The sequence below is a fragment of the Drosophila pseudoobscura genome, chromosome 4 (genome assembly GCF_009870125.1).
Source record: "Drosophila pseudoobscura strain MV-25-SWS-2005 chromosome 4, UCI_Dpse_MV25, whole genome shotgun sequence".
NCBI classification, from domain to species: Eukaryota; Metazoa; Arthropoda; class Insecta; order Diptera; family Drosophilidae; genus Drosophila; species Drosophila pseudoobscura.
Window position 1 is genome coordinate 27,943,252 of NC_046681.1, and position 116,074 is coordinate 28,059,325.

At 44.9% G+C, this 116,074-nt stretch overlaps 14 protein-coding genes, 1 long non-coding RNA gene and 1 pseudogene across 16 annotated transcripts; 9 read left to right on the forward strand and 7 right to left on the reverse strand.

Moving 5' to 3' along the window:
- Positions 1–2,406: 2,406 nt before the first annotated feature.
- On the reverse strand, positions 2,407–5,618 carry LOC117183965 (uncharacterized). Its single transcript, XR_004469104.1, has 2 exons — positions 5,394–5,618; positions 2,407–2,526 (listed from the first exon to the last, which is right to left on the reverse strand). It is a non-coding gene; the product is annotated as an uncharacterized lncRNA (long non-coding RNA).
- Positions 5,619–12,302: 6,684 nt separating this feature from the next.
- Positions 12,303–14,320, reverse strand: LOC4817633 (odorant receptor 22a-like). Its single transcript, XM_002132867.3, has 3 exons — positions 12,923–14,320; positions 12,508–12,865; positions 12,303–12,448 (listed from the first exon to the last, which is right to left on the reverse strand). The coding sequence occupies exons 1-3, from the start codon at positions 13,687–13,689 to the stop codon at positions 12,380–12,382; spliced, it is 1,194 nt and encodes a 397-aa protein (XP_002132903.2). The 5' UTR covers positions 13,690–14,320; the 3' UTR covers positions 12,303–12,379.
- Positions 14,321–19,957: 5,637 nt separating this feature from the next.
- LOC4817634 (cathepsin E) lies at positions 19,958–21,332 on the forward strand. The gene has a single exon (XM_001356993.4). It carries the CDS (start codon positions 19,977–19,979, stop codon positions 21,222–21,224), a length of 1,248 nt encoding a protein of 415 aa, XP_001357029.2. The 5' UTR covers positions 19,958–19,976; the 3' UTR covers positions 21,225–21,332.
- A 2,075-nt stretch (positions 21,333–23,407) lies between these two features.
- On the forward strand, positions 23,408–24,759 carry LOC4817635 (lysosomal aspartic protease). Its single transcript, XM_001356994.4, has one exon. The coding sequence runs from the start codon at positions 23,485–23,487 to the stop codon at positions 24,688–24,690; it is 1,206 nt and encodes a 401-aa protein (XP_001357030.3). The 5' UTR covers positions 23,408–23,484; the 3' UTR covers positions 24,691–24,759.
- An 11-nt stretch (positions 24,760–24,770) lies between these two features.
- Positions 24,771–26,245, forward strand: LOC4817637 (aspartic proteinase A1). The gene has a single exon (XM_001356996.4). The coding sequence runs from the start codon at positions 24,870–24,872 to the stop codon at positions 26,094–26,096; it is 1,227 nt and encodes a 408-aa protein (XP_001357032.2). The 5' UTR covers positions 24,771–24,869; the 3' UTR covers positions 26,097–26,245.
- Positions 26,246–26,630: 385 nt separating this feature from the next.
- Positions 26,631–27,823, forward strand: LOC4817636 (aspartic proteinase A3). The gene has a single exon (XM_001356995.4). The coding sequence runs from the start codon at positions 26,653–26,655 to the stop codon at positions 27,814–27,816; it is 1,164 nt and encodes a 387-aa protein (XP_001357031.4). The 5' UTR covers positions 26,631–26,652; the 3' UTR covers positions 27,817–27,823.
- Positions 27,824–28,045: 222 nt separating this feature from the next.
- On the reverse strand, positions 28,046–30,109 carry LOC4817638 (uncharacterized). Its single transcript, XM_001356997.4, has 4 exons — positions 30,037–30,109; positions 29,583–29,974; positions 29,230–29,449; positions 28,046–28,065 (listed from the first exon to the last, which is right to left on the reverse strand). Exons 1-4 carry the CDS (start codon positions 30,107–30,109, stop codon positions 28,046–28,048), a joined length of 705 nt encoding a protein of 234 aa, XP_001357033.4.
- Positions 30,110–31,086: 977 nt separating this feature from the next.
- On the reverse strand, positions 31,087–33,016 carry LOC6903204 (secretion-regulating guanine nucleotide exchange factor-like). The gene is made up of 4 exons (XM_002132868.3): positions 32,462–33,016; positions 32,110–32,361; positions 31,282–32,054; positions 31,087–31,221 (listed from the first exon to the last, which is right to left on the reverse strand). Exons 1-4 carry the CDS (start codon positions 32,477–32,479, stop codon positions 31,125–31,127), a joined length of 1,140 nt encoding a protein of 379 aa, XP_002132904.3. The 5' UTR covers positions 32,480–33,016; the 3' UTR covers positions 31,087–31,124.
- Positions 33,017–37,060: 4,044 nt separating this feature from the next.
- LOC6903205 (secretion-regulating guanine nucleotide exchange factor-like) lies at positions 37,061–38,853 on the reverse strand. The gene is made up of 4 exons (XM_002132869.3): positions 38,480–38,853; positions 38,129–38,380; positions 37,301–38,073; positions 37,061–37,240 (listed from the first exon to the last, which is right to left on the reverse strand). Exons 1-4 carry the CDS (start codon positions 38,495–38,497, stop codon positions 37,144–37,146), a joined length of 1,140 nt encoding a protein of 379 aa, XP_002132905.2. The 5' UTR covers positions 38,498–38,853; the 3' UTR covers positions 37,061–37,143.
- Positions 38,854–55,284: 16,431 nt separating this feature from the next.
- LOC6903207 (thioredoxin domain-containing protein 5 homolog) lies at positions 55,285–58,861 on the reverse strand. Its single transcript, XM_033379857.1, has 3 exons — positions 58,438–58,861; positions 57,152–57,831; positions 55,285–55,338 (listed from the first exon to the last, which is right to left on the reverse strand). Exons 1-3 carry the CDS (start codon positions 58,859–58,861, stop codon positions 55,285–55,287), a joined length of 1,158 nt encoding a protein of 385 aa, XP_033235748.1.
- halo lies at positions 58,244–59,735 on the reverse strand. The gene has a single exon (XM_001356998.4). It carries the CDS (start codon positions 59,649–59,651, stop codon positions 59,322–59,324), a length of 330 nt encoding a protein of 109 aa, XP_001357034.2. The 5' UTR covers positions 59,652–59,735; the 3' UTR covers positions 58,244–59,321.
- A 72-nt stretch (positions 59,736–59,807) lies between these two features.
- On the forward strand, positions 59,808–63,027 carry LOC4817642 (odorant receptor 22a-like; annotated as a pseudogene).
- A 49-nt stretch (positions 63,028–63,076) lies between these two features.
- LOC117183964 (odorant receptor 22a-like) lies at positions 63,077–64,951 on the forward strand. The gene is made up of 3 exons (XM_033379712.1): positions 63,077–64,256; positions 64,351–64,708; positions 64,768–64,951. Exons 1-3 carry the CDS (start codon positions 63,490–63,492, stop codon positions 64,834–64,836), a joined length of 1,194 nt encoding a protein of 397 aa, XP_033235603.1. The 5' UTR covers positions 63,077–63,489; the 3' UTR covers positions 64,837–64,951.
- A 175-nt stretch (positions 64,952–65,126) lies between these two features.
- Positions 65,127–68,530, forward strand: LOC6903208 (odorant receptor 22a-like). Of its 2 annotated transcripts, XM_002132873.3 has the most exons (3): positions 65,128–66,318; positions 66,388–66,745; positions 66,805–68,530. In XM_002132873.3, the coding sequence occupies exons 1-3, from the start codon at positions 65,552–65,554 to the stop codon at positions 66,871–66,873; spliced, it is 1,194 nt and encodes a 397-aa protein (XP_002132909.2). In that variant the 5' UTR covers positions 65,128–65,551; the 3' UTR covers positions 66,874–68,530. The 2 variants fall into 2 exon arrangements, with proteins under 2 accessions (XP_033235602.1, XP_002132909.2); XM_033379711.1 differs by having other exon boundaries at positions 65,127–66,745.
- A 3,459-nt stretch (positions 68,531–71,989) lies between these two features.
- Positions 71,990–77,563, forward strand: LOC6903209 (titin-like). Its single transcript, XM_002132874.3, has one exon. It carries the CDS (start codon positions 71,990–71,992, stop codon positions 77,561–77,563), a length of 5,574 nt encoding a protein of 1,857 aa, XP_002132910.2.
- Positions 77,564–79,301: 1,738 nt separating this feature from the next.
- Positions 79,302–80,508, forward strand: LOC6903210 (glyoxalase 1-like). Its single transcript, XM_002132875.3, has one exon. It carries the CDS (start codon positions 79,431–79,433, stop codon positions 80,295–80,297), a length of 867 nt encoding a protein of 288 aa, XP_002132911.2. The 5' UTR covers positions 79,302–79,430; the 3' UTR covers positions 80,298–80,508.
- The last annotated feature ends 35,566 nt before the right edge of the window (positions 80,509–116,074 follow it).

Consider the following 116,074-nt stretch of genomic DNA (forward strand, 5'->3'; position numbering starts at 1 on the left):
ATTCAGTGCTAAAAAGAAGAGGTTTCTATAGTCGAAATGTTTGCAGAAATCTCTCTTTCGGAACTGTCGTCTTTTAGCTTCTTCTAATATGTTTTCCAATGATTTAATGCCTCATAAAACTAAGCTAATAAACCTATAAAATTCTCTGAATCTCTCTCATGGCATAAGTCCATATTTAACCGCTCAAAACAGACTCCTTACTGCCACTCCCCAAGGATCACAAATCATTGAAAAGTAAATACAACTCCTGGATGAACTTGAACTGATTTAATATTTTGATAAACCCTTGCAGATCCAGAGAGCAAGCCCCTTCGAACAATGAGGACCTCTTCCCCTTAGTGGAGGCCAAGACAGTGGAGACGCTAATACTGCAATCGATAGCAAATTAATTAATATAATCGCATTGGTCGAGCGAGGGTCCATTATAATGCCAGGAGGAGAGCCGTGCCAGTGCCACAGCGAATGGGGGGCCACTGCACACAATTTCATGCTCGCTGGACCAGAATGGCCAGAACCGCTAATATTTTGCTTCAAATCCTTTGGCAATTAAATGCCAATAAATTAGAAATGCTCCAGACCAGGCCCGTGGACTCGTAGACGTTGGGGATTATCAAGCTTAATTTGCATTTCGAATTTCGTATTTATTTATGGGGGTTTCAAGAAGGAAATGAGGAGAGAAATGGATGCGAAGTTATCATTAAAATACATTTAAAATGCATATAAAATTTCCGCCTTAAACCGTTTAAACAAACACGTTTAAAATTAAATGTAATCTGTGTAAATAGTCGTATTTATCAGCAGCAAAGCAGAAGCAAAAGCATTCAAGCCAGAGTCCGAATGCCATTGCGTGGGCCATGTAATATTTTGTGAATAAATCCATTTTCGGCAAATACTCGTAGAAAATCCGCACAAACGAAATGCATTTGATGGAAAATTCCAACGCTCAAATCCAAATCAAAATCAAAAGCCAATGGGGCTGCCCTGCCGCCCCCCCTCCCGGCCCGTTCGGTGTGTATTAATTGGGGAAAAACTCTTGTGCCAATGGATGGATGATTTACCTGCCATGCCGAATATTTTTCAATGGTTTCTAGGATTCGGGTAGCACTCTCATGTGTGTGTGTGTGTCCTGGCCTGGCCGTGTGTCAGAAACACAAATCCCCAGGACACTCATTCGGGCACACACACTGGGATTTGGGATTTGGGATTGTGGATTGCGGGCACTCGATTGACGGCTGGCTAAAGGTAAATGGCTCAAATTGATTGAATTTTGCACTTTGGCATTCATGATGGTCAAAATGAAATTTGCATTTTGGGGCCAACGATTGTATAAATGTCAAAATGGGAAATTAATGGTCCAAGGAAATAGTGTTGGAGGAGCGCCGGAAACTTTTTTCATTTTGATTCATTAATGAAAAGTTCCGCCACAGAAAAAAAGCTAGAAGAGAGAGACTGGAAATTCATTTAATGGATTTTAATTATGCATTTTGTGGCGTGGCACAGAAGTCGAGAAGTCGGGAAGTCGGGAAGTTCTTGAACGAACGTCTTGAATATTTGATTGCACTCTCATTGAGTGCCGCGTCGATGGCGAAAGTTGTTGCATATTTTGGGGGCAAGTTAAACGAAGCAGAAGACAGACAGACCTCCTTTTTTGGCCCTCGGGCGGCCAGTCAGTCCTCAATTCAATTTGTTCGCATTTCAATTTCCTTTCATTTTACGCTTGAATCTGTCCAGCATTTGGTTCATCAAAGCTCAACCGCAAATAGCTTCACATATGCCGTGGCCCGGCCATTCCGGGATTTGCCTAGAAGTACGAGAATATTCTTTTGGCTTTTGTCTGCAATTTGGAGTTCATTGTACTTGGGGGCTTGCTTCGGTTGACAAATGAGCATCGCCTCCGGAGTTAGTTATGATAAATTATGGCCAGGCTATTTGAGCGCCAGCCAAGAGCCAGTCCTTGGCCAAGACAAATATCCCAGCTTATCGCCCATGTAGACTCGACCATTTTTTCCAGATTTATGCCATGACAAACAGAACAATCAGAAATTGCCAAGATTTCTTAATCTCCGAATAGTTGGAGCCGCCAGAAGTTGGAGGATTATTGATTAGAAAATTATTTCGAGTGGGCAAAATGAGATATGATAAAAAGGCAACAAAGAGAGAGGATTTGGGTAGCTTTTTGGAGTAAAAGATTCGATTGAAAGGAACGAAGAGAGAAGGGATTGTTGTGATCTGTGATCTGTATAACCCAATAGATGTATTCACAAATTATGATTATGGTGTTTAAAGTTAAGGAATATTTTACCTTTTTGGGTATTGCGCGTCATGCGTGAGAGCCTCTCGGTTGGTTGTGTCGGAAGGCGTGTCTCGCTTCTCCTGAGGTTCCGGCCTTAACAAGCTTTACCCTGGTCGCGCTTGGGCTCTTTATAGTGCAGACACTCTTGGATCTGCTTTTCAAAGTCCTGAATGGTAGCCTTCTTTGTATTCTTAGATGGTGATGAGATGTTCTTCTTCTGCTGCTTACAATATCTACAAAAATATTTACATACTGGTAGATTATTCCTCCAAAAGGTACTCAAATCTTAAGACAAAATTTTTCGGTAGTTAGATCCAAATATCGCCCTATTGCTCATCTTGTGTTCTGTGTTTTTTCTAAGAGAAACTCGACGATGAGTATTCGCTTTTAAGTCTCAGCTTTTTGGTTGAAAATTGTTAACATTAGAAGGTAAGAAATGTTACCAACAAAAATATACATCTAAGGCAAAAAAAAAATCACAAAAAAAAAAGAAACGCAATTCTTGCCAGTTCATTCTTCGGCCATTAATCTATTTCAACTTTTCGCCCAGTTTTTTTTTCCGCCCGGAATGTATTTATCTACATTAACATTTCAGCTGCTTGGCATTTTAGCATTTCGCTATTTTTTGTCTTTTTTTTTGGCTTTGGCTATTTTTAAAATGAGATTTCGGCGAAACAAATTGCAGCTACTTTGCCAGTCGGGAAAAATCCCAGTAATTAGACAAGTAATTAGAGGGGATTTTTCAAAAGAAAACCGAGGAAAAGTCGGAGCGAAAACGAAATGTCCTCAGTGCCCAGCCACCAAAAAAAAAACCGAGAACATGTGTTACCCCCTCCTCAGACACGTAATCAAACCAAAAAAAAAGAAAGGATCCACAAAAAATGTATGAAAGAAATATCTTTTCTGTCCATAATACTCGACACTTCGGCACCTTTGGGGCGTGGGAGGGTGGCTGTGGGGAGTGCACATATAATGCTAAAATATTATACCGATATTATGCAAATTTTTATTGTTTTCCAGACGAAACCCCGACGCGAAAGAGCGCAAAGGCGCAAAGGACGAAGGCTCATGGCTAAAGGGATTTGGTGCGTGATGAAATTAGGATAATTTAATAGATTACGCCCGACGTTGATTTTTCACGGCACTCTCCATAGGAGCCTGGACCTGGACCGGGACTGACAGGGGGGTGGGGGGCCACATCATGCATTATACATAATACATAATACCTGTTATGTGCCGTCTGCGCGTATTGATTGCATTTACTACCTTCTGCCTGGGCATTGTGTTTGTCTGGCAGCGGGGTTTTGGCCCAAAATGACAGCCGCTCCATCCACATGGGGATTGCCCGCCCATGGCGGCGCTACTTTCCCCTTAATGTGCGCCACCCCGCAGCCCCTCTGTGCCTTTTTTGGGATTTGTGGAGCCATCGTTTCTTCCTTTCTCTCCTTTTTTTACACTTTATCGTCTCGGAAAGTTTGCGCCCTCATTTCTGGGAGCCTTTTGGCAGGCAGATCACGTAGTTTGAAGTCGCATTTCGTCACCTGAACAAAAGACTCGAACGGGGGCTGGGACTGCACAGATTTTCCACGGAGATGGGGATGGGTATGGGTATGTCTAGGGGTGTCCTTCAAGTAGCCATTTATGTGCTGGTCCAGTAATACTTGTTAAATTGTTATTCTATGCTAAGTACATCCAATTGTTCATACTTCGAATCGAGACTTTTTATTGGTTTAGAATAATGCTGATAGATGAGGGGATTTCTGTGGGATATATCTTATACGGGGCATAACAAGATTTCTCGATGATTTATCGAAGGATATAGCGAGATTTTTTTCTTACCAAAGTACATACGGGATTTTATCCCTAAGACGCCTGAACACTTAACCAATCATCGAATGAGCCTGAATACGTTATCTGAATAAACCTGTAAAAAGAATGGTTTTTTTCGCAAAAGAGTTCCATCTGTGTGCTACCAGGCCCATACTAAAAATAGAAAACTGCATTTGGAAATGGTTATTTTAGAGTAAAAGTATATTCATGCTGACGTAAATGGTAAGAAAAAAATTATTCTATTGTCTTTGGTCATTTTTAATACATTCATTTTGCCAACCCCGTCTTTATTCTCATTTCCAAACGTTTGGCAACTATGGCAAGGAAAAGAGAACAACCGCCGCGGCGCTCTCTTAATTTTGTTTCAAGTTTCAGTTTTTTCGCCACATTTATAACCTTTTTCCCCATTTGCCAGCACTGTTTTCCAATAAGAGCACACGCAACCTAAGAGAGAGAGAGCTTCATACCTAATTGAGAGCGCTCTCTCGTGTTCCTTTTTGATCTGCTTCTTGTCTGCGTCTAGTTCTCCTCCAGTGCCAGAAAGAGATAGTGATAGCTTTGCTTTGGCGCGTACGCCATTTTGAACGTAAGGCAAGACCGCGTCATCAAATGAAAAATTTTCCTCTAGTTACATATGTATTTCGCTTCATTCTAGCACATTAAAAAATATATCCACACATGTGTGTATTAAATATACGCATGCACTCACTTCCAAATACTTCTATGTACATATGTACATACATATGTATGTATGTATTAACCGCACATTTTATTAAATTGAAAAAACAGAAGAGCCAGGATTTTTGATATTTCACACTGCAATACACCAACACAATTTGCGCAATTATATTTTCCTAATTTTCCGATTTTTACTACCACTTGTACTGCTTTTTACGGCAAAAGAACGCGGAGCTAAGAATAAACCACGCGTTCGAAAACTGACCAAAACTTGAACTGAGAGCGAGTCACGTAGGCGGCTTTTACTCTCTGATTTCATGATCTCCCTTTTGCTGCTCTTTCTTCCGGCTCGCTCGTTATGACGTAATGCAAGTCGATTCACTCCGTTCTTATTTCGCTCAATAGAACAGCGCTCGCTGAAAACGGTTTTTGACTCCTGTTTGAGTGATATGTACATACATACACATGTATGTAAAGCGCTCTTATCTCTGTGTTGAGATTTCCTTAGAAATCCCCATTTTTCGCATCATTTGTCACCCCTTTCCCCATTTTCAACACGCAGAATACAAGAGAGCGTTACATACATACATACCTTATTCGAATCGCTCTATCTCATTCCTTTTTGATCTTCTTTTCTGCGCTTAGTTCTCCTCCAGGGTTAGAAAGAGAGAGCGATAGATGCGCATTTGGCACGTACGCCATGGCGAACGAAGGTCAAGTCAAGACCTCGTCATCGAACGAAAATTTTTCAGGAAAGCGTGCTCTTCTGGCAATTTCGCTTGCTTTTTGGACACTACAAAATAAAAGTATGTTTAATGAATATAGTAAATATACAAATGTATGTGTGTATAACACAATTATTTCTACATTTTAACGACACGCAACACTTGAGAGCCAGGATTTTTGATATTTTTCACTGATTAAATTGCGCAACTACATATATTCTCCGAGTTTTTCTCACCACTTGTACCGCTTTTTTCGGCAAAAGAACGCGGAGCTAAGATAAACCACGCGTTCAAAAACTGACCAAAAATTGAACTGAGAGCGAGTCACGTAGGCAGCTTTGGACTCTCTCATTCCATGCTCTCCTTTTGCTGCTCTTCCTATTTGCTCGCTCATGACGACACTGTGCAAGGTGGTCCGCTGCCGCAACGCGCGCTCTCTTTTCGGATCCTATTTTGATCGGTACGACAGCGCTCTCCGTAGACTCGAAAGAGAGCTAGCAGACCACCTTGCAAAATGGCATCTTGTGATTATTGACATTTGGAATTCGCTATTGCTTATCGTCTTTTCCCTTTCAAACTAAAAATTAAGAGAGCCGTTTTGTTCTTCTGTGTGTCAGAGTGTGCGGGATTAAAAGAGGGATACATACATACATATGTAAAGTGAGTAAAGTGTAAAGTCGAATAATCATTGTAGGGAAAACCCAAAAAAGGCTCAGCAATATTGTTGGCAATATCTTATGAAAATATTCAAGACAAATAAACAATTCAACAAAGCAAAAGTTCAATTTAATCTGGTAGATATTTGTATATAAGGATTCTCCGATATACGGCATATGGCACTCGTTGGTCGGCACATTTTCCAATTGTTTTTGTTTCAATCTCTCCTTTTACCTGTTGACTTTTTGTTCATTTTGGAGCTGGGGCTTTTTGGCTTCAGGTATTGCCATTTTGCACATTTCATTTTCAGATGGCAGTAAATTGTTGGCATTTTAATTTTAATTTTCGTTTTCATTTCTGTTTCTGTTGTTGCTGCCGCTGCTGCACGACGAGTAGTTTATTAATAAAGTGCATAGTGCGGACCGATATAAAGTCAATTTATGCAATATAATGAACTGTAAACCGGTAAACTGTCATCAGTGTCTCGGTGGCTCCTCGGCTCCTCGGCTCTTACATATTGCCATTTAAACGCAGTCCAGTGTGCAACGCACAAGCACAGGGACAGACGCCTAGTGGATGGAATGGATGCAGGCTCCCACATTCATGCATTTTCGTATTCCGTATTTATTGATTTAATATCTGGCTGCCTGCCCGCCTGCGGCCAATTTAATCATCATTTGTAGGAAATAATTAAAATTTACAATGCAACAGTGGCAAGGGGCAGGAGTCAGAGTCAGACGGAGGAGAGCGGAGCAGTAACTCCAGCCCTGAACCATTCGGCCATTCGATATCTTCTTGTTTGGGGTATATTTTAATAACCAGCAATAACAGACTCGATACGCACAGGGCCACAAAGAAGGAAACACGACAGATAGACAGCCAGCCAGAAAAGGGCCGACAGAACCAGACAACTCAATGGATTGTGGGAGACTGTGGCTAGGAGAGGGCCTATCTTTAAATGCAGTCCATTCTCCATGAAGCAAGCTAATTGGAATGTAATACTGTTAACGAAAAAAGCTACACGTAACTAAATCTATGGATAATGGATAAAAGGGTCCATAGGTACACCTTTTCAGACAGCAGAGCAGTCTTTCCTATTCAACGATTTCTTCGGGACTAGCTGACCCGGCGAACCCTTTGCCAGTAGCACCAATCAGCACTTTCGAATGAGCGGCAAATTTGAAAGGATTTTGTAGATACTAAATAATAAAGTTAAGATTACGATATGTTTATCTTGTAGTAGTACAAATTATTAACTTCTACGTTGGAATCCCCTTCTAGCGCTTAAATCTGCGTTTTTCCGACATTTCTTGTTTCTTCTTCAAGATGTACGCTGATATCCGCTGGTGGGCTGTCCGGTACAGCATGTACATCCCTCGGTAGAAGCGCTCCTCCGGCCCCTCCTCGTCGGACGACTCGTTTTGCTTATGGTGTTGCTGAACGTTCCTCTTCCGCCCATCTGCAATAGACGATACCGGCACAGGCTTTGTTGTCGAAGATGTCAGCGACACTGGCGGGACCGGCTGTAATCTATAGAGCGTCGAGGAGGTGCCGCCGGATTGGAGAATATCTAATCCAGGCTTGGGCTGCACTCTCGAGGGCAGTGGATTCACCTTCGACCTACCTTTGGGAGGCGAGACGGTACGGGACCTCTTTTGTAATCGATTTACAGAGGTTTTCTCGGGAAAGGGTTGCTTCGGGGCTGCTTCTCTCAGTCTCTCAAAGGTCTGCAAAAATGTGCGGTTCGGGGTGTAAGATTCAGACTTCTCTAGAGGAGCCATGGCAAATGCCGAGACCAAGCGGCTCTGGAAGGATATGGCATCCTCAAAGAGAGGTGATCCCAACTTGTCCAGGTCCGTATGGATGCGATTTTTCTCAGATATTCTCTTTTTATGGGCCATCGTTGCCTCTCCTTAACGTATTCACAATTTTTGTAACTAAACGATAGAAAATATAATCGAGAATTGTGTGTTGGTCTTTGAAATTTCTTATTTTTGGTGAACAAGTCTGATTTTCTATACGAACAAATGATTGAATACTCGTATTTATAGATAATGGAATGGCTACTTTCTATGTTGGTTACAAACAGGAGAAGAGGAGAGAAATTGATACTACTTTGAGGGCTGGGTGGCTGGAGATATGTATGCGCATAGACTTGGCGGATGGGCTACTATAATACGTGATAATCTCCAGGCTAGACTCTTGCTTTTGGAGTGTCAGAAAGCTGATTACAATAATATCTATGCAGCACAGGTGGTACAAGAAGTTATGCTCTTCAATGACCGATTGGCCTTGGATCTCGAGGGTTTAATCAGATTTTGAGTTCAAATATCGACTTGACCGACCAGCTATCCGGATCTTCCTATTGTATATACTTTGAGAGCTGCTTTATCTCTATATGCTGATTGTATAGGATGCTTTCATCTGTCCCGGAGAGAACCATCTGCTTAGATGACCATCTACTTGTCAAGAACCAAATGCATACCATCTTGGAGGATGCATTCAAAATTTGCAGTGTAGTGCCGTATTTCGATATTAATAAGTGCCACAGTATTATTTCTGAAAATATATGAATACCCAGAAACGCGAATACATTTACTGGCGTCGAGTAAACACGAATGCCCCCTTAATAAAGGTCCCTCGAAATCGTCTGCAGAAGCAACCCCTTCTCTCAGGAGTCCCATTCATACAGTGTATGGTATTCCCCTTCTTCACAGTAATGCCTTCATAAATATGTCGCTAATTTAGCAGAACGGCAATTGTTGCATTTGTTAAAGTTCCATCTCCATTTGGCTTTGGGCACTTTAATTTGAATTAGTGTTTAAATTTTCGCACTTGCTGCCGCTCATAAATTAATGAAAGTCGCAGCGTCTGCCCCGAGAAGGGAAGAAAAGAGAAGCGTATGTTTATTCTATGATTGTGGGGCATTCAAATGTCTAAATACTCATACATAAATACATACATATACGGGTACTCCGTAACGGGTACATGTGTATTTTGTCGTTGCTTCTGCTTCTGCTGCTGCTGTTGTTGTTTCTGGTAAGTGCCATTTCAAGCTCATTAGTGGCCATAATTAGCCAGAGGAGTTTATGGCCCACAGACACAGGCGAAATGCAGACAAGACACATTCAAGGCACAGACGAAACTACTTACAGTGCGCACTAAAAATACACGTACTACTACCAGAAGGAGGGAGAGAGGGAGGGAGGGACTGTGTGCTTGGGTCTCAGCCAGGGCGATCATTGGAGGGTGCTACTATTCTGCTCATGCAGGATACACTGGATATCTAGAGCAGCTGTGAACAGCTGATTGGTTTTTAGGTTTTCCTTCGATTTCTATAAGTCGAAGCCCATGGAAATCGATTATTTGTTGTGACACTGACACCATTCAACTCCGCTCCATTTCGAATGGCTTACCTATCCATATCCCCATTATCCCGCCCAAACAATGGGACAAATGCCCGATAAGTACCACATGTTCCCCATTGTCAAAGGTAATCTCCACTCTGCAAAAAAGAAAACACCAAAACAAAACCCTGAAGAGGTGTTGCCCTGAGAAGGAGGGGTGGGGAGGGGAGGGGAGTGCGTGCAAAATTTCGCACACACTCAAAACATGAAATAAAATAAAAAGGGCATGTGTTCGCCCAAACACACAGGGCAAATGGAGAAGAAGCAACTGTAAAGATACTTTTCGGCTGCCGCGGCATTACACACCGAGCGAGGGGCGAGGGGGCGAGGGACGAGGCGAGGCAACTTTACGGCCCCGCGTATTACAAACTGAAACATGTGTTTATTGTCCAACTGTCTTAGCGGGCTCTGCTCTCCCCTCCTCTCCTCTCAGCGTCTCCTTTGCTGCTACTCCTACTCCTGCTTTTACTCCTACTTCTTCGAGTTCCTCCTCTGCCAGTCGTGCGAAAAAAAGCAAGAAAGAAAGTTTTGCTCTGGGGTCGAGACATGGATACCCTTTCATGGGCATCGTTCTCATCGCAAGCGTTACGTCGGCTTTGTTTCTGTACCCTCTCTTCTCATGTGATCTTTTCCTTCTCACTCTTCTTTCCTTCTTCTTTTCCACAACAACAAAACTTGCGCCATGCTCATCAGAGACGCGCTCTCGCTCACAGACTATGCTCTCAGCAACATTGAATCTAAACAATATCGAACCATGTATCGTTTCGACTACTATTTATTGAATAACAAAATAGAATGATGTTACTATCTCAATATCCGACAAGTACTTTATCCATACTACATATGCCACTACTTTTGTACACATTTAGTGCTTGGCAAACATCTGCCTGAACCAATCATACCCTTCCGCAGGGTATAGCCCTCGCTGTCAGCGGCGGCGACTGCAACACTTCAAGTGACACTGCAGACACTCTCTCGGTCCGTGCTCCCTCCCCTCCCTCTCTCGTTTCTTCTCATTTAGCGAATGTGTGAAATTTCATTTAGTTTTTTTTTTGTGCACTCCCTTTTGCTCCACTCCTGCTGCTGCTTTTGTTGTTAGTTTTTAGGGAGTTTTGTTTTTGTCATTAACAAATGGGAAATTAAATTGCGCTTAAATTTGCCTGTACAAAAAGTGTGAGGGGGGACGGGACTGGAAGGTAGAATGGTAAAGAGGCTGGTTAAAAATAGATTTTTCAGCTGGCGAAAAATGCTTTAGGTCTCTCATTGAATACTTTTTTGTTGTTGCTAGAAAGAAAGAGAGAGAGAGGAGATCGGGAGTGTTACAATTTCCACCAATATTCCCTCTCACAAGCAAATATTGAATATTCCGCTCATTCGAAAGTGCTGATTGGTGCTATAAAGTGAGAATTGCTTGCTCATCAACACGGATCCAGGTTCAAACCTGTTCCTCAAGTCTATTCCCATTTTCAATTCAATAATTCAAAATACTGCCGGAAATGGCTTTTGAGGTCCGCTACTTCTCAAATAATATTGTAATAAAGCTTATTCCAAACTGTCGTGACTGCTTCCCCCCTTTACACATAATTTTCCCTTTTGCATCTCCCATTCCACACTTCTTAATGGAGAAAATCATACCCGTATTTCCCATTCCATAACCAAGGGTTTCCGCAAGGTCCAGAGATGGTTAGGGCAGTAGTAATCACGTTTTAGAATGGATTCTGAGAATATCTTTAGAGTGGGGAGGCCTCAAGCACAAAGCCCTGTATATCCCTACTCATTTTCAGCTCGATTGCACTCAACATTGCAGCTGCTCGCAATTAAAACAGAAGGCAACTTTGTCACTTGAAACCGTTAATAGGCCTTAAGCCGGCTTAATCCACGGCAGGAGGCCAAGGGAAAGGAAAAGTTCAAGTTAAACGAGCAGCAACAAATGCGAGTATCCCCCCTCTTTCTGACTCTTCCTTCTATTGGCTTCGTTTGGCTCCTTGGGGGGACGGACTCTGTGGAAGGGGATGTCCCAGTCCCCATTTGATTTAGCATTTTCTGCTTCGATTTCATTCCATTTCTGTGGTGCAAAACCCATGTCAAAATTCCCTGTGACAGCCCCAAAAACTTTGCGCTTAAAAATAAATCAAAACTTTTCATTCCAGAATTCATATTCGTCTTTCTACTCCCCCAACCACCCACCATACATCCCCCAGATAAATGTGCTGATAATTTGTATACGTTTCTTTTTTTTCTCCTTTTCCTCCTTTCTTTTTTTTTTGCATATGTCAACTTTTGTCAATGGGCCAAAAGAGAGTTTCTGGCCAAAACTTTCTATCATGCTGAGACATGGCAAAGTTTTGGCATCACTTATGGCTTTGTTCTTGGCCTGAGAGCGAAAGGGGGGCCATGAGGATTGCGACTGTATCTCTGTGCAAGTCTGTGGCTTAAGCTTTGATTGTTGCTTATCTGCAGGCAGCAGACACATTTATTTTAATCAGCCATCAGAGCTCTGAACTCCTTCGGAATTGAATACATTAAATGTAAGAATATTATCAGTGAATACCAAACAGGACCAAATCTTTATACATATATGAATTATCTTTATTATCTATTAATTTGAAAGTTCTAGTTTGTGTTGCTCCGAGCGATGTCGTTGGAAGCATGAATTGATAGCCCTAATCATCACTTTTGGATGAGCGGAATGTAAATGCTCATTCTGCCGTTTGAACACAAACACCGTTACACGAGATTTTTATACATATTTGAATATATATAACACTGCAACCTTGGGTGTCAGTCGCTTACTGAAACTTCTCCGCCAGATTGAATTGTTTTATAACGGTGACCACGGAAAAGGCCAGCTTTACCATCTACAAAGAATCGAGAGGTTATATAGAGGTTATATACAGAGTATCCGAAGAGTTCTTACCGATAGATTCGTCTGCATGCAGATGGGAAACACGCCACCCGCTGTTAGGATAATCGGTTTCTGGAGATTGTGCAGAAAGTAGACCAACGTGGACTTGTATTTGCGACTGGCCCCTAACCAGTCCGATTGAAACAGGCTCTCCGATAGCTCACGGCAGTCCTCGATGATGATGTTACACAGGTAGCAGAAGGGAAAGGTTTCCAGGCAGACATCAAAAATGAAGCACATGGTGCCGATGCCTGTCCAGAAGTTGGAAAAGAACATGATATGGATCATGGACAGGCCCAGAACCAGACCAATCAACAGGAACTGCACGAAAATGGTGACCGAGTAGACGGGGCGGAGAAGATTCACATAGCTAAGGGAAGACCATATAATGACCGTACCTATAAAGCAGATAAGGCGAAGACCTTACTCCAGTATCACGCAGTGGTCATGGATGCATCTATTCAGATCCTCCTGGTGCTCCTCCTCGTCTTTTCTGGGGTCCGAGTGTAGTTTGGTCAAGCGATCCTTGAGCAGACCCATGTGGCAGCGAGCCATTATCATGTGCGCCAGAGGAGAGACGTCGGTGCACTGGTTCATGGTAACAACGCCGCTCATCAGCAGCAACTCGAAGAAACTGGTCACCAGAAAGTTCCGCTCAGAGTCCAGCCCAGGGAGGTACATCCGCCAGGCGTGGCTGCCCAACAGGAGGTAGCCCGTCCAATTAATGACCACAAATCCCGAGTATAGGATGTGGTATGTCACATAGCACCGGTTCGCCAGAGCCACGGAGCGGTGCACACTGGCACGGTCCTCGTCGCTGGTGCAGCGCAGGTCCAGGCGATCCAGCAGCTTCCTGGCTGCCTGAAATCTCTTGTAACCGAACATGGTGTAGACGCACTTCAGGGAACAGCCATACATGTCCACGCAGATCTCCAGGGAGCCAAAAAACTCTCCCGGCGAGAAGTTTTTGAACCTCTGCACATACTCCATGGACATCGACAACGGCAGCAGGACGAGCAGCAGAACGTTCCAGATAAAGGCCCAGATATTATAGAGTACCATCCATCGCTCATCCTCGGTGGCTCTCCAGCCCCAGAGCTTCTGTACTCGATCCAAGTAGACAAAGGCATCGCGGGACTGAATCCTCTCCGTCAACGGCTTGGCTTTGATACGCGGAAACAACTTGCTCAACATCTTGGCCGGAGTTCTGTCTCGAATATGTCGAATGCATAGAACGAGTATCTTATATAGACTGTCGGTTTGTTGTGGTTGTCTTGAATCACTTTTTTTGAGTTCGCTCAAAAGTTGGGCATATTTTATTTGTCCTTTTGTACATAAATATTTAACAGACCGAAAGTTGATTGAGTTATTTCTATGAAATATTGATTATGTCTTTCTGTCTGTTTCTTCAGATCGTTAAAATGCTATATGTATATATATCAATCGGTGATGAAAAATATGATAAATCTTTTGTCTAAAAATCCATTTACAGGGCATCATTCAGTCGGGTTCTTTGCTATAGTTGGCCCTTCACATGTTTTATTCGTAACTTTTAGTTATTATTCTTTTTGAAACTTGCGCAAATTGTTGAATTATTAACATTGGGAATGAATGTACTGCCAAAGAAGTCACCTTTAGGGAAAACTGTTTAGACTTGGTATAAGATTGCACCTCCGTTCTAAGCATTCTGTATGCTTGTGTATGAATAAGGTGTCCGAGGAAACAAACTACAGAGCTTTAGGCCCTTGGGGATGGGCTACTAGTATCGGTCAGAACTTATAGTCTTACAGAAACTTCTGTGAAAGTTTTTAGCTCTGTTTCTGTTGCTCCACACGATGTCGGTACATAGCACTAATCAGCACTTTCGGATGAGCTCGGCTCGATGTGCTTGTTGAAAGGCGTGTTATGCAAGGTGAAAAGTAATAATCTCGGAGACTTCGTACAGAAACTTCTGTCAAAGGTTTCAGCTCTCGAATCACAGCTCGGCATTTCCTCGATCTTCCGGAATTATATGTTGATTCCGTTAAAGCGGTTTCCATTATCAGCTGACTGTCAATCCATGATAACCCCGACAGAGTGATTCTGCCCTCGGATGTCTCAATTTGTCACTCGAATCATGCTGCCGCCGATTCCACCGATTCCACAGATTCATCAATGTCGTGGAGCCGTCTCCCTTGGATGTTTGCAAATGCCGCGAAATTGATGATGAAGTCTGGGAAAGCTTTTAAGCTGCCAATGGAAAAAGTTTCACTCGCACACACACCGATAACTTCTGAACTCTGAACCTTTTGAACCCTTCGGAATCGTTATTTCTGTGTAAACAATTCAATTGCATAAATATGCCAAAAGGAAAACACAACTTTTCTCCGCTCTCCGGTCTTTACTTTTTCGTCTTTCGTATGTCGTTTTTTGGGATGGAAGGAAGAAATAATTCTTAACAATTTGATTCAATCAGAGGCGATATCGAATGCTGGGAATTGAAAGGCCTTTGTCACCTTTATAGCAGCGTAAACTTTTTGCCCAAAAAGTTATTTAAAACATTTTTCCCCCCATGGCCGCCCCCCTCTTTCCTGGCACACTCCCAGACTTTTCTTCATTGTTTGCGCTCGAAGAAAAATGCGTTTTTCATGCTAATGTCAAACCTTAATAGATGAGACCCTCCCCTTCCCTTGTAGGGAGGCGTGGCAGTCTCCCCTTAAACCGACCTCCAGCGGAACATGTGTTCTGAGATTTTCTTGTGGCATTTCCATTTCTGGTTAGGAGGAGGCGTCAGCATCATTTCCTGAGTTATTTCACTCTAGAGAATTTTCAATTGGACTTTGCGGCAGTTCCATTTTATTGCGGAGGCGTGGCAGTGCCAGTGCCGAATGGACCACGAGAAATTTAGGTAATTTTCAAAGTTTTCTTCAATGCTGACATTAAATTGACCCAAATAGTTGAAGTTGAACAAACTTGAAAGCCATTATTTGTAACTGTTCTAATAGACCTCTTGGGATTCCCATTCCAGGAAGAAGTTGAGAGCTTTTAAAAGCTCTAGTGCCATTTAAGAAAGTGATGATTAGGGGGAAAGCTGCCCCTACTTTAAATTAACTTTCCAAACAACTGTTTTGGAATAGATTAATAGAGAAAACATTACGCTACCACAAACCAATGTAAACTCCCATCCATCAAGGCATGGAATCCCATTCTATTCAATCCCTGACCCATCTCCTGTTTCTCAATCCAATTAAATGATTCACCCAATGGTAATCCATATATGTATGTACATATCTGTATAACAATTTATCAACTTGTCAGAATATTTAATGGGGACTGGGTTAAAGACATTTGCTTGTGTTTGATGCCTGGACCCCGTCCCGAAATAAAGCACTCTCCATTTGCCCACATCTATTTCCTCTTCAATCCGTCAATTCAATGACGAAACTCCCATAATATGCCAAATGCCAATATTGCGTATACGTAACGTTGTGCGTCCAGTGTTTTGCTGGCTGGGATTTGTTTAGCAGTAAGCGGAAATAGTTGTAGAGGGATATCTGAGCGTGTGTGTGTGAGTGTGTGTGTGTGTGGAGCATGGACCATGGAGCATGGAGCATGTTGTGTTGTGTTGTTGAAGTTTATATGCAGGATAAACTGTTCAACCAACTGACGTACACAGGACAGAGCCTGTCCGGCCCGGGGAGGGGGCAGACAGGCTCAGTCTGCCATAAAAGCAAATAACTGTCGTGTGGGTATATGTTTTAGTTAACTGAACTATCGTTCTCTGTGTCTGTGTCTGTGTCCGTGTCTAGTGTCTGGTGTGTTCGGTGTGTGTGCTGCACACATGTGTACATCTAATATGTTTGTCCATCAATTGTCCTGTCCGAAACTGGACTTCAGTGCAAACATGCTGAAATCTAAATCCTTGTCCGGCTCCAGCTCCGACTCCCCTTTCCTGCCTCCTTTTGCGGACAACCAACCCAAAGTCAAGACAACGTTTCACTCTCTCAGTTAATAAATATTTCTTTTATCGGTTAAAAAGTAAATATGCAATAAAAAATGCCACAATATATACAATATTTGAAAACGATCCTTGTTATGGGAACAGCAGCTGTTGCATTTCTCTGCTCTTCAAATGGAAATCAGAATCGAATGGCGCTGTGTCCCCTGGCTTTTATTTGCCTACATTTGTGGCCACATCATATCGTTTGAGGCCTGCGAGTTATTGTATTCGTTAGGGCCAAATATTGTGGATAAACATGGCTCGAAGTGAATGGAAAACAAAATTAATTGGCCAACAAGGTGCTAGGGAAAAGGGTTCTACTGAAGGGAACTAGAACTAATGAAGAATTCTATTCATTCTATTCATCTAAGGCTTCAAGGGCACCCTTTAAGTAGGTACAAATTTCTCTAAAAAAAATAATTTTGGTGTGTGATTCACGTGTCACGTCTCTGAGCCCTGGCCAAGAGGGTGTGAAGCGATAAAAGTTCAAGAGGGAGGCATATAAAAAAGTCTGCGACAGAGTTGTCACCAGCTGTCCCAAACAATCTTAATATTTGATGTGGAACCACGCATCAAGACGGCAGCTGTGACCCCGATTGCGGAACGGTATCCCCCCAGACCCCCCATCCATTGTTCCTTGGGTGGACGGGCAGAACTTTTTAAAATAGATGCCCAAACATTAGCAATTTAATGCATTTGCTGGGCAGAGATGAAATGCATAAATTTGATATGCTAAATTAAGCCACCAAAAAGGATAAGTGGAGTCCAACTTTGAGTGGACGGTGAGGTCCTGCATACGAAATTAGCTTTTCGGGGGGCAGTCACTCCTAGCTGATTATAATGATGATGATGGACTCGGCTCGTTTTGATTTTCAGAAGATTTGGATTCGTCGGAAGTGTGGTGGGGGGTGGGGGGTGGGGCCTGCCCCATGATTGCTCTCAACGATTGCGCCACTGACAGACTCTAAAATGCCAGAAACAATTTAATGCTTCATTGATAACCTCACATATGTGGCCTGCCCTGTGCCTGACAGCCCACACAGACTTATCTGGGGTTCTTTCCTTCCTTTCTTTCTTTTCTTTTCACTTTTTTCCCCGAACATGTCAAACAGAAGGCAAGGAAAGAAAGAGAAATACATCGGGACCCGCGCTATGTGCGATAAACATATGAAAAATGCACATGCGGTGAGAGCCAAGTTCAATTCCAGAGGCCAAAAGTTTACGCCACTTAATAGAACTTGACGCAAATTCAATTACAACATTGGACGCCGCCCCCCACCACCACCATCACACACCACCACCCCCACACTTCGACACACACTCGGGGCGGAAAAACTTACAAAGAAATTTGCGGAAAAACGTTCGCTGCCGCAGTCAACTTTGCCCCCAAACCGAAACCAAAAGGGAACCGCTCCAGGCGGCTATTCGTATAGGGTATTCGAGTATTGAAAAGGGGTGTATGGTATCCAATGGGCAAGATAATGTAGTCTGTAAGGTCTATCCTAAAGGATATATGCAATATCCGCTTCTTTTCTTCGTCTCTCACTCGTGTACGAGCTTAATATTGAATATTCCGCTCATCCGAAAGTGCTGATTTGTGCTAATAACAAGGAATGTCCCCATTGTTATGCGCTGAACGGCTTATCGCCACGGATACACACTCAAAGCTGTATCCAAAGTCCAATCGTGGTGCAAAATACTGCTGCAAATGGTTTCCCGTATAAGATAGCATTTTCCTATAATTTTAAGACAGTTTTTTGGGTACATCACCCTCATTTGGTATCTAAAATACTTTTTACACAGTAAATAAACTAAAACTGAGGTCATCCTTCAGTCGGAACCCCGTCTAATCACTCTTCCTGACTTTTTTCTAGCCATTTTCTGTAAACGTTGTCACAGCCAACGGCGGTTTTGGCTCTGAGGAAAGGTTAGGGAGGAGGTTGCTGGAGGATAAATTCGGAATGGGGTGCAACTTCAATTGGAATTGAAGTTTTTCTCAGCTTGCGGGCAGGCGCTGCTTCCTCTTCCCCTTCCGCACTCCTGGAGGAGCTTCACTGTACTGCAATTAGCAAATAAAACTTGGCATATTTTCGGTGCGGCTAAATGAGGCGTGGTCGGAGAGGCCAAGAAACTTTTGCAATCACTTTCGTTTGCATTCAGGAAAAAGGAATCGACTCGCCCCCCCTTTTGGCTTAGGTCACAAAAACTTGAAAGCCAACAAAAGGGTTTGGGAAGTTTTTTGTTTTGGCCAAGGAGTTGTATCGATGGAATGACTTTTTCATTGGTGGATGGGGGGATAAGGGGATGAGGGGGAAGCGTAATGGTGATTGTAATTCATTTGGAATAAAGTATTATTTATTGGCAAGATATTCGCCGGTGATTGGGGTGGCTTCACCCAAGCCAGGAGGTCCCATCCTGATCACCGAAGTGAGGAGAGGTAAGGAGATATTAGGAGTCCCCAATTGATGAAATCTCCAAAGTCATACTCCCCATCCCCACTCCCGATCAAAGATGGTATGGATGTTGCCATCTCTGAATTCTTGAAGGATGGTCTGTACAATCTAGACTTCAAGGACCGGACCCCCAGATTGCAAAGGGTCTGTGGCTGACACTCGAGAAGCTCGCCAATCCGCATAGAGGAGTTAATCAAGGAGATATTCCCCATTCCTTTCATTGAGGATCCTCTCGACCAGGATCAATAGGATGGCGCCGGACCAACCCCGAGCCTTTGCACCGTCAGCAGAGTACAACTTTGACAACGTTTTGTAAAGCTGTTAGACGTCAGAGCACTATGTTCTATATGCAAACTGAATGCTGAAACTTTTTTCTTTTAAACACAGTTTGTTTTATGAAAATATCTGTATTCGTTCAGAAGTTACTAATTGAGCAAGATGCAACAATTTGACCACAAGTAATTTACCGCCAAATTTTGAATTCAAATGTTTGCACACTGGCGCCACATACAAACAGTGTACGCTCTTGGTACTATTTGAGTGTTCCCAGAGAACAGTACGGTGCATTTCAGTTTCAATTAATGTCAATAGGGGTGCTTTGGTACCAGATTAAGGCGGTAGACGGCGCTACAACCAAAAATCGTATATTTAAAAATATAACGAATATTTAAATATTAACGAATTTATTGTATAATTTGATGGCTACGATGGATAGGAATAAACGTGACGGCTGACATTTTATAAATCAGTGACAAGAAATTAGAGATAGATGGAATTCGAAACGTTTTTGTGCTCAATTTGGCTTAAAAGTGTATCGGCAAAATAAAAAAAATCTAACTAAACATTCCAAAAACAACTTTTAATAAACAAGAAAAACTGTTCCATCGCTTGAACCATTTCCGGCCACCTGGCAGCCTCTTATCCTTCACCCGAATACCACCCCAAAGAGATAACACTGGAATTTTCGGCACTTCTCGACGTGGCTCTATAAATACGTGACCCCGCCAACGATTTAGGGCCAGAGCAGCAGCAGCAGCAGCCACAGAATAATGCAGCCGCTAAAGAAGGTCGGACTGGGAATAACCTTTCTGCTGTTGGCGCTGCTGGTGGCCAGCGCGGAGGCGAAAAGCTCTCGCCGAAAGATCCACCGGGTGGGTCTGCAAAGAGACACGGATCAGCGGAAGATCCTGCGGAATTTGGGACACCAAAATAAGATGATCAGAAGTAAGCCAAGGCTGGCAACGGCCCAGGCGGAGACCACAATGTTCACAGCGTCCTCGTCCTCGTCATCGAGTATACCCACAGAGACGCTCACGAATTCCTACAACACGGAGTACTACGGCCAGGTGACGATTGGCAGCCAGCAGTTTCAGGTGCTCTTCGACACGGCCTCGGCCAACCTTTGGGTTCCCTCTGTCAAGTGCACCCAGAAGGTGTGCCTGCAGCACAATCGCTACAACTCGAGTCGGTCCAAGACGTATGCGGCCAATGGCAGCGCCTTCCAGATCGAGTACGCCACCAGGGAGGAGGCAGTCATCTTGGAGGGATTTCTGTCCACGGACAGGCTGAAGATTGCCGGACTGACGGTCAAGAATCAGACCTTTGCCGAAATCACTTCGATGCCGGAGAGCGTCTTCAATCGGTCCAACTTTGATGGGATTTTCGGTCTGGGTTTCCGCAGCATCTCCATTGGAGATGTGAACCCACCTCTGCTGAATCTTTTTGAACAAGGACTCATCGAGGCGCCGCTGTTCTCGCTTATCCTCAACCGGAACGCCTCTGAGCCGAGCAATGGGGGCCAGCTGCTGCTCGGCGGCAGCGATCCCACGCTCTACAGCGGCTGCCTGACCTACGTGCCGCTCTCCCAAGTCGGATACTGGCAGATCACCGTCGGCAGCATCAGCCTGGACACTGACTCCGATCTCTGCTCCAACTGTGAGGCCATCATCGATGCTGGCACCTCGCTGATTGTCGTTCCGTCTGCCACGCTGGCGGCCATCAACCAAAGATTTGGCATCACGGCAGCCGACAAGAGGGATGGCGTCTATACCATCTCCTGCGACAAGGTGTCCTCCCTGCCGGCCCTGACCTTCAACATTGGACGCAGGGACTTCACCCTGCCAGCCTCCAGCTATATCCTCAATTACGATGGCACCTGCGTCTCCGGTTTCACCAGTCTGTCGGACGGAGGCAATGATCTGACCGGGCTCTGGGTGCTGGGGGATGTCTTCCTGGGCCCCCTCTACGTCGAGTTTGATATGGAATACAAACGCATTGCCATTGCCCCCAAATTGTAAATATCTATACATACATATATATAACATATCTTTATCTATAACCTATAGGAATGACATAATTAATAACCAACATATCTTTCAAATATATACATTATTCTGGTATTGTGATTATGCTTTGTTTTTGCAGATCAGATTCGTTTAGAAATTTATTAGAATTTTCCAAATTTAATTTCTATTCCTATATTTCCTATATTAACGTTATTACAACTAAATGATCTTCTTCATGGAGTGACAGGGTCCTAACAAGGACACGTTTTTGGGCACGGAAAGGACAGTCAAAGTGTTTTCTTTGTTGCAGTTTTTGCTTTAGGTTTTTGCTTTTGCCTTCAAAAGCACTCGCTGGCAAAGCTTAGAAGAGGAAAGGAGAAAGAGATACTCACACACACATACATATGTACATTTGCAAAAGACAAAAGTGGTCCTTGTTTAATTTCTTCATGGCTGCACTTAAATCTCTGTACGTGTCACTCTCTTACTCCAACTCGCTCTGACGCTCATTCTCAGTAAGAGAGGGACGAAGACGAGTAGCAGAAACAATTTCAACTGTCCATACATACATAAGCGCATGATGAAACATGCAAGGTGGTCGACTCGATCTACTTCGTGTCTTATTTTACGATAACACCCGAAAAGCGATGGCGTTGCGTGGCCGAAGCACCTTGCATAATTTCATCGCGAGCGAGCAAATAGAAAGAGCGACAAGAGGAGAGCATGAAATGAGAGAGCACTAAGCCGCCTACGCATCTCGCTTTCAGTTCAAGTTTTTTTTTCGTCCGGTTTCCGCGCGTTTTTCTTAGCTCCGCGTTCTTTGGCCGCAAAAGCAATAAAAAGTTTGTAAAAATCGGTAAATACTCGTATAGTCGAGCAATTTGTGTTATCCAAATCCAAATATCCAAAATCCGGGCTCTAAAGTGTTTTTTTTTGTAATCTAAGCAAATGGCGTGCCTGAGGGTTAATGTGTGGAAATGTGCAGTGCAGCAAGTGGCTTATATGTATGCACATATTAATGTATATCTAATACACCTATGTACATATGTATATACATATGTACATACATTTTTTTTAATGTCAAAAAGCTGCAAATTTTCATTCGATCTCGAGGTCTTGCCTTGCCCTTCGTTCGCCATGACATACGTGCCAAATGCACATCTATCGCTCACTCTTTCTAACACTGCAGGAGAACTAGGCCCAGACAAGAAGCAGATCAAAAAGGAAGAGTAAGAGAGAGCACGGCCAATAAGGTAAGAAACTCTCTCTTTTGTTATGCGTCTGCTCTTATGGGGAAATAGTTGCTGTAAAACGGGGAAAGGGGTGAAAATCATGCGAAAAACGGAAATTGCTACGAAAATCTCACCACAGAAATATGAGCGCGGGTCTTGTTCTCTTTTTTTTTGCCATAGGAACAATCAACGGTTTGGAAGTGAACATAAAAAAGGGAAAGAAAAATTAATGTAATAAAGATGATGAAAGACAATTTATTAATTTGTTTTTTCCCCATTAGGCAAATGGGGGAAAACAATGTACAATAGGACGATTTCCAAATGTAATTTTAGTATGGGCCTTGTTACACCTTGAACTAGAACTTAATTGGATGTACTTATCATAGAATAACAATTTAACATTATTACTAGATAATTCTGTATAATTCTGGAGCCACTTTCGAAGGAATCAAACGTGGTCCCTGATTCAAGCGGCATCTGCTGCAGTTTCCACATGTGGGACTCGGGTACCTCAACAATTTTTTGATTTTATGCTTTTCAAGCTCTCTCTCTTTCTCCATGACCTTGTTCGAACTCAAGGTCAATCTACCCTTCCGCAGGGAGTCGGCTTTTAATTGAAGATAAGATAAGAACATAAGTTTTCAGACCATATTTATCTCTGCAAATTGATTTGTTTACCATCTTTCTTATCTATGAAGCCCAGTCCGAAAAGTGCAATTGTTTTCTACAATTTTTCATTCAAAATCCCTCATTTAGATTCTTGGAAAGCCCGGTGTCTGCGTTTAATGGTTAATATATTTTTTGTTTATTTTTGGCACGTCTGCGATTCGTGTAAACGATCGCCATGGACAATCGATCACAGGAGATATCTTTTTCCAGTAAATTTTATCTATCGGTGATCCATTGCGGCCGGCTTTGCCCTTGTCATGGGGTCGAGCCAATAAAAGGCCGTTCCCTGGGGGTGTCTTCAGCAGTCCGGCCCCAGACACTAAAAGGGCAACATCGAAAAAGAGTTTAACGAGAATCTAAAAAGGAATAAAATGTTCAAGTTGTTTGTGCTACTGTGTGTCCTGGCGCTGGCCAGTGCCGAGCTGCAGAGGATCAAGATCCACAAGAGCGAGCACAAGAGGAGTCGCCACCATGTGAGGCAGGAGGTGCGCTCGCTGAGGCACAAGTACCAGCAGCTCATCGAGAACTACGTGGTGTACGACTACGGACAGCCGGACTACGGAAATGACTATCCGTCGAACAGCGAGCCAGACTACACCACCGAGGAGCTGGGCAACTCGATGAACATGTACTACTACGGACAGATCAGCATCGGAACTCCGCCGCAGTACTTCAACGTGGTGTTCGACACCGGCTCCTCCAACCTGTGGATACCCTCGGCCCAGTGCCTGTCCACGGACGTGGCCTGCCAGCAGCACAACCAGTACAACGCCAGTGCCTCGTCCACGTATGTGGCCAACAGCCAGAACTTCTCGATCCAGTACGGAACGGGAAGCGTGACCGGATACCTGGCCATGGACACTGTGACCATCAACGGACTGGCCATTGCCAATCAGACCTTCGGCGAGGCGGTGTCGCAGCCGGGGAGCAGCTTCACGGACGTCGCCTTCGATGGGATCCTGGGAATGGGATACCAGACGATAGCCGTGGACTCCGTGGTGCCGCCGTTCTACAACCTGTACGAGCAGGGGCTCATCGATGAGCCGACCTTCGGCTTCTATCTGGCAAGGAACGGCTCCTCCGAGGAGGGAGGCCAGCTGCTGCTCGGCGGCGTCGATGAGACGCTTATGGCCGGCGATCTCACCTACGTGCCCGTGTCCCAGGAAGGATACTGGCAGTTCAGCGTGAACAACATCTCCTGGAACGGCACGGTGCTGTGCGACGGCTGCCAGGCCATTGCCGACACGGGTACCTCCCTGCTGGCCTGTCCCCAGGCGGTCTATACCCAGATTAATCAGCTCATTGGGGCCGTCCTCATCGAAGGCAGCAACTACATTCCCTGCGCCACCTTGGACTCCCTTCCCGTGCTGAGCTTCAACATTGGGGGCACCACCTTCGACCTGCCTGCCTCTGCGTACATCAGCGTGTTCCACGACGAAGGCTATACGTCCTGCATGTCCACCTTCACCGAAATCGGCACCGATTTCTGGGTCCTGGGCGATGTCTTCCTCGGCCAGTACTACACGCAGTTCGATTTTGGCCAGAATCGCGTGGGTTTCGCTCCTTTGAGCAACTAAGTTTTGTTCTTCTTCGAGAAATATGCAATAATAAATGTGGAATGCCCTTCCCCGCACCCCCGAAATACATTTCTTGACGCTATCACGTGTGAAATTCTTGGCCCAACGGTGCACGGCCAGAGCGGCTATAAATACGTGACCGAAGGGCGGTCACACATTGAGTCGAGAGCCGCACCGCGATGGAGGTGAAGTGGAACTGCTGTAAACTGATGCTAATACTGGCCCTCTGCTCATCCGCAGTGGAGTGTCGGAGGCGCCTGAAGGTGGGCAGACGCCGGAATCCCCAGGCGAGTCATCTCAATGTGCAGAACGAGCTCAAGTCCCTGTCGATGAAACACAAACTGAATGCCACCACAACAGCACCAGAGACAGAAACAGCACCAGAGACAACTAAGGACCATGGCTCGAGTGGGACTAGATTGGGGAATGCCTTCAACACGGAGTACTATCTGCCAGTGACGATTGGCACTCCGCCGCAGGAGTTCATCCTGCTGATCGATACGGGCTCGTCGAATCTCTGGGTGCCCTCCAGCAAGTGTCCGGCCACGGTCAAGTCCTGCGTGAGCCACAACCAGTACGACTCCAAGTCCTCGAGCTCGTATGTGGCCAATGGCACGGCCTTCACGATCGAATACGCCTCGAAGTCGGAGGGAGGAGTGGCGCTCTCGGGCATCCTGTCGCAGGACACGGTCACCATAGCGGAGCTGGCCATTCAGAGGCAGGTCTTTGCCGAGATCACCGACGAGCCAGAGGCCACGTTTCTCTCCTCCCCCTTCGACGGGATGTTCGGTCTGGGCTACGCGAGTATCTCGATCGGCGGGGTCACTCCGCCGTTCTACAACCTGGTGGCCCAAGGGCTGATCAAGCACCCGGTCTTCTCCATTTATCTGAACAGGAACGGCACCAATGCCACAGACGGCGGTGAGCTCGTTCTCGGCGGCATTGATGCGACACTCTTCAGCGGCTGCCTCACCTACGTCCCCGTCTCCCAGCAGGGATACTGGCAGTTCGTGATGACCAGTGCGGTGCTGGGCGGGAAGACCTTTTGCACCCACTGCCAGGCCATACTCGATGTGGGCACTTCCCTGCTGGTGGCTCCAACAGCCGCGATCAAAAAGATCAACCAGTTGTTGGCTGTGCTCAATCCGAAGGACTCGAGCGGCGTGTTCCTGGTCAACTGCTCGACGATAGCCAGCCTGCCGACGATGGTTTTCACCATTGCCCGAAAGGAGTTCCCCCTGCAGCCATCCGACTATATCCTACAGTACGGCGAGACGTGTGTCTCGAGCTTCACCAGCCTCGCGGGCAGTGACCTGTGGATACTCGGCGAGGTCTTTATGGGCGCCTACTACACGGTCTATGACATGGGCTACAATCAAATTGGACTGGCCACGGCTATGCATTGAATGGGAATTGAATTGATGCCAAATGAATCTTAGGCTATCCAAGTGCTTGCGCATTGTATAGGAAATTTGAGTTGGGAGATGTCTAAATGTACTCAAATATATTCATAAATAGTGTCCAATATAATAATCAATATAATAGAATACAAATATAATAATAAATAATGTTTACAATAAACTAAAAAGCTTTACGGGTCCGATAATGAAATATAGAGCATATTAAAGTCTAAGCAAAGTCCTGAAATGCTCTAAAGACTGTACCTTTATTTCTTATAAAGGCTGGCTCACTCGCTGCTCTCGTTCGGCTCACTCGCTCCGCTTCGGTCGCGTCCAATTGCTTCTCTCGCACTAAGCGCAACTATGAGTACAGCACCACCCCATAGAAACTAAATTACTTGATAAATCACATAATGAGAACCAAATTATTTGTGTTTTCGGCACATGGCACGGCCTTACGTGCGAATGTTATGCCACCAAATCCAGCTTTTGGCCCGATAAAGCCCTATTCGAAGACTATAAGTACTGCAGCGCGGACTGTAGGTTGAGCAGAGTTTTGAATATGAATCAACGTGTGGTTATCCTGCTGCTCTGCGCGTTCCTCTGTGCCAGTGAGGCGTTTCACAGAATTGCGATGCAGCGACACAGGCACCGCAAGCTGCCACATGGCCGACACCTGTGGGCCAGTCGGAAGCACATGCGCCGCAAGTTCGGAATGCCAGCAGTAACGACTCAGAGCACCGCCAACACGAGCACCACCAGTGCACCCTCAGAGGCCATCGAACCGCTCTTTAATGCGTTTCAAACCCAGTTCTACGGACCTCTGTTTGTGTCCGATCAGGCGTTCACCGTGCAGTTCGACACGGGTTCGTCGGATCTATGGATTCCCAACTCCAACTGCAGCACCTGCATCAAGGAGTGCGGCAACGCCGTGTTCCAGATGGCCAAATCGAAGTCCTTCAAGGCCAACGGCACCTCCTTCAGCATCACCTACGGAGTCGGAAAGGTGAGCGGCGTGACAGCCTCGGAAACGGTGTCCATTGGGCAGATCTCAATCAAGGACCAGGGCTTCGGGCTGGTCAGCCAAACGGACACGTGCAGCAGCTTCGATGGGGTCCTGGGCATGGCGTATCCCGGGGCTTCCGTGACAGGTGCCAGGCCTCCATTCTATCAGATGATCGATCAGAAACTAGTCGATAGCTCGATATTCTCGTTCCACCTGAAGAGCGGCGACGGGGGATCGCTGATCTTAGGCGGCTCCAACTCGAGCCTGTACCACGGCTCGTTGACCCACGTGAACGTAACCCAACAGAAAATGTGGCAGTTCACGATGGACTACATTGGTTTCCCCTCGAAGAAGTGTCGTCGCTGCAACAGTTGCAAGGCCATCATGGACTCGGGCACCTCTCTGATAGTGGGACCCACCGAGGACATCACGCAGCTGAACACCAAAATCAGGGCCACCTACAATGCCACCAACGGCATCTGGCAGGTGCCCTGTGGGCGAATCAGCTATCTGCCGGTCCTGGAGCTCGGCATCGCCGGCAAGAAGTTCCAGGTGCGGCCACAGGAGTATGTGATCGCCTACGAGGGGGATGTCTGCATCACGGGCTTCATGGACTTGGCGGGGCTCAATTTCTGGATCATCGGAGATGTCTTCTTCAGGGAACACTATGTGTCGTTCGATGTGGAGCTGAATAGGATTGGCATTGCCAAGGCCAAGTAGAAAAGAATGCAAATTTCTGTTAGATTTCTAGAAAATAAAGTTGGAATTTTGTGGTGGATATATCGTGTATATAGGGGCACTATTTAGGCTACTTTTGGTACATTTTGGAAGGTGTTCTATCAAAGACCATAATTTACCCCATATCTATACAATATAGTCTTTGGTTGTGTTCAGAGATCTTCAAACTGTGTTCCTTCTTTCACTCATTCCTCGTTTATGATGGATATTCTTAGCCAATTTTGGACATCTCTGGAATTATATATCATTTGTTTAGAGAATCTTTGGGCAGTCTTTAATTTTGGATTTAAATATTACATTTAATTTCAGTTTCTTTACACTTTTATTTCTTTTTTAAAGGCCTTACACTTTTTTGTATTTAACATTTTATTTAGAATGGTTGCTTCTCTTTGTTTTTTAAATGTTTTGTATACAGTATATATGGAGTGTATGTATGGAAGGATGTTATGTTATAGTATATATGGAGAAAATCGGTATCTGGTGCAGAATATTCATAGAAAATTCAAGCACTTACAAATGCAGAATGTACTGGTTTTTTAAAATTTGTTTTCTATTGAGAATTTCGTCAAGGTCTGAACTCTTTGCTGGAAGTTCTACGATTTATATGTATATATTTTGTAAGAAAAAAAAAATTGATTTCCCGCTCTGGGAATGCTGAGGCTTTTCTTTAAGAAGAGAGAATGTGTCTCTCGTTTTGGGGACCACTTTAAATTCGAGTCTCCGTACAAATTAGAGTATACATTTTCATAAAATTATATATAAAATCTGTGCCGTAGAAATATTCTTTTTGTTTTTGTGGATGCCTTTCCTGTGCCTATCTGCGACCGCCGGAATGTGGAGGTCCGGAATGTGGTCCCTTGCCATTGGACCCGTAGATGCCGCGTATTGTACGGTGCTGTTGCTGGTGCTGATGCTGCTGGTGGTGGCGAATCTGCTGCAGTTGTAGCTGACGCAAGGTCACCTGCTGCTGCAGCTCGAAATTGGCGTACATCATGGCAGTGGCGGCGACACCAGGATTGGCCACCGAGTGCTGTTGCTGCTGCTGTTGCTGCTGCTGCTGCTGCTGCTGCTGCTGGAGAGCTGCCTGCTGCTGTTGCTGCTGTTGGAGAGCCGCCTGCTGCTGCTTGAGAGCCGCCTGCTGCTGCAGGAGAGCCGCCTGCTGCTGCTGCTGCTTCAAAGCCGCCTGCTGCTGCTGCTTCAGAGCCGCCTGCTGCTGCTGCTTGAGAGCCGCCTGTTGCTGCTGGAGAGCCGCCTGCTGCTGCTGCTGCTGGTGGTGGAGGTGCTGCTGTTGCTGCTGCTGCTGGTGTTGCTGCTGCTGCTGCTGTCTATTGGCCTGATTGAAATTCATGCCCGTAAGCTGCTGGTAAAGCTGCCCGATGGCCATTTCCGTGGCACTGGGCAGATGGCCATGGGCGTGCAGGCAAATGTCTATGCCAGCCCCAGCTCCAGCCAGAGCTGCTGCCTCGGCTATGACCCTGGCCACTGTCGCTGGCGAAGGATGACGCGGATGCTGCTGCTGCTGTGGAGGCATCGCTGCAGGTCCTGGCTGATTCGCGGCCTTGTGCTGCGGCTGCTGGGACATTGCCATGCCGCCCATTCCGGATGAAGAGGGTCCCTGAAATACCGACAGAGTTGTGGTTTTCCTTAGAACAGCTAAGAAGGAGGGCATATTGGGCATATTCTAGCCAACAAATCATCATGTTCCTGGCCTGCTTTCAAGATACATCCACTCAAAGAGCACCACTTACCCCCGAGTAGCTTTGGCCGGGTACTCCGGCCGATCCAGCCGCAATCTGACTGGAGCTTTGGTCGAAGCCCGGCGGCGGTTTTTTGTTCTTGTCCTCCTCCAAGCCCATGTAGTTGGCGCCAAACAGCGAATAATTCTCGGCCGCCTTGAAGTACTGGGCGGTGCCGTTCTCCGGATCCTTGCTGTTATCGCCGTAGAGAGAGCGCTCCACTTCGCGTATAAAGTCCGAGGCGGTCTCGCTCACCGCTAGAGCCTCCGCCAGGGCCTCGGCAGTCATCGGAGCATCCTCCTCCACGTGGGGCAGGGGCTTCTCGGGCGGCTCCCAGACCCCAGGGGTAGTATCATCGCTGGTTGGCTGCCAGATGCGCTTGGCCACCTGGCTCGAAATTTTGCCTAAAGCGCGAGACAAACGCGTGGATTATATTCAGGTTGGAGGAGGATTCATTGATACACACCCTCAGAGGCAGCAATCGCATCGTCCTCATCGTCATCGTCCAAATTCTTTGAGTTGAAGCTATTCTCTGACATCTTTTTTGAGCGAGAAAGAAATGAAAATGTTTATTGGAAAGAAACACCGCTGAACGAGAACATTCACTGCTTCGAGCGAAATGGAAGTAATCAGATTCAAGTCGTCTGTTCGTTTGTTTATGGCGATCGGTTGCACATAAACAACTGATTTGTGGGAAAAAGCCACATGCGGAGTGGTCTACTAATACACACTGAAGTTTCGTGGAATTACTGCCCGACACAGACGCCGAACACGACAGTGCTGCCCAGTCAGAGGTCGTAGAGGCTTGAGTGCTGTGTGTGCGTGTGTGTATCAGTGGATGAACTATTGGCAGCACTGGTTAATCTGTATGTGTATTGGTGAACGAAAAATGACGGCATACACATGCCCACAGAAGTCTTAAACTGAGACTTCTGCGGATCGAAGAAATATCAATCCAATCCATTGCATTTTGCGCAGAAGAAGCGATGTCTCATTTTGGGCGACTTTTTCAGTGCTGCCCATTATTTAAAGGAGTTAGTTCTCTGCTCAGAGGCATCTATCATGTAACACGAGTGTGTAGAGGCCGGTGCCGCAAATATTTGGCATATTTCATTGCACTTTGATGATTCTACATCGCCATTTGCACTTGCTGGCTTCAAAAACCATATGCGCCCTCAAATTCATCCACTAATTGCCTGGCAAGCCGCACATTTCGAATAAAATATATAAAAATCTACCATTTACCATATTTACCTTCTTTTTTCTGTAGAAAAGCTTAAGTTTTTGAAATACAAAGCACTTTATTTTCACTGTAAAAATGGCAAATAGTATTTGCAACGAAAATTCCGCGGAGTTCAAGTAAAGCTGCTGGAGGTTGAAAAACTTCATTGTTACTATCGATGCATCGATGTTTCTTCAACTATCGATGGAAGAAAGAGCGCCAACTGCTTGGGTTTGATTATTCGTACAATTTTGCTCATGATCCGACATCAAATTCGTCAATTTCGATATTCCGTTTAGTAATTTAAAGCAATTTTAACATTTATTATAAAATTAATTAACAGACGACTCGGAAATGGCGTAACAGAAGCCCGAGCCAGCTCCGGCCAACTTCACGCGTCCCGGGATTTCCACGAGTGTAGGGCTGTATCTGGAAATTGATCGAAAATCGAATTTAAAGCCAAACCACTGGCAGAAGGGAGATGCTTACACATTCTCCGTACTGTTGTTGCCACAATTTCCGTGCTCGTTCCAGCCCCAGGTGTAGATCTCGCCGGCTGTGGTCCGCAGCAGGCCGTGCTCTGCCCCCATGTGCACGCGAGCAGGCGTCTGGCCGTCGGGCAATCGGAGACTGAGTGGCTGGGGCACCGCCTGCTGCGCGCTGATCGAGCCTGTGCCCAGCTGTCCGTAGCAGTTGCGGCCCCACATGAGGATCTCGTTGTTGCGGAGCAGCGCCGCATTGTGGGTCCAGCCGACGGCCAGCTGCCGCACGTCCTCCTCGAAGAGGAAGGCGTTGGACTGGCCGAACTTGTTGTCGCCGAGAGATAGAATCCGCTTGGTGCTGCCGCCCTCCTGGGACAGGTCCACGCACTTGAGCAGCATGTGGTGCTGGCCGCTGGAGAGGGCCACGATGCGCAGCTCGTTCGGATTGTGCACCTGGATCTTCATCGTGTTGCAGCGGTGCAGTGTGGTGGCCGTGATGTCCAGCTCGATGGGCGGGGGGTCCATGACGCGCAGCCGCCCGAACACGTAGATCTTGTGGTCCTGCGTGAGCACTGCGCAGTGGCGCAGCCCGAAGCTGATGGCCAGGGCGGGCTCCTCCTTGGGCAGCCGCACGGGCAGGGGCCGACGGACGGCCATGAACCCGCGCTGGCAGATCCCCAGCTGCTGGAAGGCGTTGGAGCCCCACACGAAGAGTCGCTTGGTCAGGGTTATGCCCCCAGAGATGTCCCAGCCGCAGCTGACGGTTTCAATGGGTACTTCCTGAAAGAATCGAGAGGTGAAAGTGGCCTTTGATGGATGGCATCCTTCGTATTACCTCAAAGTACTCTGAGGGAATCATCTGGAACTCGTTGTGGCACTCCTCCGTCGAGTCCAGGCCCAGTTGTCCGCGATTGTTCCAGCCGCAGGCGTGCACCCTTCCGCTCGTATCCAAGACGAGTACGTGCCCCCCGCCGCCGCGTATGCAGCGCACCAGCTGGGGGGCGAAGGAGTGTCTGGTCAGGCGCTGCGGCGTCATGCACAGCTCCGATTCAAAGCCAAGGCCGAGCTGGCCGTGAGAGTTGGCACCCTGCACGATACAGCACGAAAAACGATAGAGGATATCACTCATTAATTTGCATTTCAAATCGCGAATCGCAGTAGACGATGTCTCTTTCGGGGGGCCTTACCCAGGCGAAGACCTCCATTGCGGTGGCCACCAGTTGCACGCCTCGCGCTGCACTTCCGGTTGCTGTTTCGCGCTCTGTCGTTGCCGCTGATTTAATACGCCGCAGTCACGCCAACAACAACAATGCTGTTCCTCCGTCGATGGCTGCTCTGAGGGGCTCCACTGCTGCTGCAGTTGTGCTGCTTTCTGGCCTCCACTGGGAGCTGCTTGCCGTCCGGACGCGTGCCTCTGCCTGTGGCTGCTCATGTAAAAGTGAAATAACTCTGATATTGTCGGGGGTTTTTATAATATTCTCCACTTTCGGCGTGTTCTGTGTTCTGTGCACACCGCAAAATGTAAACAAATGCCACAGTGCTGCCAGACCGTTGCAGTCAGCTGTTCTACCCGACAACAGGTCTGCTCTGCCGGCACATCTGTCCGCTTAACAGAGATGTTAGCAGCCTCTGTTATCTGTGGATTCTGTACGGTTTCCCGCCAAGGTTAACATTTGAATTGGGAGTGGGTTCTCCCTTTTGCCCAAGGTATAATTTAATCAAAAAACAGCTAACAACTCGCTGGCTAAGGGTAATGTCTCTTTTGGGATAAATGGAGGGAACAAGCGATTATGTAATCCCATGGTTACGCCACGAAATCACGGGAATTGCATGTAAATATATGGTAATTAAGCGCCATTAAAGTTCAGGGCGAAGGTTAAAGTGCATGCGGTATTAATTAATTTTTAATTGTCAACCCAGCGACACTAGTTAGCCACAAAGTGGGCTTGGCCTGGCCCAAAAGCGAGTGCAACGAAACCCGCATCCCCTACAGTGGAGAACCCATAGAAACCCGCCGCAGGAGAGCTCTCCTTACGAGAATACTCCTTCCAGATTCTGCCGTTTGTAGGGGAACTGGCTTTTAATTACAAGTGCCATGAAATCTCGGCGGGCCATAGAGGAAACCAAAAGCGCAACTTTGCTAACAGCAGGACATTAGAAGGGTCCATGTTCGGCTAGCATGCAATGCAGAGCCCCCTTGTGCCTTCAAAGGAGAGCCCCTCGCACACGTGAAGAATGCACTGTGGGTCCGTCCGCATTTGCAATGCAAAACAGTCGCCAGGCACACACCTACTCGCACCTACCCAGGGGGGGCCGTTCCTAAACGCCTCAAATGGAAACCGATGATTTTCGCTTGATACCACACCCGTGGCAGAAAGAGACGGCCATGCCACGGAAGACGGCAGCTCCACATGCAATCGGAGGCAGTCGGAGGCGACTCCTTTCCGAATGGAAGTCCAGCATTCAATTAAATTCAAAGCGAATCAACATGTCCCCGCGTACATGGCAATCAAATTTGAATAGAGCAATAAATGAGGTGGAAAGTCCCGCAGGGGAGTCAAGGATTTCCTTACCAACGCGTCTTGCAGGGTATTTCGTAGTCGCTTCCCTTTGTTTCGCTGAAGGAACGCTTTTTACTGGACTTTCAGTATGGATTGTTGTGCCCTGTCCTTAGCGCGAATATGATGAAGGGTTATTGTAGCCTGTGTTTTTCCTGTGGTCACCTTGTAGAAGAATGACTGAAGAACCCGTGAAGCCGAGCGTGGAAATTCGAATGAGAAGTGGACTGCTGAAGATATGTTTTTAAATTATGCAACGGACTCGAAATATAAGCAACTTACATTATAGAAAAAAGATCCAAGTGTAGTTAAAGCCAACAATAGATATTTCAACATAGCATATGCCTGAATTAATAGTTTTTGAATTTTTACATTTGGCGCCAATGTGTGATCTGTTAATAGACAGAATCCTGTTAATGGAACCTATCGATATGTTAATTGCAGTTCAGTGTTGTCAAACAGCAGCAGTAGGCGCGAAAATGTAGAAATTTTGAATAATGGATTCTTTTCGCATGTTTAGGATTTCAGGAATAAGTGTCTTCCAAAAGACTTTTTTCTATTCTGCCACTTGCCACTGCATTTGTGGGTGCATGTGAGTGGATGTGCGGATCTGTGTGGGTTTCTGCTCCCAGGAGTGTAATTTAGGTGAGGGCCCCCGGACACGTGACTCCATTTTCTGTATGTTTTCGGCTTCTTTACGACCTTTTGTCTGTTGGTTGTCACATTATTTCTAGTTTTTTGTTGCCGCTGCGTGTTTCCTTGGTCTTGTGTCACTTTTTCTGTTGTTCTTCCGCCAAAAGAGACATTTTTTGCAGCTTTTTCGAAATTAAATCTAATTTGATGTGCAAATGTGTTGTGTCGGTGGCGTCGTCGCTTGGTCATGCCACTCGTGCACGTTCCTCTCGATCCCTTCCGTTCCTTGCCTCCCCTCTTCCCGCCTGGCTCTGCACCCGCCCTGAATTAACAGTTAACGAGTAAATGGCTTACGTAGCTTTTACTTTTGCTGCCCCTCACGCTTCTGCGGTTTCGTTTTCATTGCAGGTTGCGTTTTGTTTGTTTTCCTTTACACTTTTTCCCTTTTCTTTTCCTTTTTCTCTGCGGTTAGCACTTGATGTGGCATGGCGCGTGGGGCAAGGACAGCGCCAACGTGTGATAAGCCAAAGTGGTAAGAGTGTCACTGAGGGGAGGGTGGGGTTGGGTGAGCTGCCGATTGGCACTTGCAATTATACTTTTGGCCTTTAATGTCGTTGGCTTCGCTGGCAAGCGAAATCCGCAATTAACTTATCGGAAATATTGACCTTTTGAAGTTGTAATCCCACCCCCCCCCGCCATCCCCTATGAGCATACACCCTCCTGTATCCCAAGCATCTCTGGACCCAAGCAGAGGACAAAGGTCATGACAACCACTAATCATGACTGCGGTTTCTGCTGTTGTCTATTGCTTTGCGTCCAAGAAATTGCGGATTCAGTCCACAAAACATCAAACATCCTTCAACGCGTACGGATACGAGTTGGGGCTCCGAAAATGTCTGCCCCGCAATGCCTGTCAAGTTATGAAAATGGAATATTTCTGGTGTGGCCGACATTTTAATTGAACTTCAACCTAACTGTCGCACTGTTGGGGTCAGCGACCATAAAAATGTAGCTTAAATTAAAAATCAAATTTAGGATTTGGTAAAGAGGTTTAAATGTGGTTTGGAAATGCAAAACAAATGAAAAATGCTGGAAATTTATTGTTTATTTATTTATTTGCAGATGTAACTAAATCCTCTCAAAAGATGATTGTGCAATGCAAAAGAGGAGATATTCGGCTTAAAAGTGCATCGGCCAGTGCGAAATGTAAGTAATTTTTGGATTTTGTTAGTCGGTTCTACTGCTCAGCTGTTTTCTACACAAGGTCAAAGGTGAACTGAAAGCTTTAATTAACGAAGTAGATTATTGGGAGGATATTTTTCTTCCATTTGTGATGAATAATGCATTCAATGTGATCAGAGGGTTTGACTCATTAATGAATATGAATATTATAATACTATTCTTTTGGCAGTGAAAAATTCAGTTCAATCGAATTTTTTGAGGAGTAAAACTTCTGGCAAGTAAACTCCTTTCAGTTTGGAAACAACAAACGGTTCCTGCTGCTCCCTGACTGTTTCAGCAGAGTTTTTAAAATCAGAACATATGGAATAGCACCGCCTTGGGGACTTTTCTAGCTGCGGGTGTATACTCGCAGAGTAGCTTTGTTGCGGTGGATTCCTTAAAAACTCCTTGGCAAGTAGTCCTTGCTTACTCCCCGGCCGTGCTTCCGTAATGGCCGGCGAGTCGATTGGCATCAAAAGACACAAGTAGGAGCCAGGAACATCCAACTGCTTTTTGCAGGCTTGAGTAAACATTCAAAGAACCCATCTACGCGAGGAGAAAGGAAAAACTGTAGAATTTAAGGGAAATCATTCAGAGACCGTCTTATGATCTGAAACTTTGCGGCGCCCAGACGCGTGGTACAGATTCCCCTGAAAGCAGAGCTTAAACGATGGATCCTGGCGCACATGAACCGGTAGGGAATGGATTCCGGGAAGCTCAAGATTGAACACTGGGTGCACAGATTCAGCAGTCGTAGTCGTAGAATCACGAATTGTACAAATGTTTTTCGATTCAACTTCGTCAAAAGTCTTATGGCAGAAGACCTCAGTGAGACAGTGGTCACATATCTTGGCTTGGAACAGTTCAATAGGTTTGTGACACAGATGGTACTGGTTGTAGGCCAGAAACATTCGAATTGGCTCCATAAGATTTGCAGTCTGTTGGACATCAAACATCAATCCTAGGCCTTGCGGTATGGCATTCGGTTATCCATTAAAATGCTATAGAGGAGTGGTGGCTTAACCTTAAATTTAAATCGAGAATATTTACTCTTCTAGGGGATATTCAACAGTTCGGCATTTCGACGTCAACGGCAGGGCGTCCCGCGCACGTTCTTCTGGCCATTCTTGAGACCATAAAAGTGCAACCTCCTCTCGAGTCACTCCTATCATATTGGAATGTGGAGCTTACATTTCAATCTCGCCATCGGGGCAGAGTCCATCACAGAGGCCTTGGATCTTGGCCATTTGTGGGAAGTCGGGGTTTTCGCTAGTGTTCAGCATTATTCTATAATTAGGAACAAAATTAAAGAACAAACTGATATCGAGAGCTTATAAATAGGTTTTTAATACTGTAAAATGCAGTAAACGGAAGTTTTCATTTACATATTTCATATTTTTATCCAACAGAGGCTTTGGCCCTCTACAACAAGAAAATAACAATTATTAATCATAAAATTAGTTAACAGACGACTCGGAAATGGCGTAACAGAAGCCCGAGCCCGCTCCGGCCAACTTCACGCGTCCCGGGATTTCCACGAGTGTAGGGCTGTATCTGGAAATTGATCGAAAATCGAATTTAAAGCCAAACCCCTGGCAGAAGGGAGATGCTTACACATTCTCCGTACTGTTGTTGCCACAGTTTCCGTGCTCGTTCCAGCCCCAGGTGTAGATCTCGCCGGCTGTGGTCCGCAGCAGGCCGTGCTCTGCCCCCATGTGCACGCGAGCAGGCGTCTGGCCGTCGGGCAGTCGGAGACTGAGTGGCTGGGGCACCGCCTGCTGCGCGCTGATTGAGCCCGTGCCCAGCTGTCCGTAGCAGTTGCGGCCCCACATGAGGATCTCGTTGTTGCGGAGCAGCGCCGCATTGTGGGTCCAGCCGACGGCCAGCTGCCGCACGTCCTCCTCGAAGAGGAAGGCGTTGGACTGGCCGAACTTGTTGTCGCCGAGAGATAGAATCCGCTTGGTGCTGCCGCCCTCCTGGGACAGGTCCACGCACTTGAGCAGCATGTGGTGCTGGCCGCTGGAGAGGGCCACGATGCGCAGCTCGTTCGGATTGTGCACCTGGATCTTCATCGTGTTGCAGCGGTGCAGGGTGGTGGCCGTGATGTCCAGCTCGATGGGCGGGGGGTCCATGACGCGCAGCCGCCCGAACACGTAGATCTTGTGGTCCTGCGTGAGCACTGCGCAGTGGCGCAGCCCGAAGCTGATGGCCAGGGCGGGCTCCTCCTTGGGCAGCCGCACGGGCAGGGGCCGACGGACGGCCATGAACCCGCGCTGGCAGATCCCCAGCTGCTGGAAGGCGTTGGAGCCCCACACGAAGAGTCGCTTGGTCAGGGTTATGCCCCCAGAGATGTCCCAGCCGCAGCTCACGGTTTCAATGGGTACTTCCTGAAAGAATCGAGAGGTGAAAGTGTCCTTTGATGGGTGGCAGCATTGGTGTCACCTCAAAGAACTCTGAGGGAATCATCTGGAACTCGTTGTGGCACTCCTCCGTCGAGTCCAGGCCCAGTTGTCCGCGATTATTCCAGCCGCAGGCGTGCACCCTTCCGTTCGTGTCCAGGACGAGTACGTGCCCCCCGCCGCCGCGTATGCAGCGTACCAGCTGGGGGGCGAAGGAGTGTCTGGTCAGGCGCTGCGGCGTCATGCACAGCTCCGATTCAAAGCCAAGGCCGAGCTGGCCGTGAGAGTTGGCACCCTGCACGATACAGCACGAAAAACGATAGAGGATATCACTCATTAATTTGCATTTCAAATCGCGAATCGCCGCGACGATGTCTCTTTCGGGGGGCCTTACCCAGGCGAAGACCTCCATTGCGGTGGCCACCAGTTGCACGCCTCGCGCTGCACTTCCGGTTGCTGTTTCGCGCTCTGTCGTTGCCGCTGATTTAATACGCCGCAGTCACGCCAACAACAACAATGCTGTTCCTCCGTCGATGGCTGCTCTGGGGGGCTCCACTGCTGCTGCACTTGTGCTTCTTTCTGGCCTCCACTGGGAGCTGCTTGCCGTCCGGACGCGTTCCTCTGCCTGTGGCTGCTCATGTAAAAGTGAAATAACTCTGATATTGTCGGGGGTTTTTATAATATTCTCCACTTTCGGCGTGTTCTGTGCACACCGCAAAATGTAAACAAATGCCAGAGTGCTGCCAGACTGCTGCAGTCAGCTGTTCTGCCCCGACAACAGGTCTGCTCTGCCGGCACATATGTCTTCTTACCAGAGATGTTAGCAGCGTCTGTTATCTGTGGATTCTGTACGGTTTCCCGCCAAGGTTAACATTTAAATTGGGAGTGGGTTCTCCATTTTGCCCAAGGTATAATTTAATCAAAAAACATCTAATAACTCGCTGGCTAAGGGTAATGTCTCATTTGGATTAAATGGAGGGAACAAGCGATTATGTAATCGCATGGTTACGCCACGAAATCACGGGAATTGCATGTAAATATATGGTAATTAAGCGCCATTAAAGTTCAGGGCGAAGGTTAAAGTGCATGCGGTTTTAATTAAGTTTTAATTGTCAACCCGGCGACACTAGTTAGCCACAAAGTGGGCTTGGCCTGGCCCAAAAGCAAGTGCAACGAATCCTGCATCCCCTACAGTGGAGGTGCCTTAAACCTATGGAAACCCGCCGCAGGAGAGCTCTTCGTACGAGAATACTCCTTCCAGATTCTGCCGTTTGTAGGGGAACTGGCTTTTAATTACAAGTGCCATGAAATCTTGGCGGGCCATAGAGGAAACCAAAAGCGCAACTTTGCTAACAGCAGGACATTAGAAGGGTCCATGTTCGGCTAGCATGCAATGCAGAGCCCCCTTGTGCCTTCAAAGGAGCGCCCCTCGCACACGTGAAGAATGCACTGTGGGTCCGTCCGCATTTGCAATGCAAAACAGTCGCCAGGCACACACCTACTCGCACCTACCCAGGGGGGGCCGTTCCTAAACGCCTCAAATGGAAACCGATGATTTTCGCTTGATACCACACCCGTGGCAGAAAGAGACGGCCATGCCACGGAAGACGGCAGCTCCACATGCAATCGGAGGCAGTCGGAGGCGACTCCTTTCCGAATGGAAGTCCAGCATTCAATTAAATTCAAAGCGAATCAACTTGTCCCCGCGTACATGGCAATCAAATTTGAATAGAGCAATAAATGAGGTGGAAAGTCCCGCAGGGGAGTCAAGGATTTCCTTACCAACGCGTCTTGCAGGGTATTTCGTAGTCGCTTCCCTTTGTTTCGCTGAGGGAACGCTTTTTACTGGATTGTTGTGCCCTGTCCTTAGCGCGAATATGATGAAGGGTTATGGTGACCTGTGTTTTTCCTGTGGTCACCTTGTAGAAGAATGACTGAAGAACCCGTGAAGCCGAGCGTGGAAATTCGAATGAGAAGTGGACTGCTGAAGATATGTTTTTAAATTATGCAACGGATTCGAAATATAAGCAACTTACATTATAGAAAATAGATCCAAGTCTAGTTAAAGCCAACAATAGATATTTAAACATAACATAGACCTGAATTAATAGTTTTTGAATTTTTACATTTGGCGCCAATGTGTGATCTGTTAATAGACAGAATCCTGTTAATTGCAGCTATCGATATGTTAATTGCAGTTCAGTGTTGTCAAACAGCAGCAGTAGGCGCGAAAATGTAGAAATTTTGAATAATGGATTCTTTCCGCATAAGCAGGATTTTGGGAATAAGTGTCTTCCAAAAGACTTTTTTCTATTTTGCCACTTGCCACTGCATTTGTGGGTGCATGTGAGTGGATGTGCGGATCTGTGTGGGTTTCTGCTCCCAGGAGCGTAATTTAGGCGAGGGCCCTCGGACACGTGACTCCATTTTCTGTATGTTTTCAGCTTCTTTACGACCTTTTGTCTGTTGGTTGTCACATTATTTCTCGTTTTTTGTTGCCGCTGCGTGTTTCCTTGGTCTTGTGTCACTTTTTCTGTTGTTCTTCCGCCAAAAGAGACATTTTTTGCAGCTTTTTCGAAATTAAATCTAATTTGATGTGCAAATGTGTTGTGTCGGTGGCGTCGTCGCTTTGTCATGCCACTCGTGCACGTTCCTCTCGATCCCTTCCGTTCCTTGCCTCCCCTCTTCCCGCCTGGCTCTGCACCCGTTCTGAATTAACAGTTAACGAGTAAATGGCTTACGTAGCTTTTACTTTTGCTGCCCCTCACGCTTCTGCGGTTTCGTTTTCATTGCAGGTTGCGTTTTGTTTGTTTTCCTTTACACTTTTTCCCTTTTCTTTTCCTTTTTCTCTGCGGTTAGCACTTGATGTGGCATGGCGCGTGGGGCAAGGACAGTGCCAACGTGTGATAAGCCAAAGTGGTAAGAGTGTCACTGAGGGGAGGGTGGGGTTGGGTGAGCTGCCGATTGGCACTTGCAATTATACTTTTGGCCTTTAATGTCGTTGGCTTCGCTGGCAAGCGGAATCCGCAATTAACTTATCGGAAATATTGAACTTTTGTTGTTGTAATCCCCCATAGTGCTCATCCCCTATGAGCATACACCCTCCTGTATCCCAAGCATCTCTGGACCCAAGCAGAGGACAAAGGTCATGACAACCACTAATCATGACTGCGGTTTCTGCTGTTGTCTATTGCTTTGCGCCCAAGCGGTTGCGTATTCAGGCTAGCCCACAAAACATCCTTTCCAAATGACAGGACCTCAAACATGCTTAAATGCAAGCGGAAACGAGTCCCTTGCAGTAGTTTGTGTGCGTTGGTTTGGGGCCACTCTGATGGAGCTGCAACCGAATGTTTCTGCCCCGCAATGCCTGTCAAATTATGAAAATGGAATATTTTCTGGCGTGGCTGACACTTTAAATGAAATTTGAAAAGCTCTCTCCGCTACACTTCACTCCTGGAGCCTGGCGCCTGGCTCCCGGCGCCCCTGGTCGCTGGCGTAATTGCTCAATCAAAAACCGTATGGAATGCGAATCCATGGGGTAAATCAACCTAACTGACGCCGCGGCAAATACTGGTATATATTTTGAAAAGCAGCTACGGTAATGCCAACAGAAGTGACAGCTTCATCGAGGAATAGTTGAATGCCCTTAACGGAGGAGTCCTGATATGGGATGTACTATATAATTTATATATTCTGGTGTTTCCTCTAAGACTTGCAGCAAGACCTAACTCTCATCCGATCACCGCGATACATATTCATGTACATCCATCAATTATATTCCTTTTAGACTGGAAAGTACTTCCTCAGGCGCGTGGCAAACCTCAGCTCAAAGCGGGAGTACCCTTTCTGCTGGAATATAAAAAGAAAAAAACTACATTTTATACTTAAACTTTGATACAAAAGAAGGTGGCTGCTGGCGTTTGTTAGAGGCGGTGCAGCATGGAGGGGGTTCTACGGAAGCGTTTGGCGGTTTTTGCGGAGAACATAGGGGGTGGGGGAGGGGTTGGGGTGTTCTGCCAGGGGGGAAAAGCGAATGAAAGTGATTGCCACAAGCAACAGCCAAAGACAACAATGCCAAAGTTTGGCTGTGCCAAGGAGTTGCCTGAAAACGGGGAAGATCCCCGGGTCCCGACCGATGGTGAAAATCGGGCGGTAACAGGAGGGAGGGGGGCAGAAGATGAAGAGAGGCAGCGGAAACGGAAGCGCATTGAGCAAAGTTGCATTTGTTGGCTTTTGTTTCGCCATTTCTCTTCCTTCTCCTCCTCCTCCTCTGTCAGGCAGCCGGCAAAGCAATTTAAGTTAAACAACCGCTCAACATCTTCCCCCCCCCCCCCCTCCCTTGCCCCTGCTGTGTCCTGCTGTGGCACTTCCCCTGCACAATGTAAATGTCAAATATTTTTCAAAATCCTTCGTTGCGCTTGGATTTGTAGCAAAAGCACTTTTCAAAAATTGTTTTTCCCGATTGACTTAAAGTTTTTCTCTTGAGAAAAGTTGAAATTATTTGACTTCCGTTTCGCACGAAAATAAAGGAAATTTATTTCTAGACACAAAAATAAGCAAATATTGGCTATAACTTGGATTTGAAAGTAGTTGAGTTTTAGGGTTTATCATTGGGATTCAGTCATCATAGCTAGATGGAAACCGCTCAATCGTTTGGAGGGTGTCTCAATTTCTCAATGGAGACATTCTTTGTCCATAGCATCAATCATAACTTTCGGATGAGCGGAATATTTAATATTTGGCTCGTATTCTAGTGAGAGGCGAAGAAATGAAGCGGATATATATGCTCCATAGCAAAAATCAGCACTTTCGGAGGAGCGGAACGAAGTGGTTGATGGTGTAGGAAATACTGCCGTTTGCCATTTTCTCAGTGTTAATTTCGTTCATCTCCTACCTCTTGTGATTGAGATTTACGCAATGGCCACATTTATTGCTAATGAACAAAGCTTATGGCCCTTAGGCCTGCACTTTCAATAGTTTATTGTATTTCCGCCAGCATCCATTAGTGCCAATCATACAATTGGATCTCTATGAAATGGCTTCGGCTTTGTTTAAATCTGGCTCTCGTTGCGAACAATCTGAGACAACGATATTGAATATTCAATTTCAATTTATAGTCAGGCTTGTACTCGGACCACGAAACAAAGTCAAGCATCAACTTGGTTTAAGTTTTGTTCGATAATTGAGGCGGGACTCCCCATTGGGTTCGGTTCTGGTTTTGCTGCTTGCGGCTCTGGCTCGATAATTATTATGTAAATTGCTTAAAAATTCACCGCAGGTATATACCCAAAGGATTCACTTAGCTCCAGCTCCAGCTCCTGCTTTGGTTCCTTCACTTCTAAAATCTCTCCTTCCAATCGTCGTCTCGCCATCGCCGTCGTCGTCGTCGTCGTCGGGCAGCCGTTGCGCTGCATTAAGCTTGATTGCATTAAGTTTGCTTTCGTCCTGGTCCTGGCTGAAGGTGGCGAAGAGCCGGAGATGGGAATCGGCTGGCTTGCTCCTGAGGTTGAAGTCCCTGTAGTTTCGGGGCTCTCTCGCATTGCCCTTGCCCAATTTCATTGCGCTTTAATCTATGCACTTTGAATTTCTTAGCGTGCATTCCGTATTAGCCAAATTTTCGCATGCTCCGTTGCATGCCTCTTGGTTTTTTGCGGACGGGGACCCGGAAATGCTTCATTGAACTATCGTCGCACAGTGGCGCAAATTGTGGGCTATGTAAAGGGTAATTTTGGATCCTTTTCTATGTACTCGAACCCCCTTTACGGCTTTAATTATCCCCTAATCTACCTTCTATAATTATAATTACTTATATGCCATTTCCACCCACTGTAAATTGTCGGGATACTGTGAAAATGCTGCCTTGTTGCGCTTGACAGGATATTGATGACCTGCACCTTCAGTCTCAACCGTAATCCTACCATTTCCTAGCATCCCCAAACCCCATCATCATCATCATCATCGACCTGTCTGTCTTTGGCTGCAAAACCAATTTAATCTTTGGAGATTTTAACACATTTTCCAACGTATAGACGTTTAGACGTATATGTAGATGCGAGTCACTTCCGTTTCCTATTCGGGCTTCTTACTGTTCTCATTGTTGGTATTATCAATGCTTTTGTTGTCCTATCATTGCATTAGTTTCCAACTAATAATTAATTTGTGTGTGTGTGCATTACCCGAAACCTTGGCTCCCCGAACGGCAAAAGGCCGCAATTCATTGAATTTGTATAAATGTTTAATGGCTGACTGTTGTCCAGCATGGATTTACTACAGTGTGCTAATGTTGACCTTTGATAAGCCAAGAAGTTGAAGTCTTGTTTTACATATTTACATATGTAATGGAAGGCGTGGGCAAGCTGGTCCAGTGAAGGAGTAGTGCAGTTAGCAAGGGGGAACAGCAGATCAACAGCGGAGTAATAGCAGTAATAGTAGTAAAAGCAGAGAAAGAGCAGATCAACAGCAGAGTAACAGACGAGCTGCAGCAGAGTAACAGACGATCAACAGCATTAACAGCAGACAAACAGCAGACAAACAGCAGACAAGCAGTGGTAACAGCAGAGTAAGAGGAGATCAATAGCAGAGGAACAGTAGAGTAACTGCAGAAGAGTAACATCAATAACAACATTAACAGCAGACAAGCAGTGGTAACAGCTGAGTTAGAGGAGATCAACAGCAGAGTAACAGACGAGCAACAGCAGTGACAGCAGAACGAGATAATTAACAGATGAGCATCAGATAAGCAGCAAGGGCAGAAAGAGAGCAGAGCAGTGAAGAAGAGAAGTGTTCAATAAGTTATCAATAAACTATCATCTAAACAATATCTTACATATATGAGCACTGCAAATACTGACTGGATGCAACTAAAGAACAGTTTCACATCTATAGATCCCCGTACATATCAGAGTAGGTACTACCAGCAAATAACTTGCTCGATAAGCCGTTGAAATAAATTTCAATTACCTAAATGGATTGCCCAAGTCGCTTAAAGTGGGATCCCTGGGATTCCTTTGCATTCACACTTACACTTTCGTCTAAGTATGCCCCTGAAACTGTATTCGTATCCGTGAATCCGTGGATATTCCTCAATCCGCATTTAGCTTCGAGTGGCGCAGCGCAGTTTATGCAAATGAGGCGCCACCACCGCTGCTCCAATGCTTCGCTGCTCCTGCGGTTCGCTGTCCGTGTAGCCTGTGTGTGTGTGCGTTTGCTTGTCTCCCTGTGAGTGTCTGCATTGTCCTTGTCTTTGGTTGCCTTTGGGCCACGCCTTCTGGGCTGCGCTTAAACCCGAGCTCGGCTCGACAACTCGAGAGACGACTGTCTGCTGCTGCTGCTGCTGCTGCTCCGACTGTGGCACGGTCTATTTTCATGCCCAATGGGCAACTAATTATTTGTTAACATAACACGAGTGGCAATTTAAATGCAATTAGGCCCGGCACGGGTTTCCCTATCCCTCTTCCCGGATGGGAACTGGTCGCTCGTCCTTGCCTCATTAGTGGCTGGCGGTCCTCGGTTCTGGTCGGTCCTTCGATTGAGTGGAGATTTGAATTGGCAATTTAAATCGTTTCAATTGCCAGTTGGCAAGGATTTTAATGAGCATTTCGGATTTATGAGGGCTTATGAGCAAACGTAGCCACCATCAATGCCAGAGACACTTCAGCGCAAGGAACTGAAGGTCCGATTGAAGGACTGATTCACCCTCTTTCCATTGAAAATACCCTCCCATGGCCATTTAGCCAACTCTAATCGTTCGCCCCTGAATGCATGTTTTCTTCTACTGTTTTTATGTCTAAATAAATTCCATTTGGAATCAACATTGCATGACTTTCTATTGCCAAAACCAATGTCAATTTGAGAATTTAATTACAAAGCCCGAAGAGTGGACCCAACAATAAAGTGCCTGCAACCCGCAGCATTCAGGAGCAAACCTGAAAAATGTTCAACCGTTTGTCCAGAAATCCCCACAACAAACACTTAATTTCCTCTCCACGCCCATCTACCATCTGCCATCTTTTCAACTTTCATTTGCATCTCCATCTGCATCTGCATTGTTTTTTCCTGTCCCCAAAAATCTATTTAAACAAGTTCTTTGGACAGAAATTGCATTCGTCTCGACTTTGGGCCCAGAGCCGACCAAATGCGATTACATGGGCCACAACACAAAACTCTGGACAGGCCGACAGACAGACACAGTTGAGATGAGATGAACAGATGGTGTCCGCCCTCCTGCACCAGAGATCAAGCTGGTAAATCGGCTTGCTCTTTGCTGTTCTCTGCTCTCCCATCACTCGGGGCATCAGGTATTTGGCAGGCATTTGCTGAGCAGATTACATAAATGGAAACTGCAATGAAGATTTTTACATGCATGATGACAGAAGAAAGTGCTTGGAAATAATTGGAATATATATGTACCCAAGCAGAGAAGAGGTCAAAGATGGCCATAGTTGGGATTAGTTCTAAAAAGTGTTTGCCTCTTGGGTGCCTCTCGGTAATTTTGTGTCCTCCTAAAAGTGGGTTGAAGACAACAAGATGAAAACTCTCACATATTTTCAAGAATTTCCGAAAGATAGAGAAAGGAAATTCGACTCTGGACAGTTCCTTAAATTTTTGTAGTTCCATTTCATGGAAATCTTGCAATTTTAGATTTGAATGTACGATAATCCTTAAAAATCTATAAATATATACGACTATTCTCAAAATCCATCACCAAATAAACTTATATCTCGGCAAAGAGCATCTGAAAGTCGTCAGCACAAACTCCTTTAGCTTCTTCAAATGGGATTCCAAATTGTAGTGCAAGTAATCTCCTAGAAGCTTCCACTTTGCCCCACCAACAACAAAATAAAACTGGTAAAAAAATGAAAAGAATAACAACAAAAAAGGAGGAAAACAACTGGGTAAGGAGCACACAGAGTGGACAAATATGTGGACTCTGGCATGGAGAATCCGGATGAAATGCATGCAAATGAGCTGAATAATGAGGAGTCGTTGCATCAGAGGGGTGTGTCCCCCAGTCTGGTCGCTGGACAACCCTTCTGTGGCACTAATTTCCTGGGTAGGCCGGCGCCAACATGGCCCAAAGTGTCAGTAAGTCAACAAGAATGCACTCTGACACCCACCGCCTAAAGGAGCTGGAGCAGGAGTAAGAGCAGAGCAGTAGAACGGACGGATGGATGGATGGATGGATGGATGGGTGCCAGAGGACGAAGGCAATGTCCGTCTCTGCCCGGCTCTCTGCTACGTTCAAGTCCACTCGACACTTTGAATGTCATTAAATCGTCCGTCCGCTGGGCAGTCTCCAAGTTGGTTCTCGCTCTGGACTCTGGACCCGGCCTTTGCGTCTGTCAGTATCTGCTCCTCTGGCCGGACACTCAGTCAATGTCTCACTAACAATCGTCAACAGGCTCAAGCAGCGTAAGGCAACAATCATTGTGGCTGTCCTTGTTCTTGTTGTCACCCTTTCATTGTACGTTTGTGTGTCCTTCTCACACCCTCTCTATCCGACCACCCACCTCTTTTTAGCCTGGCAGTGGCTTTGTTTGGCCTGTATGTTGAATGCATTTTGGACGAAGAACGTTTGTCAATTTTACGCTTGTCGACTTTGTGAATTGTCCTTTTGGTCCTCTCGCTGCGTGTATTAGTGTTGCATGTAAAACTCGTCCTGCGTCCTGCGTGTTGAAATTGTCCTGCTGCAGCGACTGAGGTACGCTTGGAAATGGGTCCGAAACAGGGGACCCCCAACAGTAGTTTGGCTGTGAAAAATGGCAGAAAGAAATGAATTATCTTGGGATCTAAACTAGCTTGAATATGTGACCAATGCAAAAGCCAGAAAGGCTTTTTGGAAAGGCAAAGAATTCGTTTGTTTAAAGTGGTGACCCCGAGCACTTGGGTCCTTTGAAAGGTGGAAAGACAATGCACGTTGGAAACGATATTAAGCCCTGCTGCACACTTTGCATTTCACAGGAAATAGGAGAATCTAATTAAGAATAAAAAGCTGCTGCAGAAATGTGACCCCGATGCTCATTTTTTACTCAAAAGTTTTCCCTTCGTTAAGCCGGAGTCCCCGATGTTTTCGCTCCGTTGAAGGTTAGCCGACCCGATGGCTGGCTTAAAATGTTGAGGGGGCAAAAAAAAAACCACCGTCCACCCACCTGGTGACCCCGATTGGGTCTTGGCTCAGCTGACAAATATCGCCTAATCGCCATAGTTTGTGCGGAGGCCAATGCCGATGGCTAAGTGCAAAACGTAGCCCCAGAGGCGACAGTAACATTTAGAAGCTTATTAAATTGCCATTACCTAAGCCGGACATCATCATCAGCGGCGCCCAGGGCTGTGCATACGAAGGGCCCGGCATTTGCCACTCAAGCGGGGGATTAGCGGCGATGATGACAACAGCTTGACGTCGGCTTGGCGGCAGGCAGGCAGCCAGCCAGCCAGCCAGGCAGCAGGTCCATTAGGGAGAGGTCCTGCCGGGCGAAGGTACAGCGGAGGTGAGGATAGGATGCCTGACGAGCTTAGAGCCGACAACAAGTACGCACAGACACCTCTGCACAAACCCACACGTGGGGATTTACGGGCGAGCCAAAAGGTAGCGTGGAACTAAATAAATCCTCACAAAATATTTAACATTTAAATGGCCAAAAATTAACTGAAGCTGGCAGGCACGCAGTGCGCTGAGTGTGAGATGAGGACTTGCCACACGGTAGTACGAGTAAATGCGAAATAATCCACAAAAGCCGAAACGACAGCCCGGACCGGCACGGACACGCACACACAGACACACACATACTCGAAATGTGCAGTAAAAGTCGGAGCTAGGGACAACAAAAGGCAGGACTCTTGAATGGCTCCTTGGTGGTAGTCGCACCAGCATTCAGACCTTCTCTACCTCTCAAATACGACAAAGAGTCCGAAATATATATGGACTGAAGGGCCAAAGCCTTAATCTGCTTTAAATGGCAAAGAGATTTCTGCTTCTGCTTCACCCAAAGCCGCATTCATACGGCAAATATCAAGTGCATCATCATCATCATCAACGAGAAGCGACAGGACAGGAAAGAACAGAGCAGAACAGAACAGAGCAGGACAAGGACGAGGCCAAAACTGCATTAAGTTGCCCCCTGCTTAGAATCGAGCAGCTTGAAAGCCTCAAGCTCGACGGATACAGTCGAAGAAGCGACGGGACACCCAAATGAAAGAAAGTACTGACAAAGTTGTGAGCTATGAGACGATAAACATTTCATTCAATGAAACTTCCACCAGAGACCAGAACTCCAATGTTTACGTACTCCAAATATCTTCCAGTGTATTCGCAGTGTCCTTGGCTCCAAACACAACATCGTTATTATCGCACTGAGCGCTGTAAAGTACCGAATAATCTACAGGATAATGAGCATGAATGAACGTGAACGTTTTTATACCCGATACTCAAAATGAGTATTGGGGTATATTAGATTTGTGGTGAAAGTGGATGTGTGTAACGTCCAGAAGGAATCGTTTCCGACCCTATAAAGTATATATATTCTTGATCAGCATCAATAGCCGAGTCGATTGAGCCCTGTCTGTCTGTCCGTCCGTCCGTCTGTCCGTCTGTCCGTCCGTCCGTCTGTCCGTCTGTCCGTCCCCTTCAGCGCCTAATGCTCAAAGACTATAAGAGTTAGAGCAACGATGTTTTGCATCCAGACTTCTGTGATATGTCACTGCTACAAAAATATTTAAAAACTTTGCCCCGCCCACTTCCGCCCCCACAAAGGGCGAAAATCTGTGGCATCCACAATTTTAAAGATACGAGAAAACTAAAAACGCAGAATCGTAGAAGATGACTATATCTTACAGAGTGCAAAATCTGAACCAGATCGTATAATTATTATAGCCAGAATCACGAAAACAATTTCACTCTTTCTCGCTCTGTCTCACTCTAACACACAGGTTTCATGGTCGGTTTTGCCAATTGCAAAATATGAGTTCAAGGATCTGAGAACCCATAAGAGCTAGAGCAACCAAATTTGGTATCCACACTCCTGTGATATCGGACCTTGACCGTTTCCTGTCCAAATTTCGCCACACCCCCTTCCGCCCCCGCAAAGGACGAAAATCTGAGGCAACCACAAATCTCAGAGACTATTAAGGCTAGAGTAACCAAATTTGGTACACACACTCCTTTAAGATGTCACTATAAAACGTATATCTCAGAATTTCGCCCCACCCCCATACGCCCCCACAAAGGACGAAAATCTGTTGCATCCACAATATTGCAGATTTGAGAAAACTAAAAACGCAGAATCATAGATAATGACCATATCTATCCGGTTGCTGAATCTGGATCAGATCAGATCATTTTTATAGCCAAAAGGAACAAATCAATTTGCAGTGGCTACGCAGCGCCCGACGTCACGCTCATACTGATTTTCTGTCTCTCTCGCACGCACTCTTTGTCGTGTCGTTAAATATTAGCGGCGTCTGCCGGAGGAGAGCCATACTGACTTAGTATCGGGTATAACCGTAGAGTTGCGGTGTCCGCAGCAACTCACAACGTTCCCCCTCGTTTCTTTTTCCTTTTTTGTATATTTTTTGTACAACTTTTTGTTTTTTGTTTTTTTGAATGGATATAGCGACTACTGAATGGTGAATAGCAGTAACGTCGCCAGAGAGAGAGAGAGAGAGAGAGAAAATGATGGAGAGTCAGAAAAAGGGACAGACTCTGCCCTCAAGTGCACTCAACTTGAGCAAGAAAAATCTGTCGAGTGCCAGCTGCCTGAATGCTTGTTTAGAACAAGTGGAAATAAAAGTATAATAATAATCATCAAGAGAAGAATCCCGTAAGCGATAGCGAATTTCAACGGACACAGAAGACAAATTCACTGCAAAGTCAACAGAGGAAGGAGGGGGGAAGTTTCGAGGGGGAAGAATGATCTATGGTTGGAATGTTCCATTCGAAATTGTATGTTTAAAACTACTGTATGGGGTCTTTAGACGTGGAAAAGTGATATGTGAAAACAAAGAAATCTTCTACAAGTGCCTTCTACCAGCCTTCTACACGACTTCGACTTGCCTTCTACATGCATTCTACAAGCATTGTACATGCCTTCTACATTCCTTCCACAAGACGTCTACATTCCTTCTACAAGCCTTCTACATTAAAAATCTCCTAGAACCACAAACACAAAAACTCCATCAAGTCAACCTGCCACTGAGGTCATCTCTTCTTTTAATTAAATCTAAAATTCAAGCAGAAATTTCAATATAATACTCGTACATCAAACAGAGCCTTGAACTCTATAACCCACCTGATTCAGATTCTCCCTCTCTGTCTTTCTCTATGATTCACGCCAAATGTTTTATGTCCCATTGAAAGGCGCCGAGCCCGAAGCTAGTTGTGCATCTGCATATATAACATTTAATTTTATATTTACCCACCTACATGGAATATTTATGAAGCAGTCACAGGAGACACCCCCCCCCCCCCAAAAAAAAAAAAATAAGGAGAACCTCAATAAATGGAAAACTTTTTGCCATTTTGTCAACGTTTTGCTGTTTTTCAGTAGTTTTTGCTGCTGTGCGAGCAGCAAACCAGAACGAGTTCATTAGTTTTCTACTGTGTTTGGTTGAAACGAGTTGTATACGAGCGTGTTGTGTACGAGTATAGGTATGTGTTTCTTGTTGTGTGGCCAGAAGCATCAAAGCATCGTTCCGGGCCATCAGTGGTGGTTCCTGCTCCCAGCTCCCATCTCCCATCTCCCAGCTCCTTTTTATTCTGTTCCATCTGCTTTCCGCATGGAGCTATAATGGGAACAGACTTGTGTTGTTGCTCCTGCTTCTGGCTTTTGTAATGAAAAGTTGTGGCAACTTGTTGTGTGCCATCATTTGAACCATTTCCATTCCCATTGCCACTCTCATGCAGTGCACTTTTAAAGTTTCCTCTGCTATCCACACATCCACTCCACTGCATGCCTTCTGATGGAAAAGTTATACATGTATAGAAAAGTTATAGCCTCCCGATACTCGCACATACTCGGATGTAATTTAAAGTAGAAAGAGGCTTTTTCGTTAATTAATGGAAACTCGAACGAGACTCTAACCATTTCTTGGGGTTTCTTCATCCTTAAACTGCATGTATCTGCACCGGAGACAGGAATCCGTGTCTGACTCAATTCCTATTTGCACAGGAAATATAATGATTTAATTATCTATAAGGCAAATATCCATTCATACGAGTGCATGCATTATTTTCTTTCAATGGCTCATCCCATGACATCTTGCTTGGGGAAATGCTTTCTTAAAGCAGCCATACATGCCATTCATGGGAGTATTTTCAATTCCAATTCGTGTACCCCACAAAGGAGAACAGACAGGACAATGAGAATGGCAGGAGTCTGAGCAGAGAGATAGCAGGAATCCGACACATCTTGAGTGTGTTTGCATGTTTCCTAATCATTTTCATTTATTTCATTTAACATTTACCAATGTCCTCCCCCACCCCACTTCCCAGTCGAACAGGAAGATGTCATAGATATGCTAAGTACTCCGGATCCGTATACGCATCCGTGTGACACGACTGACATACGCATTTAGTATAACAACATTTGCTAGATGTATGGCAATCGAATCAATAACTAATGCGATTTTGACAACCTTCACAGCGCGACGACAAGGGAGCACTTGCTGACTTGGGAAACATAACTTTTAGCCAAGACAAGGGGGGGCGGTGTGAGTCTGGAGAAAAGATACTCGAGAAACTGCTTACAGCTCAGTGCACAACACTTCAGACCCGATCCTACTGCTCCTCCTACTCCTCCTACTCCTCCTCCTCCTCCTCCTCCTCCCCTTGAAGTTGTTTCACTTTGTTTTCAATTGCAAAAGTTTCGCCAATGCTGAATTCTTTCTGGTTCTCTATGGCAAAGGCGGGCAGAACCATCCCCTCCCAAGGCACAAAGTCACGTTTTCCAGTAAGTGGCGAACGAGATGTGATTTAAATGAAGCTGAAACCCGCTCGTGGATTGCCAGCCATCCAGGAACTGCTCAAACCACCCATCCATCTAGCCGAGGACTGCATTAAGTTATACCCAAAAACAGGAATATCGAATCATAAATATGAACCCCGCCGCATTGCATCATCGAGCAAATTGCTGGAGGAGCCACTAAAATGGAAAACTACGCCCAGAGACCGCAACCGTATGTGTCCTCAGGCACACCCTTCGGCCACTCCTTCGTCTGCGACAGTTGAAGACATCAATTTTTACTTTTATTTCCCGGCGTCGTGTTCGCGACGATATTTTTGGGTCTTCTGTGGCGAAAAAAAGGGTTCCGCTACAGTGAAAAGGGGAGTAAATTGTAGAGGACTAGGTTGCGTTGGGACCAGGGCAATACCCTGCACTGCCTTCAGAGAAACTGAAAGGAAGACTCCATGATCTGGAATTGTATGTTGCAAAGTATTACTCTAGTATTACTCTCTAAGGCACTTCCCAGGGTATCCTTGGTTTCCATCCCCCTTTATTTGCACCCCCACACGATACACTCAAACCTTTGCTTAGCGATTCAATTCAATTGATTCAATTGGGATTGTATCGGTCTCCGTTTTATGCTCGTTTTGGCCAACACATATTACCGCTTACTGTATTCCTCCCCCTCCTCCTCCTCCCTGCTGCTGTTGCTGTCGCCTGTTCCCGAGTGCCTCATTTATCTGTTGCCAATGGCTCCGTCTCCCTCGGAAACGTTTTACTTGTGTGTTTGTGTGTGTGTGGGAGGGACATTTTCGACCAAAATTTAATATTATACGAAAAAAAACTTTGTTTTTTGTTGTACTTTACAGTTTTTCGCTCGCTCTTTTACGAGCCGGTAATGTTATTGGCTTAGGAATTTTATGAATTGACCATTTTCTCAGAGGGATAGATATTTTATCTGTCGATGCGATGGCTGGGCCATGACTTGTGCAATTTGCATCAAAAATTGTGTCACGACTAGTTTCGTTACACTTCATTCCATTTCTTTTGTGCATATTTTACCCCGGCCCGATCCGGCCCGTCCCGGTCCGGCCCAGAGAGAGGTTTTACGAGTAGATGATACGATGGCTCGCTTGGAATTTCCGTGCACTTTGAGCTTTGCCTTTTCTTGGCCCAGATCCATACCCATTCCCAACCTCCGGCCATTCTGTGGATGCCATTGTCTGGGAGGAAGGACAAAATATTTTGCGACTTTGCGTGTGGTTCTCACAGTGGTTTGGGTCCTCAGAATGTGGGACAACAAATTGGGGCTTGGGGGATGGATGGAATTTGATATGTGTTTGATGATGGAAACTTGAAAGTCACATCAGGTGCTCTTGAAATTAGTTTGTTGGCAAAAATGTTAAATATCATGTTGTGTGGCAAAAGTTTCATATGGGAATTTTTGTGAAATGCCTGGAAAAGTTTTCTCTTTTAAATATAATATATCTCAAACATGCATGTATTTCATAATATGCTTGTTTAATATTAACAAATTCTTGTCATTCTTAAATCGGAACCAGTGCCGTAGAAATCTTTGCGGAGTATTGAATTTCAATCAAACTTTATTCCACTGCAACTCCAGGATTTTCCAATACTTTCGTTCTCCTTCGTTTAGAGTTTCCCAAAAGTAAATAACAAGTGAAATGCAATACAAAAACTTTGCTCCATCGCTAACTCTTTCAGACCACAGTGCCTGAATGCAGTCCACACATGGCTGTGTACATGTGCTACTGACTGTCTGACTGTATGCATCGTCTGCACTTTGACACTCACTGAGAGTTACAGTACTGTCATTGAGCTATTTTGTTCGAGTGCCAACCGAAAGTTTGGAGCAGTATAAAAAAAGTTTGCACCCATCGCCGAAGCGGAGAAAGTTTTCTGCGGACGACAGAAACTTCTTGTGCCGTTTGTTGCTTCTCCGGATTAATATTTTCTTTTGCGTGTCCTTCCGTTTTCATGGCGCATTCCGGGGCGCCTCTCGCTTATTTGTTGCCCTGTCCCGCGTGCCGGCCACTTGAAATGCAATTTCAAAGAAATATTCCACTCAAGGGTATCAAAATACACGCTGGCTGGCTGGCAGAGCTTTTTCTTGCTTCCTCCTTTGTAAAGCTATCTGTTTTTTACGCCAAAGTTGCATGTCAGCTGTGTGGCAGTCAGTCTGGTGTGGTCTGTCAGGTCAGTTTGTCAGTTGGTTTTTTAGTGCAGTCCATTTGACGTCAGCTTAGCTTTTGCGCTTGTCTTCATACAGTGGAGATTGCTGTTCAATGAACAGGGGCTGAGAAGTTATAAACATTATTGAGCTGGAGCCAGGGGAACTTATGCTGCCATGGGTATCCTCGTATGACAGTTGCACGAGCAGTACCCGCTGTAGTTAAGGAATCCACGGAGTCCCTTTGCCCATAAAAACTCCTCGTCGTCTGGTTCTGGTACATGCGTTGAGAGCTTTTTAAATAATATATGCGTGACATGCCACAGAAATGCTGTGGAAGCGCTACAGCGAAAATATTGCATTGTTTTTGCAGTGTAAGCATGCTCTACAGCCTCCCTCTCTCTCTCGAAGAAGAAGAAAAAGGCATTTCAAATGGCACACTAAATTACTAAAGCCCACACGCACACACTCCCCCACACAGCTTCTCAATCGCACTCTCTGTCTCTCCATCACAGCAAAGGAAAGGAGAGGAAGGCAGAAACTTTTGATACCGCTAGGCTGTTTCTATGGGAATATATTGAGAGCAAATAAATATGTCTTTTAAAGCTGATCAAGAGTACATACTGTTAACTCCGCTGTTAGCTCTTAACAGCGCTCTGGTGCCAAGGCGCTCTCGCTCTCTTTCTTTTGCGCTCTTACGATCCACTCGGCGCTCACCGTTCCCTGAGCTTGTAAGCTACGATTCCAGCCCCGCTACAAGCTGCCGTGTTTTTTGGATTCCGTTCGATCCGCCCTCCTATAGACAGACATATTTATATGTACATATGTACACTGTGGGGCCTCATAAATATCTCTTTCTGTGTGTTACAAACCACTCTTCAAATTCGTCACGCCCCCTCCAAGGACACAGCAACGGCATGCAGCTGAGAATACAATTTACGCTTTGCCAGGCGTTTTTCATGCATGTTTGTTGCTGCCGCCGGCAAAGTTTTTATGGTCGCATCATGCAAGAAGCGCCTTGTAGTTGTTCCTCCTGTCCTGTTTGCCTTAACCCGTATGCACGAGTATGTGGTGAGGTGGGGTGGGGTGGGGTGTGTGCCTGCTTGTAATGTGCATCTGGTTGACAAAACTTTGTGAAATCATTAAGAGGCGCACTCGAATGCAAAAACCTCAAAAAAAGAAAGAGAAAAGAGTGTAAAGTGAGAAGAGAGTGCGAGTGCTCGTCAAAGCTCTCAGAAAGTTGTGCAGTTTGTCAGGAGGACGCGGGTAGGACATGAGTTTAATAGCAGCAACGAATTACGAGTGGGAGTGAGAGTGGGAGAGAGATAATGAGATTAACAGAGAAAAAGGTCTCTTACTGTTATTTCATGGTGAATTTAATCACAGCTTTCAGGCGTCTTTCAGAGGCAAAGAGGCTCCTCCTCTTCTGCTATTTTTGGTTGTGCCTCGAGCGCAGTAAGTCGCAGTAATGTTTCTCTCTCTCTCTGTTATATTCTATGAGCAAACTGCCGACAAAGCATTGCCTCATCCAATTGCTCTCCTTCCGTAGTTGCTCTTTGATCTCTCTCTCTCTCTCTTAAAGACCACAGCACCACGCCACACTCTTCTGAGACGACTATCAGACGAATTAAAGGCATAATAGAAAACTCTACTAGATAGTTTCTGTCCAACTCCGATACATATGTACATATGTATGTATGTACGTTACTGGTAGCATTTGAAACGATAAGCACAGATACCCCTAACCAGAAATCAACTCAGAGATGGGGTACACTCTTTATTTAAACAAATAATTTTTGATCAATCCCAAAATGCCGAGATAAACTACAGTTCTGAATGGATAGCTGGATGGATTACTGGTCGCCCTTGAAATAACCATAATTGGCGTCGTGCCGTTATTATCAATCATATCTATAACAAAACGCTTCAATAACTTCACCTTTCCACCGCCGTTATAGACACGAAAGGCGTTACTGTCAATCCATACCAACTTTGGTACGGCGGTAATGTGATACCTCTTGCATATGGCTTTGAAATCCGTACAATCGAGCTCCGCAATGCAAACAGCCGTCACATTTCTCAGCTCGCTGGCCAGATCAATCCACACCTGTTTCATGGCGGTACAGAATGGGCAGCTGGGTTGAAAGAACTTCACAAAGGATTTCATACTTTTGATGCTTGAATCGAAACTTTTGTCGGTCAATGTAAAGACTTGCCCAGGAGCACAATTCTGGGGGGCATCTTCCTTTATCACGACTGATTTTTCGGTGGTTTTTTCGGACATAAAGCTACTCAGATTGTACGATTTTTTTGCGACTCCGTCGTCCTTTTCAAAGTACAGGAGAGTCGGATACATTGTGACATTGTTACTGATGCAAAATGACTCATATTTGGAGCAGTTTATGGCGCCAATGGCCAGGCTCGTGCTGGCCGTATTCTGGATCCCCATCAGCTTCCACAATATGCTATATAAACTATTGCAGCTCTCGCAGAGCGTTGCATAGAACTCGACTATGACATTCTTCTCCTTCAGATATGTTTCGAAATCGTCGGTGCTCCAGTCGATGGTTCGGTGATCGGTGTCCTCTACTCCTGATGCCGATGATTCAACCGATATTTCTAATAGAATGATGAATACCAATACAGCATTAAGTAAATATCGTTGAAACATTTTCGTTGGTAGTTCTTGTCATGTATTTCACGGCTGATTTTGTTCAACTATAGTGGTACATGATACATATACATATGTAGTTCGGTAGATAACTGGAAAATACAATCAATTCTAACTGTCAACAAATTTGACAGAAAATATCACCATATTTATCGTTAGACAACTAGCTGCTATTGTTCTTATATCTTCGAGATGGGATCCTTTGTACGCCATAATTTCATCGAAAAATTCTTATCAAGACTGCGGCCATTCTCTTAGCATATTTCTTTTGCATTTTTCGCAATTTTCGCCGGGGGTAAACTCCTTTGAGGATCTCGTGCGGACTTCCTCCGGACTATCTTAAATGAATACTAAAATAAATAAAGATTAATGCCATGTATTTGTTCGTAAATTCTGCACACATTTTGTAAAAGCCATTCTAATCAGAGTTTATTTGTCTTGAATTCAATTTGGAACTAAGATTGGCAGCTTAATGGCCAAATAGAGGGCAAGTGTGATAAGGTTCATCGACAGATAAGACCTTGTTCTGGCTCCTGACTTCTCGATGGATGTACCATTCGAGGCTATCACTTTCTCGACAAAGCTTTTGAAATGCTCCAACTCGGGATCGGGTTCGGCATCGTAGGCGCGAACTTTGCGGCCGTTCTCGTACCACAGGAAAGTCGGACTTGGTCTGATTTGCAGATGGTGGCAGATTTCTATCGATTTACTACAATCCAAGTCCGAAATGCAAATGGTGCCCTTGGGGTTCAGTTCCCGGGCCAGTTTGACCCATTTCAGCTTTGCCTGATCGGCCATGTAGCTGAGTGGGGGCTTAAAGATCATGATGAAAAATTTTCCAGTCTGGGTCAACAGATTAAAATTGTTGGTATTCAGCTGCAAGACCTCGTCATGCTTACAGGCCTCGGACACGGGATCGTCATCATCATCGTCCCCAACAACATCATCGTCAACATTAATGTCTTTTAAAGCTGCCATCCAGTCAAGAATTTCAGCACGTTGAGTTACAAAATTGAGCCCCTCGTGATTCCAGTGATGTGAAGTTTCATCATCATATGATAGTCCTCTTCGAATAGCTGCAACGATTGCCACCAGTAAGAGCAATCGTTGAAACATATTTGTTCGTAATACGCCTAATTTTAATGTGAGTGATACAAAAAACTTTTATGTATTGTCATAAAAATGAACTTTTAAGCCCGACTTCCTTATCTCCCAGGAAGATCACTAGTATCGAATGCAAAACCCTCGAAATGTATAATTTTCTTGTATATATTTCATTAGAAAAGTCATATAGATATGTTGGATTGGTTCGGCTTATTGAGTTTTAGAAACTTGTGGGGATTTCGCTTAAAAATTAATTACACATGCTTGTAGTATGTATGACAATGGTAGCAGAGTAGAGTTCGAATAGAGTTGAGTTAGCATGATCGTTGGCTGCTCAGTGCCACTGTCCGCCCTCGGTGAGCTTCCGGGGATCGATGGTCAGGCCGAGCTTCTCGAGCTTTCGCACCTTGCGCATCTGCTTGGTGAGCCGCCGCTTGAAGGTGATCTCCCTGTTGAGATTCATAATCTCGATGGTGTCGTACTGCCGTATGTTCTTGATGGTCTGCAGTATCAAATTGTCCGTCAGGTGCAGCTTGATGGTGGACATCTTCATGAAGGGCACATCCCGACGTCTCAGCTCCTCGCGGTACGCAAACAGGGTGTAGTGCAGGGAGGGCATCGAGGGCAGAGGACGCTCCAATTGAGGGAATAATAAATCGGCCATGACTCGAAAACTATCTGATCTGATCTGTTCGCGTCGAGTTTCCGGAACGCACTGGTGTCATGGCTCATGCCAACTCTCGGTTTTATATCCCAGCCACTGGCTACCTGCGAGGGAAATCCTACTTCTTCTTAAGGAGGATTGCGATTGCTTGAGCCACCAGTATTCTTTTCTATGGAAATCCCTACGGTGGCAGCTGGCGCTCCGGACACCTTGCTACCTGCTGTGGCAGCTGCAAATTGATATTCTCTACCGAGCCACGCGATTAGTCGGGAATTTTCCTTTCTCATTTCCTTAAAGCAATTCACGTATCACATAAACTCGGATTTCGATCGCTTTCGGTGCTGAAATTTTAATGAGCTCGCGACCTAGAAAAAAGACCACGCCAAAACGCAAATTTCATTTCTCCGTTCGTTCCATTCAATGGAATCGAGACTGCATTTGCTGTCGAGGACGTTTTTGGCGTAATTTTATGGCCATTTGAAATTGTTTTCCTTTACTGGTGCTGCCTTTGAGCTGGTGCTGCTGCCCTGCCTGCCTGCCTGTCTGCCTGCCTGCCTGCAATCGCAATTAAAATAAATTGCATTCACTCAAAGGATTGACTGTGACGACGATGGCGCACCGGACTGTTTTCAGAGCTGACTGACCAGCCAAACGGTGGGCTCCATTCCTGTATGCTCAAAAGGTTTAAAAACCCATCAAAAAAACGAAAAAATGTTATAGAATCCAGCGCGTTTTTATTTAATTAGTTCGAGGGTTGCTTAAAGAGCGTCAAAAGTCCTGTATTATCACAGAAATTAAATGAAATTAATTCATGAAAGAAAATCAAAACAGAAGGATGTTTTCTCAAAGGATTTCTCAATGTAATGGAGGTGGAAGAACACTTTTGGAATCCATTTAATAAGTTGGGTAATCGCATGAATCTCTCTATTATGTAAACAAGTTTTGAGTGGTCTTCGTTGGATATTTTACTCATTTCGGCGTGAGCGGGCCAAGCGAGTGAGCCGGGGGTTGGCGTATGAGTGAAGCGATCCTCAATCTTTGTAGGCAGCTTGGTACTAGAGTAGCTCCAAGATGGAGCAAAATGAGTTTTTGAATTTCTGAAATGAATCCTACGAGTCCAGGATTCAGAGAGAGCAGATACTATTCAACGAATACGGTTTTCTGTATGCTCTTGATAGTTCTGTATGGTTCCTCCTTTTTCTATTAATTTCTCTCTGTTCTTTCCACTCATCATACATTCGATTAACATAATCCTCTACCACTGAATACTCAACGGGTCCTTGAATCAGGTACAGCACCCATGTTCATTTTCAAGCCCCACCTGGATTATTGCACCTTTCACTTGCCATAGATGCTTCATTATCATGTAAATGTTGTCTAAAACAAATGGCATTAAATTGGGCAGCTTATTCAAATTACATTCCAGTCAGTCAGTGTTGCATTTGGCCAGGCAAATGCTGTTGCCGAAAAATAAGCTAATTAAAATGGAGCACATAGTTTATAAATTATATTTTCGGTTTGCGGTCTGCGTTGCCATTTTGGATTATTTATACGGCCCGAAAATGGCCAAAAGTCCCCATATGCACACATAACAGAGGTAATGCGAAATATTTGAATTATTTTCGAGGGTGTTTTTAAAGGTTACTTAGTTCGCAGCCTTTTCATTCCCAAAGTTAATAATTGAACAAATTTGAGTGAATTGATAAGTTTTAAGTTACGAATTTATTGTGTGAAAAGGCAAAAGGTCGAAGATCTCGACTGGGAGATACCCTGCGAGAGGATTTTCAAGCTCGCAAATGTATCTTCCTATCGATTGCTTTAAAATTTAGTAGATTAGCAGTAGTACTGTAGTACGTGCATGCTCTAATTTAAGACAAGTACGTCATGCTCGAGTTGAGGGCGGAAAAAAGGCGAGTCATCCAAGAAAACCGTAACAAAAGGGGGACCTATAAATACACATCACCCACAACACTCGACTTATTCAAGAAAGAGCAAGCTTGTGCCCCGCATCACAGCCAAGCCCGCGATGTCCTTGTCTACTTGGATCGAGTAAAGAAGCTCTGGGGCTGGAGAGCCGCCGAGGATGAGCAGTGGAGGATACTCTATAATATCTGGGCTTTTGTCTGGAACATGCTGCTGCTCGTCCTGCTGCCGTTGTCGATGTCCATGGAGTATGCGCAGAGGTTCAAAACTTCTCGCCGGGAGAGTTTTTTGGCTCCCTGGAGATCTGCGTGGACATGCAGCCAAGACACTGCTGGATGGCCTGGACCTGCGCTGCACCAGCGACGAGGAACGCGCCAGTGTGCACCGCTACGTGGCTCCGGCGAACCGGTGCTAGGTGCTATGTGGCATACCACATCCTTTACTCGGGATTCGTGGTTATCAATTGGACGGGCTACCTCCTGTTGGGCAGGCACGCCTGGCGGATGTACCTCCCTGGGCTGGACTCTGAGCGGAACTTTCTGGTGACCAGTTTCTTCGAGCTACTGCTGATGACCGCCGTGGTTACCATGAACCTCGCTCGCTGCCACATGGGTCTGCTCAAGGATCGCTTTACCAAACTACTCTCGGATCCCAGCAAATCTGAGGAGGAGCACCAGGAGGATCTGAATAGATACATCCAGGACCATTCCGAGATACTGGAGTAAGGTCATTGCCTCATCGTTTTAATAGGTACGGTCATTAGATAGCGGCCCTTAGATATGTGCATCTTCTGCGGCCCGTCTACTCGTCTACTACTCGTCTGGGACTGTCCATGATCCACATCAGGTTCTTTTCCAACTTCTGGACAGGAATTTGCACCATGTGCTTCATGTTTGATGTGTGCCTGGAAACCTTTCCGTTCTGCTACTTGTGCAACATAATCACCGATCATTGCCAGGATCTAGCGGACAGTCTGTTCCAATCGAATTGGATGGCAGCCAGTCGTAGATACAAGTCCACGTTGGTCTACTTTCTGCACAACCTCCAGCAGCCGATTGTCCTCACAGCTGGCGGAATTTTTCCCATCTGCATGCAGACCAATTTATCGGTATGAACTGATATTTTCTGAATGAAACAGTATTGTATATTGCTTTTCGATTCTTTGAAGATGGCGAAGATGGCCTTTTCTGTGGTCACCATAATAAAGCAGTTCAATCTGGCGGATAAGTTTCAGTAGGAAAACACTACCAAACTTGACTAGAGCTTGCAAATATTTATTTATTATGTAATGAAGTAGAAATTATGGTCACAAAAACGTTAAATAAAGGAAGTAGACCCAAGTAGACATCGTGTTGCGGAAAATTTCCTTGGCGTTCATCCCGTTGATGGTCCTTGCTATTATACTCCTTACACCCAGTGAATGTTCTATGATGCCTCGCATCAGCTACAGGACCCGTTCATGATTTTTTAAAGGTTATTTCATTCGCAGCTTTTCCATTCCCAAAGTTAATAATTCAACAAAATTTCAGTGAAGTTTAGTTTGAAACCAAAAAAAAGTATTTTTATGTTAAGAATTTAATATGTGAAAAGGCGAAAGGTTGAAGATCTCGACTGAAAGATACCCTCTGAATAGATGGCAACACTTGAGGGGAATTCCAAGCCCCCAAAAGGGCCATCAATACATTCATTGGATACTCCTACCGATCGCTTTATAATTCGATCGACTGGCAGATCTACCGTTCAATTCAGAGGCTCATATATTTCAAAATAACTTCAAAAGTATTGGACAAGCACATCATGCCCGCGTTGTGGTCGGAAAACTGGCAAGTCATGCAAGAAAACCACAACAAACGGGCGAACTATAAAAGACACTTGACCCTCAACCCTCAACAATATTCAAGGAAGAACGGCCAAGATGTTGAGCAAGCTTGTGCCCCGCATCAAAGCCAAGCCACTGACGGAGAGGACTAGCTCCCGCGATGCCTTTGTCTACTTGGATCGAGTGCAGAAGTTCTTCGGCTGGACAGCGGTCGAGGATAAGAGGTGGAGGATCCCCTACATTCTGTGGGGTATTTTCATGAACCTGCTGCTGATCTTCTTCCTGCCGATCTCGATGCTGGTGGCATACATTCAGATGTTCAAGAGCTTCACGGCAGGCGAGTTTCTCAGCTCCCTGGAGATCACGGTGAATATGTACGGATGCGTTTTGAAGTGCATCTACACCATTTGGGGCTTCAAGGGGTTTACGGCAGCCAGAAAGGTGCTCGACGAGCTGGACCTGCGCTGCACCAGCGACGAGGAGCGGAACAGTGTGCACCGCTGCGTGGCTCTGGGGAACCTGAGCTACGTGTTGTTTCACATCTTCTACTCGGGATTTGTGGTCATCAACTGGACGGGCTACGTCCTGATGGGCAGGCACGCCTGGATGATGTACCTCCCTGGACTGGACGCTGAAAATAACTTCTTCGTAGCCAGCTTGTGCGAGATACTTCTGATGAGCGGTGTGGTCACCATGGATCAGTGCACGGACGTCTCTCCTCTGGCCCACATGCTAATGGCTCGCTGCCACATCTGTCTGCTCAAGGATCGGTTGACAAAGCTACGCACGGACCCCACCAAAGACGAGGACGAACACTACGAGGAGCTGAGCAACTGCGTCCACGACCATCGCTTGATATTGGAGTACGTAGCTTCCCCGTCTGCACTATTTTTGTATGCGATTAAAACGTCCACATCCCCCCACCTTTAAAACGTCCACATCCCCCCACCTTCCTAGCTATGTCAAGGCTCTGCGGCCCACCTTTTCAGGGACCATATTCGTGCAGTTCCTCTTGATTGGTATAGTTCTAGGCCTGTCCATGATCAACGTCATGTTCTTCTCGACCCTCTGGACGGGCCTCGGCACCGTGTGCTTCATGTTCTGTGTGTGCCTGGAAACCTTTCCCTTCTGCTACCTTTGCAACATGATCATCGATGATTGCCAAAAGCTATCGGACAATCTGTTCCAATCGGATTGGACGACTGCCAGTCGCAGATACAAGTCCACGCTGGTCTACTTTCTGCAGAATCTCCAGAAACCGATTATCTTAACAGCGGGTGGAGTGTTTCCCATCTGCATGCAGACGAATCTATCGGTAAGAACTCTTCGGATAGTCTCTATATATCCTTTATATAACCTCTCGATTCTTTGAAGATGGTGAAGCTGGCCTTTTCCGTGGTCACCGTAATAAAACAATTCAATCTGGCGGATAAGTTTCAGTAGGAAAACACTACCAAACTTGACTAGACCTTGCAAATATTTATTTATTATGTAATGAAGTAGAAATTATGGTCACAAAAATGTTAAATAAAGGAAGTAGACCCAAGTAGACATCGTCTAGAGATTGGTTTTAAATGGGGTAAAATTGTATTTTGTGTTGCAAAAATTTCCTTGGTGTTCATCCCGTTGATGGTCCTTGCTATTATACTCCTTACACCCAGTGAATGTTCTATGATGTCTCGCATCAGCTACAGGACCCGTTCATGATTTTTTAAAGGTTATTTCATTCGCAGCTTCTCCATTCCCAAAGTTAATAATTCAACAAAATTTCAGTGAAGGTTAGTTTGAAACCAAAAAAAGTATTTTTATGTTAAGAATTTAATATGTGAAAAGGCGAAAGGTTGAAGATCTCGACTGAAAGATACCCTCTGAATAGATGGCAACACTTGAGGGGAATTCCAAGCCCCCAAAAGGGCCATCAATACATTCATTGGATACTCCTACCGATCGCTTTATAATTCGATCGACTGGCAGATCTACCGTTCAATTCAGAGGCTCATATATTTCAAAATTACTTCAAAACTACTGGACAAGCACATCATGCCCGCGTTGTGGTCGGAAAACTGGCAAGTCATGCAAGAAAACCACAACAAACGGGCGAACTATAAAAGACACTTGACCCTCAACCCTCAACAATATTCAAGGAAGAACGGCCAAGATGTTGAGCAAGCTTGTGCCCCGCATCAAAGCCAAGCCACTGACGGAGAGGACTAGCTCCCGCGATGCCTTTGTCTACTTGGATCGAGTGCAGAAGTTCTTCGGCTGGACAGCGGTCGAGGATAAGAGGTGGAGGATCCCCTACATTCTGTGGGGTATTTTCATGAACCTGCTGCTGATCTTCTTCCTGCCGATCTCGATGCTGGTGGCATACATTCAAAAGTTCAAGAGCTTCACGGCGGGCGAGTTTCTCAGCTCCCTGGAGCTCACGGTGAATATGTACGGATGCGTTTTGAAGTGCATCTACACCATTTGGGGCTTCAAGGGGTTTACGGCAGCCAGAAAGGTGCTCGACGAGCTGGACCTGCGCTGCACCAGCGACGAGGAGCGGAACAGTGTGCACCGCTGCGTGGCTCTGGGGAACCTAAGCTACGTGTTGTTTCACATCTTCTACTCGGGATATGTGGTCATCAACTGGACGGGCTACGTCCTGATGGGCAGGCACGCCTGGATGATGTACCTCCCTGGGCTGGACGCTGAAAATAACTTCTTCGTAGCCAGCTTATGCGAGATACTTCTGATGAGCACCGTGGTCACCATGCAACAGTGCACGGACGTCTCTCCTCTGGCCCACATGCTGATGGCTCGCTGCCACATCTGTCTGCTCAAGGATCGGTTGACAAAGCTGCGCACGGACCCCACCAAAGACGAGGACGAACACTACGAGGAGCTGAGAAACTGCGTCCACGACCATCGCTTGATATTGGAGTACGTAGCTTCCCCGTCTGCACTATTTTTGTATGCGATTAAAACGTCCACATCCCCCCACCTTCCTAGCTATGTCAATGCTCTGCGGCCCACCTTTTCAGGGACTATATTCGTGCAGTTCCTCTTGATTGGCATAATTCTGGGCCTGTCCATGATCAACCTCATGTTCTTCTCGACCCTCTGGACGGGCCTCGGCACCATGTGCTACATGTTCGATGTGTGCCTGGAAACCTTTCCCTTCTGCTACCTTTGCAACATGATCATCGATGATTGCCAAAAGCTATCGGACAATCTGTTCCAATCGGATTGGACGACTGCCAGTCGCAGATACAAGTCCACGCTGGTCTACTTTCTGCAGAATCTCCAGAAACCGATTATCTTAACAGCGGGTGGAGTGTTTCCCATCTGCATGCAGACGAATCTATCGGTAAGAACACTTCGGATAGTCTCTATATATCCTTTATATAACCTCTCGATTCTTTGAAGATGGTGAAGCTGGCTTTTTCCGTGGTCACCGTTATAAAACAATTCAATCTGGCGGATAAGTTTCAGTAGGAAAGCACTACTAATAGGACATGAATATGTTCATCAGTTTAGGGCGAGGTTCATCCCCAAGAAGGGATGCAAAACATACCTAAGTTGATTAGACCTTGATATTGATATTTCGTTGTCAATGATGTAGGAACTAGAATCACAAAAACGTTAACTAACGAAAGTAGGAACTGATTTCACCTGTAGAAGAAAATAAATCTTTAAATGCAGATTTTTCCTTGGGCAATATCGTATTTTGTAACCATTTTCCGTGGCCTGCTATGAGTCATCGAATCAGCTACAGGACCCCTATATATCCCCACCTTGCAGTTTATGTACTATTGGCTTCATTATCATGTAAATTTTACCAAAACAAATGTCGTTATGCAATTAGGCAGGACATTGCAATTGGCAGTGCAGCGGCAATGCATGCAAATTCTGTTACCGAAAATAGAGCTAATTATAAACGAGGAGACCATTTATACACGTAATTTATATTTTCGGGGCTTGCATATCGCTCTCTGCGGTTTCTATTCCATGTGACATCATTTCAACGGCCAAAATTACCATAAAAATAATGCATTTTCATATTTCCACATGTAATAAGGTTCTGGTTAAGCCAATTCAGTCATTTCAATCCCTTGCGGGACTGTACATTATTTCGAAATTGGGGTGATAGATTCAAAAACATCTTCTAAACGTTTTAAAGACTCCGAAGTGGTTTCGGAGACTGCATTTTTGAGCCATTTCTTGAAAAAGGGTACCCGAACTCAACTAAGACTTGGAACATTCAACTTTATAAGACTATAAATAGTGCAGGCAATCGTTTTAAATCTTTTTGTTGGATCCACAACCATAAAAACACCTCTGCTCTGCTGTTTGCTTCGATTTTTCCTCTGTGAAACGTTAAACGTTGACGTTAAAGAATTCTTCTTCATTTAAAAAAAAATAAATATACAATTTTTCGATTAATTAACAGACTCGTCAAAAGATTCTGCGGCACATTCGTACCGTTCGACGTATCTTTCGACTGCGTTTAATTTGCATATGGATGGCGGTGGCCTTTTGTGTCCGCTTCCGCAGCTGTGTCTGTGTCTGTGTCCTCAATGCCAAAGAGTCAATATTATTACGGTCTACGCATACCATTTCGGTGGTGGAGAGGGCCAGGGGGAGGCAACCGCAAAGCGTTGGCAAAAATGTTTTCAATTAATTAAACACCCGAAAAGCGACACCGTAATGAAAATGCAATGTGCTGAGAGAGCGAATAAGAGAGATACGCGTACAGAGTGGCAAACTCGACCGACTCAATCAAAAAGGAATGCCAATGTGGTTGAATGTCGATACCTGAGATACCCTTCCAGAGGTATCTCTCTATTGGAGCTGCTATACGATACTAGATGACTCTGATTGGGATCAAAATTTGGATCAGCAACCGATTAAAGATCCTGTAGCATGTGTCTAAGGAAGGGACTTGGTAGCAAAGGCGCAGAAAGGTGCTCTCTTCTCCTGGGTAGAAAAATGCCCCTACAGCACCCAACCAGGACATAGGCCCTCTCTTGCTCTCTCTATCTGCTGCTGTGTGCGTGTCTGTGGCTAGTGCGGCATGCAGCTCATTAATAATACAGATAATGTGTGTTGGAGGCAATCATTTTTCGGTTGCATGCCAGCGCGGTGGCGCTGATTAACACAGCCACCGGTCAGCAGAATGTCAGCGAATACTGAATGGTGGGTGGCATGGAGTGTGTGGGGGCCAATGCCATGGGTTAAGAGTAACGGGAATGTGGGACAACGAACCATTACAATTCGAATTAATGGCGTTTTGGTAATGTTTTTACTGTGTTAATGGCATGTTCAGTGGTATATCGAAGGATTGGGTAGCGGCTTAATGGCATCTCAGTCATATATCTTGCAATACTGTAAATTATAATCGAAAATCATTTTAAATGTAGGTGTGCATGGCCTGGAAGACTCTTTTAAGGGATGCACTTATTGCTTTCTTAAGAGCTTGAAAGACTCACGACTCTCAGACTGAAATATTTTGTAAAGAAACTGAAGATTATGTATATGACTTCTACAGAAATTATGACCCGAATCAAGCTGTAAAGCTAGTGAATGGGTCGAAGTCGAATGGGTTTAAAGAAAAGGCACAACTTACTCTTATGTGTAGACTCTACAATATTGTAGAGCGACGTATTGCTCTTTATTCGCAGACGAAAGCATGTACTATGTATGTACATATGTATGTCGGTCTACGTGGGAGCGACCGATGAACAACCGAAGACCGACCAAGGCCAGCGACCCGAATTGTCCGAATTGTTTCGTTAGAAATTGAAAGAACGAAAAAGAGCGACAGAATGAGGGCGCTAGATCAGGCTCGGGCTGCAGCTAAACCTCGAACGAGCGACAGACAGAGCGCGAGCGAGCTGTAGGAACGTAGAGGGTGGACAGAGAGGCGAAAGAACGGCCACTGCAGCGCGTAAGCATTTACGGTAAAGCGATTTGATACAGTGGGCAGTGCAAATAGCGAACAATATTGCTGGCTATTATTTAATTTGGGAGTCCCATTTAATGAACAACATCTGGGATGACAGCTTTTGGGAACGGTTCTTGGTGAATCAAGGATTCAAGGTATCAAGGAACTTATCAGTGTGCGTGACTGTATCAGAAGGTACCCTCTTTTCTTGCTTTTGTTGTTCTTAATTGAGCGTTTACATTTGCAGTGCATTTCGAGTCACCTTTTCCTGGTCAGAGCTGGAAAAAACGCTTTATTCTAAAGTAAATTCCCAAAGGGGAAAAGCAAAGTGTTTGCATTTCTTGACTTCAAATTAACAAATGCCCTGGGCACCAGTCCAGTCGCGCATCAGCATAAATTGATATACTATAAACCGGGAAACTTAAAGTTTGGTCAATAAATCTACTGCTCTCGGAGCGACAGTCCCTTTCGCGCTGTCCACTTAATAAAGTGCAAACAGGCAAGTGATTATTTCACAGCTATTGTTCGACGCGTACTCTCTCGCACCCCCACGACAGCGTTCGCTGCAGGGAACCGGATGCGGGCAGGAGACGGCGGGGACAACTAGGGAGGGAGCAGGTCCAACAAAAGGATTTGCGTAATAACCAAAGAAACGAACCAGAAACAGTAACAGAACCACCCGAAACAGATATAAAAAATACAATAACGAAAAGAAAGCGCGAAAAATTGTACAGCGTGAAAAAAAAATGTAAAAGTACGGCCATATTACAATGGCAGCAAAAGATGGAGGAGGGAGGAGAGCTGGGGAGATGGAGATGGGCCGGCGGGTCATCTGCTGTCCAGAGTGCTGCTGTAGAAATTTACGAGCTGCTTTATGGCCACCCACACACACACACACACGACACACACGTACCGACATCGACAGTGAAATGGTCACGCACTGAAACTCATACGCTCACTCATACTCATTTGCCTCGAGCTAGCAGTCCTCTCAGCCACGCACACAATATAGAGAAGGAGAGCGTGAACAAACAGATCCGTTTACTCTCTCTCTCTCTCCTTTTCGATTTCACATGCACACTGGAAAAAATGTATGCCATTGAATGGTAAAAAAAATGCCCAAAAAATGAATATATACTCCTACTCATGGCTAACGATCCATTGAACGAGCCTAAGTATTATCCAGTAATCAAGGATGATTTGTAAATTGTTTTTCTAGTGTATTTATTATACTCTTGATTACATAAATCCCCACACGCACACACACGGAGAGTTGGGATATAAACATTTATGGGGACTTCGAACACCCTTTCATTGAATAAAAATCACTCGTAACAGAATATTTGCATTTTGCGGAAAAGAAAATCGTGTGGAATGAACTGTAGATATGGAAAACTTGCTCAAACCAGCTTAAAATTAGCTGAACGGTAATTCATAACCGTGGCAGCTAAAAGCTTCCACATTCATGCCATATTCCACAACAAAAGTCCGATCATCGGTTGGAGCAACATGCACAATACTAAGATTCGTAAATATTGAACTTCCTGCGAAATTCAAATTTAGTTGCTAGATAACCATGGAGGGGTCTATGGCACGAAAAAAAAACTCACAAATTAGCGTTCATCATCAATCATCTGTTGGAGCTGGTGCTGCCACAGAGCGGCAGCAGCGTCAGTCGAGGCCAATCGGGTAGAATGCTGACGCTAATTGCAATTTGTGGTTGCATGCAGCAGCACCAGAAGAGGCAGCAACCAGCTCGATGCTAGTTCACGTTACAATCGCTGGCAAACATCGTTTGGATTTTGGCCCCCCGCCACGTTCCACGTCCCGCATCCCACATCCCATGCCCTGCACCCCTTACGCCAAGGATGATGATGGATTTGGGTTGGAAAGTGCCGCGAAGTCTAAAAACCGCACCATACGAGGAGTCATCCACTCTATTCCACGCAATTCAATTGGAGGAAGTTTGGGACTCGGGTTGGGTAACGTGCAACGGGTAACCAGGTAAACTCAATCAAGGACAGGTGGCCGACAACTGCTTCCATACAAAATACTCGTATTCAAATCAAGTGTTCAGTGTTTGCCCAGAGGGCTGAAAGGCTTCATGTTCAGTGTTTATCCTGCGTATGCACACTCGTAAATCGTTGTCAGTATAGGTACATATCTATCCATCTTTGATCTTTCGTCCTTAAATATTCAAAATTTTGCTTTCATCTTAGCAATAAACTTATAATGGCTTAAGCAGCGGAAGCTGTCTGGCATCCAAAATGCAAATGAAGCTTAAAGGTAGGTAATAAACGAGTTACTAGAAATGGTAAGAGTCCTTCATTGCATCTTAATGTAAAGGAAACAATGAAGGACATTGTATTATGAGAGCTGAAACCTCCTATTGGAAGATGCCGAGGCTTTAAGAGAACTCGGATAGACATTAGAAGCTATTAGAACATCTCCTTCAAACCGTTTTGATTAATTTAGAATCACATTACCGTTTCTCAGCCTGTTCATAACCGTTTCCCAGAAAACTAGCGGCTCTGTCGAACGGGTAGGCCCCGACAATGCTGTCAATTGCTCATTAATATATCATGCTTACTCGAGCTCAGTTATAGTTTTACTCTTATAAATATACTAAACACATAAATAAGTTTCAAAATTTGTGTATTACCCATTATGACTGTGACAAACGAGGAGCTTAACAAGGACAATGCCAATGTTTCGGAGACTCCCGGCAAAGCTGTTAATCAGAGAGTCAGCCGCAGCTCCTTTGAAGCTTTACCGCGGATTGATGACAGGCAGACATTTAGGTTTGTCCAACGTAAAGTGACGATCATGTCGTCGCAAAGTCCCTTCACGGTTTCAAAAAAGAAACTGAAGCCTTGGAAGAGGAAGGTGAGTTCGCGGACTTTTATAGCTCTAGCATTGAAGTCACTGACTAGACGTCGAGATCTAAGCACAGTTCTGCTGCTTATATGTCCCTCGTCGAAGTGCGATTGCCATAGGATCCACATATACAGCTCTAGAAGCCGTAAACATTTGGGCTCGGCGAAGCTGACCATCGAAGAGGCGGATTTGCTCGAAAGCCATCGCAGTCTGGACAACTATTCGGTGGCCTACTGCTCACTGCCCCTCACCCTGCAGGACGCAGCTAGCAATAGCCTGATCAAGAAGCAGATCTTCGATTTAGCCCAGGATCCGTCGCAGATTCCGCGGCATTTACTGCACCAGGGCAAACCGCTATGCATTTCCACAAGTTTCTTCCTAAACGATAAGGGTGACAACCAATATAAAATGGGGGACTTCAAGGATCAATTAAACTCTATTAACAGCCAAACGTTGGAAAAAAGGTTCCTGTTTTTGAGGTCTCAGGATAAAAAGGAGCAGAAGAAGGCTATGCAGTCGAGACTCATCATAAAGGAGAGAAAATCCCAACTCCGCCTACTCGCCCGGAAAATTCGTCAGCGCTCATACAGGGAGTCAGTGGCAGAACCTGTCAAAAGTCTATCTGCAAGAATAAAAAGCATTCACACCAGTCCGCCTTTGACACCGGGATTAGCGTATAATACCCCAACAGCTACTTCCGGAACTGACGATGCTCAGGAGGTCAGTCAACAAACATTACGGGAGTATCCACGTCGTTTTACATCTACATCTCTCTGCAAGCCCATAACTAATGAGTTTCCTAAGGACATAAAAGAAGATGGGCGTTCGTCACAGAAGAGGATTCGAAAAACCATGCCCGAGTCTCCGCGTCGAATTCCATCCATCCGAAACTATTCTATGCGCCAAACCAAACACAAAAAGAAACGAAAAGAGCATCATCGCAAGCCACAGGAGCAGAACCAACGAGAGCTAGTCTTCTCTACGACTCGCAATGACGTTCTGCACAAGCGAGTAGCTGAAGAAGATGACGCAAATAAACAAGACGAGGACTGGGGCAACATACAGGGGGAGAGTCATCAAGCATGGCCCCAGCTTAAAAATTATGAAGCCCAGAGGAATCCAGACGAAAACAGCAGCTTAAAAGAGGAGCAGATTCCGCAACTTTTTCCCGAGTCTCCGAGTCGACTTCCACCTACAAGCAACAGTGCTTCGGCTGAAGACAAAACAGATGAGCTCCAAAAGAAACGAAAAGAGCATCATTGCAAGCCACAGGAGCAGAACCAACGGGAGCTAGTCTTCTATCCAACTCGCAATTCCGTTCTGCACAAGCGAGTAGCTGAAGAAGATGATCTAAACAAACAAGACGAGGACTGGGGCAACGTACAGGAGGAGAGTCATCAATCTTGGCCCCAGCTTAAAAATGATGAAGCCCAGAGGAATCCAGACGAAAACAGCAGCTTAAAAGAGGAGCAGATTCCGCAACTTTTTCCCGAGTCTCCGCGTCGACTTCCACCTACACGCAACAGTGTTTCGGCTGAAGACAAAACAGATGAGCTCCAAAAGAAACGAAAAGAGCACCATCGCAAGCCACAGGAGCAGGAGCAGAACCAACGAGAGCTAGTCTTCTCTCCGATTCGCAATTCCCTTCTGCACAAGCGAGTAGCTGAAGAAGATGACGCAAACAAACAAGACGAGGACTGGGGCAACGTACAGGGGGAGAGTCATGAAGCATGGCCCCAGCTTAAAAATGATGAAGCCCAGAGGAATCCAGAAGAAAACAGCAGCTTAAAAGAGGAGCAGATTCCGCAACTTTTGTCCGAATCTCCGCGTCGACTTCCACCTACACGCAACAGTGCTTCGGCTGAAGACAAAACAGATGAGCTCCAAAAGAAACGAAAAGAGCACCATCGCAAGCCACAGGAGCAGAACCAACGAGAGCTAGTCTTCTCCACGACTCGCAATGACGTTCTGCACAAGCGAGTAGCTGAAGAAGATGACCCAAACAAACAAGACGAGGACTGGGGCAACGTACAGCAGGAGAGTCATCAAGCTTGGCCCCAGCTTAAAAATAATGAAGCCCAGATTAATCCAGAAGAAAACAGCAGCTTAAAAGAGGAGCAGATTCTGCAACTTTTGCCCGAGTCTCCGCGTCGACTTCCACCTACACGCAACAGTGTTTCGGCTGAAGACAAAACAGATGAGCTCCAAAAGAAACGAAAAGAGCACCATCGCAAGCCACAGGAGCAGAACCAACGAGAACAAGTCTTCTCTACGACCCGCAATGACGTCCTGCACAAGCGAGTAGCTGAAGATGACCCAAACAAACAAGACGAGGACTGGGGCAACGTACAGGAGGAGAGTCATCAAGCTTGGCCCCGGGTTAAAAATGATGAAACCAAGAGGAATCCAGAAGAAAACAGCAGCTTAAAAAAGAAGCGGATTCCACAACCGTTGCCCAAGTCTCCGCGTAGACTTCCACATATACGCAACACTGCTTTGGCTCAAGGCAAAACAGATGAACTCAGAAAGAAACGAGAAGAAGATAGGCGCAAGCAACAGGAACGGAACCAACGTGTTCTAGCCTTCTCTCCCACTCGCAATTTTGATCTACGCAAGCGAGTAGCTGAAGAAGCTGCCCCAAACAAACAAGAGAAGAGTCTGCCGACTATGCTCGAATTTCCGCGTCGTCTACCATTTATGCGTAGCACTGCTCTGCGCAAACTCAAAGCTAAAGAGGTTTCGAGGAAGAGCGCAGAGGACGACCGACCAAAACCGGAGGTGACTCAACAAACTTGGCCCGAGTCTCCGCGTCGTCTATCATCTGTACGTAACTCTGCCATGCGCCAAACCGTAACAGATGAACTTGATGAGGAACGAGGAGAGGAAAGATGCACACAAAAGTCTGTTCTGAGCCAACGTCAATCCAATGAAGTTCAGAGGAATCCAGAAGAAGACAGCGAACTAACAGAGGAGCTTATTCCAAAACCTTTGTCCAAGTCTCCGCGTCGACTTCCCTCTGCACGCAGCTTACCTATGCGGCACACGAAAATCAAAAAGAAACAAAAGGAGGACAAAAGCAAGCCAATTCGCAATTCGCAATGCCCTCCGATTCGCAATTCTCTTCTGCACAAGCGAGTAGCTAAAGATGATCAAAAAAAACAAGTCGAGGAATCGCGATCAAAGCAAGAGAAGAGTATACAAATATTGTTCGAATCTCCGCGTCGTCTACCATTTATGCGGAGCACTGCTCTGCGCAAACTCAAAGCTTATGCGGTTTCGAGGAAGAGCGCAGAGGACGACCGACCAAAACCGGAGGTGACTCAACAAACTTGGCCCGAGTCTCCGCGTCGTCTATCATCTGTACGTAACTCTGCCATGCGCCAAACCGTAACAGATGAACTTGATGAGGAACGAGGAGAGGAAAGATGCACACAAAAGTCTGTTCTGAGCCAACGTCAATCCAATGAAGTTCAGAGGAATCCAGAAGAGGACAGCGAACTAACAGAGGAGCTTATTCCAAAACCTTTGTCCAAGTCTCCGCGTCGACTTCCCTCTGCACGCAGCTTACCTATGCGGCACACGAAAATCAAAAAGAAACAAAAGGAGGACAAAAGCAAGCCAAAGGAACAGAACCAACGAGCGCTAGTCTGCCCTCCGATTCCCAATTCCCTTCTGCACAAGCGAGTAGCTGAAGATGATCCAAAAAAACAAGTCGAGGAATTGCGATCAAAGCAAGAGAAGAGTATACAAGCTTTGTTCGAATCTCCGCGTCGTCTACCATTTATGCGGAGCACTGCTCTGCGCAAACTCAAAGCTTATGCGGTTTCGAGGAAGAGCGCAGAGGACGACCGACCAAAACACGAAGTGACTCAACAAACTTGGCCCGAGTCTCCGCGTCGTCTTTCATCTATACGTAACCCTGCTATGCGCCAAAGCAAAACTGATGAACTCGAAAAGAAACGAGACGAGGGCAGTTCCAAACAACAGTCTCCTCTGAGTCAATGCAAAACTGATGAAGCTCGCGATGTCGACAGCCGCTCAACACAGGAGCGAATTCCAAATGCTTTTCCAGAGTCTCCGCGTCGTCTACCATTTATGCGTACCTCTGTTCTGCACAAGCCAAAAGCCATTGAGGTTACCAAGAACAGAGCAGAAGACGGCCTACCTAGGCAGGAGGAGCGTGAACAAACTATGCGAATCTCCGAGTCTCCGCGACGTCTATCAGCTATCAAACGACAGTCTGCTGTGCGCCAGCTCCAAGCTGATGAATCCCAGGGAGGTCCAGAAGAAGTCAGCTGCCTTAAAAAGGAGCGGATTCCACAACCTTTGCCCGAGTCTCCGCGTCGCCTTCCATCTGTACGCCAAACCAAACCAAAGCGCAAGGAACTGATCCAAAGAGCGTGTACCCTTCATTCCGCTCGTAAATCTGATCTGCGCAAGCAATTATCTGAAAAAGCTTTTCGAGATAGGCGAAACGAGGACTGGCCCAAAGAACAGGTGCGGACTAACATAACGTTGCACGCGTTACCCAACCAGCAAGACAAACAAATTCCGGATAATGCCCGGAACACCCCAAAAGATACCAGGAGCACACTACAGATGCGGATTCATCCAACTTTGAAGAAGAATCGAAGTCTAATGTCGAAGGCGTGGAAAGCGAAGACCCGCGCAGAGCCATATAAGACTGAAGTTGTGTCATTGATATCGCCGGTAAATCTGGTTGACTCGGTGGGTCATGTACCGACGCTGTTCCCCAGCATCGAATGCCCCAATTCAATCTTGCAAACATCATCAACATCGTTTTGTCGCCTGTATAAGCCAGTAAAAATTCCTGCCGAGTTCTCTCCTGCAGCCTGCCTTCACCTTAAGGGAAAGTTACGCAATCTGAACATAAATCGAGCCTTTTCAAAATTTGTCAATCTAGTGAATGCTATCAACAGCACTGCCAATCCCTTGGTCGATCACCTGCTATTCTTCTTCCAGTTCGCCGAATTCATTGATTTGAAGATGTACGCCAGAAAGATTCTCTACCGTTCGAGGTCCTCATCCACCGAGGAAGCGGAACCTCTACGTTTCCAAATTGAGTGCTACGTTTTTGAGGACCGTCGAGACTATGTTACCTCCATCTCCATGGCATCCGAGCCACTGCTGCGGATTAGAGAAGCCATTCCGGGAGTGGACCGTCGCTTGAAATTAATCGATGATGTCTTTGAGCTGACCAACGTTCCCCCAATCATTGCCAAATGTCTAAAGATAGCCCTAAACGCCGTTGATGCTGCACCTCTCTACCATATAATTGGTGAAGTGCTCTATGCGATGAAGTACCCCGAGGAGACGCTAATTCAACTCAATTGTACCCCTTGAGGTGAAACATGACGATACATGATGATTATTTGTTTTGAAATATATACGAAGTTTCCTAAGTTGTTGACTATTTTTCTCGTAGCAAAGCCCGCAAAATGTGCCCAATAATGTGATGACGAACGATTCCTATAAATCTTGAATTTTTCGTATTCGTTCCTTACCTGAATGTTCTACGAGACGCTTCTAGCTCAGGAACAATGCTCTCCAATGCCATGAGGCCTCCAAGTCGTGGGCGTATCCTTGTGACTTGCAGCTTTGAGCAATGCTGTTGTTTTTCCAAACATGTCTCCCCTATAATTATGCCAAATTGTAGACGGGCAGTGCATACTAATGTCACCAGATTTCCTTTTCCCACAGTGCAACTGCACTGCACTGCAATGGTTGAAACAATGACTGGAATTACTCGCATCAAAGTTGTTCTTCTTGAATTTCAATGATAATAAAAATACTTAGTCGATAAATATCATTTAATACATAAATCGAGAACTAAGTACACGAGGACACACACGCACACACTGACAGTGCTCAGTCATGGCAGCTGCCACAGGAAGTCCTATATGGGAGCCCTGTATGTGCGCTGCTTCTCTGCTGACTGACTCCCTTTATCCACCTCTGTCTTGCAGTGGCAGCTCGCTCGCCCCTTGGGTGCCCGAGCATTTGTGGCATGCGGGGCATGCGGCACACGCTGCGTATGAGCTATTTTCTTAAGCCAGCGCCAGTTTCCTCCTTTAACCTTTTGGTTGCCTGACTCGACTTCCTTTTGTGGGTGTGTGTGTGTGTGTGTGTGTGTTCGGTGCTCTGCGTCATGTGTGGCATGCGAAACATGCAAGGTTTTCCCCTCCGGCCACCATTCTCATTGAAAGCATCTGAGAGTTATTTTTATGGAGCTACTTTATGCGTCCATCTGGGCGAGTGTGTGCCGTAGCAGCCCCAAACAACGTGGCACAAAAATGTGCCATCAACGTGTCTGGTTGGGTTTATTTATAAGCAGGAAGACTAAATATAATTCCTCTTTAAGTTGCTTCTTATTGAATAATGTTTAGAGAGCTGTACAAAAACGAACCCTTTATTTAGATTAGTTTTTTGATATAAATCTATTTATTATAATTACTGTCTATTATATAAAAAAAGTTTGGTCGTCGCGGTGGTCTCGATATTTTACTCGTATGGAAGCGAGCATTCGCTCGCAAGCTACAGAAGCGAGTGGGCCGAGATTGGCGCTCGAGGGAATACGGGTTGGATTATTAAGTTGGGACGATGGATCACAACCTATTGTCAGCGCTCGAACCAGATCGAAGCTAAGAACAGGGGAGTGGAAGGAACCCGCTTGATTCTCTATCTTCTCGCTGTAGCTTAATCACTGATTGTGGATCGCACCCTGTGCCCTGAGCTGGGACTGTGCTTTTGTTGGTGTAAACTAATACATGTACCATTATGATAGGTGGGAGCTTAGAACGACTTTGATTAATTGTGGGAAAATTACCAAAAGCATCAAAAGTCTGAACGGTAATTTATGTGGATAGTCTAAAGGGATTTTAAATGCAAGTCATTGTATATACAGCTCTGAATTCTGAATGAAGGATGAAACTAAAGCTTTAAATGAGAAAATAAAAAATCGGTAGTAGACTTTTATTGCAGGGCAGGGTAAGATATTTTCTATTAGAATTCAGATCCGTTTCCAATGCAACACATCAGGTTTTCTCTGAGCTTACTGTCTCCATCCCCACTCATTCTCTTGCTTAAATCTCATCGAAATCTACTTCCAGTCGTAAAACAAAAAAAAACCAGAGCCAACAATTTTTCATTTGTAAATTTCTAAATTTTTTAAATTTTGTAAATTTATCAAAACTCAACTCAATTTTTAATAATGTCAGCACTATCGGGACGCGCCCTGCACTATGTGCTCAAGATTGGAGACCGGGCCAAGAACGCCTTTTTCTTTCGCCAGATCCTGGGAATGAAGGTTTTGCGTCACGAGGAATTCAAAGAAGGTTGCGAAGCCGAGTGCAATGGACCTTACGACAATCGGTGGAGCAAGACCATGGTGGGCTACGGTCCTGAGAGTTCCCATTTCGTGATCGAGCTCACCTACAACTACGGCGTGACCAGCTACGAAATGGGTAATGATTTCGGCGGAGTAACCATTCACTCTACTGAGATATTGCCACGCGCCGCCCAGCACTCGTACCCCATTGAAAAGACGGAAGGGGGCCATCTACTCACCTCGCCCGACGGTTACAAGTTCCATGTGATCGACCAGGCAGTTACGGAGGCCGACGCCGATCCCGTGCAGTCGGTGGAGCTGCGCGTGACCAATCTTGCGGCCTCGCGGCAGTACTGGGAACAGCTGCTCCGGATGCAGCCACTGGCGGAGAACAAGCAGTCCGTGTGGCTGACCTATGACTTCAAGCAGGCGTCGCTGCAGCTCACCCAGACTCCGGATCCCATCAATCGGGCCAAGGCATACGGAAGGATCGCCTTCGCTGTTCCCGCGGCAACGCAACAACCGCTGCACGAAGCAGTCGTGGCAACCGGCGGCACGGTCCTGAAGTCCCCAATCACTTTGGAAACGCCCGGCAAGCCCGCTGTGACAGTGCTTATCTTGGCCGATCCCGACGGTCACGAGATCTGCTTCGTGGACGAGGAGGGATTCTCGCAGCTCTCCCAGGAGGAGACCGATGGCGATCACCGACTGGAAAAGTACCTTGCCAAGGATCCCTTCCAGTCGAAGTGAAGCCTCTCTGACTTTTGTGGGAGTTTTCCACAAGATTTACATTTGTTTGATGGCCCAACTAGAAATTTATATCGTGGAAATCGGATATTTCGGATAAATATTGTATCAAAAACCTACACAGCACACACAGGCCGGCAGGAACATTAGGATCCGACATGTACACTCTCATTTTCCTTTCAAATAAATTCCCCTCTGTATTATTTTCACTTGATTAGTTGGCTCTTCAAGGACTCTTAATTTTTTTGCTCATCTATTTTGCTGCCATAATTTATTGCTTGTAAGTAATCAAATTGCTGCTGAGAGAGCTGCAATCTAGAAAAATTACCCATCCACTCATCTATTTTAGTTTTTTAATTAAAGCCAAGAGCGAGGTTGCTTGCATCCATGGGGGACGACCGTCGGAGGAGGAGGAGGAGCATTTGAGGGAGTTGTCCCAAAACATTTGCCAGACGCATCGGACATAAATCAAGTGAACGAGAACGAGTCCGACATGGACATGGCAGGACAACAAATCCAACAGAACTGCTTCAGTCCTGATAGCCCTTTTCTGGGCCCCTCTTCACTCCACCCCACCCCACTCACACTCCCCATGGCCGGAGTGAAATTTTGTGAATTGCAGCTGGTCGAAACTGGAGGGCAAGGGCAAACTTTTTGGCGTAGAACTAACGAGCATCAGTGTAAACTGTCGTCGTTGCTGTCGTCGTCGTCGTCGATGGCTTCAGTTGCTGCCGGAGCAGCCCTTCTTGTTCCTGCCGCGTCGGTTCTCATTAAACGCCACCGCGTAAAAAAGTTCATGCGAACCAAAAAAAGACGCTGTATTAGTTTCTACTTCACTGCGATCCCAGGCCATGCCGTGTCAACATTTTTCCGCGGCGTTCAAATTAGTTGGGGACTTTGTTTTTGTCGATGTTCGAAGAATGGCGGGAAAGTGTGCGAAAAAGTTTCAAGGGAATGCCAAAATTGAATTTTATTGAAATTTAAGGCTACTAATTACCGAAAACAGGGGAAAAAACACGGAAATTATAGTATTTACACTTGGATTATTTGCATGGAGAGAGGAAATTGTACAAAAGGAAAGTGTTTTCCCTCAAATTTTTCACTTTAGTCTGTAATATATGGTAGAATATGGCATTCGAATATTACACTCTTGGACGATGGTTCATCCCATCGCCCGCTAACAAGGATATGCAATAATATTGGCCAACATTCTAACACAGAAGCCGTATATTCTTGTTGGGTTTTATTTTGAGATAATCATTATTTTTGAGTTTTATTTTTTTTTTGTCATGATTAAGTCCAAGTTTTATCAAATTACACAGCACTAATCATTATAGGTGGAAAAAAATTGTAATATAATCATTACCAAGTAATTTTAATTATATAACTTATAAGGATTAAGGTCCTTGAAAACATCACGTCCTTGGGGCGGGTGTTGGTGCTTACGATAATGTTTCCGCATAAAAGATAACTGTTTTGCTTTCACTGGAATTTTGATTTAAGGCTGCAGCGGTTAGAACCAGTTGGGAATTATAGGTGCATCAAATATAACAATAATTTTATTTTATTTAAATAAAAAAATATTTTTTTATTTTAATAAATTCTCGCCTTCCCGTCGTGGTAGTGACTTATTTTAAATAATTTTAATTATATAACTTATAAGGATTAATGTCCTTGAAAACATCACGTCCTTTGGGGCGGGTGTTTATGGTTACGATAGTGTTTCCGCACAAAAGATATCTTCAACTTGCTTACCCTGGAATTTTTATTTAAGGCGGCGAAGCTAGAACCAGTTGGGAATTATAGGTGCATCAAATATAAAAATAAATTTATTTAATTTAAATAAAAAAATATTTATTTATTTTAATAAATTCTCGCCTTCCCCTCGTGGTTCAGTCCTTTTCTTTTTGGGATGCGCTCCTCGTTGCTCGTCGTATTTTTAGGGATGGGATCATCCTTGCTGCTCCTTGTGTCTAAGGATCATATCATCATTTGACTGGGATTTGCGTACCAAACTGTACACTAACCAATATATATATTTTTTTAAATATTTTTATTTCTTGCCTAAATGTTGACCCTGCTCGTAATATTCCCTTACATAATTTATTATTTCTTTAGTTAAGTAAATATATTTCTCGTGCGAGGTTTAACTAAAAATTATGCTATCCCATTAATTGTTCTTTAAAATATCACCATCCCCTGTATCATGAATAAAAGCCACTGCCCATTTGCTCCACTTTATAGTCGTAAATATCTAACTGCCATAAAGTTGTTCCTTTCAGCCAAAGGATTCCCATTGGTACAATGCCCGGCAATATACGAGTAGTACATCTGTAAAGTTCCTGCTCGAAAAATCTCTCCAACTTTTGTTTCTAAGCAGCTATCTCTCTCCATCTCCATCTCTATCTTTTTGTGTGTGTCTCACAAAAGATTCGCTTGGGACAGAGCAGCCGAAAAGTATGCAACACAATGCAACTGGAAATCGCAGCTGCAGGCGAAATTGGTACTGGATCCTGGATGACTGGTTCCCTGGTCCTGTTCTGTGTTCGGGCCTTGCTCCAGTCCTGGGGCGTGTTGTAAGCAAACTTTTGCAACATTTATCTTCGTTATTATGACGCTCGAATGGGCTATCAGCACGAAGACTGGAGCGAGCGACTGTTAAATATTTGGAGAAAAGATGGAGACTCCAAAGAGGAATAGGAATAAGAAGAATGCCCCGTGAACTGCAATGGCTAAGCAGGCTCCTCACTCGTCCCCCCCTCTGAAGTCTGTGCACTCGCTCCCAATGCGAAGTGTCTAAAAATTTTACAGCTTGTCATACAACCAGAGCCGGCGGGTTTATAATAAGCGTATACTGTGATGAGGCCAAATGAAAACTGTGACTTTCTAAAAACAGTGATTATTAAATGGCATTCAACTTTTTTATGGAAGGAACAGAGATATATTCTGCAGAATATTCCCACTAAATACCCTTTGCTACCCCTTAGTCACATGCAATTCCCAATCGCATGGGCTGATATCATCTGTGCATCTCTGACACAGGGCAGGACAAGGACAAGCTTCACCAGAGCTGAATTTAGCTACTATTTCGGAGAAGACAAAGACCAGCAGCAGCAGCATCCCAGTGGCAGTGCCACGCTGCGTGGCAGTTGTAAACGGGAAGGAAATGGCAACTTTTTCCTGCACTTAATTAGTTTGGGCATAAGTGGAGCAGAAAAAGTTGTCCGCCCAGAAGGAGGGATAGTTTGGTGGGGTGTCCCTCTTGGGTTTGTCAACTGTCTGTCATTCCTGTTCTCCTCCTAAGGAAATTGCCTCATAAATGTTCATTACACAGTTCCCTGGAACTGGCAAATGTTTGCTCTGCATGGATGTGTGGGTGCGGGTGTTTTGTATCTGAATTTGGATGGATTTATACGGCTTGGTGGGTGTAACTTCCACCATTTCCACTGAGGATGTTCGCTGCATTCGAAGCGGAAATATTGTACCATCATTTTGGTTTAATTTTAGAAATGAACAAAGATTTCGCACTCATTTCAGCGCTGTTCAGCGTTGCCATATCACCTAACTCGAATCAGCTCACATTAATCATACGCCCCGCTGGTCAACTCGCGTTTTGTCGAGCAAATTGCTTGCCTCTCGAATTTCTTACGGTGTGGCATTATGCTGGCACTTCGAGACACACAAACAGCCCAGCCCGTACACGCAGCAATTCAAAAATATTAAGTGCCGCAGTTGGGCGAGTACTTAGTGGAGACAACAGATGGAGATGGGAGGATGGGCGATGGAAGACGGGAAAATGCCAGTCAAACAATGAGCAAACAATGGATGCCCCACGCGAGGGAAAAGCTGAAATGAACCCAGAAAATATTGCTCACAAATGGGGAGAATCACCAGGGGGATGGAGGGAAGCGGGGTGGGGCAGGAGGCCCATAGAGATGCGTGCGTGATAGGGGCCTACAGGGGCCACTGCTTACCTTTTCGTACAAGGAGAGCCATAAATCATAGTCAAACTATTCTTCATTCTTAAACCATCTGTCGATTTTCCACCGATCAATGGCCAAAGCACGCGCTCATCTCCAACGAACTGCAGTCAAGTGGAGGACCAGGACCAGCACCAGGACCAGGCCAGGACCAGGACCACGACCAGACCCCACCCAAGTCTGTGGGCACACCATCGAAGCTACGTTTGTCGGAACTGTCACATTAAAATGGATGATTTATTTGCGTTCCTAATTTATTGCGCCACAGTCACCGGCCGCGTTTCAGGACGGGTCCCAGGCAGGATATTGAGTACGCGTAATGCATTACCGAGCGAATGGCAGCGGTAGAGGGATGGGAGCATGGCCAATGAACTCCGGGACACGCGCAGCGGGAAGCGGGTTTTTGGGAGCTCGAATAATGAATTTTACACGACACCAGCGCCGCTTGCCGCTTGCCACTTGCCACTTAATAATCGCATTAGAGCGCTAAGCAGCCCGCTGACAGATGCGGGGAGGAACCACATCCGGCATGAAAAACGCCCTTCCGTTCCGTTCCATTCTCTCCTGTTCCGTTACGCTTCATTCCATTCGATTCCAGGCCTTTTCAGCATCAACCAGGTAATGTTTTATTGTTTTGCTGATTGCTACAAATGACGGGATTCCTTTCCTTTGTTGGACTTCTTTGTTCGGTTTTCACGCGGCTAATGCGAGAGATTCATGATCCTGTTTAGTGAATGGCCATGTAATAAGTACAGGTGTGCAATTATCCCAAAAAACTCAGAGATGGCTAACCATTTCCTTGAAGAAATTCCCAGTCACTTCCAGGATTGAATCCATCTGTGATTGAAGACAAATATCACCAGAGAACTGCTACAAATTCTAGTGCACTCTGAAGCATTCCTTTCCCTCAACAATCAATCTCGAACATCTTTGCCGGCTACTTCTAATTTGCACTTTACAACACTGACAGCCAGCGCCAAAGAGCAAACAGACAAAAAGTAATCGACAAGACGAGGGCCACATAGATAGAAAGAAAGAGAAAAAGAGAGAGAGCTGAGAGAGCTGAGATAACATCTTCATCAGTTGACACCTCATATCCTTTGAACATTTTCCAATCGAGGGACTCTGCTGTCGCTGCTCCTTGGTTTAAGTCCATTAGAAATATTGCGCGTCCAACGTTCAATTTCTTTATTAGAAAAATCATTGGTTTTTCGCTTCTTTCTTTTTTTCTGATTTCTTTCTCTGTTGCATTCTGTGTTTGGCCAACTGGAATGGCAGCCAGGACGAGGAACAGGTCCAGGTCTAGGGCCAGGGCCAGGACCAGGACTAGGGCCAGGACCAGGTGAGGTTGTGATTGAAAAACACAAATAGACTTTGTAAACAGATGAAATGTTGGCACAGATATACTCGTGCTCTTACAGGGGCTCCAATGGAACTTAATAGGTATGTGTGTGGGAGAGACGCGGACAGTGTTTGATAGAGAGAGAGAGATAGAGAAATGGAGTGGCTGCCACATCGCCTATTCAATTGGGCCCCCATTGCACTTTGCGAATTTGATCGAGTGAGTGGCGCCTCACAAAGCAGCAAATCGAAATTGAAGTTTTTTTCTGGAATTTCGTTTCATTTATTCTATTTTTTGAGAGTTCATTCTCTTGAGGATTTGGGGTATGATGATTGGGAATGGAGGTTTATCTTAGGGGGAAATATATATGCTTTGAAGTAAGGTGTTGATACCATTAAAGATTGGTCTTTCATTTAGGCAGAATTATAGGGAACTTATGGGGAAAGATATATAGAGGCAGTAGGGGTCCGAGACAGGCCATCAAGGGAGACCATTAATGGAATATCTTAGTTCTGGCATTATAGAAAGACTCTCATCGAAGCTTTGATTAAAAAAAATCCTTTTCTTTGGATAAGGAAAGAGTAATCTTCTAGCAGCTATTCACAGCTCCTGGAGCTCCCTTCGACACGATATATTTTCTGTTTTGTTGCCGAAACGCATAATGGAGTAAGGGAGAAATAAGAAAACTAAGTAAATAAAAAATGAATGAAAGGTAAATTCAACCAAACAGTGGCAAACAATTGAAGAGTTTGAGGAGGCAGTGGTAGATGGGGGGCACTCCATGGAGGCAATATAACAGGACCAGGACCACAATTATCCGTCCCAGGACCCATGTTAGAGCTGCATTGACCAAACATCAGGGATCAACCGACAACCGCAACACAGTCCAGAGCAGAGCCCCGCTCCTAATCAACATCAATTGCCGCTTTGGCCTTGTGTGCGATATTTTGTAATTAGAGAAAAACATTTTTCGGCATTTTCAGTGCTGAAAATTTGGCATTCAATGAAGGGTGAGGTGAGACGAGGTGACGACCAGAAACGACCAGAGCAAACAATACGTGAATATGGTAAAACTCATTAGTGCCAACTGCAGCAGTGGCAACTGGTGTGGCTGCCCCTGCCCCCTGCCCCTCACTCGAGTAGACCTAAATTATAGCCCGGGGAGAAAGTGGAGAAAATGCATACAATTTCGCAGAATTTCTCTAGTCTCCTGCTCCAGCACGAAAACCAAACAAATTATTGTTAATTAGTCCCTGGGGATTTAAGTTTTGTTTCGATTGTTTTGCGCCTGTCTGTGCATAAATTTGATCGCTCGCTGGACATTGCTTGGACCCCAAAAACATGCCTCAAATTTGTATGCAATTTGCATGCAACGTTGAATCCTTTGGCAAATGGGATATTTTATTGATGGACAAGTCATTATGAAAATAATTGACGAATAAATGGTGCAACAAAAACAAAAGACAGAGAGCCCGGGAATTTATTCAATTGGAAAATTGTCATTTGAGGGGCTATTGGCTCTATAAATAATTGTTTATGATTTCTCCAGCCATTGCTAATCAAAGTTTATTTATTTTCAGATTTCTGGCTTCTATCCAAAAATGTACTAAAATCCTATTACACTGTGCGACAGACATGGGAGAAAAATGTAAGTTGTAGGCCTAGATAAGATGATAATTTCCTTATACTTAGAATTCACCATATACCCCCAAAATCTTTTTTAAAAATTGAAAAACCGCGACTTGGTGATTTTGTGCATATTTCTAATTTTTTGGTCGGCACCTTCAGCTTCGATATCCACACAAATGTATGATTGAAAAGATATTTCTACGACCTTTCATAGGATTTTTGATTGGTTTCGATAGAGCGGATATGTCTGAAGATAAAGCAACCCAAAATTCGAATATTTCCAGCTGTAAAGAGCTCTTAGAAACTTCTAAACAGATTCATTTAATTTGACGGCCTAAAATCCGAAATGTTCTTTTTATTTATACCTAAAATCCTTACAGTATTTATGCTGATCCTTTCACCTGGGACATTTTGCGACAAGTCCCTTTTAAGCGCCATGAAAAAAGTTTTAGAAAATCTCATTTGCCCGCATCTGGCGAACATTTGGAGAATAATGCCGTGAGTTTCACACATTTAATTAGTTTAATTAGTCCACACACACACATACACACACACAAGTGCACACACATACACATGGAGAGTTTTCCGAACTTGCCACGCCCAGCCAGACACCCTCTTAGCCAGCTTAATCATTAATCAGCCTTCATTTTCTTTGACTGCTACAAACATGGTGCCCCCTGTGCCCCTTGCTGCGTCTTGAGATGCTCGCTTAATTTTTAACTTTTAACACAGAGATGCCAACTTGAATGGCACTTTGCCACGCCCCCAGCCACCCCAGCCTCCTCCATTGGGGACTGGGAGGAAGGGAGGCCCATGCCAAAGCCCGGGCTAATTTGCTTTGAGAGGAAAAGTTGGAGGAAAACAGGCCACTGACGTCATTACCATCACGAGAGGCTAAATATAGAAGGAGTAGAAAATGGAAAAGAGAATAGAAGGAAGAGGCTAGAGGCAAGGGAGGGCAGAAAAGTAGAGGGCAGACCTATCCCATCGCAAAGAAAAGACAAACTTTCCCAACTGGCATTTTGTCACATCCAGACATTGAAAAATTTTCATATAATTGAATTTTTTTCGGCGCTTCTCGAAATTGGGTTAATTCTTAAATTTTCAGGGCACCCAGTGCGCCGCCTCGAATCACGGAAGAGGCAGCAAATCGAATCCTGCCACTTGGCCTCGGCCTCGTGCTCGTCGTCGTCTTTGGCTGTGAATCAGGGGAAAAAGTGCAGGGCAAAAGCTGAAGCAGAAGCCAAAGCGAAATCATTAAAATTAGATTACAGAAGCCCTCTCACATTTCCGGCGGAAATTGCACTTTGCGTGCGGCAACCGGATCCCAGGAGCCCAGGAGCCCAGAACCAGACCCAGTGACTTTTCAACATTCCGTCCGTGGGACATTCACGCCAAATGACAGATTAGTTAATAAAATCTTTTTTCCGCCCGCAAATGACTTTGACAGGGAATGGAATAAGAGAAATGAATGTGCGACTAGAGGTGGAGAGGCGGAGGAGAAGTGCAATCCAAAAGCCGGTCTAAATTTGTCATCTGCCAGGCTAATAAAATATGCAAATTTCCTGTGACACTCCAAAGCTCAAGTGTTGGAGTTGCTCTCTCCTTTCCTGTTCCCTGTTCCCTGTCCCCAGTTCCTTGTTCTTTTTATAGTTATTGCCATTATTGTTATAACTTTTTGCTCAGTGCATTGTTGAGACCTTTTTCGGGTGTTGTATTTTATTTTGGCTTCTGCCAGCGACAGTGCGGAAAGCCACGTTAGAGATGGCAACGTAATCATATGCAATCAAATAGTGCCTCAATGGAGCATATTTCTGCACATTTCTGCCCTTCAAATGGTGATAAAACGAACCTCATTCAAAGTATATTAGGTTCACCTTTGAAAGCCCTCCATCCTTAGAGATCCCCCGAAAGCAACTGCTTATCCCACAAACATTTACAATTCAAATACCGTGTTCACTTCCTCAGACGGCTATCATCTCTAGACTCAACCCAAAAAAAGTATTCGCCAGCAGACTTGTTGCATTTTTTGTGCACTTGCACGCTTTCTGGCAGTTGTTTTTTGTTGGTTGGGTTTTAGGGAAACACATAAACATGCCATAAAATATGCACATTATAAAATGCGAGTGTAGCTAGACAAAAGCCGAAAGGAATTTGCACACTCACGGCCACCGAAGACCCGGCGAGAGCTCACAATTTATATAAGTTTTTCCCCAGGATGTGGGGCTACTGCTGTGCTGCTGCTGGGCTGCCTTTTTTGTTGTCGCTTCTTCTGGGTTTCATAATTTCCTTCCTGCTTATGTTTTGTGCTGACAACTAGCTGCAGAAATATATTTTGGCATTTATTTATTTGTGTCTTGCATTTTGACAGTTTTTTCTTTTTCTGCTCTTCTTCCTCTATTTCTGTGCAGTACAAATATTTCCTATTTTCAAGTGCAGACATCGCTGCGTATGCGTAATAAAAGCCTATACAAAGCCGACACAAGTGAAATATCGACAGGAATCGAGGCAGCTGAACTCCAGAAACGTGCCGCCTTGCAACAGGGAATATTTATTGTGCATGGAATTGTATTGAATAGCTTAAATTGCATTTCCCATGATTTGCTCTTGATAATTTTTGTGGAAAATCCTTAAGCCACTTTTCACAAACTGAAATTGAATAATAGTCAAACGAATCGCACAGAAAGCTTGAAGAAAATTCACACAGCACGAAAGAGAGAGGCAGAGAGCCAGAGAGGACGAGGAAAAAGGAAAATTTAAATCAAATTAAAGTGAAACACCGAAAATTCAATGTTTTTTTTTTTGCTATGAGAATCGGAAGAAAATCATTGACATCGTTAGATTGCTGAAACAGTTGTGATTGCAAAATGAAACACTTGAAAGGGCAGAGGCGTCCAGACTAAGGGATGCCCTAAATTTTTCAGAGTCTTCAAATCGTTTCAGTTATATATTCGGAAAAGGGTATGCCCTTTTGTCCCAGATCAATTGCTGTGTGGCTCTAAAAAGGAAAGATATCTTATACTCGTACTAAGGAATACCCTGTATTTGCACTCCTTGAAAGAAAGAATAATGTTTAATGGCTTTGATTTGATATCTTCTGTGGAATTTGTGTACTTTACAGTACCTTCTACTACCAAGAATGGTCTCCGCTTCCCCAAGTCCCAACCACCCCTCTTGAACAGGGTATTAAAACAGCAGCACAAGCAGCAACACGAACCCAGAGGCAATATGAAGAGCACTGAACTGTGCACTCGACTTGTATCTATCTCACTTGTTCTTTACACCCCCCTACCCGCTCTGCCCCTCGCATCCCTTGCTCTGTCTTAGTCATGCAGCCCCAAATTGCAGTCGAAGGCATTGGCTGTTGATGAGATGAGCGCGAGCTGCCAGGCCAAAGCCATCTGTGGCACCACCCGACTTACATACATACGTACAAGTATTTGTGTGTGTGTGTGTGTGGCTCACACAAAATGCATCCGGGCATCCGGGCATGCATTGCCATTTCCGAAACATTTAGTATCTTTTTCTGAAGAAGTCACAGCTGAAAATCAGTTGAAGTCAGTCAACAGTTGAGCGCAAAATTCTATGACACAGCCAGCCAGCCCCCCCTCACCCTCAAGGGCTTTTTTCCTTCGTTTCCTTTTGTGCTCGTATTTCAGTATTTTATTTATTTGGATTTCGTTTTATATTGTTATTGCTAAGAGACTTGGAAATTTGTCAGTTGGTTTTATTTTATTTTATTTTTATTTATGAAAGAAAATATGTAAACGAACAGGAAGGACAATGAAAGTTCTTAAAGGAAATAACTGAAGAGGGCTTTGAATTTGCTTTTGCACTGCTTTAAAAAGAATTTTATTGAATGCGAAATTAGCCTTAAATTTCGATGCCCTCTCATTAGGGTTTTTTCTTCTAACAGAAGGAGACATCGCTTCTGTTAACGCTTGTTAAAGTGTTAACTTACAGAACTGCATTCTGCTAGTGTTTGAATGATAACGGAACTGCTTTCTGTTAAGAACTGCATGTTGCTAACGATAACAGAACTGGCGACGCTAACAGCTTAACATTTACAGAACTGCCTGTAGATCAGCGGTCGGCACGTGCGTTTGTGTGCGTGGGCAGCAGGCTGTGGAATCGATCACTGTTACACGCGTGTACGTGAGCGGCAGCGCAGCAGCAGCGCACTTCCCCTAAGCACATCAGATGCTCATCAACTTAAGGCCTCTCTGTTATGTTTATTACATCTTTAAAATGTTATTTTCTGGCACTAATATTTATTTATTAGCATTGCCCATCTTCCCATTTTATTTGCTGTTATGCGACTTGCTCAAGCCAAAAACGTGTTTGACCATCAAGCGCACAAAAAAGCAGAGAGAAAAATGGGAAAAATAAATCTTTATGCAAATTCAAGTTTTGCAAAAATGTTCAAGTCTTACGACTGGGTCAACAATTTGACATACTGACTTTTAGCACAATTTTTACTTGTGCAGTGCGTGCAATGACTGTAAGGCGATTATACTCGTTGCACAAGATGTATTTTTGAGTTACAAATATTTATTTAATGCCCGATATGGCCATGATACGCACTGTCTGTTGGTGGAAGGTGTTGGCCAAGAAATATGAAATGAAAAATAAACGCGCTTGCAGATGCCGCCAGATTCCGCTAATCTACCGTAGCCCCAGCTCCAGCTCCACCCGAAAACCATCATCATCATCAGCATCAAAAGCTGAAAATATATATTTCCGTACACTCTTCCGCTGATTGATTATTTATGGACACCGAGTTTTGCGGGGAAATGCCGAATGCCTGGCCATAGCCCATGTAAGCAACGGACTTTTGTCTGCCACATAAAAAGTGAATTTCGGTTGTTCGTCGGACGCTGACACCATTCTGGATTTTCCGCTCGGCTATGGTCTGGTTTGGGGGCTCTGACAAATCGTGCCCCAATGTCCAATGTCGTGATAAACGTCAGTCACTGTCTCTGGTTTGTTTTCTGTCTTCCGTTTGGATGGCGAGGGGGAGAAAACGTTTATTTCAACTCAAACTGACGACAATGACAAAATAAATTGCTAACAAATCAAAGCCAGAAATGGCATGGCATCTCCCATTGTCTCTCTTTTTGTCCTGATATGTGGTTTCCCTTCTCTAATGATAATGATATTGCCTACGATGGTGGCTGACCTTTCTTATCCCACACACAATTAGCCTTGGTCCCTCGTGCGTAATGACATTTTAAGCAGTACAAATAAAATTTAATAAAAGTCAACTTTTGACTGAGTGTAATTATAATTTACTGCAATGGCACGCGCTGGGTAGAAGAGATGGAGAGAGCGAGGGGGGTCCTTGCCTCTGCACCAACTGTGGTCCAGGTGTAATTGTAATTACTCCACGCAGAAACCATCCCAGCAGCAGCAGCACCAGCATCTGGAGGAAAACAGCCAACCAACAGCCAGAGTGACTCGGACGTGGAGGCGGACGCGGAGGCGGACCGGACCTCGCTTTTCATTCCGAGAAATGTCCATTTAAATAGCTTGATTTATGCCAGCGCCAAGCTGCAAAACGGCGAACCAACCGCAGTACAGTACAGTGGGGCGAATGGATCAAAGATGGCTCTTAAAAGAGGGTAAGTGATGGGTGCTAGGGCCAGGAGTTACTCCATTTGAATAAGGTAAGGGTACATATACATCCTATAGAAAGAAGACAGATCTATAATCAATGATTATGAGAAAACTGTCACCTATCAGCCAGTACGGCATCCCTACGACCTCACTAGAATAATACCGAATATACGGCCACTGAAAAAGTGGATGTAGATCGAAGCTCGATCATTCTGAATGGCTCATCGAGAAGGCAATGTCCTGTCCGAAGAATAAAGAGCTATTACATCGTCTCTCTCCCACAACTGATTCATTGGCATTACTCTAAACAGAGATTTATCAAGGTATTAATCGTAGAATCGTCCCTTTTCCTGGTTCGTAGGACCTATACAAAACCCTCCTTATTCCGAGTCCTCGATCTCTGTTTCATCTCTCTCTCCCGAAACCCCATCTCGATAGCCCACTGTAGCCCGTGCGTGTTTGTGAGGCCACCTAGTCGCCGCCTTTCATTTTTGGCTTTTGCCACCGAACTTTGCCCGAGCTGAGAGTGGAGCGTGGAGCGTGGAGCGTGGAGCCTGGAGTGTGGCACTGACTCCGGCCGTGCCTTGCTTTAAGTGTATTTATTTGCTTTTTATTTTTATGACTGGGCCCCGTGTAATTGGCGCTCTGAGGGCTCCCTGGCTCCCCCGCTCTGGATCGCATTTTGATGGCCGTATACAAGTTGGTCGTGTGTTGTGTGGGTAGTACAGGACACAGGGATAGTGGAGAAAGGAGAGTGGGTTCTAGGGGGAGTCATAAAGTGCACGCTTCTTGTATTTTATACGTTTTATTTAAATTTACCCGTCGCTTTGGCAGGGGTCCATTTCCCACACTCCGGGCTTTATTTGTTTGAGCTCCCTCCTTCCCTCCCTCTCTCCCCCTCCCCCATGTGTGCCTCCTGCCGCCTGCCATTCGGAGTCAGTTTTGCGCATTTAAAATGTTAATTAAATTTAAAAAGTATGCGAGTAGTAATTTGTTAAATATTTATGACTGTGTGACGGGCACTCGAGTGGATGCTGCCTGCAGGCTGCCGGCTGCAGGAAACTAAATGCCATTCTTAATTACAAGCCATTTCAACTGCACTCGGGTAAGAGCCAAACATTATTCCCGTTTAATGGTCAAAGAATCATTGCGAAATAACCCACAATATACTCGTATAGAGTGGATAAGCTCAAAGCCAACCAATTAACTTGAATTGCTTTCAGTCAAAAAGTTGAGTATTTAGCTGGAAAAATTCTTGATTTCATTTCGATTATATCCTCTGATGGTAGGGGTGATGCCCCTGAGGGCTACAGGGACATAGGCTGGGTATCTTTTTATCGAAAGAGAAACGAATGAAAGAGTATAGGTTGCTGATTGACTGCCTTTTAGTCTTTAAAATATTCCGAATAGGAGCCAGAGTGGCTGCAATTCGTTTCGGAGACTCTATGATACCCTGGCCATATGTCTATATATTCGATTTTTCAGTCGAAAGCCCAATAATGAAACCCTTTCAAAGCTGATGCGATATTAATTATATCATTTCTGCAGAATCACAACCACTTTGGCAACTCCTCCCCCCCTTTCAAATTCAAATTCAAATTGCAATTCCTAAAATCCAGAAATTAATTAAGAATTGTTCGCTAAAATTGTGTGCTGTGCTGTTCGCAAACAATATTTCGTGTTGTGCCGCCCACGCAGGCAAATTCGGTGGAATCATGCGTAACCAGAAGGCGGCGACAATCGGCAACGTCTGGCCATGGCCATAAATCAGGGCCAAGCGGTGCCAGGCAGAGCGAGAGAGAGGCGGGCACGAGAGGAAGCGATAGAGATAGAAGCAAACAAGAATGACAGTCGCAACAGGAACGAAACGAGGCACGGAACACGGAATTCATTTGCATGCAACACGTTGCCGTGTGCGCAAACAAGAGTGGGCGGTGGATAGTGCGGCTTTGTGGGTGGTTGGTGGGCGTTGGCATGCGGTATGCGGCATATGAGCGACATGTACAACGCGTCGTATGTGTAACTGTGCCAGCGACAGCTGCCATGCAAATGCAGCAACTACAGTTGCGACAGTTGCTCTTCTCCAGGACATCCCCCTCCCTCTCTCTAGAAAAAATACATGCAGTTAACTAAACAAGACCCGGTCAGCAGGCAGGTGCATACTCTGGCCATCACAGGGCTGACGATAGCCTTAGAAAATATTTATTGTCACACATGCCAGGGAGACACGTGGGGAATGGAATTTCAATAAATGTAAAAAAATATAAAATTAAAAAAAATTGCACTAAAAAAAAAAAAAAAAAAAAAATACAACATTTTGAATTATTTTTCCGATTGAAATCTCGTATTGTATTTACATTTTTCGTAATAAAATTCCGTTAAACAAATACATATAATGTAATCGCTCCCAGCACTAGGAAAAACTAAAAAAAAATAATATTTTCCCACCGATTGAGATCTTTTAATTTCTTGGTATTTTTCGTAATAAAAGTTTTTCATGACACAATTTTTTACACAATTTTTAACATTCAAATATTGGGAAACTTCGAAGTCAATTAAATTCCATTTAATTATATCGAGTAATTATTATTATCGAGTAGTCCAACTCATATTCAACGTTCATCAGCCACCAAAGAGTACACAGGCCAGCCCTGGTTCTCCTAAATAACACACAATCAGATCCGAAGAGACTCTGTAATCTAATTGCTGACATGGCCAGACGACAGCAGAGGGGCCACAGAGCCAGAGCCAGTGAAGACAAACCCGACTCAACCCAACCCGACCAGGCCATCATCGATGCGCTACCGTTGGCTGCTGACAGTTGTGAACGCGGCCAAAACCAGAGGCAGAGCCAGGCCAGAACGGGACCAGAACAGAGCCCGAACCGAGCCCGAACCAGATGCCGGCACAGAATCCATTGTCGCCCAACCGCATTGCAATATAGAACGTGTTTCGAGTACGCTGGCTACAGTTTTGTTTTCAGTTGGAACTCCACTCCAAATTGGAACAAGTTAATCCAAACAAACTGTGCCAATTCTCGCTGCGAAATAATTAACATTATTTTGATTTTAATTTTAATTTTAATGCGACGAGTGCGTGAAGTGGTGCAAAACTTTTCAGAGTGGCTGAGGAAAGCACTTGTTTGTGCTCGTAGCTCATTCGCCTGTCGCTTACCACTCGGTAATTGCAGTGGTATTCTCGTACGAGTGGGATGCGGGATGGGATGCGATGCTCTTACCGGAGCTGCAGTTCATGAGCTGAATTTATTAGTACCCAAAGGTTGGGCCCTCCCACCTCTACCTCTGTGTATATACACCACTCCCTCCATCTCTCCGTCTCTCTCTCTCCGACAAGCTCTTCTCCAGTTTTAGTTAGTTAGCTGCTGTGTGTGTGTGTGGGTGGGTGCTTGCCACAACGCTTAAATGCACTGCGACCCTGTTGACCTTGCGGCAATGCGTACGAATGTGTGTCTGCACGAGTATGGTTGTATAACAAGCTCCATTCTGGCATCCATGGAGCATCCACTGCCACACTGACAAGTAATCAAGTCAGCACCTGAGGTGAGGCAGATACATATATAAGAACGGGAATTCAATAATGATTCCATTTCAAGCCAGCCTAATGGGCATTTAACTGTTTTAAGAACTGACGAGAAGACAGAACTCAGACCTATAATTCGATCAATTTGGTAAATCAATAAAAACAAATAAAATTAGGTTTGTTTTTACATATCCTCAGGGAGTTCTGTACTCTAGAGCTTACAAATGTTATAGCATATCTCTCCCTATCTTTTTTCAAAGACTACCCATCTCCCCTTCAAACTCTGCTTTCATTGACGTCAACTCCTGAACGATTTTGCTGCACATCACAAGCTCTTTTGATCTGGTAGATACATCCTTATACTTGTACTCTGTTGCTGACTCCCTGTCGGAAGTTTATGGGGGGATTAATGAGAAAATTGCAACAGAATTGCGGGGAATATACGTGCAGCAGACCCCCCATGGTGATGTCACAGTCGCCCTTGGCAGGCTGCATTCGTAGAAGGTGAGCCAAATATTTCTTTTTCAGAATTCGTATATGGAGCTTGGACATTGTACTTATATTTCTGTGCTTTTCCCTTTGATTTCTCTCATTATTTCTTCATTTTTCTATACAAACTCCTTGACCTCACCTTTCGCCACACTCTTTTGGTGTCTGATGTCTGCTGTCTGGCGTCTCCTGTTTTATGGAATCTTTCTCCTACACGTACGCTTGTTTTTAATGGCAAATGGTTATTGCATTTTATACTTTACGTACTTTTGCTTTCTCATTGAGGTACGACTAACCAAACCAAACCAAGTCCTGGCCAAAGCCCCGAGCTCATTACGGCAATGACAAATCAGTTTTCTTGTCAAACGCAACGACGCTGATGTCAAGTGTGTGTCTATCCGGCGGGTTCTTCCCGGGTGTCTGTGCGGTTGGCGTTTTCCAATTTTATAGCTGAAGTCATTCCCCAGAAGCCATCCGCAGGCATCTCTCATGCCAAACCTCCCGCTGGCTGAAGTGGGATTAGGATTCTGGATTCTGTGGATTGTGGCTCGCAAAATCCCATCCTGAGATGAGAGACGTGTCCTGCTCCAGTTCATTTCGTTTGTTTGCCGACATTTATGACACGGACTGTATGTGTGGTGGTGTGTGTGTGTGTGTGTGCATCTGAAGTTGCCAACAATTGCAATTTAAATTGAGGCATTACTCTGGTCAACACAATAATCTCCCTGGCGAATGGGGCTTCCGTTTCCGCTGGGGACATGCTTTCAAGCTCATGTCAAGGCAAATTCTGGGACAAGACCACAAAACATTTGGTTGGCTTATTCCGTTGCTAATCAGTTAATTGATATCTTGGTGGAGCTGAATTGTAAGAATGAAAACTCGTAAAAATATTCCCCTAGAAACCCCACCCACGAGTTCATAGGTCCCTTCATGGCACAGCCCAAATTTCTATGGCCTCTAAAGAAAAAATATTGTCATAATTCTACGGTTCGTAGTTCAAAGTCAGAGAGTTGTTTTCTATAATTTAAGAAGGCTTTGTTTCCGAGGGGAGCTAAGGTTCCGTTCCGAATAAACTGGGAGCTCCGACTGACTAATGCCAGTCAAATGACAGCGTACTCGATACTCGTTACTAGTTACTCGCTACTCGTTACTCGTTACTACTCGTTACTACTCGGTCTACTCTCCCGTTCATTACAATATTATTTATGAACTTCTCTCCAAATTATAATCTACTTTCCTTTGGCTCTCAAGCTGAAGTCTAATTGCATGGCCTACTCGTCACTCGTTACTCGATACTACTCGGCCTACTCTCCCACTCATTACAATATGTTCTTTGAAATCGCAAATGAGATATTTATGAACTTTTTTCCGAACTAAAATCTACATTCATTTGGCTCTCAAGCTGGAGTCTAATTGCAGGGCCTCAGTTTTTTCTGTTGCTTTCCATTTCATTACAATTTCAATTTGGTGGACCCCACACCACTCCCTTGCCCCATCTTTGCTGTGGTTTTGCCTACCCATTTTCATTTTCATTTCATTTCCATTTTCATTTGATTTTCTTTTCTACTTACTTACTTTTTTTGTGATGCCTTTGCTGTTTTTTTCTGCAAAACTTTTATTCGCATTGAAATGATTTTAATGACAGCAATTTGTGTTTCGAAATCGCGCAACATTAGCTTTGGATCCCAGATACGTATCTGGAGGGCAAAAGTGGTTCGGCATGGGGCATGGGGCACGGCGTTAAATGAACGTGTTTATAACGCTTAACTTTCAAATTAAGGCCCAGGACAGGCCGTGGACGTGGAGGCGAAGGCGGAAGTTTCGATTTGTCTGCGGCCAGCCCGAGGGTTTTTCTGGATGGGAAATTGCGCGACGTTGTCTGACAGAAGGATAAAGACCCGAAAAAGCCTCAGCCTCAGACAGACATACAGACAGGCGGAACATTACGTCAGCAAAGTCTCTCCTCACATCATCATCATCGTCAGCCCCATCTTGGGCTAAATTTGTAGGTTAGTGGGCTCCCAGTCGAAAGAAATGTTTTGTGATTTCTCTCTCGTTATTATCACACTAAGATTTTGATTGATGAGATTTGGCCACGCTGTCGGGCCGGAGAGAACGTGATCCGCCCAGCACACCCAGCCCCCATCTGCAGCGTCTTTTTATGTGGGCCTTGATTTTGGCCTACATTTCCCGCCCGCCTAATGGCGGAGTTGCGGCCAAAAGCCGCGGGGCTTGATTAGTTTTCTTCTCTTTTTGGGCCCCAAAGCCCCACACTTTGGGCCTAGTTTTGTCTGCGGCAAGTGGCAGCGTTTAAAGGCTGCAAGTGGCGAGACCTTTGGGGCAAGTTCTCTCTCTGTACCATCCTCCTTTACTTCTTTCCCTCTCTGTCTGTCTGTCTCTTAAATGGTTGGATAGTGAAACCAAATCGTTTTCAGGGGAGTAGGAATGCTCGAGAGGCTAGAGAAGTGCTGGAGGGTGAGGAAGGATATTCTTGGTGGATTTAACTAAAGGAGGATATAGTAGAGACATAACAATCCCTTTCAGGCTTGCTATCCAAATCGTTTTTCTCCCCCTCTAATGCTTTGTTTTCCCTGATTTCCTCAAATACTTCGACTCTTAAAGCTGCCCCATCGAAATACAAGTAATTTCCATTAAAACTACTGCCTGGAAAATACTTTTGTTGCCGCTTACAGGCTATCAGCAATGCTGTCTATTACGTTGCTTCAACAAATGCCTCAACAACAACAAATAACAAACAAGTTGCGGCCAGAGCAGCACTTGTTGCCCCATAAACGATGCCACACACAAACACCTGACGGGGCACGGCCCGGCCCGGCCCGGCTCGAGTGGCACAGAGGCAGAGCCAACAGGGAAAAGCCGCCAGAAGAGTAACAGCAAAAAAAAGAAACAATTTCTGCGATTATATTGTTCACGTGTTGCCAGACTCTCGTCCCCCACTCCCCACTCCCTGCCACATGCCCCCCGCCACCAGGGTGTCGGCTGTGTCTCTGCATCTGTTTTCATTTCGCTTCTGCTTTTTTTTGCTGCTTTTTTTTGGTCATTTTACAAAACATTTTCCCATATTAAATCATAAAAATATAAAGGTGAGATGTACAAGAGGCGCTAGTAATTTATTTGTACGGCATTTTTATGTACTTTTTAGCTCTATTATTATTGTTATTTTTATGACTTGCTGCTGCGGAGTGTCCGCAGATACAAGTGGGAAAAAGTAACGAGGGTAACGATACCCTGGAAAGATCGTAATGGATATGTGAGACCTTGGTTTTGATTGAGTTTTGAGCAGAGTCTGAGGTCGATTGTCCAGCGATTCGCCCTATGGAAGGTATAGCTGTAGAAGGATTGGAAAGATGTCCCTCTAGACCCCGCCTTCAATCTTTCGACTCCCTTTACAGTCCCTCCATTTCCAGGGTACAAAGCCAACAAATTGCAATATGCTTTTGGTGTCCAAGTTTCAGTTTATGTCTCTACGAGTGTCGGTCTCTGTCTCTCTCTCTGTCTCTCTCTCTCTGTCTCTGTCTGTTGCAAATTGCGCCTGGTGTTGCAAGAAGCTCCAAAGCGGCGGCAAGCTGTGTGATAAGTTGTTATACCACCGGCAATAACAATCACACAATCCGAGACCCTCTTGGAGGCATTTGGGGGTGGTGTCTGCCCAAAGAAACACAAGAAGATTTCCATTTTTCATTCGTTTATGTTGAAACCTCGGCCAAATTGCCGATTTTGCAATCGAGATGCGTGTGACCTGAATTATGCAGATTTCGTGCGGCTTTCACATGGCCGAATGGCAGAATAACAGAATGACTGAAATGCTCAAGTGTAATTGTGGCATGCAACTTATAATGGTGTACAGTTGGTTGCATCACTAGAAAGTGGTACAGGTTTATCAAGGAAAGATGTACTGAAGTCGTCTTCATTTTAATGTAGTGTATATTCGATTTATCTATATTTATATATCATATATCTGTGTATCATTTCCACTAATAATATAATAATTTATGATTTCTAAACAATTTTCAATAAGAAATCAAATATAGAAAAATATGTAGAGGCTCTTGGCTTCGGCTTCCAAGACTTTGGCTCATTCCCCTGCCATCGTCATAATCGTGTTGCACATTTTGATTATTTTTTTATCATTTAATCCTAAGAAAAGTCCGATTTTATATGGATTTTAGTGCATTTTAATGTGAATTAATGTGAATTTTAATAATTGATTAGCGCAACTTCAGGCTTGAGTTTACTGATGATGATAGTAAATTAGTAATTTTAGTAAGTCTAAGTCTCCTCGAATACTAGTCTAACACCTATCTTTCCTGCATTTTCCGAACGGTTCGGCTAACGCGTCGTGCGGTTGGTTGCCCCTTGGTTGGTTGGACGCGAGGAGGGCTTTGTTCTTGCCTGGAATCCGCGCTCAACAGCCTTCTGCTGGTGTCGAATGGGCCACCTGATGGTGCAACGTCCAAATATATGAAGCCAGAAAGATCACTTACTGTTTTCTGGTGTGCCCTGGCCTGTGCCTTGGATGCCTTGGGCAAGGAAAAAAACCCTCCAGCAATGCTTTCATTCCAAGCTGCTCAACGAAGCGCCATTGACGTAAGACACATCTCCTCTGTACTGGTGTATTCCCACCTGAAACTTTCTGCGTAAAACCCCAGAGATAAGGCCAGTAAAATGTCATAACTTAATCGATTTCTGTTTGGGTTCAGTTCGTACCCTTAAAGTTGATTTATCATCTGCAATTCAAATGCCTTTAATATTTGTTTATTTATGTGCGACTCCCCCGCGAAGTAGATGCCACCTTGAAGCGATTGAGGCGCCCCACCCAACCCTCTGTAAGAAAAACAGAACTCGAGTGCCGCTACCCAACTCAAGCCCATCAATGAAACAATTTGGTGGGTGTTTGGGGGGCGCGGCTGGTCAGCGCCCACTTCGTGGCACACTTAAATTTATTGAGGCTGTGCGTGGAAAATATTTTCGTTGAAATTCGCTTTTGACGTTTTCCTCTGCATTCATTTGTGTAATTGAACACCTTCGAAGGAGGAGTGCCCCATGCCCCGGGACTGTGGGTGAGAGTGTAGATACAGATAGAGCTACAGATGGAGACAGAGAGAGAGAGATGGCCCCAACACTAATTATACAATTGCTTGGAAGAGACCCCGACACCGACGACGACGGCTGCTCCTCTTTTGGCGTGTGAATTAATTAAAGCTCCAACCTTGGAGAATTTTGCATACTAAAGAGCTCCAGCGCGGCACAAGGTGTGTTCATTACCTTTGCTGGCCCAAAGAATGTCTTGGAATGGGCTGAAAGTGGAAGTAGATGAAATCCACTTGATGTTTCTCGTAGGCCTTTTGCGATTTGTCATATTGGAGGGCGCCCCAGAGACACTTTCGGGCTTAATGACTTTGACAGCTAATAGCTCTCACTAATTGCTCTGATCTCTGGCACGAACTAGACTTTCAGCCAGCCTTTCAACCCGAAAGAAAAAGAAATTATATAAATATAAATACCCCCCACTTAGAGCAGATTTTTCATCATCAAAAAGTGAAAACTAGGTTTAGTTTTGGGAACATATACGATTTTAATTGGTTTTGGCTTTTGTTTGTCATTTGTGGAGCTATTTAAATGATTTCTATATGAATTTCAATGGAAAATAATTAGTTAACAGCTCATTTGGGCCAGTTCTTGTGGATAATTCCTTTACCATGCACAATGCAGTCTTTCGAACAGCAGTGCTTCCAGCCAATACCCTCTCTGTTCTTTTTTCTTTTGCCAGTTAAGTAAGCCTCGTCTTGTGGGCGACATTCCGTCTCGGAGTTTTGCCAAAACGATGCCAGTTGGCAGGCAAATTGCGGGCCAAGACGGGGCCAAGACGGCTGACTGGCTGACTGGCTGACGGTAATGATGACGCCCAACTAAGAAAACAAAGAGCCAGACAAAGTCGAATGTTGGATGTGGAATATTCTTGTACTGGTTGTAGAGCACACGCCCAAGACATAACCAAAACTGCTGCTCCTCGAGAACTGACCTTATTCGTGGGTCGGGGTCTTGGCTGCTTGGCAATCGCTTAGAGCGCGTGCTTAAGTAATGAGGCCCAAAGATGTTTGGAGAGGCTCGAGACGTGGGTGGAGATGCAGGCAAAGAGGAAAAGTCAGCGGCAATTAGAAGAGACGATGACGAAGTCGGTCCCGAGGTCTCAATGACTTGAATCATTTGCTGCAAGTGGGCGTCTTGCTGATTGCGCTGACATTGGGTATTACATGGTCGGCAAGAGGGGTGTGGCCGGGCCGCCTCCACTCTTCCCCCCAAGGAGTGTGCATGTAAAGGTTAAGCTTTCAATTAACTCGAGTGCAGTGGCAGCAGCAGAGGGTTAAATGGGGGGAGCGAGGGAGCAGCAGAGCAAATAGTGGTTTCAACTGAAGTGAGAGAACATCAATTCGAACTCAAAACTCACATGAATAAAAACCGAAGATAAAGCAGGGAAAAAAGTAGCCAAAGAACGGTACCGAGGGGTGCAGGAGATACGAAAACTGACCAAAGTAATAAAACGAAATGAAATGAAACGGAAATGAAACTTAACGGCTTCCAAGTAAATACACAAACAACGGAGGCCAAAGGAGAAACTTTTCACATACCGCTACCATACACCCGACACTCGCACTCGCTCTCGCACTTCTGCCTGTTGTTCCATTCCTTTGCCGTCCCTCTGCGGCGATCTGAGGCAGTGATGGCGCAGGAATCTAGCCGGTAGTGCCTTGTGAGTTCTAGCTGGAAAATAGCCAAGGATATGTACAGATTTACAGAGTTAATGGACTACAAAATAAAAGTTTTGTAAGATTCTCTCTACAAACGAATGCCCTAGAAGTTGATTGATTTACTAAGTAATTCGTACTTTTGACATTCGTTGGAATATTTTGGTATTTAGTGGCTAATTTTGTTAAGAATTAATGCCACTAAAGAACTAATGTCTAAAACAAGGACCATACAATAGAAAAAATTTGTATTTAAAGACCAAAGTTCAAGAACGGTAAAAAACTGTTAGAAAACTTCAACTTTGGGTCGCTTTTTATGCAGGATATATCCCCACCATCGGCACGAAACAAAAATCCTGTGAAAGGTGTTGCATTTTTAAATCTCTTTTAAATCTATACATTTGTGTGGATATCCGCAATGCAGATGCCGAATAAAAATTATGAATTATAAATTTTCAAAAATATTTTGGGGCTACAAACTGCAAGTACAGTTGACATCACATACCGCGAATCCCAAAGGCAATTCGTTGTACAAAAAATTCGTCTTAGAGAATTCGTTGTTGCAGAATTGTAGTGTTCTGGAAATAAATTCCTTATGTGGGAAACCTTGTTGTACGGAAGTTCGAGATAGAAAAGTTCGACTGTAAGGGGGGAAGTGATTTGCTCATCCAAGCCTACAGCCTTGTTTCGTGCCTTGTAGAAAGTTTTATTTTTTTCGCCCAGTGTGTAAACAACAGGTCCGATTCCTAGCCATTAAACCGCTAGGCGGACATCTCTGATGCATTCCTTTCGTTTCTTCGGCTGTTGCGCTGCTCCTCGCGGCATGCGTGTGTATTGTGTTTGTGTTTGGCGCTAGTTAAACTTTATCAAGGCAACACCAATAACAGCAGAATATATGTATGGCGGAGGGAGGGGTAATAGGGGGCAGGAGGCAGGGGGCAGGAGTGGCAACAAGAACGCCAGAGGAGAGTCAGCAACAGAAGGAGATACAGCGCCAAAGTTGTGCGTTCAAAACAAGCAAACGGCTTCTGCATCTATCTCTCTCTCTCTCTTACCTACACTACACTGGGAAAAATAAACACTGCTATATTGGATGATAATGGATCCATTAACGATAAAGAGAACCTTTCAGAACCTTGCTTCAAAATACACACAAGATTTTGTTGTCCCATTGAAATGTTGTAGATTTTTTCTGAGTGCATTCCTCTCTGCATTCCCTCTTTCGTCCACTTTTGGAGTTTTTGACTTCTCAAGTTCAGGCCCCCTTCTAGCCATCTCTGTCCCGCTTAATGCCAAGTTATATATTGGCTAGAAAAACAGAAGCGAAGCACACATTGACTCGCTTTTTACTTTCGACTCCATTTCGCCCAGCACATGGCGTCCCTCCGTGCCCCCGCCCCGCCCTGCCCTGCCCTGCCCCACTATCCAAAAGTCAACCTAAGTTTACTTTATTTTATTGGATGCAACACATATTTTTCTTTTCTCTTTTAGTCTTTCTTTAGTCTTATATTTTTCTTGTACTCTCGTTGCCGCTGTCTTTAGTCGGGCAAAAGTGCGTTAATTTTTGGGTCCAGCCCGAAGTTCCGCCTGTTCCTGGGCCTGGGCCCATATAAAGTTGGTAATGAATTGAAAGGTGCTGCCAAATATCATCCCAAAACAGAAACTCGTATTAAAAGTTCATAAAACAGAGAGTTTTTCGCCCAAGTTTCGCTCAGGAACTTAATCAAATAACTCTTCAAGGATTTACGAGATAAGAGATAAAGAGATTTCGGAATAGTTTGGGCTGAAGGGATCCCCGATTTCCCCGCAAAGGAATGCCAGTTTGAGGTGGAGTTTTTTCGTGTTAAATCAATTCCAATTTCCATCACTTGTCAATCCCATTTTAAATGATTTAATCCTTCTCCTAACTGGATTCCATTTCAATTAAAAAAAAGCATTTTGTCCAATCAATAAATTAAAAGCTTAATTGTTCAACATTTGCCGTAGCCATATTAAATTCGTAATTAAATTTATTATTCAGTGAAAAGGTAAAATGAAATTTGATTTATTATGCAAATCGAATTTGTTCCCTTCTTAGACAATAAAAAGTACAGAGTCAACAAGCTGACAAATTCGATTGGTTGCCGGCTGCCAGAGTGCCAGGACAGTGCGTGGCGAAACTGTAAGCCTGATAGAGTTCCTGCACAGTAATAGGAATATTTGCCCCACAGAAAGGGAAACTTAAATTGCATTTCCTCCTCCTGGTGGGGCCTTTGAGCCAGGTCCACACCCATCGCCAATTCTGGTTATATTTTAGTATTAAAAACGGCTTTATTGTGCGCTGCCCCGCAACCGGAGTGTCTGTCTGTCCGGCTAAAAGTAAACCCCAGCCTGAAGTAAGTTTATGGTGCTGTGCTTCCTGGCCAAATCCACTGCGGGAAGCAGACCACACCCAAAGTGTTGGCCATTACTTGTGGGTGTGTGCGTTGGCGGTGAAGATTATAGCATACTTTAAAGGGCCGTAAGCTTATATAGCACTTAATAGCACATAAAACCGGGAACGTGATAATGCAACGCACTCGACACCCGTCGAGGCGAGGCGAGGCGAGGCGAGGCGAGTCGAAGGCGAAAACTTTAAACAAACGAATGCGGAAAGAGGTACAAATTCATGGGCTATAAGAACACAAACTGTGTACAGTTTGGCATAATTGGGGGCATGAAACATGCATAACATGTAGATAAAAGTGAGGACTATAGATAGAAAGAGGCCTCTTTAAGAGGAGAGACATCTGCTGTGAAAAGACCTCTTTTCTGAAGGGGTTTCCTCGTCCAGCCAATTAAATCAAAAAGGTGATACAAATCTCTTAATAAATATAACTTTCTATCCTCATAAACTCCCATCTTTATCCCAGATCCAGATCTAGGAAAGTTCCATCAAACTTTTGCCGAAAGTTAGGAAAGAATGGAGATTCCTTGCCTCCACATTTAATCTAAATTTGGAGCATCCACTCACTCTGATTAGTTTGCTGCCACTCTGCCGATATCCTCCGACCACAAACAACATTTCAATGCTCCCTTCCGCCCACTCGCCCCCATCTATCATCGCCTGTAAGCCCTGAACTTTAGCCGCAGCAAAACCACATCATTCATTATTGGAGGGCACTCCAGTAAGTCCTGTTCTTTTTTCGTTTTGCTTAATTGACAACTATTTTGTTTTTATCCAAAGATTGTGTTGAAAACTTCCACAAGAATGTCAAATGTCAAAGTGTCCGGCAACAACAAATTGTTCACCGAGAAAAACCACAAGAGATCGAAGTAAACAAAGAGTCGGAGTCCAGAATCCAAATCCAAGACGCAGTGCACACATCAGCAGTTCAAACAGAACCCAATTGACCATAACTTATCGGATGAAATGGCGCCCTCTGCCACGCCCACTATCAATCACAGGCAGACACAATAAGACACCCAGAGATATCCAAAAATTCGACATTCGGTTTTGAAGAGGCCTGTGCCGAAATGACGAAAATGAAATCAATTTGCGTCTCGAAATCTGTTCAACACAAAGCAAGAAAAGTGTTGCATGTCCGTTGTGCAGCTCGGTCGCAGAGGAGGCGTATGCAACGGGTCCATTGAGCAGCTTAGTCAGTCATTCATTCGGGCAGTCCAGCCACAGACAGCCATAGGAGTGCCATCCTTCTGTGTGTTCTTGGGGGAAGTACAATATCCCCTGGGCTGGTGGGTTTTAAAATTGTTTGTGTTGGTGATGTTCGCCCACAGATTGGAATGGAATGGAGTGGATAGAACACTTAACTTAAGGCTTTCGAATGGTTGGGCGGAAGTAGAGTCAATATAGGCTTAGTCACCTCTCGAAAACGTAGAACGATGGGTAGTAGTAGAAGTACTAGATAGTTGGCAAAGTGAGGGACAATGGATTGGTTCCTTTAAAGTATAACCAAATCCCTCCCAGTAGTACTGTTTATCTATCGCACACTCCTTCAGTACCTCCCCTACAATATTCCCTTCCATCAATCACATAATCCCCAAATCAAATACATAGCATCCTGTCGTTGGGAGACCTTCAATGAACCGCCGGGAAAGCGAGTATTGAAAAAAGTTCTGCCCTCAACCGCACAGTGGAGACCGCTTGCCTTGGATTTCCATTTGGCAGGTTACAATACATTTTTGTGGTTTATCCTCTGCATTGTTTTACCCAAATCCCCCCTCCAAGGCCCCCCGCCCACCCCATTCCAGACATTCCCCAATGTGTGACAATAAAGTTTAGTGGGTGGAAGGGTGGCTTTGGAAATCCTTTAATTGACTTTGGGGTTTCCGCCCCCACCCCCAGCTATCCCTGCCATCGGAGATGAGTGGCAAAACAATTTCTTTGCCCCGAGTATCCATCGATGAGTCCACATTTTGCTGCTCATTGAGTGGATTTTTGTCTTGCTTTACGCTTTGCCAAGCATTTTATTTTATTTCATTTTATTTTGCATAATCGATTAGTATTCCAGAGAACGGAGCCGTAAGCCCTTCCATGTATCATCATCATCGTCGTCGTCGTTGTCCCTGTTCCGCTATCATGCCATAATGACTGGTCGGAAAGTCTATGCAAATGGAATTCTATGGAATTGGGCAACATTCGTTGACAATTATAGATATTCACAATGATGATGCCCTGCATTTTTCGGTGGTCGGAGGGAGGGGGAAGGGGGTTCTATCCATAAAGATACAACAGAATGGAATCTGGCACGCATATGCTACATTTTTATTGCTGTGCCAGCCCGGGGGGCTCCTGTTTTCGTAGAATAACGACACAGCCAGTATGTTTGTCTTTCATTGTTCTCTCCAGTCGAAAGAGTGTCAAATGTACAGTGCGTCACGGATGTGTATGGCCGAAAAATAGGCAAATAGGGTGTTCCCCCCTAAGATCTCGATTCTTGCCTCCCACAGCCTACAGCTATGTCGCCTACTGTCCCCTGCAGATAGAATACTGCACCCACATATGGTTTTATTGATAAGCCTCTTTGTCTTTTGTTTCAACCTCAACTGTGCTCGGGCTGGTGTTTCGGGCTCCTGTTTCTGGTTCAACCTTTTGTTTGCGGAATCATTTAAAGGGGTCACTCACAGGGGCACTTGGCCTGTTAATTTATGGGCCGAGACCGACGCCTTCTCCGGCTTTGGCAAATTTTGACCCAAAAATGTTGAGTGTTTCAATGTTTCGGCAAATTGTGTGCCTGGCCATTAGCCAGTTTGAGTTATGGTGGGCTTTTGTGCCTCGTTTTGGCCAGAGATAGTGCCCTGCCTGACGCATAAATTCGCCAGATATTTGCTGAGATTTTTCCATGATTTCCAACCGAGTGTTTAGTCATAATTTCTCCTGCAATTAATTTACACGAAAAATTACTTAATTCGATTGCAGCTTAGTGCGAAATACAAATTGATTTGCACTTTATTCCGGCCGGACAGGCGGGCAGGCTTTTGCATAATTCATTTCTATTGCATTTCAATTGCCCAATTACACATACGCCATGTAGCCATGCAGCCATGTCGGTCCGGTGTGCTGTCTATAATTTTCCATAATTTTCCACAATTACAAGAGTGCAGGGAAAAAAGCGAAAACAGAAAAGAAAAACAGAAATAATTAATAATTAATATGTAAATACATTACCCGCGACAGGCGTTCCGTTTCACTTTCGTTTCAATTGACATCGAGGCAAATCCGAAGTCAGTTCAAAATCAATTATGGAATTACACGCTGCTTACAGTGGGGCCTGGAGATGTAAAACAGGGCTTCGAAACTATCCTTCGAGCTGGTCGGAGAGGTCTAGGGATTGTTCTGTCACTCTTTGTGCACCCCTGAGCCCCACCTCCGAATTGGCATCAAGTGTGGACGCTCCTCCGTTTGCCTATCAATAAGTAAACAAAATAATAACTGAATAATTGATAACCGTACTCGCACGCCCCCAATTATACGGAGACAAATGCCTGCTGTAAATTATAAATAAATATATACTTAAATAATTAATTGCCTGGGATTTGTTGTAATTTTTTGTTTATCCCATTCTGTTGAATGGCAAACTTTCTAAATATAATTGGCAAAATGTGTTATTTTAATGGTCGACTGCTGTGTGCTGGGCGTGCAATACGATACATATTTTTGCGGTTTGTTTAATTATATTTCCATTTCAGCGACAACGTTTTGATACACATACAATACTCGTATCCCCGATGAAACCAAAACAAATCGCCTGAAAGCCGAACAAGGTAAGTCGATATTGAACAGGCAAATAATTCTGGTTTAATCTTTAAACCGCCATGAGAATATTTATGGGTTTTTATTGACTTGAAAAATATTTGTTTATTGGCTTTGAGACTATAAATTTTGGAACTATAAATATGGGCAATGTTTCCTAAAATTTAGCCTTTTTTCGGGGATATCCATAGAGGGGGCAATGGAGGGCTTGTCTTGTCGGTTGGTTGGTATTAGAGGGTACTGTTGCCACAGGGTTCTGGGAGCGATGAAGCCCAATCCATCCATCCATTCGGTGTCGTTAACACTGCCAGCTCTTTGACCATCCGCATGGCCTGATGATCCTTGACTTCTGACATCGTGTGCCCCCTCCCCACCCATCAATGCGTCAGTTATCAGCCTCAGTGTCATAATCAGCAAATATCTGGCTGGACTACCCCAAGCCTGCTTTTCACACGTTTGCTGATGCCTTAACAATTAGGCAGCACTGGCCATCACTCTCCCTCCCTGCCCCCTCTTTGATCACATTGACAAATGATGCATGTTAATGCAACAGCGCTGTTCTGTGGCTTTGCAGCCGGACATTGATGCATGCCACTCAGAGAACCAGAGAATCAGTGAGGTAGAGCCCCAGAGAGAGAGAGAGAGAGAGAGAGAGAGAGGTGGCGTGACACTGATATGCCTAATGAAGTGATGCATGCAGGTTGCTGTCCGTCCAGGACTCTCATGGTGATCCCATCCGACAATGGAGTAGCGGCCAGGCTGCCGCCTTTGAAGCATTTCCACTGTCAAATCATGCATGCCACTGCCACAGTGCCACACCGCCACTGGGCCACCCCGCATCGACAGTCTTGACTAATGCCAATAAGCCAAAGAGCTGCAGGGGCGTGCCACTGGGGGGCCCGTGTGTCCCGGAGCCAACGAAACGAAATTGACCGCAACATTATTCGCCCGAATGTTGCATGTGGCAGCTGGCAGCTGCTGCCAAAGGGCTTTCGGCAGGTGTAAGTGCGGGCTTATTGGTGTTCGGGGCGTGTGCCTCGGACTCCGAAGGGAGTCTGGAGCTGGCTCCCTAATGTCGGTTTCGCCTGTGCGTGCCGCTTGACAGAGTTAACATTTTAATTGTCATGAAATATTCATTTTGCGGACTCTGTGGCGACGTTGGCGGTGGTGTGGGTGGCAACCCTAACATGGAAATAGTTTTTGCATGCATTGTCAACCCCTCGCCCCAACGCTCCCCTCGGACATTAACATCTTTACATGCCCGAGGGGCGGTTAAGTGGGTTTTTTCCCTAAAAGTGGGTTAAGAACATCTAATAAAGGATTATAGGTTTTTGAATAGATTAAGGTGGGTTAGGGTCGGGTGGGGGAGGGTTGGGCTATGTTTTGTTAGGATACAATACATTTCTTTGGGTTTTTGTTGGACTTGAAACAGAGGTGTGGTTGTGGAGATATTTCTGTGGCTATTGCTAGGGTTTGTACATCTGAGGGCTGTAGGTGTGCTTAGGTACTAGGAAATAAGGAAGGGTTTGGAATAAAAGACGGGCTTCAGCTTTGTTTCAGCCACCAATAAAAGGAGTTTGGAATATTCCCCTCACAAGTGGGAAAAAATTGTGTTTCTTTAAACGAATCTTGTATTCCATGTATTCTCTGTTTTCTTAAGATTGTTTACAAGTTTTTGTAAATTCTGCCTTATCCTTAATGGTCCCCGAAAAACACTAATTTGTTGTGCTGCCAATTAGACAGGACCTGCTAAGTGCTTATTAATATAAATGGGATTCCATTTTCCTAGTAATATTAAGAAAATGTACATCAGAAAAAGCCTTAGATCTTTTCTTCCCCATAAGAATATAGTCTTTGTTGCAAGAACCTCTATAAAATCGTATCGAAATCGATACTGGCTCTAATGATGCATGCCCCAATGGCTGAGGGTCCCTTTTGTCTATCCCTAAAGGTACCCCAGGGTTTGCCTTTTGTACAACTTTTGTGGCGCCCCTCTGGTGCACACATTATTCCCATTAACTATTTAAGGGGCGTGACAATAAAGGGGCGAACATGGCCATAGCCGCATGGCCAAGGAGTCTTTAAAGTGACTTTGGACCTTGGCATTTAAAACTTTGGACCAACTTTCCCTCTCCCCCACTCCCTCTCCGTTAATCTGCTCCATTTTCTGCTCTCTGTTAATCTTCCAGACACTCGCCCCCGCTGTCCACTCCTTCTCCATCTCTGCCTCTCTATAAGGATACGACTTTTGTTGTTATTGCTGTTTATGTGGCGGCGTCTGCTTTGTTTGTCAACCGATTAAGTTGTAATTATGCGATGCTACGTGTCCAAAGGCATTTGGGATGAGTTTCGCCATGGGGTGTTCATTTTTTGTACCCTTGTTAGAGGATATTACGATGTGGAATAGTTGAACAGGAGAACTTGCAATATATTAAGTAATATATGAGGATATTCTCACCTTTTATTGTCCAGCCATTTCCGCAGCTCGCCTCTATCCTAGAGAAACAGCGAGCCATCAAGGGTATCCACAGATTCGATTCCTGGGAGTATCCCTCCTGCCGTGTTTCTCTTTTGTTTTGTCTGTTTTTGTTGGTGGGATAAAAGTTTTCCCCCTGTTCTGCGGGTGGAATGGGTTGCCCTCCAAGGAGTTGGCCCACAGACTGGCGATTATGGTTAGCGGCGTCTAATGAGTTGGCATTAATGGGTGGCAGGCGGGGGGCATTCACCTCCATCCCACAGACAGAGGCGGAGGCGGAGGCAGGGAAGCAAAGGTGCGAAAAGAAGAGCACAAAATGAGATTATTTGAAGTTGTTAAAGAGTGCAGGAGGGAGCGGAAGATAAAGATAGACGGACAAAGGAAGGAGGCTTATTACATGCCAGTTAAACCGGAATGAAAAGGCCAAGAGAGCAGTGCAAAAGGAGGAACAGAGAACGTAAAAAAGAGGAACAGAGAATGCAAAAAGGATAACCGATTCGTCGACATCAATAAGTCAAAGATTGGAAGGGAAAAACCTGGAAAAAGAAACAGAAAACGCAGTCAAGGATCGAGAGAAAACAGACCAAAAAACTCATCTAAAAAATACTCAAATAAAGAAACAAAAGAAATGAAAATTCTCACAAAAAGGGATAAAGAGAATCGAAATGGAATACCGAAAAGCCTGGAGAAAAAATAGAAACAGCAGGACAAAAGCCAAAGTGAAAGCAAAAAAGAGGAGAAGTTAGGAGAAAATGGCCATGGAAAAGAATGGAGAAAAACTAAAAATGGAAATGTGATTCGAGTCGAGTCCGAGTCCGAGTCCGGGTGGAGTCAAGGAATCCAAGTTCAATTAGAAAGTGAGAATCTTTTGCGACAGATGTTAATGAAGGAAAAGGACCTATAGATGTGGACACAGAAGGGGAAAACATGCATCCAAATGGGGTAAAGATTTATAGGGGAAACAGAAGTATTGTTAAAGAAGATGTCTTGTATTTTCAAGTGCACATTCTAGCTTACTTTCTGGGGTAGCCCCGAAACGGAAAGCAATTAAATCGAAGAAAATGTGAATCAATGTTAAAGCTCTTTCGATGGGCAGAAACCTTAAAGGATCAACTTTTACTCCATTAGAGTCTGTATGTTTATTTGAAATGGACAAACATTAAAACACATTTATTGAGAAGAACTCGCATTATCATTAGAAGAGTTTTGATTTGACGGCAGACTTTATACTAAATATACTAAATTTATACTAAAGGTACTTCTCCCTATAGGTATCCGTAAGTGATCCTATCCCTATACCAAATGAATTAACCATAGGACAATATGCGATAATGGTGCAGATACGGAATGGGGCACCACTTCAGCTGCCACCAGATCCGAGGCACACTCCATAGAGCGAGCTTCATGGCGGCATTCCTGGCCTTCAATACAAACCATAAATTCACGGGCTCTACTAAATTTTCGAATGAAAATTCGATAATCAATTACGGAAATTATTCACATTAAAAAGCGAATTAAAACCGTACTAAATAAATACGGGTATCGCACTTGTGTTTTAGGATTAGATGCTAAATAAATAATCGAATGGCGCCAAAACAGGTGGAGCAGGGGGCTACGGGGTCCCACGTTTGGGCAAACAATTTGCGCAATTTGTATGCTTTTTCCAGAATAAATATGAAATCAGGTTAATGTCGGGGCATTACATTAATTTTGTTGACTTTCAGGGCGGCCGAGGAAGGAAGCGAGTGAGTGTGCCCGTGAGTCTCCCTCACGTAGCCCATATTAAGATATCGCCCCAGTCATATCCATTTTTAATGCGCTAATTTTTCAGCAATATTCGGCGTAATCTAACAGAGCGTGACGGAGACAGCGACAGCGACAACGCCAGACACAGACACAGGTGGCACGTTGTAAGCCCCACGTCGCAACGCACCTTCCTGCTCTGCTCTTTCAGCCGGATATCCTTTTGTTGTCGAGCCTCTGCGACTTTTATCGCAGCTAATATGCCACGTCACCTGCAAGAGCGGAAAGCGAGACCCGCAAAAAAAAAGAAATACCGAGAAAATTACCAAAAGCCCAGAGACAAGTGCAGCCTTGAGGCCTCAAGACAGCAGCAATGGAAACCCCACTGAAGGTCAGGACGGAGTATTCACTTGGTTCCAAAAAGGGAATACAGTCAAACATCCACAAGGAGGATTTTTGGAGACTCCAACATCTGGATTTCTTGCCGTATCTGTTTAGAGCTGGAGGGACACCTAGGATACCGCCTCAAGAAGTAGAGAACAATAGGTTTCCAGGTTCTATAGAGCAAGAATATCCAAAAGAAGATCTTAACATGCAAAATTGCCTCTATTCCCTACAGAACCCCGGAACCAAATTAAAATTCACGAAGAGCCTTAGCTTTCATGCATATATTCCACAACATCTATGGCTGAAGCCTTTCCAAGCATGAAATGTTCTTCATCCCCTGATATTCTTCTAAATTCTCACAATTGCTACTGCAAAAGCATGTCCTGCACTTATAGTTATACATATACAGATATCCTGCAAAGTCCACAAAATACCATAAATCCATGTACAACATACAAGGGGTATTTTTCCGAAAAATTCGTAAGAGGAAAATCAAAATTGTTAAGCTCCAGCGTGCTTGAACTTTTCTGAAGAATCTTTTAAGCTGCAACTCGAACCGAAGCTGAAGCATAAACTGGCAAGTATTTCAGGTATTTCGCGGCACGTCTTAACGGGCAACTATTTAAAGCTGCCAACATATATTGCTCTTACATAATTAGTTGTGCTTAAAGTTTAGTTATTTTCGTTTTTATTTTCTTGGCTGAAGGGATGCGTGGCATGTGGGATTTATGGGGATTCCGTTTACAGTTTTGTTGGGGTTTTGTGCGGAGCGCTTACTCTGTTGTTAGCAGTCTAAGCGAACAGCAGGCTGTAATTATAAACAGCTGCTGTTAAAGATAACATACAAGAATGCTATCTGGCGCTGTAAGCAACATTTGGGTTATCTGTTCCTGTGCAGAGGCTTGCCCCGTGGCTTTGGTATGGATGTTCTTACATTTCAAAAACGAATCACCTATTTTCTGTAGTCAGAATTTACAATACCCATAATCCAAATCCAATTAAAGTTCAAATTCTGTATAATTATGGACAAATTTTATAATTTCCCAAAATCGTTTGCCTCTCATTTCCTCCCATCGAGCGGATAATTGTTGCACTTTGCTTATTTAATTAATTAATGACCAGCCAATAAATGTGTTTGCATGTTTGGAGATTCCCAACACTTTTCGCAGGGTTATTAAACCTCCAAAAAAAAATGCATTCAAATCACGAACCCCCGAAAAAAAACATGCAAAAAGCGGCATGCCAATGCGAACCACTGTTAAGTTAACAGCAGCTCAGTCTCCGTTTGCTGTTGCGTCGCTGCTTTAACTTCGGCTCAGCTCTGCCGGCGCTAACAGTGGCCAGCAGTGGGTCTTCGGCTGCTGCTGCTACGTGCCGGCCGGGACTTGCTCTCTTTTTTGGGATTTTCTCTATATTTTGTGATGGTATATCCTCTCTTCGTGGAGGGATTTTTCCTCGTCTTATGTTGCTGGCAACATTTACATTGTATGAGCCAGACTCAAGTGCCGAGAAATCGAGCAGCATTGTTCCTCAACATGGCACGGATTGAACAACATTTTGCATACCCTGGAGAAATGGA

What these genes read in the sequence shown, in the direction of transcription:
- LOC117183964 (XM_033379712.1), top strand. Translation starts at nt 63,490, where the DNA reads ATGTTGAGCAAGCTTGTGCCCCGCATCAAAGCCAAGCCACTGACGGAG. An exon ending in GACCATCGCTTGATATTGGA is followed by an intron (nt 64,257 to 64,350) that starts GTACGTAGCTTC and finishes CCACCTTCCTAG; the next exon opens with CTATGTCAAGGCTCTGCGGC. An exon ending in GCATGCAGACGAATCTATCG is followed by an intron (nt 64,709 to 64,767) that starts GTAAGAACTCTT and finishes GATTCTTTGAAG; the next exon opens with ATGGTGAAGCTGGCCTTTTC.
- LOC4817636 (XM_001356995.4), top strand. Translation starts at nt 26,653, where the DNA reads ATGAATCAACGTGTGGTTATCCTGCTGCTCTGCGCGTTCCTCTGTGCC.
- LOC6903210 (XM_002132875.3), top strand. Translation starts at nt 79,431, where the DNA reads ATGTCAGCACTATCGGGACGCGCCCTGCACTATGTGCTCAAGATTGGA.
- LOC4817638 (XM_001356997.4), bottom strand. Translation starts at nt 30,109, where the DNA reads ATGTCAGAGAATAGCTTCAACTCAAAGAATTTGGACGATGACGATGAG. An exon ending in TGCGATTGCTGCCTCTGAGG is followed by an intron (nt 29,975 to 30,036) that starts GTGTGTATCAAT and finishes CTCGCGCTTTAG; the next exon opens with GCAAAATTTCGAGCCAGGTG. An exon ending in CCGGCCAAAGCTACTCGGGG is followed by an intron (nt 29,450 to 29,582) that starts GTAAGTGGTGCT and finishes TCGGTATTTCAG; the next exon opens with GGACCCTCTTCATCCGGAAT.
- LOC6903208 (XM_033379711.1), top strand. Translation starts at nt 65,552, where the DNA reads ATGTTGAGCAAGCTTGTGCCCCGCATCAAAGCCAAGCCACTGACGGAG. An exon ending in GCATGCAGACGAATCTATCG is followed by an intron (nt 66,746 to 66,804) that starts GTAAGAACACTT and finishes GATTCTTTGAAG; the next exon opens with ATGGTGAAGCTGGCTTTTTC.
- LOC4817637 (XM_001356996.4), top strand. Translation starts at nt 24,870, where the DNA reads ATGGAGGTGAAGTGGAACTGCTGTAAACTGATGCTAATACTGGCCCTC.
- LOC4817633 (XM_002132867.3), bottom strand. Translation starts at nt 13,689, where the DNA reads ATGTTGAGCAAGTTGTTTCCGCGTATCAAAGCCAAGCCGTTGACGGAG. An exon ending in GACCACTGCGTGATACTGGA is followed by an intron (nt 12,866 to 12,922) that starts GTAAGGTCTTCG and finishes GTCTTCCCTTAG; the next exon opens with CTATGTGAATCTTCTCCGCC. An exon ending in GCATGCAGACGAATCTATCG is followed by an intron (nt 12,449 to 12,507) that starts GTAAGAACTCTT and finishes GATTCTTTGTAG; the next exon opens with ATGGTAAAGCTGGCCTTTTC.
- LOC6903207 (XM_033379857.1), bottom strand. Translation starts at nt 58,861, where the DNA reads ATGGCAGCTTTAAAAGACATTAATGTTGACGATGATGTTGTTGGGGAC. An exon ending in GAAAGTGATAGCCTCGAATG is followed by an intron (nt 57,832 to 58,437) that starts GTACATCCATCG and finishes TCATTCTATTAG; the next exon opens with AAATATCGGTTGAATCATCG. An exon ending in TCTATAACGGCGGTGGAAAG is followed by an intron (nt 55,339 to 57,151) that starts GTGAAGTTATTG and finishes ATAACTTCTCAG; the next exon opens with CCCCTGTTCATTGAACAGCA.
- LOC4817634 (XM_001356993.4), top strand. Translation starts at nt 19,977, where the DNA reads ATGCAGCCGCTAAAGAAGGTCGGACTGGGAATAACCTTTCTGCTGTTG.
- halo (XM_001356998.4), bottom strand. Translation starts at nt 59,651, where the DNA reads ATGGCCGATTTATTATTCCCTCAATTGGAGCGTCCTCTGCCCTCGATG.
- LOC4817635 (XM_001356994.4), top strand. Translation starts at nt 23,485, where the DNA reads ATGTTCAAGTTGTTTGTGCTACTGTGTGTCCTGGCGCTGGCCAGTGCC.
- LOC6903205 (XM_002132869.3), bottom strand. An exon ending in TTCCCTCAGAGTTCTTTGAG is followed by an intron (nt 38,074 to 38,128) that starts GTGACACCAATG and finishes CGATTCTTTCAG; the next exon opens with GAAGTACCCATTGAAACCGT. An exon ending in AACAACAGTACGGAGAATGT is followed by an intron (nt 37,241 to 37,300) that starts GTAAGCATCTCC and finishes ATCAATTTCCAG; the next exon opens with ATACAGCCCTACACTCGTGG.
- LOC6903209 (XM_002132874.3), top strand. Translation starts at nt 71,990, where the DNA reads ATGACTGTGACAAACGAGGAGCTTAACAAGGACAATGCCAATGTTTCG.
- LOC6903204 (XM_002132868.3), bottom strand. An exon ending in TTCCCTCAGAGTACTTTGAG is followed by an intron (nt 32,055 to 32,109) that starts GTAATACGAAGG and finishes CGATTCTTTCAG; the next exon opens with GAAGTACCCATTGAAACCGT. An exon ending in AACAACAGTACGGAGAATGT is followed by an intron (nt 31,222 to 31,281) that starts GTAAGCATCTCC and finishes ATCAATTTCCAG; the next exon opens with ATACAGCCCTACACTCGTGG.